At 41.7% G+C, this 144,179-nt stretch overlaps 1 protein-coding gene and 2 pseudogenes across 2 annotated transcripts; 2 read left to right on the forward strand and 1 right to left on the reverse strand.

Moving 5' to 3' along the window:
• The first annotated feature begins 5,944 nt into the window (after window positions 1–5,944).
• LOC147638066 (uncharacterized) lies at window positions 5,945–8,488 on the forward strand (annotated as a pseudogene).
• Window positions 8,489–8,703: 215 nt separating this feature from the next.
• On the forward strand, window positions 8,704–9,902 carry LOC147638067 (uncharacterized; annotated as a pseudogene).
• A 5,380-nt stretch (window positions 9,903–15,282) lies between these two features.
• Window positions 15,283–83,830, reverse strand: LOC147638068 (Transducin/WD40 repeat-like superfamily protein). 2 transcript variants are annotated; one of them, XM_086797938.1, is made up of 13 exons: window positions 83,650–83,830; window positions 83,435–83,547; window positions 83,049–83,078; window positions 82,791–82,948; window positions 82,430–82,612; window positions 82,252–82,315; window positions 82,039–82,143; window positions 58,637–58,790; window positions 58,440–58,529; window positions 16,394–16,449; window positions 16,221–16,311; window positions 15,882–16,079; window positions 15,283–15,714 (listed from the first exon to the last, which is right to left on the reverse strand). In XM_086797938.1, the coding sequence occupies exons 1-13, from the start codon at window positions 83,729–83,731 to the stop codon at window positions 15,518–15,520; spliced, it is 1,521 nt and encodes a 506-aa protein (XP_086654064.1). In that variant the 5' UTR covers window positions 83,732–83,830; the 3' UTR covers window positions 15,283–15,517. The 2 variants fall into 2 exon arrangements, with proteins under 2 accessions (XP_086654064.1, XP_086654063.1); XM_086797937.1 differs by having other exon boundaries at window positions 16,215–16,311.
• Window positions 83,831–144,179: the final 60,349 nt, after the last annotated feature.

Consider the following 144,179-nt stretch of genomic DNA (forward strand, 5'->3'; position numbering starts at 1 on the left):
CAAGACTTGAACATAGCATGTTTTGGGTACTTTGAATAAACAATGTATATAGAATCTAACCCCCTTACTTGTAATTTTTTTGTGGTTGAGTATGTGTTGGAAGCAGATTTGATCTCTTAGGACATAATTGGACTAATGTTGCCCAAGCACTATTGTGCTTTGCTAGCAATAGGGTCATCATGATGGTCAATGACACAAAGTTGAACAATGCCCATGAGTCTTGAACCCACACCATCAACGCCAACCAATGTGAAGGAAAGTCCCAAACCTTCCACTTCATACAAAAAGAAAACTCCATCACGACAGACAAAATCAAGGTATCTTAATGGTATCAAAATGTGGGTGGAAAAATGGCTACTTGTAGCTCAAGGCTACTACAAAGGTGCCAATCCAATTTGGGTGCCTTGACAATCAAGGCCTCTTCCTCAACGCAAAACTCAAAGGCCAAAGAAAAATAAAGGTACTTGACAACATCGTCCACAAAAGCCTACGCGAATTCCTCAAAGAACTCCAACACCTCAACAACTGTGGTACCAAAAAGGTTACTGCAAGCTCAAGGATACTACCAAGGTAATACCAAAGCTTGGATTCCCAAGTCTCTCATGACGTCACCCAAGCCTGCTCAAAGAAAGAAGCCTCATAAGCATCAACCATTAACTCCTAATTTTCATCAAAGATGGGTGCCTATGCACATGCTTCAGGAGCAAGGATACTCTGATGGAAATCCCATCATACGGTTGCCACAATCGAACAAAGGGAGAAATGCTTCACCAACACCTTCAACCCTAGCAACTTCACCTAAATTTCGACAAGAATGGAGGCCCAAGCAACACCGAGCAAGCCACTCAACCCATCTCGTGCATACAACACATACACAAGAGCTTACGTGTCCAGTCAACACCAATGACAACCAACTAGAAGTAGTCCCTACCGTCGCAACTACAATTGAGCCACAAATTCAAGAATCAATCCCAACGTCTGCAAAACAATGAAGACTTATGAGCGCATCAAGGACAAACTCACAATGCTCTTCTCACCCCTCTGGATGAAAAAAAATGAGTGTAGAAGCTACGCGACATACATAAGAGCCTATTCTCTCAAAAAGAAGAGTAGCCACACAAGAACCTGTTACTCGCAGGGTGGGGGGGAAAAAAAGACAAAAACACAAGGGAGTCACATATATGGCCTACCTATAAAGGGTAGAATATCACAAGAAACTCCCAACAATCTTCAATAGCCAATACATTTTTGTTAAGCTTATAGCTCACTATTTTTTTTGGCTAAGTTAAAGTAGTAGCTACTCCATGAGTTCATATCCATACTCATGCACTGGAGGACATTTGCACCAAAATCTCATAATTAAAACTTTCCAAGTACATCTCTGGATGGGGGGCCATGGTGGGCGACAGTCTGGTCAATGGTACATCCCATTACGTGGAATCTTCCTTCAAATTGAAAACCACTCCAAACAAAAATTTAAATCTTCATAGCACATCGATATCTAATCCTTAGTAAAGATATCTATATTAGCTTTGCAAATCGACGTAATTCTTTCATGCCTCACCAACCAGTGGCTACTTCAACACACAGCAGCTCAATAAGAGTCCATTTGACTCATTTAATGTACTTTGTGTTTATCTACTTCATAGAGCACTTACATATACATAAAAGTGTAAAAACCAAATGGGACAAAGCATGCAAGAAAAGCTTCTACTCAACAACATTTGATAAGAATCTTGCCATAAAAAGGGACATCATCGAAGGCCAATTTCTTCATATGATGACTGTTGCTTGAATGAATCAGATGAGGAATTGAGAATCACAATCTCATTCTGATGATTTTTCCTACGTTTCTACATGGATCCTTCCTTCTCTTCTCACCCATCATTAACATCTTTTAGTTTCCCAACTAATATAAATCACATATATCTCTGCTTATGATTGCCAAAAACAAAGTGAGCAAAAAACAAAACCCACATAAAAACATGGTCACAAAAGTATAAAAATGCAATCACTCGTGCAAAACCCCCCACCACCCCCACCCCATTAGGAATTCCCTCTAATCTCTAACCTTTTCATTTACTAACTCACTTTTTATTCCTTCTTGGAGGAACAAGGACCATTGAACTTCACTTAAAATGAAAACAATCAACAAAACTTGTAGATTCTCCCCACACAAAGGTCTTCAACGCAATCTCACGAGGACACAATCGGTATCAAGAAGGGGGGAATGTTAACCCATTCCTAGGGTTGGCAAGAGATACTACCATTATCTTACATCAAGGAGTCAAGGTAGATACACCAAAAGGTCATACATTCAAGATATGAAGCAATGGTGTCCAAATCTATAACTTGGGCAGGTGTCCATAATGGTCCTATGGAATACTTATGGTGATTTTCGCTTCAAGAGCGTGTGGTAGTAAGTTAGGATAAAGTCCCAAGTGATGTACTTCATGGATTCATTATGAGAGGAGTCATTGTAATAGCATTAGGCCTCTATGAGCCTAAAGTGCCCAGTTTAAGTGAGTGTGAACACTTATGGCCATGTATATAAGTGAACATCTCTCATAATACAAAAGACTCTCCCATTGTGCAAAAGAGTCTTGCTCTTGCTAACCCTCTTGCTAATCTCTCTCTAATCCATACTAGTGTGTGTGTGTGTGTGAAGTGAGGTGAGAGGAAGGACGAGTACATGTAGTGCAACGCCACGGTGTGACAACGCTCGCAGGAGGTGCAATGAAATTGCTTCTCAAGGAGTTATAGAGCTTGGAGACCTCAAGGGTTACGAGCTCGACCATTCGAAAGATCCTCACGTCAGTTTTTGCGATTCAGGTAAAATTCTTGTTGGATGTGTTCCAAGGGGGGTTTGGGTGAGCCATAACAATATGATGAACTACTAGGCCTTATAAGTTTTCTATCAAGTAGGTTCTCAATTAGAGACTAGATTTCTTTTTACTCTAGAAATTTACTCTATAGGGAGCTCTACAAGGCGGGATACTACTAGGGATAATATCTATTCTATAGTCTTTTGTGCTAGAATTAGGTAATCCAAGAGGTAACTCGTTCATAAAACAATCTAAAATTTGTGAAATGAATGGTTCGTACGAGTTTCCTTGGAAATTAGTTTAGAGGCAACCATGACTAGACAAGTCTTTTCCTTTTTTCTCATAGCTTTCTTAGCTTGGGTATGGCTAAGGAGTGCATATCCACTAAATTCCCATAATCCTTTTAAACATAAATTAAATGAAAAAGATATGTCAGACAAATTGCAACTCGAGCAAGAGGGAATATTAGTCATAACCTCTATATGGGGGGGCATCCATTAGTCATAACCTCTATATGGGGGGGCATCCATTATTTTATTTTGAGATATTTTATTTTGCATATAACTTTTATTAATATCATTTATCAAGATTAATGTGTTTAATCAAGTGTTTACATTGGTATGATAAAGTCAGGATTAATGTGTTTAATCAGTTATGTGCACTGACTCATATTATTTTAGATATAGGTTATGGTGGATTATGTGTTAATCATGGGTGGAACATGTGTTGGACCACTATGAGATATTTTGGAAGACATGTGAACACCTTTTATGGTTTTATATTTTGTCATTAATATTTTTATGTCATATCTTATAGAAAGTGTATTATTGTAGTGGCCATATTTAATGTGCACTATGCATGGCATGATGGTCTTCTAGCGTAGGATAGAGGTTTGTTCGTTGAAGAATGGAAAAGAGATAAGGTGGTGTGTTTTTGTATACAAGCAATGGCATGTGCAAATTTTTCATAAATTATTCATTCAAGTATAAGAAAAAATAAGGTAGGTTATTTAAAGTTGTCTAAATGTTTCATGAATTATTCATTCAAGTATAAGGAAAAATAAGGTAGGTTACTTAAAGTTGTGAAATATATAACTTTTATATAGCATTTGATATAATTTTAAGGTTATAATGTTGCTTAAAGTCAACATCTGTCATGTAGATTTGCATCAGGCTCAAAATATTCAACATGTAGTGTAGTGTCAAAGAATGTATACAAGGACAGCTAGACATTAAATTCATAAATGTTGGACATTTATTCTAGATGTCGTGCATATTTGCATCAGGCTCAAAATATTTGATATTTAGTGTATTGTTAGAGAATGAGGACGGCTAGACATTAAATTCATAAATGTTGGACATTAAATTCATAAATGTTAGACATTAAATTCATAAATGTTGGGCATTTATTCTAGATTAAAGATCAAATATAGTGGTCTCAAAGGTGATCCTGAGAGAGAGAGAGAGAGAGAGAGAGAGAGAGAGAGAGAGAGAGAGAGGTCACACTATGCCCCATGGGGAAATTTGCAAGGGTAATTTTCCACGTCTACCTACATTTTCTATCTTTGCTTTCTTATTCTAAGAATCTAAAGAAGTCTCTAAATAAAGAACAAATTCATAAACCCATGTATACTCAATGAAAATTTATTAAAATTAACAACCACACTCTTAGAAAATGGAGGTAAGCATGGGTAAGAAGAAATTCAAAAAATGTGATGTCTACATCAAGTTATGTCTTTTTTTAACTTCTCCTATTTTGAAAAATGAGCCTTACCAAAGTTTAAGGTGGATGGAATGCATAAAGTATGTGAAGCATGTCAGTTTGAAAAAACAAACAAAGAATGTATTTCCACATGACAAGAATGTAAGTAAGAGCACTTAATGTGGTGCACTCAGATGTATGGGGACCGACAAAGACGGCATCAATGGGAGGATGTCGTTACTATGTACCTTTCATTAATGACCACACAAGGAAGGTGTGGGTCTATTTCATTAAGAGAAAAGTGAAGTGTCCAACAAAGGTCATACGAAGGAGGAGTGCAAGCTTACCCCGTATTGTGCGATTTGCAAGACCAACACACACACAGCACAAAAGCTGGAGATACATAACCATGGTCATCGTCCACAACAAACCGTAGGTCCAATGCAACCCAGCATTTCCATACAACAAGTAGCACATGTCAATCCTATAAATTATGGCGCACCACCTTATTGTCCTTATGGGCGCGGAAGATCCAGCGGTGCACTCGGTGGCATTTTTCACTATCAATACGTGGCATCGTGAGAAAGCACATCTATTGCATTTAAATCGTGTGATATCATAGAAGCTACAAGCTTCCACATTGACCACGTATCAATACGTTGTGGGTGAAGCCAGTATGGTTTGTTAAACATGGGCCTAGAAGATACAAACTTGCACATCTATTGCATATCAATACACTGTGGTGATGCCAATAGGGTTTATTTGTAGCATGAAAGCATGTGGTGGCATAGAAGCTACAAGTTTACACATCTATCTACTACGTGTCAATACGCTCAAGGGTTACCTACTCTACATGCCAGGGCATTACCTTGTGCTATGAATGTGTTTCAATGACCTTCTTTCTATTGATTTGAGCAAGCTTTTCTCTATTTCCTACTTGTTACACTTTGTTCTTTGCCAATAGCTTGTCACCCGACTTGGGTGATAGTTTTTACACCCATCTCCCATCACCCATTGCCGACAAGGTTTGTGAATGGGAGCAAGTTTTTCTCTATGTCCTTCTTGTTAAACTTTGTTCTTTGCCAATAGCTTGTCACTCGACTTGGGTGATAGTTTTTACACCCATATCCCATCACCCAACTCCAATAAGGTTTGTGAATGAGTCCATACTAGATTACCCATTCCTTGAAAAAATATATTCCACCCAAAAGAGGATGCATCTGCACTACCATTCCCATACCTTTTTATGTCAATGTGTGTTTATCTCCATGTGTGTGAGTCTAGGTTTGAAAGCTTAAAAGGTGGTGTAGATTGATAAGCTGTGTGTTTACATGTTTACATTGTCGATAGTATGCAATAAGATTGGCATGATACGAACTTCCTTTGAGTATTTGTAATTAGATTTAGAGGAGTGCTCGATGGATAAGCTTTTGACTATGTTTCTATGTGTGCCAGGTATAGTATATATGAGTCCACCAAGAGGTGGGAGAAAAATGACGGGAAGGACTCCAAGGGGAGGACAACAACTCCAATCTTGACACCAGCACCACAGCAACAGAAGAGATCTTTCCTTGAGTCATTGTAGGATATCTCAGAGGAGGAGACAGCGCATAAAGATCAAGCTACAACGGTCAAGGAAGGCTAGTTACTTGTAGGTCCAGAAATAGGTGGAGTAGGAAAATGAATGTTTGCCAGCAGGTTGCTGCTAGGATGTTATAGGGTAGTGTCGCCTGGTCCCCTAAGATGTGCCCATAGATTCCCTTCTGTCACATGATACCACATGGGCTGGTAAGAGGTCTGCTCTCTGACATGGCCTCACTAAAAAGTTATTTCCAATATGAGGGTTATCTTCCAAAAAAGGGGGTCATTTGTGATATCCACATGCAAATATGATGGGGAGAAGAGCCTTGTGACTCCAATGATAAGAGTATCACTATCACCATTATGGAGAGATGTTAATGCAGAGTTTGAGAAGGAAATCAAAGGTAGACGTGAATTCAAGTTTCTTTTTGGAATGATGTTTTTTGTTTAGGAAGGAAACCATCAACTCATAGCTTGGATCGATCTGATTACTCAGTTATACAAGGACACCAAATTATGCCATGTTTGTGTTGTGTGCTCTATCTCACTGACCCTAAGTGGACATCAGAGATAGCACTTCTTCCTGGTTTGTAGAGGTTCAATGCGTAAGTATCTCTTCTCGTTTTGCTAAGATAAGTATAGTTTCTTTGTGCTAGATGAAATATCTTGATTGTAAACTTTGTCGATATATCCGAATGAACAAGCATGCCATTGTGAAGCCTAGCTTGCGTGATGTACTATGGAATTGTAATAATATATGTAAATGTGATATCAATGCTTTCTTGGGAACCTTGCTACAAGAACAAGTGAAAGTACTTGAGTCATTGAGAGCCAAAGATACACGTGCAAAAGGGAAATTCCATTGACTAGAGGATATCTTTCAAGGCTAGTATTTCAAGTACGATTTCTCTACATATATTATGATGGTAGATGGAAGTGAAGGTATGTAAGAAATATGTCAAGATTTTTTAGAGCACTTTCTCTTTGTTCCATAAAGGTGGAGGATACTTCAGAGCTTAAAAAGGCTAAGGAGATGGTGTAGAGTACAATTTCTATTGAGAAGCAAGAGGAAGCTTTAAGAAACAAGCACACAAAACTCCACAAGAGATTGTCTGATCGTATGGGCATGGTATGTGTCCACTCTTCAAAATTTGCATGCTTGCTCTAAGAGGGGAGTCTTATGGTGTTATATTTGTTATGGTATATTCCTTGGTCTTTTCTATATAGGTGCTTAATGTCCTTGATTCGAAGCTTGGTGAGTGGGTGTCTAGGGTGCTTGCCTTGAGGTTCAATAGTCCTGATTTTGTTATCACCCTATAGAAGCTGAGGGCTTTGGAAAATGTTGAGATAAGGGAAAGCGGTTGATGTTGTTATCTCTACTAGATTCATATAAGAGAATGAAGGATATGTATGGTATGCCAAACGTAGACAATGATTAGTAAGCTCATTTTTTACTCATGCATTTTTATACATCTTATATGTAATTTTTACATGAGTTTGCATCTAGGTCTTATGTGTAAGGTGTATCTTTCTTGATAAGCAAGTGGTTGGGTCATGAATGCTTTTTAGAAAAGGTGGAGGTGGAAGTAGCACCACAAACTTGGAGGACCTAGAGAGGATGTGCGTACTAGGGAGTCCACTAGATCTTCCACAAGACGACACCTTACAAAATTATCTAGAGGGTATCAAACTAGAGGCTAGGAAGCATTTGTTTGCTCAAGTGAGGGAAAGACAGCAAGCCTTCGAGGCTAGTACATCTAGCAAAGAAAGAGGAATGATCTAATCATGCCAGCATGGCAACATGGTGTTCAAGTGAAGCTTGTACTTCTATCAAACTCATTTCCTTTCAACATTGATATTGGAATTGTATTTTCATTTGTGTATTTTTGAATTGTGTTGTTTTGATAATTTCATGAAGATATCTTTCACATTTGGTGGGAGAGAAAAGATTGGCAAGAATACCTAATCATTGTAAGGGTTGGCTTGATAGAAGTAGTAAGAATACATGTATGTACCCAAAGAGCATGCATAACGTCTTAGAGTGGGAGCTAGTTCACTATCCATGGCGGATTGATATGGAGGTGGACTTGTTTTGGCCAGAGAGAAAGAGATGCACAGAGTTCAATTAAAGAATAGTGCTCATGTTGAGGATGTGCATAATGCGTGGACACGCACAACAGATTCTGGGAAAAAACAAGAGGGTAAATTGAAAGTTCTCAATGGTAGATGGATTAATATCCTTGGTGTTTCTTTCATTCATTGTGCTAATGCATGGCGGCCTTATTCTGCTCTGGTTTGTAGTGCAAAAAAAGGTGGTCAAAATTCCGCCACGGGACAATGCAGAGCATGTGAATGTAGACGAAGGTGAAAAAGGTAAATAAAATACATAACTCTCAATTTTAGTTATATGTAAATATTTTGGTCTTATTTGTCTCCTTTCTCCATCTATAAGGTACAAATAACAAGGTGTCTCAAGTATGTATCTTTAGTTTTACATTTATGATGTGTGCTTGGCATATGATGGGATTGTAGCTAGAGAGATAGTGCCTTTTGTATGTGTATGCATCACCAACTACATTGATGCATGCACTCAACGATGTTATTCCCTCAATGGTTGCATGGTGGCCGTCTAATTGTCAATGGGGCAGGCCTTTGTGGCCGTCTAATTTGTCAATGGAGAGAAAGAAGAATGACTCTTATAAAGTAATCATGAGTTCTTTGCCAAGGTTGCTAGAGACGACCATGAATACAATAGGATGGGGAAGCATGTGAAGTGGGCATGTGCTTGATTTTTCTTGACTTGCCTATTGGGTATGAGATATAGAAAGATTATAGGATACAAAAATGGAACATGCTTGGTGAGGGTCATGTTTGCATGGGGATCAAAGTGGTAGTTGCCTCCTTAGCAGACAATGGTTGGCTTGTTGTGTGGGTTCCCCTAGCATGTGCTCATTCTCATTTACGCTTTTCATTACAATTTCACTTACAAAGCTGGGTTATTGAGTATCACCACTTCACCTCATGCATTGGCCATGCATTGACTTGGTTGGAGCAGTATGTGCATGTCCTCAACCTTGAGGTCCGCGAGAGTAGAATCTTTGTCCATGATAAACTTCCCTATGGAGATGATTCACAATGTGACTTAATGGTGGGTCTCTTTATAAATGTCTTGCTTTTTCATTGATTGATTGTTGCCACTTTATAAGATGTGTGAATGGTTCATAACGTAGATGAGATCTTCTATGATGGTTTTTGCTCGGTGAGTAGGGTGTAGACCACCTATGTGCCCTGTGGAGAGTGGCACTTTTTTTCATAGGTTGCAGATTGATCGAGCACATGACTACTGGACACACTATCTTCTAGATAGATCAAAGATATTGTGGCCATCTTCTATGACTTCTTTGTACAGAGCATTGGAAAGATCTACTAGCTTTTCATCATGTGTTACATCCATCCATGAAAGGATAGTTGATGTTGTGGTTCAGCCTCTTGTGCTAATGGCTATGACAGAGGGAATGGCTCAAAGTAAGAGATTTGATGCTGCTATAAGTGAAAGGAAGAGGAGAAAATGCACCTTCGTGGATGACGAATGCTCGGAGGCATACGCATTTGTACCATCAAGTATAGATGTGGGCCTTAAATTATCATTATATATTTTTTGTATCTTCGATTAATTAAGTGCATTAATGGTTAGACATACACTTTTGAATTGTGTAGATGTCGTTTCTTACATTTGCTCCTCATCTTACTCTAGTTTTGTTTTATAGACATGGTGGCTTTGTTTATGTTTCATGATCATCATTGTGTGTCTTGTGAAATGTTGCTTTATGTGAATCCTACTTCTGAATCTCTCGATAGTCATGTGAATGTCTAGGCATGCACTTTTGGATTGCAAAATTGATGAGTTTCATAAGTGTGTGGGTGACATTAACCAAGTGTGTGAGTTAAATCAACATTGCATGGAAGGCATTTTATGTGCTACAAACACTTAGTGTAGGAGATTAAATGAAGTGGTGTAGGGGCTCTTGCTTGGTTTTCCTTGCTCACTTTTTTGGCCTCGCTCGGTTTTTGTCGCTCGCCTTCTAGATTGCCTCCGGAAATTGCTATACCTCTATATGTCATGTTGGTGTACTTCATATGGATAGGGGAATGCTAGGAAGCATTCCATAATCTAAAGCAAGCTTTGATCTCAACTTCAATTCTGAGAGTACCAAGATGAGATATCTTCTTCCATGTGTGACGCATCGAGTTATACCATAGGTTACATATTAAGTCAACCAAGAGAAAATAACATGGACTAGATTCACCATTATCTTTTGGCAAACTATTAATAACCCATTTTAAGCTTAACCAAGACACTCCCTATTACAAGCGCGAGAGTTGCATAATAGGTATTATGGAATGGCACTATAAATCATTATATATGTTATGAGAAAAGCTAGAATGATCAAGCTTAGTAGATTAGAGTTAAGTTTGGGCGCCCAAGTGTGAATAAGGATTGTTGTATATAAGCGACTTTCTCATAATGAAAAAACACAATGCCTCTTTCTACCAATCGAGTCTTGCCTATCTACTTGCACTCTTGTACTCTTGTCTTGTGTGTGTGTGTGTGTGTGAGAGAGAGAGAGAGAGAGAGAGAGTACATGAATCTTGGTATATACGCCTCTTGTTTATTCTGAGAGCAAGCAAGAGTGTGAGAGATGAGTACTTACATGGAGGTGAAGCAAACTTCTTGGATATAACAACAAGGATGAGATTCGGGAGATTGGAGATATCAAACACTGGTGGTGGTTCTTGGAGGCCAAGGAGATCGATGAAATACAACCCTCAAATGTTGGTTCCGACGGTAAATTCTTTAGAGTGGTCACTAGTGCACCATATTCCTCTCACATGCTTTTTATAAGTATGGCAAGTGCATCATTTTCACCTATCTTTGCATCAATGCCATCTAATTGGATCATGATACTTTTCATTTTGCTTATGAATTGTGCTAAAAAGTCTTGAAATTCCATCTTTAAGCCATAAATTTCTATTTTCAAATGGATATCTTGATTTTTGGCCTTGGAACCAAAATATTAAATTTAATTTATCCCATGCTTGTTTTGCCATGGTTTTAGAATCAATGTCATGAATGAGGTTAGTGCCCAAGTGTAATCCAATTAATGACAATGCATGTTCATCTTTTTCAATCTAATCCTCAGTTGGACTAACGAGTGCATTTTCCTCAATTAAATTCCATAGGTTCTTGTGCATGAGAAGATACTTCGTTTGTGTGACCCAGGTATGAAACCCTTCCCCAATAAACTTCTCAAATCATGAAATGTTTGTGGATACCATTTACAAAAGTCGTACTAATTGAGCTTTTAAGGTTCAATATGGTAGTGTCTAGTTGCATACACGGCAGTCAAAATGTAGTGAAATGTTATCAACTGCTTCCGACCTATAATCCAAATATCAAATGATAGATTTTGATGCTCATGCAAGGTAAATAAAACCCAAAGAATTCAATGCTAGCCTTCAATTCAACCAATTTTTGCTAATGACCCCTCAATGATGATGTTTAAGGTTAAAAATAGTAATTAGCAAGCGCAAAGCTTGGGGGATTAAATTGAGCATGTGTGAGCAAGCATTGAAGGAAGAGTTTGCATAAGAATATTTTCCCTGATGCTGATCAATATCCCAAGTAGAAGAATCAACTCAAAACCTCCAAAAATCGACAGATTCACACTGTTTTCTGTAGTGTAAACTTATGTGTCTCCCAGGTTCAACTTTATCAAGATCCATACAAATCCCTCCCTCAAACACACTGTGTCCAAGATATTGCACCTCTTTTTTGAAGACTTACATCGCACGGACTCTTATGAAATAAGCCTATAACAAGGATGGTGTGCAATTATTGGGCAAAATTAAACTTTAATGCTTTAATAACAATAATTTTCCTTGAATTTTATAGTTGGTACAGATTGTATGACTGAAAACTCCTTAAAGGATATAAGTAAGCATGTCATATAAGTCTTCAAGGTAGTTATAATTAGTTGATACCATATTGGGTTTGCATAGCTCTAGACTCAAATGTGATTGGCTCATGTCTAATGACTCACGCCTCCTGACGTGTCTAGACTCATGACTTACGACTCCACGCCCACACATCTTTTCTCCCAATCCAAAAACTAGTTTAGCTTGGTTTTTATAGTTTTTTGAGGTTTTTTAGACTTAATAAAGAGTGATTAAGATTTCTAATTCTAGTTAATGGTGATTAATCAAGTGATTAAGTACTTGTTGATTGTTTTTAATTATTTTTGCATCCTTTAAGCTACCAATTTCAACAACGTAAAAAAATATAAAATGCTTGAACAAAAAATAATTAGCCCACTCTAATCCACACCTAATGAAGCTCTATGCTTATGTTTTGAGAGTGGAATCCACTCTTAATCACACTTGGTAAGCTATTTCTTGATTCAATGCAATGAGATCTAAGCCTTATGGATTCCAACATCATGCAATGAGGTGCATGTAAAGCTCTCTATGCTTGCATGGAGGCAAAAAGAGTATCTTTCGTGATGGTTCTCTCTCACAAAAGACAAGGGAAGAAAAAGTTCATGAGGGCGCAACCTATAAGCAATCATGTTCAAGCATGCAACCATCTAACATGCAAGAATCCAATAGAGCACAAGCAAGGGAGAGCAGAGAAGAGAAGAGCTCACAACTAGGAATGAGACTAGCAAAAAATGTAGATAAGGTAAGGCTTACTGGTAAGGGAACACATAATTTTCAACGTGCACACAAGTCTCAACACTAGTAGGTACAATCTTGAGCCAACCTGTTGATCAAAGGAAAACGAATTTCAGTTAATAATAGGATAGCTTTACATATCGGGCAAAGACGAGGTACTAAGGTGGTGTTTTATGAAGCATGATGTACACGATGGGAGTCATTAAGGTGCCACCCATGAGTCTCGCAATCACTGCAAAGAGGCTACTTAAAGCTAGCTTGTGATGGCCAACCATCTTTCAAGATTTGCCAGTGCGTGGCAATATGATGTTTCCCAAGAGGGCAAGTCCAAAGCCTATTGCCTCAACTATGGACTATTACAAGCTTACCCACCAACGAGTGGCAATAAGATGTTTCTCTCAGAGGGCAGGTGCAAAGCCTACCACCTCAACTATGGACTATTACAACCTTACCACCTCAACTATGGACTACCACCTCAATAAGATGTCTCTCTCAGACGCACCTCAACTATGGACTATTACAACCTTACCACCTCAACTATGGACTACCACCTCAATAAGATGTTTCTCTCAGAGGGCAGGTGCAGAACCTCTAGCGCTAGAGGTTCTGCACTTCATGGAAAGATATATCAGCTTCATTTAAGGTGCCGAAAAGCTGCAGCTGTGATGGAAGGCACTGAAAGATGCAGCTCTGATTGAGACATTTTATTTCGGAAAACTACAAAGTGATAGAAGCCTTGACCACAAAGAGACGCTTACTAATTAATGCTTGCTGCACTAAGAAGTGACTCAGAGATGCCACGCTCAGATGCCATCTTTTTACTGTAGATGCCACCTTGGGCACGTTGCAGCCCAATTGCAAAGCATTGTTTGCCTATCAACTCTCTTCCTCTAATAAACTGAAGATAGACCCTCTCTCTCTCACTCTCTCTTTCTCTCAATTTTTTAATCTTGCCCTATTCACAAGTGAAAGGAATAAGAGGAAAGCAGAAGAAAAGCTCTATCCTACGCTAAGCGACAACATTCAAAATCATGGTGGATCAATGTTCAAGATTACATGCATAATTGAAGAAGATAATGAAGATAGTAAAAATGACAAGCTCAACTGAAAGCTCCATGGGGTTGCCAACCCTCTTCTAGAGGACTTTAATGTCATATCATAATAGTTCACTTTACCATGAAAAATCTTCAAAGCCTTCCTCACATTGATTTTGCTTTAACCTTTGATTAAAAAACTTTTTTCAATTTGCAATCACACACATACAAAGAGTTAAGCTTCCCCTACATGTATATAGGATCACGAGATTAATTTTCCAACATACCTACTCAATCCTATTGGGACACTGTCCAGATATCTACAAGCCAACCATACCCTTAATACTCTACTGTACAGCCTACAATTCTACACCTAGCCACACCCAAATATGCCGTACTGGCCTATACATACTCGACCCAACTCCCTACCCATAGGCCTACACGGCCCGACCTAACCCAGTGCGTGCTGGTTGGTCCCAAGTTCACAAAGGCTGAATTCTTCCCTTGTGAGCTTTGATGAAAGCTTTGACTGCCCAAAGACCCCATACCCTCACTATATCCTATAGAAGGCAGGCCCAGCCAATGAGGTGATAGCTCTCAAGTGGTGAAGGTGTTTGCCTAGGACCAAGAGCCCTGGGTTCAAAACCCTCCTCGTTGGTGCTTCCTCGGCGGCATCACCTGCGGGTGGATAAATAAGCGTCTACGGGCGGCTGTCTACGAACGGTGAAATTTGGTCACTATGGGAGGATCTTGGGCCAAAGGCCAGTTGTTTTTTTTTTTTTAAGGCAGGCCCAACAAAGGTGAACTCCAAGTCCTACCAAAGGTAGACCAAAAACTGTAGAAAAACCAACCCTTAGGCTAGGTCATATGGAGGTTTGTTGCCATATTTCTTGCGAAGTAGGATACAATTTGAACTCCTCTCTTCCGGCTGTTTACAGCCCATTATATCTATTAGCCAGTTGCCTTTGCAACTACTATGGTGTTCCTGTTCTATGCATCAGGAAAAAAAAAAAGGCAGGCCCAACAAAGGTGAACTCCAAGTCCTACCAAAGGTAGACCAAAAACTGTAGAAAAACCAACCCTTAGGCTAGGTCATATGGAGGTTTGTTGCCATATTTCTTGCGAAGTAGGATACAATTTGAACTCCTCTCTTCCGGCTGTTTACAGCCCATTATATCTATTAGCCCGTTGCCTTTGCAACTAATATGGTGTTCCTGTTCTATGCATCAGCCATGTGCGACCTGCACCCTAAAGTATCACAAGCATCAAGCGCATATCCTGCAAGGAAAGTTTCATGTAACTCTCGATTAGTGCACTCACACACTAAAGGCATTTCCCCTACTTCCGCAAGTCCACATTTCACTTCTTGGATCACAATGCACATAGACCTGTACAACATACAAACTTACTCCGATTAAGTAGAAACTTGTGGCAGTGTTGCTGCTTCAGAAAAACGAAATTGGATTACATCTAGAGGCCCACAGAAACCTCTTGTGATGACTGTAATGCTGTTTAGTGGAAAAATCCTCTACACTGGACACTCAAAAACATAGCCATCTCACGAACTTGATATCTTTAAGCAATCACAGGTGTTTTTCCTTTTATTTTCCAACTTCATAAGTGGCATCTCAAGAACTCGATATCTTAAGCAATCACATGTTTTTTTGTTTTCTTTTTCGACTTCAAAAGTGGCTCTCCCCCTTCCCCTCCTCGTGGCAATCTAAGTAGATTTGCATGTCCCCTTAATAAGTCCTTTTTGGCCTTCTTTGCATGTGCGATTTCACCCACTAATACTTCAGCCTCCTCTCCATGCACGTCTCTGACCTTAGAACTCGCTTCACCTAGATATGTGCACATACAATTAGATCACCGCATATTAACAAAGCATTTTCAAGAAAAAAATGTAGACAGCTCTACAGATATTTATAAAGGCTCCACACATCCAAGAAAAAAATGTAGACAGCTCTACAGATATTTATAAAGGCTCCACACATCCAACTAGCCAAACCTTTTTTCTTCTTCTTCTGCGCTTTCAGGGATTCTTCCCCTTGCCGATCTTTTCTTGACTTCTTCTTTCTATGCAGCTGTCCTGTGGCTTGAAGATGGAACTCCTCATCACACTTTCCATTCATATTCGTGTCATGCATATCCTCCCCTGGCCGAGACCTCTTTAACTTTTTCATGGAACTATTATGTTCCGCCGTCACTATGACCTCGTTCAGATTAGGAACAACCACCACCAAACTAGATCAGCTTACAAAAAAAAAAAGTCCATACTGCTAGATGAGGATGCAGAACCAAGCCATAAAGTCAATATATACATCACAGTTGCAACTCTCACCCTTGCCTTCTGTCACTGCAGCATTACTTGCTTCAGATGCTTTCGTAGGATACTTGCTGTCAAGCACCACAGCAACCAACTGTTGCTTAAGGAAAACCTGGACAAAGATTTCGAGAAAAAAATCAGTGTGAAGACAAAAAGTTGAAGCCACACACTAGATTGTGTGCATGCAACTTTACCCGGGAGAGAAGCTGCCGTGTACTTGTATGAAAAACTCTCAGATACCGATCCAGACCTAGCAAATCACGAGGAATTCTTTCTTGTTTATTAACTGACTTGAGGCACTACACTATGCCGAACATTAATCACTAAACTCTCTCTCTCTATCTCTCTCTCTCTCTCTCTCTCTCTCTCTCTCTCTCTGTGTGTGTGCTGGCCTGCAGATCCACCGGCTTGACAAGCTGCAGTCAGAGTCCCAGAGGTTAGCTTCATAACTACCACAGAAAAAAAAACAGAGTTGAGAAAATAAAAATAAAAACACTGTCCATGTAAGCGTGGAGTGACATGCAACAGTCCCCCGGCCACTAGCCAAAGCGAGTGGTCCATTACCGGTTCGAACAAATCAACAAGCCACACTCAAGAAGCAGCTTCATGAACTAGAATGAAGTAAGACCTACGCTAGCCTGTCAGTTAGCATCAAGACAATGGTCAAGGAAGATTTAAGAGAACATATCAAATCAGAAGTCACAGCCGAAGTTGAGGAAAAACAACTAAGGCAATCGAAGGCCCTTCAGATCCATGTGGGTGTTTTACCTGATCCCATGGTACATGGATAGAGATGAGTAGTAGTAGTTAGGTAAGTAACTACGTGCAAAAATACCAATGATTGATTTGGAGCTAGTCACTTTCAAGATAGGGTAATCATACATTTATCATGTATCGTTACAAAAACGATGAGATTGAAGCCCTAAAACAATCAAACAAACTTAAGGGTACAAAGATATGGATTACTAAAGAACTTGACTGAATGCAGCTCAAGCAAAAGAATATAGAATTAGCCAAGGTCAGAGCAACTCAAAAAAAAGCCAAGTGGACAGTCTATCGTGAAGGTAGAGCACTCATTGACAATTTTCATAAACCCAAAGAAACAAACAAGCCAAGACCCCAAAAAGAATACCAATATTAGTTGACTTTTAGCAAAGGTGATTGTTCTTACTGCTGGACATTGCATATTTAATAGCAGATTACTAGGATGTTTCATGTAAATGTTTTCTTCTTGGGACCACGGACCGACATGGTCTTTTATGTATGTCTAAACAATAGCATTTTAAACATTAATATTACCTCTCTCTCTCTCTCTCTCTCTCTCTCTCTCTCTCTCTCTCTCTCTCGCACGCGCACGCCAATCTAGCCAACCATTCTGGACCTGAAGGAGTAGGACACCCATACACTGTGGATCCCGAGGACCCACTTGTGGCTGCTGAACCCACCTTGCCCTAGAGGAGTTACCACAAACCGGGCCTCCGCTTTCAGCATGTCCGACGCCCCCGGTCCCCTTGAACGTCGGCCATGATCCCTCGTCAGCTCCAGATCCAAGACATGCTCCACCGCCATCGAGCTACCTTTCCACGTGACATAGCTGAGGGAGACCTCTCAGCCATGTGTACCAAGCCTTCGTAAGGGCTATGGCACAGGAACTTAGCTTATCTTCAAGAAAACAACTTCTTCAAGTGTAAAACCTGAAAATAAATGAGAGAGAGAGAGAGAGAGAGAGAGAGAAGACATCACACTAGGGGTCGGAATAGCCTTGCACCCCCCCCCCTCTCGCGAGTTATATTAGATAAAACCCTTTGGAGAAGTCTTGAGTCACATCACCGCTTAAATTAATAAGTGTGAACGGGTAACGTTCATGGGCGACGGTTGTAGGCTAGGACCCAGTGAAGTGTGGAATGGGGGTACCAACGGGGACACAAGGGACGCGTGAGTATGGTGTGTAGCCTGGAAGGTACACACTAGAAACCCAAGGGTCACTAGTATATATAATGGTTGGGTGGTTAAACATGGTATGCTAAGCTAGGTTTATTTTTGCTATTCTTGAGTTCTTCTTCTTCTCTCTCACGTTTTTTGCATGAGGCTTCAATCAAAGATCTAGGTTGCCTTGCATGGAGGCCTGACATTTGGTATCAGAGCCTAGGCTTTTGGTTCTTGGCTTATGGGGAAAGCCTAGCTGCAGATTTTAGCAAGCCAGAGGCGTGGAGAAAACCTCATCATTGCTGCCCGAATTCTATCATTGCAGTCTGTCTGTCTCACTGCCGCATTTCCGTCCGTCGTCGCTACTACCATCGACGTCTGTTGGCATCCATCTGTTGCTGTCGTTGCTGCTGCCATCGAGTTGCACGCTATGGCCACCATAATAAAGTGCGGTTGGGCCTTTTGTGTGGTACTTGCCAAGCCTTCCTCTCCTTCTCACAAATCTGCTATAGCACACAACAAGAACCGCCCATGCCACCGGCCGCCAATCATCTACAACGCAAAAAAAAAAAAAACCCCCACGTTTTCTTTACAAAGCTTATTACCTAAGGGAAAAAAACAAGCCGTAAGGTTTTTTTACTCAAACATTCCAAGAGAAAGATCCTACGCGGTGTATCCCAACAACAATTTTTCTTTTCGGTGGTCTGTTTCTCTCAGCACTTCACATGATCTTCTAAGTTGTAGCCTTACACGGCTTTCGTCTTCATCAGTTTCGACAACCATACGACCAGGGGGACTCACTTATCCATTCTTTGATTTTTTGTCGTTTGGTGCATCTTGCATATTATTGGTTAAAAATGGAATCCGATCACTTCGTCCCACAATCACCGAAATCTGTCCCTCTTCGCCAACAAATGCATGATTTGCAGGAGCAAATGAATTTATTCATGAATGATATCTGCACTATGATAACACCTATGGTACCTCACCCGCCGACTTTGGATACCCATCCCTTGGGTAATCATGAGGGTACTCCGGAAAAGAGATTAAAGCTAAAACTTGCACTAAAGGATTTGAAACCACCAAAGTACACTAGCACTTTACTTTCTCGCATGGTTGATGCCATAGATCAGTGGCTTTCTAAGTGGAAACAATGCTTTACTTTATGTGATATCACAGATGAGCACATTAGAATCCAGCATGCTACATATAATTTACAGGATGTGGCTCATCGTTGGTGGAGAAGGACAAGGCAATCCCGAATACTTGAAAGAAATTTAAGGATATGTTTATTCATAATTTCGTGCCACCAAATATGCAGAGTAGAGTCCGTCCTTAATATTTGGTTTTTTATCTCTCAACAGAATCTTACAGTTTAGGGGTACACACACAAGTATCGAGAGGTGCTTATGAAAATACCCCAAATCTTACCAGATTTCTTACAAGTTCATAAATTCGCCTTGGGGTTAAATAATAAACTTCGACCATTAGTACGATGTGAGGATATAATCTTGAGCTCGAGCAAAATTTAACTCCATCTGAGATAGAAATTCAACTACACTAGGTGTCTTCTAAGGTAATCCAATTGTACCTGGCATCAATGGATTAAACCTGTAATTCAATCAAACGAACAAAAGTTTATAGAAGAATGCTTGCACGAATTATACGCAAAGTCCAATAAAAGTAAATACTTTTCCCAATCGCTCTATCGTTCTCCAACATAACCTCTTCACATATCCTCCAAGACTTGATTGACTCTCTCGGTCGGACCATTAATCTATGGATGATCACCGCTACTCATGCAGAGCAGCGTGCCAAGTTTACTAAAAACATGCTGCCAAAAATTACCTATAGACTATGGATCTCTATCCAACACAATGGATTCTAGCAAGCCATGTATTCTAAACACATTGGCAATAAATAATTCTGATACTTGCAGAGCTTCCACTTTGTTCGTAGTAGGAATAAAATCTACCATCTTTATAACCTTTCCTGGTTTTGGGTAAACCCATAATGAAATCCATGGAAATACTCTGCCATTTCCTCTCTAGAATAGGCTATAGATGTAAAAATCCGGGCAACTTCACACGCTCAAATTTGGTAACCTGACATTGTAAACAATTTATCACATGATGATTAACATGTTTCTTTAACTATGGCCACCAGTAGAAACGTTTAATGAGCTCAATTGTTTTCTTAATACTCGGGTGTCCAGTACATGGACTATCGTGACATTCCCGTGTAACTAACACTCTCAAATTATCTAAATCTGGAATATATACCTTGATGTTCCTCTCGAGAATTTCATTCTCAATGGTAAATCTACATTTACCAGACAGTAAATAAGAGGGGGTTGATTCCTCATCTACTCAAGCGTGTGAAGTCGCTCGGATTGTCGCATCCACTCCTATTCCAGAGAGGAAATGGCAAAGTATTTCCATAGATTTCATTATGGGTTTACCCAGACCCACGAAAGGTTATAATGCTATCTTTGTTATTGTGGATAGATTGTCTAAGATGGCAAATTTTATTCCCACTACGAACAAAGTTGAAGCTCCGCTAGTAGCAGAATTATTTATTGCCAATGGGTGTAGCATGTGGGTATCAACACGGACACAAGGGGCACGTGAGTATGGTGTGTGGCCAAGAAGGTACACACCCCAAGGTCACTCGTATATATAATGGTTGGGGGATTAAACATGGTATGCCAAGCTCGGTTTATTTTTGCTATTTTTGAGTTCTTCTTCTCTCTCATGTTTTTTGCATGAGGCTTGAATCAGAGATCTAGGTTCCCTTGCATGGAGGCCTGATAGGCACTATGGTATAGACTCTGATATTCCCTGTGGTGGACTCTATCCCTATCATAGTCACAAGAAACGTTTCGAGGTTTTTCGAGTTTTGTTTCAGAAGGTTTCATCCCTCACCTAAGAAACCGCGAGGTTTCGAAAAATCAATAATTTCATAAAGTATAAATACTTAAAGAACTTATAGTAGCTATCTAAAAACATATTGTAATAATGAGAAAATGGTGTCTTCTCACACATCTCATGGAACCATCCTTATTTTGGTGAGGCATTATGGCAATTTTGCTTGATTAGATGCCGCAAGTGATTCAACCAAGGACTATTAAGAAATTGAAGAAGAGAAGGTAGAAATTGGGAAGGATTTAAGACATTTAAGGATGTTGGAAAGAAGAGAGGAGGAGAAGAGAAAAGCAGAAGACAAGCAAGTTTTATTGTTACTATGGTCCCTATACACCGCTCTAGGCTGGAAAAAACTAGTGATGGTAAGCTGAGAGGAGGGTTGTTGGGGACGAGGATCTCTGAGTAGTGACTCTCTATCTTGTCTGAGCTCCAGTAGAAAGAGTCCAAGGCACCTCTAATCTCGGTACATGATCCAAGACAAGGGTTCAAAGCCCTCTCTAAATAGACAGTGAAATCTCCCTCTGACTCCATAGTAGATTGAGAACTGGCAAACATAGTGCTCCTCCAACTCAACCCCATCTGACCGAGTCTACACATCTTGTCCTCTTTGGGTATCCACTCAACTCTGCCAGTCTCTATCCTTAGTCTATGGGATGATACCCTAAGCTAGCCAATGGCTATCCTCATAGGCCAAGTTCAGTCTTTTGGAAGACGTTAATAAAATCTCTCTTTCTTTCTTTCTTTCATAACATGGGACATGAAGGCATCGAGATAACTTGGTCTCTCTATGAAACCATATGCTATGAGTCTCAGGAAATCATCTATGTAGTACTGCATCTTGTCCTCATGTGTAAGTCTCATGTATGGAGAATCTAGATCATACTGAAATGGAGAGAGCCAGTCTATCTGTCATCCATGTACCTAAAACCAAGTGAGTATTGTGCCATACCAAGATGAATGTTGTGATGACTGTAGTGCAAGTAGGGGGAGTCGAAGTGGATCCATCTCCCTCACCCTCTGTATATAAGTATTCATATGATAGCCTGAAGCGTATTCATATGTGATCCAACATGGAGGAGATCCTCCTCAACCTTGCCTACTATGTATCCCTCTCTCTCTGCCAGTGTTCTAAACTCAGACTCAAGTATAGGTCCATAGAGCTTCGCTAAGATATGGTTGATCATGATGTTTCTGTAGTTATTAGGATCCATGGGGTCTCCCGCCTTATGGATAGCAAGAATGTGTGATGACCAGGTGGGGGGAAAGTCCTCTAAGAAGGCCCTATTAAACATATGGGCTAGGAGGGATGCCAAGGTATCACATGCATAAGATAGGTGCTCAACCATAAGCCCCTTGTGATCCTGTGATCGGCCATTCTATAGCCTGCATAGACCCTTCACCACCATGTCTCCTCTAAAGAAGGTAGATGTGGTGGGACGAGTGCCCAAGGTAGATGTGGTAGGGGGGTTGGTGTGGTATGTGGTATAATGCATGTGCATGAGTGCCAAATGTGTGAGTCTGTGATGGGGTTAGGTAAGCAGCATTCCCGGATCCTGCGCCAAGCCTCGTCAAAACTCCTGCTCAAGAAGAGTCAGTCATGTTGTTTACGACAATGTGACCGTTAGTCCATTCAGCTTCACGCTTCTAGATTTGGCCGGTAGCTAACTCATGCAAAAGACGTGCAAGTGTGATCCCGCATTCGTCATCATACCAACAATTTTGAGGCATGGTACCAGTGCAAGCCTTGGCGGTGGACCAACTGTGGAAAACTGTCGATGGCGGATGTGTGGATAATTGTTGTGAGCTATGAGGTGAGGGTGGTGAGGGGTGCAAATGGGTCTACATCCAAGAGACGATGGTAGAGCTGATCTGCATATATAAGATCACAATCATCGGTGAAATGGATCTGGGTGTAGCGTGAGATGGGCAGTGCCTGTGATGGGGTAGGTGGTGTGCAAATGAGGGTGAAGGCAAGGTATCTCTGGTTAGCACCGAGCGGGCATGGTGGGATGGTAAAATCAAGTATCAGCGAGGCTAGTTCCGACGATCCCACAAGATAATTATCTTGTTGGTGCCCCCCTTGTAAGGAAAACTAATAAGCCCTCCTGATGCAGGCCACTGTGCCATCCCTTTATAGATAGCAAGGATGTGGCGTGAGCCAAGCTCTAGGAGGCATCTCTCATAAAAAGTGATGGCTCCATGGTCCTTTGAGATTCGTTGTAGCCCTATGCCACCCTAGTCTATCACCTGCAACCTAATAGAGTCCTCAAAATCACACCTCTGTACCTAGGCACTCTCAGTCCTAGCATTGAAGTCCCCAAGTAAGAGGACCTCACCTAGTCTCAAGAAGCCAGTGATATCCTCAGAGAGAGCTGTGTATGGAGACTCCATCCGCTCCTTGGGGCATATCGTGAAGAATCCGAGACAAATAGCATACCGCCACATAGATGCATCTGGAGGCTGTAATCTGTAACTGAACCCACAAGTAACAAGCCTCCTCATCTCTCCTGACTATGCTAACCATGGGCTGTAAGTGTGTTCTGAATAAAACCGCTACTCCTCCTAATCCCCGCACCCCTCAAAATCATACATCTGTATCTACTCACTCTTGGTCCTAGCAATTAAGTCCCCAAGTAAAAGAACCTCACCTAGGCCTAATAAGCCAGTGATATCCTTAAAGAGAGCTGTGTATGGAGACTCCATCCGCTCCTGTGGGGCATATCGTGAAGAATCCGGGACGAAATAGCATATTGCCACATAGATGCATCTGGAGGCTGTAATCTGTAACCGAACCCACATGTAGTAGGCCTCCTCACCTCTCCTGACTATGCTATCCATGGGCTGTACGTGTGTTCTGAATAAAACCGCTACTCCTCCTAATCCCCTCACCCCTCTTGTTGTTCGGGTCTCCTTTTGGTCTCCACAATGTCCTCATGAAGCTTCACCTTGAGGTCTGTAAATTCAAAGAGGATGGAGGGACTGATTTCTCCTTCCTTCTTGCAGTCATGTATTTCTCCATTCACCCTGGCAATCTCTTTCTCCATTCCATCTACCTATCTAGCACGTTGTTCTTTCATTTTACCCATCTCCTCTCATATTTCTCCATTCACGGCGGTGATCTTCTTGGATAGTCAAAAGTTCTTTCAGCAGCCATAGGTAGTCTCTAGTAAGCACACCACGTCCATTTGGTTTTGTACTTGCATTGACTTGGGCATCAATCTTATCGAGCACTTTGCTCAATTCCCCTTGCCATCCATCCCATCTACTCGATCTGCTCAATTCCCCTTGCTCAATTCCCCTTGCAATCCATCCCATCTACTCGATCTGCTCATTTTTGAGCTTGGTCTACTTCTTGCCTTTCTCAAGTTAGGCTCAAGGACATGGGTGAAGACGAGAGCCGGCCCGATGCACAATGAAGTAAGGGTGGGAGTGGCTTCTGGTTGATGGTTGAACCATTAGTCCAGGTTCGGGAGACACAGTATACCAGGAGGTGCACGGGACAACGCCATGGATGATGGGACAATATACGAAGAGGGCAGAGGCGGGAGCACAGGGCCACGCCCTGTGGGCACCTGCAGAGGCGGGGACTATGGGCAACTGTAGAGGCGGAAACAAGAGAGAGGCGGGAGCAGTGGGTGACAGCAAAGGCGGGAATGAGAGAAGCAAGATCAATGGGCAACAGTAGAGGTGGAAACGAGATAGAGGCTAGAGCAATAAATGTAGACAGAGTTATCCATAGTTCGAGTTATAGTTCAAGGTGCGGCTGACTGTGAACCATAACGAAAACCCCCGATGAAAAGGCATTACTGGAAGTTATCTTCCTCTAGAGGAGCAAAAGAAGTATCACTCAGAAAATAGATGTTTTTTATGTCACATCATAGGGGATGGTAAGAAGGATTGCCACAAATGGCAAGCGGAACAAGCCGCTAAAGCCCTTTCTGCCACAGTTGCCACAGCCTCCCCAGCTCCTCCAGCCCCGCCTACTACCACCAATGCGGTTCGACTTTTACCTTCTATGCATCCTATGCCATCAGTGGTATTAGATGCTAAGCAAGAGGGTGAGAGTGATGCTGCACAGAAGAGCCTCATCCGAGCTTATGGCTCTTCCAAGGGCCGATAGTTTGTAGTCCTTTTCGATATGGGTAGTTCAGAAGACGCCATCTCTCCCCAGTTGGCTAATAAATTGAACTGCACATTAGTCCCATTTCATCTCGATGTTGACGGGTTTACACCTGGTCTTCGCACCCACATTTCCTAGAAGACACAGCAATTTGCCTTTGAAGTTCAAAAGACCTCATTTCAACGAGATTTCATCGTCTCACCTCTGTTGGGGTGTGACATAAACTTAGGAATTCAGTGGTTCCGCCAATATGAGCCTATTCCCGATTGGGGACAGGACACTTTTACTATCTGTAAAGGTTTTCCTCAGCCTGTCATGATTCGTGAGGATAGAAGCATTCTTGGCATCCCATTGATTTCGCATCTCCAAGCCAGACCAGCTATCCGCAAGGGAGCAGAAGGAGCACTACTTTATGTTCGTGCTCAAACAGCCTCTACCTCATTGGTAGCATCCATTTCATCTTCAGTCCCTCAGTTAGCAGACGTCCTGTCTAGACATCAAGACATTATGCTTAGGGACGATCTCCCGCCCAGTCTCCCACCCTCTCGCCCTGAGGACCATCACATTGATTTGGTCCTTGGATTAGATCCTCCTAGCAGGTTTCCCTATCGTCTTTCCAAGACTTTAGAGGGGGAGTTAGAAAAGCAGTTATCTGAGCTTCTCCGAACCGGATTTATTCGGCCTTCTTCCTCACCATTTGCTACACCTATCCTATTTGTCCAAAAGAAGGACAAGTTTGCACATCTTTGTGTAGACTAAGGGGCATTAAACAAACTCACCATCAAGAATAAGTTTCCTATGCCAAGGATAGAGTACATTTTGGAGCGTTTAGACAGTGCTAAATTTTTCACTAAGATCGACCTCAAGAGTGGTTACCATCAGGTCCGCATTTTCGAAGCTGACATTCCAAAAACAGCTTTCCGAACAGAGCGTGGTCACTACGAGTTCCTAGTCATGGCTTTTGGGCTTACAAATGCACCTGCAACCTTCAATAAGATGATGTCTAGGATTTTCGTAGTCCACATTGGCAAGTGTGTTTTCATATTCCTTGATGACATACTAGTCTTCTCAGCCACTGCGGAGCAGCATAAGAAAGATGTGGAGAAAGTCTTGCAACTTTTGCGAGATAATGAGCTCTACATAAACGCCAAAAAGTCTGTCTTTTGTGTTAAGGAAGTTCAATATTTGGGATATATCATCGGTTCCGATGGGATTAGACTAGATCCATCAAAGGTTCAGGAAATCTTAGATTGGGACATTCCTAAGACCGCCCAAGAGATCCGCTCATTCGTAGGTCTTTGTCAGGCCTATAGTACCCATGTCCATCAGTTTTCCAACCTTGCAACACCTCTTACCGACTTGCTCAAGGGGGTGAAGACTCGAAGGCAGAAAGTCTCAATTAAAGGCAAGGCACTTGATGTATTCCGTGCACTCTAGAAAGCTCCCTCAAAAGCACCTGTATTAAAGTCAGCATTTTGGGATGAACCTTTCGAGGTCATTACCGACGCAAGCAATGTAGCCATAGGTGCAGTTCTCCAACAAGACAATAGACCCGTGGCATATTACAATAGAAAGTTGGATGTCGCCGAAAAGAATTATTCGGTATATGACAAAGAGCTTTTGGGTGTGATCACAACGCTCAAACATTGGAAGCCTTTTCTTTATGGACAAGTTTTCACAGTGAAAACAGACCACCAAGCACTTAAGTGGCTTCAAACTATGCCAAGTGCCCAGTGGAGTGATCGACAAGCCAAGTGGAGTCAACTCTTCCAACAGTTTGGAGGAATGATTGAATATATCCCTGGTAAGCATAACCCAATAACAGATGCTCTTAGTCGAAAGACTAGCATCCAGGCAATCCAAGAATCTACCATTCTCGAAATCACGGGGAAGAACTTAGATAGTATGAAAGACCAATATGTCGACTCCCTTGAGTTTGATACTCAGTACAGATTGGCCCTCAATTCTGAGCCGACCATTATTCCATCCAAAACGGTTGGTTGTTCTTCAAGAACCGCCTCTGTGTCATTCAAGAAAAGCGTTCTGCTCTTCTCCATGATGCCCATGACTCCTTAGTTGGAGGACATAGGGGTATCAACAGTACCCTCAAGAAATTAGAATGGTCCTTTTATTGACCAAAGATGAGGCGTGATGTCTATGCACATGTACGAGCTTGTAAGATTTGTCAAAAAGTAAAGGTTCTACATACAAAGAAGGCTGGTTTACTTCAACCTTCGCCTATCCCCGACGGACCTTTCATCGACATATCTATGGACTTCGTAGGGCCTCTACCAGCATTCACTGGATCCCGTAACACTCAGTGTTTCACCATTGTGGATCGCTTTAGTAAATTCTGCATGGTCATCCCATGCAAGCATACGGCCATAGCCGAGGATGTAGCCCGTCTGTTTCTCAAGCATTGGTACCCAATTTGTGGTTTGCCTAGCACCATTACATCAGATAGAGATTCCAAGTTTACCTCGCATTTTTGGAGAGCATTATTTGAAAACTTCGGAACTAAGTTGAAGTTGTCTAGCGCATTCCATCCGCAGACAAATGGCCAGACAGAAATTTATAACCAGTTGGCTTTTGATGTTCTCAAGTCATACTGTCATGACCAGCAATCCAAATGGGAACATTATCTTCCATTGGTCCAAGCTCTCTTAAACGACACTCATTCATCAAGTGTCTGACGGACTCTATATGAAGCAGCCTTTAGTCGCCGTTTCTCCTCTTTTGACGAGATTGGTGTCTCCATCTCTAGAGGCTAATAAAACCACAGAAGCATTTTCCGAAATCATTGAGTCAATCAAGGACCGCTTGACCAAAGCACAAGAAGCATATAGCAGACAGGCGAATAAGTCTAGATGAGATGTCTACTTCAAGGAAGGGAATTGGGTCTATCTACGTATCATGAAACAAAGATTGAAACAAGTGGACAAACGTTGTCCCAAGCTTTCATTCCGTAGTTTTGGCCCTTTTCCAATAGTTAAGAAGTTAAGTGATGTCTCCATGAAGTTAAAGTTGGCTACGAATTGGACAATGCATGATGTTTTCCATGTTTCCTGGCTAAAACCATATGTTAGTTAAGAAGTGTTTGATGTTTAACAGCAGCGAGACGTGGTAGACGAGGCAGAAGTCATCGAGCCCGAGCAGATCCTTCTTCATCCTTGGAAGCATGGTTCCGGTCGACGGATACGTCAGTTCTATACGAAATTCCGGGATCGAGACACCCACAAAGCCGTATGACTAGACGAGGAGTTCTTTCAAGAGTACCCCCAGTTGTTGGCGGACTACTTGGAAGCCATGAACCTGCCAGCGAGCTAAGCAGGAGGGAATGTCACATGCGCTCTGCACAGTAGTGCATGCTGACAAACTAGCTCATCATCAACAGTGCAACATCTGTACATTATTAGAACCCAATAGGATGATATTTGTCGTATGCCGTGACCCCATTGTAATCCTCAGTCCAGGATAAGTCAGGCACGAGCTACGTAGGTCATTCTCAGTCATACTCAGTCAGTCAATCTAAGTCCCTTTACCCACTTAAAGAGACGCATTCATGCATATACAGTCAGTAGAAACCTTAGGGCTTGCATCAGAAAGCATCTTGCATATTGCACATCATTCATGCATAGCATCTAGACCATTGCAGGAACCTCATATAGCATCCAGGATTTATCTAGGATTTTTCTGGTATTTTTCCCAGCATTTTATAAACATTTAAGCATTTATTATTGGACATGAGCAGTCGGCCAGCTCAGTGGCCAGCCGACTGGCTCATATGGTCCATATAAATAGAGCCTTTGCATAATCATTCATTCATTCATCATATTCAGCAAGAGAGCCATCAAGCGCTTGTCATCCTCAACCTCAGAAGCATAAGCGATTGCAGTTTCAGCCCTCTCTCTTCAGCATTTGTCTCCTACAGCCCTAGGCGCCTCAAACGCATGAGCATTCGGCCATCTACATCAGTCAAACACATCAGTTCAGCATTTAGCCAGCATTCAGCCTTGCGTTTTCTGCATCCACACAGTTTTCAATATTCATTATATCATCGTTTTGCTCCAGCCTCTTGGTGAAGGTAAAACGCAGCATTCTCATTCATTTACAGAATTCATATGCAGTCTAGAATAGTGCCAAACAACCCCTCTCTCAGCCCTAGCTTTGCATCCCTCCCTCATACCATTGGGAAGAGTGTATAGGCTCGAGATTGGACATCTTTGGTGCTTCTACAGAGCAGTGCACAATTTAGCCCAACACCTGGTCTTTAGATGTCTTGCGTTTGGCTTATCGTCAATCACATCGTCTGTCTCTTTAAAGATAATAGAGCAAATACTATCTCGGTAACGGGATAGGGGGCCGTTCAGTGGGTAATTCAGGACCCCATACAGTGTACAGTTCTCATCTCTCTCTCTCATATCTCTTTAAAGTTTGAACTATTAAAGTGGGTTGCTAAACTCGCAAAACTCAGGATATAGAAGACAGTGTGCGCATTTGTGTGACAAGATCCTCCAATACGAAGACTTCCGTTGCATGTTACACAGCATCAGGCAATGCTCCAGACCCCAACTCTACTGAACCTGAATGAGTCGTAGCAAGAGTCGGCAAAACTCAAAGGCATCAAGATAAAGCTGCAATACCTGAGGTGAATCTGCTAAGTCACCCTCCTCCATCCACTTCGCATCCATCGGTGAATAGTTCTTGAACTTCACAAGATAGCACCTTTCTTTCCTTGTGTGCCAGTAATTTCTCGGGAATAGGAACCTCATCAAGTTCCTCCACTTCCGTTTGAGCCTCATCTGATACATCCTCAAGCACCCAAAACCTGCTTGCACTTCACCCAAGTGGTAAGCACAAGTCCCCAATGAAGCATAGTAGATCACCACTGCTAAACATAGAAAGAAGCTGCCTTCCGAACCCATCAGCCTCTGTGAAGATACCACCGATGACAAAGTGTCGAAAGCCATAGCCTTCAACCCATCCCTTTTACACCATAACACTTCAACTGCTTCTTATTCTTGGCCAATTGCTTCTTGTCCTTGGTGTCTTTTCTCCTGAGCTTCATCTTCAACTTTTGCTCTTCATCTCATTCAGGCAAAAATGTCCATGTGCATGCACATGACAGGAATTGCATGCATAACCTTCAATAGTCCCATACACCAACACAAGCAAAGACAAGACATGGACCGCACAACTAGCTCAGAGGTCCATGAACATGGCTCAAAGGCTAAAAGCATGGCTCAGAGGTTCATAAAGCATGGCTCACTGCAAACGACTCAAAGGTCAAGTCCTGCCCGGGGGACAAAGACAACCTATATCGTCATTACCCCCCCCCCCCCCCCCCCCCCCCGGCGCCCAGCAGCTGCCTAAAGCAGAGGCAAAAAGGGAACAATGGAGAGGAGCCTTTTAAAGAAAGAAGGTGTTACAAAATCCAAAACGATTCAATCAGATTTTGGGGGACTACCCGAGCAGAGAACCCAAGACTCAACATAAAATAGGAACTAAAAATTGAGGAAGATTCCCCCCTTTTTGCCGATGAAGATTCTTTTTCAGCATCATTTCCAAGCTATCAACGCTTGGGCCATCATTTCAAGCACATGGGCCAAAGTAGAGTACCTGGAAGTGAATGTGCTCAATGAAGATGTGAATGTCGATGTCGAACACGCATGCCTTGAGAAGACATAAATGCAAGAAAGACCCCATAACTCCATGGACAAAGAAAGCATAGGATGCAAACCATGTGGTACCATATCATCGATGAGTCCTCAATACTGACTAAATCACCCACTGGTGCAGACTGTCTCCCACTTGAAGGAAATAAAATACTGTAAAAGAGTTTGCTCCATTTAAGATTCTCAGCAGAAGATCATCTAAAGGTGAACACACACTATGATGATGATGTAATTGGTCTGCAGGTGGATGATGCTTCAAATAAGAACATGTGTAAAGATGTAGACAGGAACAAATAACGACGTGGAAACTGCCCAACAAAAAATGCACAGCCAAGGCTGATTGCAGGGGGGTGGTAGCCGGAGGCAAGTGAACACAAGAAAGAGTGATTAACGCAGTGATGAGAGCTTATACAAGCATAAAAAAAACCCAAGGTTAATGCTTTGCATTAGTTGATGGCAAGCGACATAAGAAAACGTATGGTGCACCTCCTCCTCATGGATCAGTGTAGAGAACCCATGTTGACGATGACTTTGTGAAAACGCAAGGCACAGTTGACAGCCAAGGCTACATGCGATGGCTCAAACTGCCTGTGGAGAGGGGTTGCCAGGGAGGTGCGGGAGTGCTGAAGCGTCGCAAGCGGCACGGCCGGGACAGCTGTCGCCTACCAGGTGGCTCAGCCCGGGCAGCAGCAGAGCCCTCCACACTAGCGCCATCTACTTGGGTGGGCGGAGGAGACTGAGCAACTGGCGGCAACAGAGGCCTGCGCACTAGCGTTGCCCAGTTGGGCAGGCAGAGCTCTAGGGTGGCAGCACGCTCTAGGGTGGCAGCACGCTCTAGGGTGGCAGAGGTCCCAGAGAGAGAAAAACACAAAGAAGTAACGCAAGGCGCTGCAGAAAACGCAGGATGATGATGGTGATGGTGACCTTCACATGCAGAAAACGCAGAAGTAGGTTGATGATGGCTAAAGCATAGCTATGATGAACACATGAAGCAAAAGAAATGCAAAGCTTATGGAGGATGAAATACCATCACCATGGTGGAGTGTGTAGAAGAGAGATTAAGCAAGGAGAGAGAAAGAGTAGTAGTAGAGCTCAAGTATGAGGGAGAGAGATTGCACAACTTGAATGGTACTCTGTCACGTGCACACCCTAAGGGTTGTACAAGTGACGCAGTTTTGGCATTCATAAACATTAAGAAGGCATTTATAAGCATTAAGCAAGCATTAATCCATTTATCCAGGCATTTACAGCATGTGCAACATGTGTATGGGACTGTTTCAGCACCAACATCAACACATAAATCATCAAGGGCATTTAGGGCACTCAAGCATCAGGCCGGGACCTGTTATTACCAGCCGACAGCATTTATCAGCAGCCAACAGCAGTATTTGGGCATTTAATGCAGTCATGAAGGCCTGGGCATCTGCTGTACAGTACCCGACCAGCAGCATAGCATCCATATAAATAGAATCGCATCATTTCAGCATCTCATATCTTCTCTTCTCAGTGTTTCTGGCCTGAAGAGCAAGGGCATCATAGGCAGCATACAGTCGTGGACATCAGATCAGCACGCATCCTCTCAGCGTTTCCTTCCTAGGGAGCAAGGGGAGTCAACAGTCAGCATATTCAGCATTCAGTCATCAGCTCCAGCCTCCTACATAGAGTAAAGCTAGTATTCCAAGGCTGGACCTCAGCATTGGAGACGGGAACAGTCATTCATCATCATCAGCATTCAGCTTCTCTCTCTCTTCCTGAGATAGATACTCATTTAGGAACAGCATAGATCTATTTATAGATCTTTATTGTAACTCACCCATTTAATATAGCTGCATTGCATTGACACCATTAGCCTAAGGTTGTTTTACTACGATCAATCGCTGCATGTTACATTGGTATCAAATTCAGCTTGCCCACACACACCACATCCTAGCATGAGAGCATCCTTGGATGGTCAAACTTCACTCGGGCGACCACCGACTTCAATAACATGTCTACAAAGGAGAGTACACATCAGCAGGAAGACGTCTCCCCCGAAGGAGACCTTGCTCTTCCGCCTACTACAGATACCATAGCTCTACTTCGAGCACAGAACCAACTTCTTATGAAGCGCCTCCAACTCTTGGAGGCAACAGCAACAAAACCCACTCCTCCAATTACCCCCAACTCCTCCAATTACCCCCAACTTCGTCACCCTCTTCTTTCAGATGGAACAACAAAGACCAGAGGATAAAGCCAGATGGCGAGAAGAAAAAGCAGACAGACGGGACTATGAGGAAACCCAACGCAGGATTGACGAAGACCGGCATCAGGCTAAACTTGCCACTCGGGAGCACCAACAAGAGCTTGATCGAGAGAGCGCATGTTACTCGAACACCAAAGGGAAAAGGACGCCATACATATGAAGTACCAGCACCTCTCTTTAGTTTCCCCACCCATAGGTGCCACCAGCCAGAATCCCGCGACATTGACTACCATAATCCGAACTCAATCGAATTTTAGTAAGTATGATGATAAGTGTGATCATTTAGCTATTAATCAGTTTATTCATCAATTTAATGCTCATTTTTCGTTAGCTAGGATCACAAATTCTCAAGATAGAGTCCATGTAGTGGCTCCCCACCTTACGGGTGAGGCAGCCACTTGGTGTGGCAGCATTGGTCTAGTCTTCATTCAGAGCCGACCACAGGTGTCACAGCTTTTCGCTGAGATACCTTTGTCCATGACCTTAAGACCAGATTTCTCCCACCCTTGTATTTGACCAACTTGGCAAATGAGTTCTATGGACTCGGATAGAACAAGTCACCCGTGCTTCAGTTTTCTGGTAAGGTTATAACTTTAGTGCAACAGTTAGGGTCCAGCACATATGACCGGGCTTTGACTCTGGCTCAAAATGAAGAAATGGGGATGAACGGAGGCAAGCCTAAACAACCACAGTCTAGTACCAAACCCCAACCAGGGAAGGGTAATTCGTCTTCTAAAGACACTAAGACAGACAATAGTTCTAACTCTCATTCAAGGGATAAAGAACCCAAGCCTAAGAAAACCCCCGAGGAAAAGGCTAAAGCAGGCATCACTGGAGGCTATCTTCCTCCAGAGGAGCAAAGGAAGTATCAATCAGAAAACCGATGTTTATACTGTCATACCATTGGGCATGGTAAGAAGGATTGTCATAAATGGCAAGCGGAGCAAGCCTCCAAAGAGCCTTCTACCACAATTGCCGTAATCCCACTCCTCCATAACCACCAACTCCCACCAATGCAGTTCAGCTCTTACCTTCTATGCATCCCATGCCATCCGTGGTGCTTGATGCTAAGCAGGAGGGTGAGACAAGTTTACACCTGGTTTCCGCACCCACATTTCTCAAAAGGCACAACAATTTCCTTTTCAAGTTCAAAAGCCCTCGTTCCAGCGAGATTTCATTGTCTCTCCTCTTTTGGGGTGTGACATGATCTTAGCAATCCAGTGGTTTCGTCAGTATGAACTTATTCCCAATTGGGGACAAGACACTTTTATTATCTCTAAAGGTTTTCGTGAGCCTGTCATGATTCCTAGGGGGAGCATTCTTGGCATTCCTATGATTTCTCATCTCCAGGCCCGACGAACTATCCGCAAGGGAGCGGAAGGAGCATTGATTTATATTCGTGCTTAGACAGCTTCTATCTCATCAATAATAACTTTCTCATCTTCTTCTTCAGTCCCTTAGTTGCCAGATCTCCTTTCTCATTTAGACATTTTCTTAAGAATAATCTCCCACCCAATATCCCACCCTCTCGTCCTGAGGATCAACATATCGATTTGGTCCCTGGGACAGCACCTAGCAAGTTTTCATATCGTCTTTCCAAGTCTTTTAAGGGGAAGCTAGAATAGCAGTCAATACTCAAACATTTGAAACCTGTTCCTTATGGATGTGTTTTCATAGTCAACACAGACCACCAAGCACTTAAGTGGCTCCAGACGATGCCAAGTGCCCAGTGGGGTGATTGGCACACCAGATGGAGTAAGCTCTTCCACCAATTTGGAGGATTGAAAAAGCACATCCTTGGTAAGCATTACCCAATGGCCGATGCTCTGAGTAGAAAGACCCGCATCCAAACCATTCAGGAGTACCATTCTCAACATCTCTGGAAATGACTTGGATAGCATGAACAATCCGCATGTTGATTCCGCAGAGTCTGGTACTCAATATAGTTTGGCCCTCAATTCTGTACCTGGCCATTATTTAGTTCACAGACAGGCAAATAAGTATAGACGAGATGTCCACTTCAAGGAAGGGGATAGGGTCTATTTGCATATCACGAAACAGAGATTGAAACAAGTGGGCAAACTTTGTCCCAAGCTTTCTTTCTGTAGCCGCCAAGCTAACCAAGAGGAAAGGTCACATGCACTCTACACTGTAGTGCATGGTGATAAGATGGCTCATCATCAATGCAATACTGTACAGCAGTAGAACCCTTTAGGAATTGATATTTGTTGTACGTCGTAACCTCATTGTAATCCTCAGTCCACGATATGTCACACGAGTTACATAGCTCATTCCTCAGCCTTAGAGTTCACTCAGTCAGTCAAAGTCCCTTAACCTACTTGGAGAGAATCATTCATGCATATAGAGTCAATAGAAGCCTTAGCGTCTGCATCAATTCATGGTTGCAGTTTACATAACATTCATCCCATATGCACATAAGACCACATAGACCATGGCAAAAGCATCAGAATATTATTCAGTATTATTCTACATTTTTACCATATTTTCTAGCATTTTTATTATCATTATTTCAGCATTTATCACATATTGTCCAGTCGTGTAGCATTTATGATGCAGTCAGTGGAATGAAGGGATTTAATGCATGAAAAATATGAGTAATCACCATGTAAACATGATGCCTAAGTGTGTTTAGTCTCTCACCAAGAGAATGGAAATAGCCTTCCACAAGCCAAGAGAGAAGCCATGAGCTCCAAGAAACATAAGTTTCCATTTCTAAAAATGATCATCAAAAGTTACAACCATGGTCCAAGTCCCCTCTTTTATACATGGACTTGTCCCATTATTAACCCTATTGAATAAAGTTCCTACTTTATTACAAACCATCCCTTCCCAAAGATTGTGTCCTCAAAATCAATAACATGTACAATCTCAAAGTATGAGACTCTAATGTAATCAATGGGAAGTGGTTAAGAGTTCTCAAGTACATCCAAAGCACATATATAATGAAAATCCGGATGTATACAAGTCCACAAAGCTTCAAGCCCAAAGTGTATGAGTGGGACTGTTATGACAGCCCTTCTAGTCGATGAAGACCCTTGAAAATCCTTCATTTAGACTCCATATATTGGGCTGAAAATGATATGTACACTCAGCCATATGTAGCCCACATCATAATCTTTCATTAGGATACGCCATGAAGCTTGTTGGAGTAGAAAAATAGGCCCAATAGTAGACCTTCCCAAAGCTGTCCAGAAATTACAGCATGTATATTTCTCCTCATATTACCCAGTTTGCTCAAGTAAACCATACCACTAAGAGTTGCCATTTCCTCATCTATGTGCTGTCCACTGCCTTCCATCCCCTCTTGGGTAACATGTAACACATAGATAGTGCCAAAAGCCTTAATCTCTTTCTTGAGTCGCCTTGGAGTGATCAAAGAGAGCTTCTTAGGTGCATTTGCAGCAAGTACCACTTGTTGCCCATGATGTAGAAAGCTCATGAAACCTTGTTGAAGGTTCATGTGAATGTCACCAAGTGAAGCCAACCAATCACACCCCATGATAATGTCGATGGGACCCATATCCAAAACCACCAAATCACCTTCCCAAGTGTATGAAGAGGATAAAACCACTTTTGTAGAAGGGCAAACCAAGCTAGTCTTCTCACTTTCCCCATTTGCCACTTGCACTTGGAACGTTGTAGGTGTCTTCTTTGTGTTGAGTTTGAGAGAGTTGATGGATTTAGAGTTGATGAAGCTATGAGTGCTCCCGGAATCCACAAGAATATGTGCAACCCTCCCATTGATGGTCCCCACCAACCTTAGTGTGCTTGGGTTCTTGCAACCCGCCAACAACTCTTGTGAGATAGAGCATATGCAAGCTGAAATTTCTGCATTTGTAGGCATGTCTCCGTCCACAAGGCTTTCCTTAACTCCACCTCCCGGATCAAACGGAAACTCACCATCCTCCGTGATGAAAGAATGGTCTTCAAGTGACTCCTCATGTGCTTCTTCATTGCAATCCTCCCATTCCTCAATGTCATGAGAGTCATCCTTGTTCTCTTCCTCATCCGTGAGGATCATAGTGGCCACAATCTTCTTTGATTTGCACACATGCCCGGGTGACCACCTCTCTTTGCACTTGAAACATAGCCCTTTGCTTCTCAACTCCTCAATCTTTGGATCATCCATTCTTTGAGTCTTCTTGAAGGGTTGAAACGGCTTCTTCTTCATGAAGTCACTACTCTTTTTGGCATCAAATTGATGTATCCCATTCTTTGGCTGTCCACCCCCAAATGATGTAGGAGTTCTTGGATTAGAGGATGGTAATGTAGAGGTAGGACCTTTCCCAAAATTGTAAGAAGTAGTGGTTGGTTTGAGTGTGTCTTTGGTGAAGGTCATGGACTGAGACCTCTTGTACTTTGGCTCATAGAGTTCGGCTAACCTCATAGCTTCTTTGAGAGAGCTAGGCCTTTGAGCCGACACATCCGCCTTGATGAAGTGTTCAAGCCCATGCACAAACTTTTTCATCTTCATGTCTTCACTCAAGCCTTCCACATACATTGAAAGCTTCAAAAATCTCTTGATGTAACCTCTCACCATCATCCCCTTTTGAGAAAGCTCATACCATTCTTCATGGTATCGGTCGAGCACTAAGGGTGAAATGAAGGCCAAGTTCATCTCCCGCTTCAATCCTTCCCAAGTTGATGGCGTGTTCCCTTGTTTGACCAAGTGCCTCCACCATTGATGAGCATAATCTTCAAGATGTAAGGAGGAAAATTGTACCATATCACGCTCACTTTTTGGGTAAAGTTGGAAATAGGTGTCAAGCTTGGTAGCCCACTCCTCCAACTCTTGCGGAGATGACCCGTCACCTTTGAACTTTGATAGTGAGATTTTGTCTTTGACATCCTTGGAAGATATGTGGGATGGGTTATCATGTTGGGTAGAGGGCTTGAATCTTTGCATCTTCGAGTATGACTCCATAAATTGTGCAAAGTCTTTGTAATCCCTCTTGATGATATTCGACAATTCCATCCACTTCTCGTGAGCATCCCTTTGTCTTTGGGCAAAGGACATTTGATTCCAATTGAGTGCAATCTCCTCATCATTCACAAACACCTCATCCTCTTCCCTTGAATGCATTGCCCTAGAAAAGGTAGGACCCTTTGATGCATTGATGTGAGACAAACCCGAATGAAAAGAAGGAGGAAACATGTCCTTGACAAGAGGTCTCCGTGCATCCGCCATGAATCCCCGAGTGGATGCTCCCAATGGATCCTCTTGTACGGCCTTCATGGAATCCTCATTCAAGATGCCCTTGCCTTTTCTTTGCTCATAGTCACCATAATTCCCATGCTTTTCTTGTGCTTGAGACTTCCCAAACTTGTCCTCCATCACACCAATCCGTGAGGATAATGTTTCAAAATGAGAATCAAGCTTGGAGTCTAAGGTCTCCAACCGTTGTACAAGCATTTGCATGAGGGTGTCATGGTTAACCGCCGCTTGTGTCCCTTGAGAAATTTGATTATGTACATTGCCCCCATTGTCTTCATTGATGAATGCATCCCTTGCATCCATATTACCTTCCATGTCCTCATCACCAATGATCATTTCTTGCAGAACATCCCCACCCTTGCGTGGTCTTCCCTTCGGCATAGTGAAGAAATGCAAGATGTTGGTAGAATGCCCAAATGATGTCGGAATTGGACAAAAGAAGGTTCTATGGGTAGGTAATGGTGTCTACTATCCTCCCAAATGAACACAGTAAGAATTAGGTGTGGGCAAGTACTCTCTGTTTTAGGGTTTGTGCGGGACAGCTGAAAGTAGTAATTTGGCTCTAAAACGCAAAATATATGTCGGAATTAGGATTTTGACGGCTCTATAGAAAGCTAACGGAAGATAGAACCTACCCCTAAAAGCATTTTGATTCAGTCAAAGTGGAAGTATATTCTGTTTGACTTTGACCAGAAAGTCAACATGACTACTTTGACCGAGATTGTGATATCCGATTAAGGGGTTCTATGGCTCATTTGAAAACTCTCAAGGAGTAGAATAGAGTCGTGTAATCACTCGGACCTAATCCCAAAAACCCTAGGACTGAATTAGGGTTTTGTAAAATCCCAGAAATTCCCAAAATTCGGTTTGTCCCAAAGCTCAATCCGGCTACAAATGATTGGTGTTTCTCCCCTTGGTAGTTGTGAATAACTCTTCAAGTGTATCCATGGGGTAAATCTCCAATCAATAAGCTTGTTTGGCTCCCTTGTTGGAAAAATTCCGCCAGAGTCTCCTTTGTAATTGGAACCAAATCTCAAATGAAAATGCAACTTCTCAAATCACAATGCAATACTCTTTGTATCCCACAATGTCATGAAAGATCATATGCACTCTTTGTCCATCAAAGCATTTGCAATATCCACACAATATGACGGAAAAGGGGTCCCATTGCCCAAATGCATCCACAAAGTCGATGGTGAGGATTGTTGAGGACGCGCGTTGAAGCTTGCCGATCTCCCGGCCAAGCTCTTCTCACCCCTTCACCGAGTTTTCCTCCAAGGTGAAGGTTGAGGCCATTTCTTCACACCGGTGTACCTAATCCCCCTCTGTACTGCTTTACCATGGCAATCACGGCACAAAGAGTTCAAGCCATTCTCCCCTTGGCCTCTCCAACCAATGCCAAGGTACCCTCACACATTGCTAGATTCTATAGAAACTTGAAGTGGTAGCAATGGTGAGTGTAGGTACAAAATGATGTGGATAATATCAAATGATAGAACAAGTTTGTTGGCTTACAAGTATTGAGCATGACTCATGCCCTTTTACAATTTAGAACTCATCAATAAAGCATGGACTCATGCCTCAATCCATCATCCAAAAGCTCCAACACAAACCAACAATTCACAATGCCCTCACCATGGCATTTGCATAAGCATTTGTTAACTACAATCAAGGCATTTGCAATTGCATTCCAACAATCCCTTTCACATCATATTGACAAATGCATGCTTCCAAAACTTATGCTCTCTTATGCCCATGTGTAAAACATAGCATTGGCATGGCTATGTATAGCATCCATAGTGTCCATATGGCATCAAGATGAGCATGAGGGACTCCAAAAACATTGCATAAGCTTGCTATTCCATCAATGGCATGCCAAATGAGACATAATGAAGAAAATCCCCCAAAATGTAATCTATGAATTGGCCAAGCTCATGTGGAATCAATTCCTTTCACCATTGCCATCAATAATGCATGGAGAAGCAATATTGGCATGTGAATGGTCAAGCTTTAATGATTAATTTCTGAAAATTAGGGGAGTTTGAATGTGTCCAACCCTAATCCATTCCCAAGCTCCACCAAATGGTTCAAATTTGCAAGAAATTGATCAAATCACTCACCAATGTCATCCGGAAAGCTTCAATGGTAGAAAATGTTGAAGAAGCCTCTTGTTGAAGAAAAACGTAGCCTCTCTTTGCTCTGAAATTTGCAGCCAAAGAACACCTCCCATGTGCTTGAACATAGCTTGAAAATGTGCTCCAAACAATGGCTAAGAACCCTCTTGAATGGCTTCCATCTCATGAGGTAGTAGAGCTAGGCTTCACCTAGCTCTCCCTCACACGAATTCAGCGATTTTGAGACGGCAGCCTGCTGCAGCCCGCCGTTTTTCTCTCTTGCTTTCCTCATGAAGTGAATAAGCTACCAATGATGCCTATCAAGTGTGTAAGAGCTTAGCAATGCAAGATTTCTCACAGCCATGGAAGAATGAACAAAAGCTCTCCAATCTTGAGAAAAAAATGTGAGTAAAGAGGTTCAAAAGATAGATCTCAGTGAGCTCTACAAAAACCCTAAGGTTTGGCATCAAAACGGGTAAAGGAAGAGCATCCCATGGCTATGGAAATAAAGTTCCTACTTTATTACAGTCAGCCAGCTCTGTAGCCAACCGATCAGCATCAAACCCATATAAATAGCATCGCTTGCTGCATTCCATATCATTCATTCATCATCTCAATCAAGCGTTTCATCCTTCACCACAAGGAGCATCAAAGATTGAGCATTCAGCCATACATCATCAAAACGCAGCACCTTCAGCATTCAGCCACTTCAGTACCTTGCGTTTTCAGCATTCATACAATTTTCAGCATTCACTCATATCATTGTTTTGCTACAGCCCTACCAGTGAAGGTAAAACCCATTCATACATTCATTTTCAGCATATATTCACAACCTAGAACAGTCCCAATCAGCCCCTTCTCTCAGCCTCAAATTTGCAGCCTTCCTACATTCCATTGGAAGAGTGCATAGACTTGAGATCGGTCATCATTGGTGCTTCTACAGCCGTTTACAGTTCAGCCCGACTCTTGCTCTTTCAAAGGTCTTGCGTTTTGCTTATCTACAGTCCAAAGTCACGTCCCATTCATTCTCTTCAAACATAATAAAGCAAATACTCCTAGCAATAGGAGGGGGCCTTTCAGTGGGTAATTTGGGACCCAATAAGGTGTCCAGATCTCTCTCTCTCTCTCTCTCTCTCTCTCTCTCTCATCTCTTAAAGTTTGAAGTGCTAAAAGTGGATTGCTAAAGACTCGCGAAACTCAGGATAAGGCGCTGTGAGACTGTGTCTGACAGGATCCTTCATTACGCATAATTCCACTGCATGTTACATTGGTATCAGAGCTTAGCAGCCTTAGTTCGTGTTCATTCCAAAGGTCATTCAGTAAGTCAACATGTTGTCGCTTCCGCTCAGTTAAATCTAGTTCTCAAGATCTTGCAAGCCATCCTCAGGGTTTTCCCCTTAGGCATGCATCATTAATCCATCCATCTGCATTCTTGCATAGCATATAGGGTTGCGCATTGTAGTCATCCTAGCAGTCAGTCTAGCATCTTGCATCTGCAAGGCATATAGGTTTTACCCATGAGTTTTCTGGGGTAGAATGACATCCATCATCAAAGGAGTAAATGGAGTTTTGGGCTTCAACTCGCAGCATGGGGTTCTCTTCACATAAGAAGACGGAAGTTTGCTCCAACATTGCCTCAGGAGGTTCAGAGGTTCATGAACGACAGAGATGGTGTGTGAAAGGATTTCACAGACAAGTCAGTGGTGTTTTAGGTTCTTCGAGCAAATCTATCATCATTTGCCATTTAGTTCCCGCAGTGGAGAAGTCTTTGGCTCAAAGGATTCAACTCCTGCAGTCCTCAGTCCCGGCAGAAGAAGTCAGAAGGGGGCAGTGGTTCAATAGAGGAGGATCAACAAAGGAGTCGAAAGGTTGCCAGGAGTACCACCCAGCAACAGTTTGGCAGAGGGGAATGTCACATGCACACCCTATGGGTTGTACAAGTGACATGGCATTTTTGGCATTCATAAGCATTCAGAAGGCATTTATAAGCATTAAGCAAGCATTAATCCATTTATCCAAGCATTTACAACATATATCACAGCATGTGCAACGTGTGTATGGGACTGTTTCAGCACCAACATCAGCACATAAATCATCAAGAGCATTTAGGGCACTCAAGCATCAGATCAGGACCTGTTATTACCAGCTGACAGCATTTATCAATAACCAACGGCAGTATCTGGGCATTTAATGCAGTCATGAAGGCCCAGGCATCTGGCCGACTGCTGTACAGTACCCGACCAGCAGCATAGCATCCATATAAATAGAATCGCATCATTTCAGCATCTCATATCTTCTCTTCTCAGCGTTTCTACCTGAAGAGCAAGGGCATCATAGGCAGCATACAGTCGTAGACAGCAGATCAGCACGCATCCTCTCAGCATTTCCTTCCTAGGGAGCAAGGGGAGTCAACAGTTCAGTATATTCAGCATTCAGTCATCAGCTCCTGCCTCCTACATAGAGGAAAGCCACCATTCCAAGGGTGGACCTCAGCATTGGAGACGAGAACAGTCATTCATCATCAGCATTCAGCTTCTCTCTGTTGGGTGTTGGACTCACACACTCACACACACAAATCTGCACATTAGGGTTAGGTGCAGGATGGAGAAGCTCACACACAGAAATGAGAGAGAGAGAGAGAGCCAAAAGTCTGGTATCCACAAAATGCAAGTCAACCCTTGCATGTGTGCCACATCCATATAACATAGAAGTACAAAATATTATATGTTAAGAGTGTCCTGTCACACTTGATGTCCAAGGGGAAAAACCACATGGAAAAAAGTGCCCTTGGTTAAGCCCTGTTCACACATAGCACTACCATAAGTGAGCATATGCCTACAAATCGCCCCTGTAGTGGAAGTGTGAACCTGTACAAGGTAGCATATCACTCTCTGTATGAGAGTAAGCCCAAAGCTTTGAGGAAAGCTTCAAACTTTTCTCGAGGTAAAGCCTTTGTGAATAGATCTGCAACATTATCCTGTGTAGGGCAATAAGATAAAGTGATCTCCCTTGCATGTAGCCTCTCTCTGACATAGTGATAATGAATCTCAATGTGCTTGGTACGTGCATGAAATACTGGATTTCGTGCCACGGCCATAGCACTCTGGCTATCAGTGAGAATGGTGGTGGGTATCTGCTGACACTCACGAAGATCAGCCAATAGTCTCCTCAACCATACACAATCTATTGTAGCTGTGAAGACTGCCCTGTACTCAGCTTCACAAGTAGATGTGGCAACAGTGGGTTGCTTTTCACTCAACCAAGATATGCATGAACTGCCAAGAAAAAAACAATTCCCACTGGTGGATTGCCTGGCATCATAATCACCAGCCCAATCTGAATCACTGTATACATAAAGCTGCAAGCTGCTCCCCCTGGGATAGAACAAACCAAGATCCAGGGTACCCTTAAGATAACGAAAAATGCATTTGACTCCTTGCCAATGCTTTGTGCCTGGGCTGTGCATGAATTTGCTCAACAAAGACACCCCAAAAGATATGTCTGGCCTTGTGTTACACAAGTAAATGAGGCATCCCACTCCCTGGCTGTAAATGCCGGTCTCAAAAGGCTCTCCAATATCATGCATAGTAAGCCGTACACCTGGCTCTACCGGAGTAGAAATGGGCTTACATTCATCCATGTGAAACCTTTTTAGCAAACTTTTTATGTACTTAGTGTGCTGCATAACAATGCCATCATTTGTATGCATAAACTGTATGCCGAGATAGTAGAGTAAAGGCCCCAATTCCGACATATCAAATTCAGCTTTCAATTTGTGCTTTGCTAGTACCTGTAATGAGCATGTCATCTACATACAAGATGACTATGAGAATATCGGCATCGGTTTTCTTCACATACAATGTGCTTTCAGCTGGACTATTCTCATAACCTTGGCTGGTTGGATGAGCATGTATCTTATTATACCAAGCTCTTGGAGCTTGCTTTAACCCATACAATGCTTTGTGTAACCTGCACACTTTATGTTCCTCACCAGGAACTACAAAACCAATGGGCTGATTTACATATACTTTCTCTTGTGAATCCCCATTTAAGAATGCAGTTTTGATGTCCAATTGATGCACTATCCATCCTTTATGTGCAGCCAATGCAATCACTGATCTTATTGTTGTCATTCTCGAAGTAGGAGCAAAAGTCTCTTCATAATCTATTCCCTTTTTCTGGGAGTAGCCTTTAGCCACAAGTCTTGCTTTGTACCTGTCAATAGTACCATCAAACTTTCTTTTGACTTTGTACACCCACTTTGTTCCAATGACATGCTTGCCTTTAGGCAATTCCACAAGATCCCATGTATTGTTCTTCATGATAGAAGAAATTTCAGCTTGCATAGCTTGCAACCAATGCTCATTCTCATGTGCTTCTTCATAAGAAGAAGGCTCTTGTCACCAGCCTCGACATTTCCCAGTCTGAAAGGGATCTGGTGGACTCCAGGATGTTTAAATATTTGGAAAGTACAAGCTTTGGGAATGGGGGATTATCCTAGAATACAAAGAACCACACTCCTAAAATTTAGGAGAGTTGCTACTTTTGGCCCGACTCCGATGGAAATTCTGTTCGCGTCATTACATCTGGAATTGAGGAGATACCAAGAGTTGGCAAAGTGCCTATGACAGAATGTCTACCAGTTGGGATATTTTTAGAGAGAGTTTATGGAAGGACCCATCTCTTAGATTGGGACATGTGGCAAGAAAGTGGACCAAAGTGAGACAAGTGGCCTGACACTTGTTAGAAAGTGGATCAAAGTGAGACAAGTGGCCTCACACTTGTCACTTCAACTATTGTGTGGCTCTCCACTTGTCATTGTAGCCTTCTCTTGCCATTTTAGCTCATGGGAGACCCAAATCTATAAATTGGAGCCCTCTCTCTTCATTAATGGAGGCTCTCTTGCTGCAGACTAGCCTCTACCACCGTTACAGGCTGCCCTAATGATGGCTACTCTCTTTCTCTCTCTCTTGAAGGCTGCCCATGAAGAATACCGGCTGTTGGGGACTGTTTTGGAGGCTTCCATCGCGAAGAAATACTGAAGGCAAGGGTATTTAATCATTTATTATGATTTCTAGTCATTGTACTTGTTGCACCAGCATTTGTACTTGCTGTACCTGATGTACCAGCCATCGTACCGGCTGTACCAGCCACTGTATCACCAATGAAACTCGCGACGGGTGCCCGGGGGACTAGGGCCTTTGACACACTTGTTGATACCATCAATGCATATTAAAACATTTAAACATGGCCACATCCTTAACGCATATCCATCATCACTTTGCATAAACATAAAGCTGGACAAAACATCCACAAATGCTGAAAATGGAGCTTGCACCTGTGACACCGCATAGAGGCCGGAATGGACTGACCCCCCCTTGGAGTATTTTATTACCCAAGGAGAATAATATCATGTACAAGCTTTGAGGGCCTTACTCTCCCCACAGGAGATGCCGGATTATCCATATACAAATGCCATAACACAGCCCAACACGAGGCAACCAAGCCGGAACATAGGCTGTAGAAATACCGAGCCAACAATTTAATCCATATACCTCCCTGTGGGTACTGATTCTTCCCCAAAAACCACGGGTCTTCATGCAATAGAAAGGGTACAGCAAGTACAACTCTCCATTCAACCGGTACAATAGGTACAACGGCTGGTACAACAAGTACAGTGGTTGGTACAGCAAGTACAGTGGTTGGTACAGCCGGTATGGTGACTGGTACAACAAGTACAGTAAGTACAAATGCTAGTACAACAGGTACAGCAAGTACAAATGTTGGTATAGCAAGTACAGTGGTTGGCACAGCATGTACAGTACAACCGGTACGATGGCTAGTACAACAAGTACAAATGCTGGTGCAACAAGTACAATGGCTAGAAATCATAATAAATGATTAAATACCCTTGCCTTCAGTATTTCTTTGCGATGGAAGCCTCCAAAACAATCCCCAACAGCCGGTATTCTTCATGGGCAGCCTTCAAGAGAGAGAGAAAGAGAGTAGCCATCATTAGGGCAGCCTGTAATGGTGGTAGTAGCGTGTGCAGCAAGAGAGCCTCCATTAATGAAGAGAGAGGGCTCCAATTTATAGATTTGGGCCTCCCATGAGCTAAAATGGCAAGAGAAGGCTACAATGACAAGTGGAGAGCCACACAATAGCTGAAGTGACAAGTGTGAGGCCACTTGTCTCACTTTGATCCACTTTCTAACAAGTGTCAGGCCACTTGTCTCACTTTGGTCCACTTTCTTGCCACATGTCCCAATCTAAGAGATGGGTCCTTCCATAAACTTTCTCTCTAAAAATATCCCAACTGGTAGACATTCTGTCATAGGCACTTTGCCAACTCTTGGTATCTCCTCAATTCCAGATGTAATGACGCGAACAGAATTTCCATCGGAGTCGGGCCAAAAGTAGCAACTCTCCTAAATTTTAGGAGTGTGGTCCTTTATATTCTAGGATAGTCCCCCATTCCCAAAGCTTGTACTTTCCAAATATTTAAACATCCTCGAGTTCACCAGACCCCTTTCAGACTGGGAAATGTCCAGGCTGGTGACAGCTCTTCTAAATCAAAGAGAGCACCCATTGCTAATGCAGACTCCCCACGATGTATATTCAAAGCATGGCTGGAACTAGCCCTTGTTCTACCTGTGAGTGGAGTTGCAAGTTTGCTTTCTTGCAAATTTTTCAGCAACCATCTTGGCACTAACTTGGCTGTGTCTACGGCTGTTTGCTCTTCCTTGACAAGATCTTCCACTTCTTCCATAGAAGGGGGCTGAATGGCTGGCTGTTCCACATGTTCTACATGAGGATTTTCTTGTGTTGGGGCTGGCTGATCTGAATCCCCCCTAATTGCAATGGGTAAAAGTCCATCAAACATGTCCTGTATGCCTGTATCATTGCTTTTATACAAGCTGTACATGGGCTGTTCTGAATTTTCAGCAAATACCACATCTCTACTGACAAAAATCCCTTATGTAGTTGGATTATAAAGACGGTATCCTTTGCTCTCATTGCTGTAGCCCACAAAAATGCATTTAATTGCTTTGTCATCTAGCTTTGTTCGGAGTTGCTCTGGCACATGTGCATATGCCAAACACCCAAATGTACGCATATAATCCACTGTTGGCTTTCGGCTATACCAAGCCTCAAATGGTGTTATGGTTTTCAAAGCTTTTGTTGGACACCTGTTCAACACAGAGTTGCACACATTATAGCTTCCATCCAAAATTTGTGAGGCAACTTTTGTGCTTACACCATGCATCTTGCCATCTCCATGAGAGATCTATTTTTCCTTTCAGCTACACCATTCTGCTGCGGTGTATAAGGCACAGTACATTGGTGTTTGATGCCCTTTTGAAGCATATAATCCATGAATGCAGTTGACATGTATTCTCCACCTCTATCTGAGCGGAGTGTTTGGACTTTACATCCACACATATTTTCAGCCATTGCTACAAAGTGTCGAAAGCATGTAAACACATCTGCTTTCGCTTTCAAGGGGTGAGCCCAAGCAAACCTGGAGTAGTCATCAATGAATGTGACGAAGTAAAGATGCCCCCCTATGGATGGTGTCCACATTGGACCACATACATCACTATGTATGAGCTGTAATTTACTTTCAGCTCTAACAGCTCCATCTTTGGGGAATGGTTTTCGTTGCATCTTTCCCAAAATACACCCTCACATACATGTCTTGGTGGAGACTCAAGAGGCGGCATATTATCAACCATATGATGCTTCTGCAAAAGCATCAAAGACTGAAAATTTACATGCCCAAAACGAGCATGCCATAGCTCTGCATCATGCATAGCAAGAGTGTGGGCAGCCACTGTATTTACATCATAAGTACGCTTGTCATAGTTGTCCAGCTTATACAAGCCTTTGTATCGTGTTCCAGAAGTGACTATTTCATAACCCTTTGATGGGTCTTTTGCCAAACACTTCCCATCTTCAAATTCAACCTTTAAACCTTGGTCGTTTATGGCTGAGACGGAGAGCAGATTTTTCTTTATCCCTGGAACATACAATACATTTTTCATACATATATTGGCACCATTGGCTGCAATAAGTATGACATTGCCAATTCCCTTTACTGGATATGTGGTATGATCTGCACATGATACAGTGCGGCCATTTGAAGCATAAACCAAGTGCTGAAATACATCTTTGCATGAAGTGATGTGGCTCGAAGCACCACTATCAAAATACCATGATGCATTCAGTCTGTCAGATGCAATGCAAGATATATCAGTGTCTGAAGCACTTGGTGTGCCACTAGTGCATGTGACCAAAAAAGTGTACTCTTCCTGGATTACATTAGCTGATTGTTGTGCTTTGTCATCAGAAGAGTCTGCTACTGCATTGCCTGCTTCTTTCCTTTTCTCTTTTGCAATCCGCTTCCTACATTCACTGATGTAGTGTCCAGGCTTATGGCAATAGTGACATTTGCCCTTCTTTTTGGGCTTGTTTGCATCCCCTTTGTCAGACTTTTCACCACCAAAAGAGGGCTGTCCATGACCAGCCTTGCTAGATTGTTATCCCCCATGCTTAAAGCTCTTCGCTTTACCTTTATCCTGGGCTATAAATGCCTTGTCTCCACCACTGTTGCTCGATAAGTTTGCTCTTGTTTGCTCTTCCTGCAAGAGTAAACCCACGAGCTCTTCAAAAGTGACGGGATCACCACCTCCTCTCATTGAGAAGTTGAGAGAGGTGTGAAAGCCCAAGTAGGAAGGCGGTAAAGAATGAAGAGTGTGGTGACCATCTATCTATCTGGGATAACCTCATCAATGTTGAGCAATTGTTCCTGCAAATCTTTCACTTTGGTGAGATGATCTGCCATGGAGTCACCCTCATCCATAGAAAGAAGATCCAATTGCCTCTTCAAGTAGGCAACTCTTGCCTCGTTGCGTACCTGATACATTGCTTCCAATGTGTCCCATGCAAGCTTCGATGTCTTGCAAGCACGAATGTGCGGAATAATAGTCCTTTTCACTGAAAGGGCTATCAATGACATGGCCTGTGCATCTCTAGAGTCCCATCTCTTTTGCTCTTGTGTGGGAGCAGGTTCTACATCAGGAGCTCTTTGAGCACCTCCCCTTTGAGGCGTGGCTCGCTATATGGTAAGTGGGCGTGTGTCATCACCACACACGATGCCCCAAAGCCCTTTGGCTACCAGCAAATTACGGATCATGAAACTCCAGAGAGAGTAGTTAGATCCATCCAACTTGTCCTCCTGGGTGAGCACACCAAATACATCTGTAGCATTCTGTGCCATGTCAACAAAATATACCTGCAAGCAAACGAAGCACCAATTTGCACTGCCAAGCAACCAAATGTCTTGAGCAAATGTATGCCTGCAAACCAAAGCAAGTGTAAACCTGCACCAAATTGTCCAGTTACACACAATGTGTATTCATACGCGACAAATCATAGCTGTAATGCCCAATTACATGCTCCAATCTGAAAATCCCCAATTTTAATGCACTCCAATCGCTTCAATGTGCATCTGATTGGCCAATTTTCACAAAAACCCCAATTTTTTTGCAACTGAAAGAGGCTCAATTTGCTGATTTTGACCTCAATTTTGAAAACCCCCAAATTGCAAGCAAAGCAACATGCCCATTTTTTTTCAATTTGTCCTGAAATTGAGAAATCCCCCAAATCGCCTGAACCCTTCACTACATGCACTGTAGTGTCTGCAAAATTGTACCTGACCTGCACTGAGATGGTTGCAAAATTTGTATTTGTATTTGGAAGAAAATGTGCACACAAAAAATACCTTTGGAGGCAACACATGTAAAGCTTAGGCGGGGAGCACACAGGCAAAGCTAGAGACTCAACGAGGAGAAGCACACGGAGCTACAGACGGGGGCACGTACGTGGCAGCCAGGCGGAGCCGTGCAAAGTGTGCCGGAGCTGCGGGTGTCGACGAGGGCGCACAGAGCTGACAAGGCAGGCGGAGGCGGGGCGGCGCCAAGGACACGGCGGCGGCGGAACACAGAACGGGCGGGCCAGGCGGTGGTGCGCCGAAGCGGGCAGGCGCGGCTGGGCGGTGGCGGCAAGCAGAGGGCCGGAACCGACGGAGCTGGGCAGCGGCAAGGCGGCAACGCGACGAAAACCAGTGAACGCCCCAGAGCTCAGAAACGGACGGAATTTCGTCGGCTTTGCTGCAGATTCTCCACAGGCAGAATTCCAGGGCCAGCTCCAACTCTGATACCAATTGTTGGGTGTTGGACTCACACACTCACACACACAAATCTTCACATTAGGGTTAGGTGCAGGATGGAGAAGCTCACACACAGAAATGAAAGAGAGAGAGAGAGAGAGAGAGAGAGAGAGAGAGAGAGAGAGAGAGAGCCAAAAGTGTGGTATCCACAAAATGCAAGTCAACCCTTGCATGTGTGCCACATCCATATAATATAGAAGTACAAAATATTATATGTTAGTGTCCTTTCACACTTGATGTCCAAGGGAAAAAACCACATGGAAAAAAGTGCCCTTGGTTAAGCCCTGTTCAAACATAGCACTACCATAAGTGAGCATATGCCTACACTCTCTCTCTTCCCGAGATAGATACTCATTTAGGAACAGCATAGATCTATTTATAGATCTTTATTGTAACTCACCCATTTAATATAGCTGTATTGGCAATTGCATTGCATTGACACCATTAGCCTAAGGTTGTTTTACCATGATCAATCCCTTCATGTCACATACTCATAATGTGTGAATGAAGGACCCAACTACATGTGTTTATAGGTATTGAGCCTTATCTTTTGACCTTAAATAAGAGGATGTTCACACCACTAAGGACACTTGACTAGACTTCATACTAACTCCCAAATACCCACCAAACACGTCTCACTTAGGGGCTCCCAAGAGCTGACATCCTCCTGGAAATGTTAATTGGCATTGGGTGCAGACCGAAGAAATCAATGATGTGTCGTGTAGTGATTGCATCGAGGCTTGTAGTCGCATATGAGTCTCCCGATTGTGGCACATCTCTAGCAATAAAAGAGAGAGGGGGGGAGAGAGATCTTACAAAAGATTGCGAGGGTCTTTGAGACCGTGACAATACATCAAAAGTACCAAACCCTATACCTTGCATTGATGAACTCCTTGATATACTTCATGGTGCCCGTTATTTCACTAAGATAGATTTGAAGTCAGGATATCACTAGATCAGGATTAAGGAAGAAGATATACTCAAGACTACTTTCAACTCCAGATATGGGTATTATGAGTTTCTGGTTATGCTAAGGTGCTTACCGGAATGCTTAAAAAGGAGTTGCCTTTCAAGTAGACTCCAGAGCATCAGAGTAGCTTTGACAAGCTCAAAGTCATTCTGGCAGCCTTTATGGTTTTGAAACTTCCCGACTTTTCTCAACCCTTTGAGGTGGTGGTAGATGCCAGGCTCCAGTGAACAGGCCATCGGTGGTGTTGGCAATGTTATTTAAATGTAACGATAAATGCTTTACTCAAGTGCCTCTGCTATGAAAGTCTCTAGATCAGGCATGAGGTGTGGAGTAGCAAAATGTCTCCTCCAAATCATGGCTGCTTGTAGCTGTGATGATGTCTTAGGGCGTATGGTTCCACGCTTCCGGCCTAGTTGCTATCAAGTGAAACATCTCACGTGACTCCTTTGAGAGGTTGTGAGCCTGCAGCTGAAGTCTCAAAAATGCGGATATGCAGTGTGTCATCAATGATCCTCCAAGTGAAGCACATCGATCAAGAGCAGGTCCTCTTCCTAAAGTTATTTCTGGTATGGTAGAATGAGGTCAGGAGCCTCTTTGGCTTGCCACCAATGCATTTGGTATTCTCAAGCGACACCTGCACTCTCTTCTCAAGAAGAAAAAGGCCCAGACATTTCTGATCTGTGTACCAGAATTAACTGTGATAGAGGTCCAAAAACTTGCATTGGTATCGCCCTCAAATCTCATAGGGTAGACCAGAAAGGTTTGGCAAGGCAAGATCTCGCTCGCAGGAGAGATTCGGTAAAGAAAGATCGTATCTGCAAGGCTTCCACACCCTCCACGCTCCAGAATATGGAGAAGTCACTTGTCTGTTGTATGCACACTGAGGCCAATTCCCCTTTTTTAAATAGGCGCTAAGAAAAAAAGCAGGCAACCTGATTTTTTGGGTTAAAAAAGCATCCACTTTTAATAACATTAAAAAATTTGCCCCCCAGCTTTTGAAACTGGGTGCCCATTAGACAGGCTGTTTTTAAAAAGCGGGACAAAAAAATATGTGCCCCTGCTTATCTGAGGCCCCTTTTTCTAGCACACCTCCTTTTTCCGCCTCTCTGGCCATGTGTCAACCTGCACATGGTGGCTGCCCTGAACCATAAATCCCTCCTCCTATACAGCTGGGTGGTGAGTCGCTAGCCACAATCCAACGCAGTCATGTGATGCTTACGATGTCGGGCCTATGAAACCTCATGTAGGGTTTCTCAGGTATGTGGTACTAACTTTGGTTCTATGTCAGATAATACTTGGTTAGGTCATGTGTGGACCTTACAGTGGTATCAGAACCAGATCTGACACCCGAGTCATGGAGGTTGTCCAGATAGTGGGCTGATTTGGCAAGAAAGCCAAGTGCTTTCCGTGCGTGGATGTGCGGGGAGGTAAAGGGAAGCTTTTCTCCACATGGATGTGCGGAAGAATAAGTAGAGAAGTGGTTCCTCAAGTGGATGTGCAAGGATTGAGTGAAGGTGAAAAAGCACAGTATGTGCAGGCTGGTCCAAAGCTTTTTGCACATTAAGAAGCCATGATTTTGCCTTGAGTTGTTCCCATACATCTGCAAGAAAGTAGAAGATGGCTTAGATGCTTGTTGACAGCAATAAAGGAGGTGTTTCAGGGCCAGAAGCCCTCTCAGCAGAGGTTGACGAGCAGAAGCATGAGTTAGGAGATGATAGGAAGGGGACAGCAGGGCGGGTTGTACAAGGAAAGTGACCAGCAGATGGAGGAAGGTTGGGCCAGTCAAGGGCAGCCAGAACAGGCTGGCCAAAAGTGGTGTGGTGTGCAGGTCGCCAAAAGCGGGCAGATCAGGCTTGTGTAGGACCTCGGGTCCCATACCACCAAGCCGGGCCAACCACTTGCAGCTCCATGGCCCTCAAGTCCTACATGCCCTTGGCACCTCTCATATCTGCCGTGTGGATACCTCAAAAACTCATAAGTGCCCCCAAGGTCACTTATATAGCAATAACAAAGCTATTATTAGCCCTTGCTTTTTTATAAGCTTTCCTACTTAATTTATAAGTTTTCACCCATAATTAGCCCCTAGCAATTATTTATTGACCCCCCATAGCCAATCCAAACCTCATCTACTCTATGTGCAAACCCTCCAGGTCGCCACCACACCTTGTTAAGCCTTAACCCTAATCCTGGGTTAGCACACGTGCCTAGCCCCGGGTTAAAATAGACCTTGCTACAAAGATCCAATTGCTTACTGCCAATCCAACTCTTATCCACGAGCTGAAAACCAATAGGATATCTAATCTCAGAGTGCATCACGCTCTACCGTAACAACCCTAGTACAGACCCATAGCACAACTCTATTGCCATACCAGATGGTATCCTGCAATAGTTGTTAGCAAACAGTAGTCCACTGAATGCACAAACAAGTCCTAGTGCCATGTACTTCCAATACCATAGACCAACCACCAGATCTCCCATGTCCAATCCTCGTCTAAGACTGAACAAAGAATGTGTTTTCACACATAACCAGAGTAGATACTCGTGTCTACTTTAAGGCAAGCATAAAACTCCCCATCAATTTCTGCGTATGTTCCATGTCCTCAAGCAACTTGAAGACAACACACGGCTTCCAACTACTTTTTACCCCACCAAATTGGAATGAACTTAAGGTTACCAAAAGTCCACCCAATCTCCAAAAGGACAATGGTTACAAGTATTCCACCTCTAACATGTCTATGGGTTATATCCCATCGAACAGGTGAATAATCCACACGACTTCAAAGTCCTAGAATCAAAATAACCTCATGGAAATACGTCCACCCTGGGATCTCTCTCACTATGGTGGGATCCAACCACATATACAAAGTCAATGTATCAAATGGTCCGACCATCAAACTGGTCTAGACATTCAGTCTAGGATAGACTTCTCATCTCTCACATGTACGATTTTGAGGCTGCCTCATGCATCAACATGCATCAATATCAATTGGCCATTCCACCTATGATCGTGCTTAACGGGGGTTTTATGTGGGGTGGGCTCTGGTGGTATGAGATGCTAGAGTGTATTCCCATGTAGGATCTCCCAAGACTTCGCGGTTTTTCATCTGGAACACTCTAACCTCTGATACCAATGTAAGGTCTCCACCAACCACGCCCACCATTATTAGTCCTAGGCTATTAATTATAAGCTCTTAGCCAATCTAGACCTCTTTTTGCTAGTGCCCTTAGTCCACATGTGAACCCTCCAGGTCCCCATGCCCCAACTAAGCGCTTAACCCTAACCCTAATCCTCTGTTAGTACGCTAACCCTAGGCCTCTCAGGACGTACCCCCCCTACAAATCCCTCGAGCTATGTCCCGCACACCTCCCTGACGTCACACTCACACCCCGCAACCTCTGTACTCCCTACGGCATCGCCCTCACCCGTCTCCCCCCCTCTCCCTTGGAGCTGTGCCCAGTAGATGCCCCCAATGTCACCCTCACAACTTGCAGAGCCCCCCCCGCACCCCCCCCCCTCTCCCCAAACACCAAAAGACAAGACAAATGTAGTGAGTGAAAGAGTGCATAGAGTGGAAGCAAGATAAGCACTAGAGTGTGCTAATCTGAGAAGTGCAAGAGAGAGAGATATGAAGCAACTATGCTGAATATACTGCAATGAAAGCAATCCCGAGAAAGAGACAAACTAGTCTCATCAGTGAGGGATACAAAAGATGACAAAGCTATCGAAAAGTGAAGAGGCAAGCCCACATATATATAGGTCATGAGGGCTAGCCGACTGGAGTAAAGCTACTGGCCGACTGGACAAATAGGAGCTGGCCGACTGGAGAAAAGACACCCGACCTAGGAAAAATACCAGGAAAATAGGGGTGGCCAACCCACAACCAAGGGCCATAAAAGGGATCAAAAGGGGACACCATATATGGGTAGAATCTGGGGATGAATATGCTAACACCCCCGCTCAACACCAGATGCTGAACAAACTCCGAGAAGCTAAAGATGGCGTCCCCTATCAAAGACAAAAGAATGCAGCAACAATAGGTACTAGGAAAGCTCTACAAGCAATCTCCTGAGCAACTCTGCTACAAAAGCCACAGAACAAGCTGCCAGGTACACTGCTCCTCTAGAAGAAAACAACCATTTAGGCTCCACTGTAAAAAACATTACCAGAGATATCATCCTGGCAAGGAGAAGTATGCACAGAAACTAAAGACAAGGCAACAGGAGAAACAAACTCCACAGATGCTGTGAGTAAAACTACAGGAACATCTCCAAAAGAAGTATCCACAAGATCACTGGTTGCAGAGCACCCAAAAGCTGAAACCATCTCCCGATCACTGGCATCACCATACAGGTCACAAAGCAACTACCACACATAGAAAGTAGAAGCACTATCAGGAGCATAGATGAAGTTTCGAAGAACCAAATCCTGACAATTCAAGAGGAGAAAGCCATAGATCGGTGTGTCAATCTTCCTCCACCGACACACATCCTCCACAGAGGAAAGGTCCGCTAAGCACCGGTTCTTGTACGAGAGAAACTCCATCAAACCATACTTCCTGAGAATAGAAGTAACCTGGCAACTTCCATGACTGAAAGTTACCACCATCCAACTTGTCTGCCTCATCCAGGAAATAACAAGAAAGTGGTACAGGAGCCAAATCTGAAACTGTCGTCGTTGATCCAACCAATAGGACCAAAGCTCATAAAAACTATCCAAATCGGAAAACGCTGATGTAGGTCCCTTCCTCCCACCAAAAAGACAGCCCTAAGAGGCTGAACAGCACTGGAAAATCCTCTTGTAGTAAAAAACGCAAAAGCTTATGTTGATAGTACCTGCAACCTAGAGGCCACCAGAAGAGGGAAGCAAAAAAATGCTGATTTGATATAGAGAGAAAAGACAGCCACACAGGGCCTGGAAATATGCTCTAAGAAGGTGCAAGAGGGAAAGGCATCAACTAGGATTGTAACTCGAGCTCTCCTCAAGAAAAAAATGCACAATCTCAGAAGAAGAAGTGTCCACCACCGGTACCAAGGTTGCCACCAAAGCCAGAGTCACCACAATACCCCCTCTGCAATAGGTAATGTCCACTGGAGAGGAAAATGCAGCCAAACAAGGGGCTGCAGACCTGAAAATACAGGCCGACCAGTTCCACACTCCTTGTAGAGAAAAACGCTGATGAGAAGGTACCTTCAGGCTGAAAGCGATGAAGCCCAAGTGAGGGTAGAGTGACCAGCAGCAACTGTCCAGAAAACACAGCAACCAGAGGCTGCAAATCTGAAAAAAAAAAACGCAGAGGAGAAGGGGCTGTAGATAGGGCAAAATCTGGGGCAGCAGAGAGAACCTTGAACTTAGAGCAATGATACCATGAAAGAGTGCACAGAGAGGAAGCAAGATAAGCACTAGAGTGTGCTGATCTGAGAAGTGAGAGAGAGATATGAAGCAACTATGCTGAATATACTGCAAGAAAAGCAATCACGAGCAAGAGACAAACTAGTCTCATCAGTGAGGGATACAAAAGATGACAAAGCTATAAGAAAAGTGAAGAGGCAAGCCCACATATATATAGGTCATGAGGGCTGGCCGACTGGAGAAGAGACACCCGACCTGGGAAAGATACCAAGAAAATAGGGGTGGCCAACCCACAACCAAGGGCCATAAAAGGGATCAAAAGGGGACACCATACATGGGTAGAATCTGGGGTTGAATATGCTAACAGTGAGGCCATGGGTTATTATTGTTATAGGTTCCTTTCTAGAACCACCCCTCAGACTAAGGTCCATATTACCGTGAGTCAACCCTGCCTAGACAATAAACCTTGGCACCCCATACCACCAAAATGTACGCCTACCTTGAGCTACTGCTGGCCTAGGGTCCTTCACATCTGACAGAGCCCTCTCTGCCAAGGGTTCTTCCATGATAATAATACCGATGCTGTAAGTACTCTTTTAAAGACCAGCCATGGCTAATATTCACACTCAACCCTAAACCTAGGTTGTTTGTCCTTTTTAGCTACTAGTCTACCTTTAGCATGACCCAAGGCCAATCCAAACCTCATCCTTGCTAGCTTTAGCCTCCTAGCCATTTCCTAACAGTCCCTTAGTTCACCTAAAGCCCTACCCTGATCGAGGTTAGCTTTTAACCTTAACCATAGGCCTAGCTGATTTTGGGTTAGCTTATCCCCTTAGCTCTCCATCATTGACCCCTGGCTAGCACTAGTCCCAACCTAATTCGAGATGTATAATGTAACAATAGAGATGCTCTTCCAAGTGAACATAGAGAAAATATATGAGATCATAGATCAAGCTCCCCACAGCGACTCCCCCATATATCTCTATGGGCCTTTATATTATAGCCACATTATATTACAGCCACATGGCTACCTTGTGGCTCTGTAATCACGTGATCATTTCTTTGTATAGGTAGTTATTTTGTTTTCTTTTCCATGAGCTAGTCATTTCATGAAATAATGTAATATTTTTTGGTCTCATGGACGCTTTTTTTTAGACGTTAATTTCTCTCTCTCTCTCTCTCTCCAAGACCTCAAAGGTCATGGCACATGCATCAAAATCCTGACACATGTGACATTACAATCCTTTGCATAATACTAGCTCGATGCTCGTTCAAGAAATAATCCAAGCATGCACAAGGAGCAATGGTACAATGATGGTAAATTGACGTCTCCTGAAGCTCTAGGGATAAACCCTGCTTAAGCCAAGGGAGTAAAATGCTGATATAGGAATGTGTTAGAATGAAATTCAAGAAGTGAAAGGATATGAAATGCAATAAATTGTTGTATCTCACCACAAGTTGCAAATATAGGTAGAGTTGGATGTCTTGCTATGGACCGAATGCTTCCAGAGCCCCTGCCTTTGTAAGTGCCCAGCAACTTTCCTACAAACATTATTCAAATTTTCAACACCACATGTCTAGATGTATTACAATTCATATGCAATACTCATTCTTTGAATATGACCTATGAAAGGTTAAAGGACGTAAACCTGTGCGCATGTCAAATGAAGCTAAGTCGCCATTTCCAGTCCCAACAAAAATGTTGTAACCATCTAAATCTGCTTCAACTGCCTTAATGGGAGATTCCAAGAAATCAAATGCAAGCATAGGTCTTCTTCTTGCACACATATCGTAGAGTCTGACCTGTGAAAACATAGACCATTTTTTAAAGCTCCATACAAGACAAAACATCTTAAGTTGGGACTCTCTCTCTCTCTCTCTCTCTCTCTCTCTCTCTCTCTCTCTCTCTCTCTTTGCCGATTCGCTTCACTGCCGCCCACTAGCCCTTCCGCCTCGCTGCCCTGCTGACTGTTCGCCGATTCGCTTCGCTGCCGCCCCCTAGCCCTTCCGCCTCGCTGCCGCCCACTAGCGCTGCCCTGCTGACTGTTCGCCGATTCCGCCTCGCTGATTCGTTCCCCCCCCCCCCCCCCGCTATGCTGGCCCGCCTTCCTCTCCGGTAGGCCCTGTGATTCCGCCTCGCTGATTCGCTTCACTGTTCGCCGCCGCCTCGCTATGCTGGCCCGCCCCGCCTCCCTCTCCGCTAGGGTCCGTGCCCCCCCAATTCGCTTCGCTGCCGCCCACAAGCCCTTCCGCCTCGCTGCCGCCCACTAGCGCTGCCCTGCTGACTGTTCGCCGATTCCGCCTCGCTGATTCGTTCGCCGCCGCCCGCTATGCTGGCCCGCCTTCCTCTCCGGTAGGCCCTGTGATTCCGCCTCGCTGATTCGCTTCACTGTTCGCCGCCGCCTCGCTATGCTGGCCCGCCTCGCCTCCCTCTCCGCTAGGGTCAGTGCCCCCCCCCCCCCCCCCCCCCCCCCCCCCCCCCCCCCCCCCTCTTCCTTTTCCCCACCCACGCACCCACCCTAGCTCAGGTGCCCAAGGCAACAACATAACTCTCTCTCTCTCTCTCTCTCTCTCTCTCTCTCTCTCTCTCTCTCTCCCTGCCTGTGGTAGGGACTGCAGAGTAATCTGGGGGAATGGCCCCGAGTCTCCAAGAGAAACTCGAGGCCCTCAAGACGGCAATGAAGGCACTAATCAAGGAGAACAAGAAGACATCCGATTCCAACCTCAATGAGGTGAAGAACAAACTACACCAGCACATCATGGACCTCAAAGCACGGGTCACGGACCTTGAACAAGAGAACATGGCATTCAAGGAAGAGGTGAGTGCATTGAAAGTGGAACTGGTAGCCATCAAGAATACTGAGAAGGAAGAAGGGGAGATCAATGACAACACTCTCACGGCCATCAAAGAAGAGATCTCCAAGGATATCACTAAGGACATGGAGGGAAAACTCGAAGCCAAGCAATCAGGATGGGTTGAGGTGGTGAAGAAGAACATCCGTAAAGAAGTGAGGGAGGAGACTCAAAGGGAAGAACACCAAATCATTCACACCACCATTGAGGAGGAGAAGTTGAGGCATGCCCGCCGCCTCAACATTCGAGTCACAGGCATAGCCGAGACACCCGACTCCACTCCCGAGAAAGATGGACAGCTTCTATGCATGAAGCTCGGCTACAGGGAAGAGGACCCTCTCCCTTTCACCAAAGCATGGAGAGCCGGGAAAGACTCAACACGCAAGCGAGCCCTCATCCTACAGTTTGCAGGAGAGACGGAGAGGGTCACCTTCATGAGGAAGAGGGTCATACTACGAGGTTTAGAGGGAGCTCCTATTTTCTTGGATGATGATCTCACGAGGATGCAGCTTGAGCATAGGAGAGCTTGCATGCCACGAGTCTTACACGCGAGGAGAGAAGACAAGAAGGTCTTCTATCGAGATGGTCGGGTCATCATTGATGGCCGGCCCATGGATTAGCGGTTTGGGGCCTATGGAACACAAACCAGACCACTGACAGAGATACACATGGCAGTATGGAACTGTAATGGTTCACTATGGGTGCAGCTTGGACGACTGGAGCATGTTATGGTGGGGAGAGACATCATACTTCTGACAGACCTCTCTGGATCCACAGGGTGGAGGATCTCCATGTCATCATAGTCATACACCTCACACTGTCTGCTCTGTGTGTGGGCATTGAAGTCGCCCATAAGAAATACTTCCCCTAGTGTAGAATAATACATAATCTCCTCTGATGACAGACAAGTGTACGGCGAGGCTCCTGTCTCCTCCTCCTGTGGCATGTCCTCTGTAATGACATAGGAGGATCCTGATGGAGGAAAGTAACATAGGGCTATGTATATAACCCTGTCCTGTGAGAGCTGTAAGCTGATCCACATGTATCTGGCCTCTGGATCCTGTGCTACCACTCTCAATCTCCCCTGTAGCTCCCGTTTGAATAGAACTGCTACTCCCCTCGACCCTCTCGAGGGACCCTGGCGTGTGGTCCTCCTGTATGCTGACTCCCACTGGAATCCCTCTACTCGAGGTAGCCCTCTCTCTAGGCTCTGATGTGTCCCTATCTATATAAGAACAAGCCTCTACAAGGCTACAAGCACACACAACTCTCAAGGCTCAAGCTTTCAAGCTTCTTCTAGCTTCCAACTTCCAAGTTCCAAGCCTCTAGGCTCTCACACAAGGCCCGCGGGCTGCCGCCCTACTATCTAGATTCTAGAATCTAGACTCTCTCTCTCTCTCTCTCTCTCTCTCAAGCCTCTTGAGTCTTCCAACTTCCAAGCCTCTAGGCTCTCTCTCTCTCTCTCTCTCTCTCTCTCTCTCTCTCCCTCAACTTTCAAGCCTCTTGAGTCTTCTAACTTGCAAACCTGTAGGCTCTAGCCTCTAGGCCTCTCTCTCTCTCTCTCTCTCTCTCTCTCTCTCTCTCTCTCTCTCTCTCATTCCTCAAGGCTCAAGAGTCAAGCCATCTTCAACCATGGCATCCTCCTCACGTGTCGAGGACATGGTGGGAGGAGGTTAACTACACCCCATCCGCTCATGGAGGCGGTTCTCGGCCATGGGTCTGCAAGCTTTGCCCGTACCGGCGAATGGGTGGCGCCGACAAAGTGCGAGCCCACCTCTTGCATGAGAGTGGGCATGAGGTGAGGTTTTGCACGAATGTCACGCCCGAGAAGAGACGAGAACTTCTTGGCAAGCTTAGCGTCTACGAAGCGGTCGAAGCGACAAGAAGGACACCACGAGTGGCCGTGGATCCCGCGATGATGGGGAGAGGAACTCAAGCCTCTACAATGGAGTCATGTGGTGGATCGGGATCATGCACACCATCACCTTCACCATCAAGTCGGAATGTTACTCCATCCACGACGCCGGCACCCTCCATCTCGACGGCCTCTCAATCATTTGAGTCCGTCCATGTATTCTGCCTCCTTAAGGCTTAGTCCTGACTCTTGAGTCATGACTCATTTTGTATCTACTTAATTATTAATATGACTCAAAAGCTTACTATTTTAGTGTAAATTTGTGCTCATTTTGATGTACTTCCAAAGTAGAATAAGTGTAGAGTAGAAAATTTTAAAAAAAAAGTATTTTTTGAGTGCCGTTCCCTCCCCCGTCCCCGTTCCCTACTTATGGCCGTCCCCCGTCCCGTCACCGTCCCCCGTCCCTTGTGACTATGAGATAGCCCTATTTTATGGCGGCACTTCAAAGAGTCCCGGACACCGACACCTATTGCAGACCCACAGACATGGCACACATATGCAGAGGGCCTATACCACGCCCCACAGCAGCCACCTATACCTCAGCCACACGAGCCTCGACCTACTAGAGCTAGCTTCTTTACCCACTCGATGGTAAAGGAAGCTATCCGCCGCCTACAGCATGGACGGGCCGTCGACCATATGGGCCTGCACGGTGAGCATCTCATATATGCAGTAGATTCTTTGGCTCCTTTTCTTGCACACCTGTTTAACACGGCACTAGCAGAGGGTTTGCCTGCGGAGTGGACGATGCACGCCATTGTGCCGATTCACAAGACAGGGGATATGCTCGATCCGAGCAACTACAGGACGGTTATGGTTAGCCACGTGTTGGCCAAACTCAAAGGTGCAGTGTTGGAGCAAGAGCTTAGCTTATATGCTGAGCGAGCAGGTTTACGCTCATCAGGGCAGGCAGGCTTCAAGAGAGCTTTCTCTACCACTGACCATGTATTCACTTTGAGATGTATGATTGATCAGGCCAGAGTGAGGAAGAGAAAGCTCTATTGCTGCTTTGTGGATTTCCGCAAGGCATTTGACACAGTACCACGAGAGAGGCTCTTTCAGCGCCTTCAGTCTCTTGGCATACCAGCAGATATGACATGGGGCATCTATGCATTATATGAGCAGGCTTTTGGGCGAGTCAGATGTCCAGGAGGTATGTCCGAGACTATTGTTAGCACCATTGGTGTGAAGCAAGGATGCCCACTTTCCCCCACGCTATTTGGGTTATACATTGATGAGGTGGCTGACTTCATTACACGGAGAGACGGAGATGGAGTTGATTTAGCAGGTACCTCAGTACATATTATGCTTTACGCTGATGATATTATATTGGTGTCTGAGTCTCCAGGAGGTCTACAGCAACATCTATATGCACTCGATGATTTCTACACACAGAGGGGTCTTACTGTGAACCTTGGGAAAACCAAGGTTATGGTCTTTCATACATCGAGACAGGGCAGGAGTCAGCTGACATTCACTCTCGCAGGACGCTAGGTGGAGGTGGTGGCATCATACGTGTACCTAGGGGTTACCTTCGCTGCAACAGCCACACGCTTCACCATGGGTTCAGCAGCCAGAGCTAGATTGACACGGGGATATGCAGCATTGGCTATGCTAGAGAGACAGTGCCACCAGGCGCATTTTCAGGAGCCCCGGACAAAGGGGTGGCTATTTGACACATTAGTCACACCGGCACTGATGTATGGAGCAGCGGTATGGGCGCCAGGCCTTGCTACCCATTGGTGGACACAGATAGAAAGACCACACGCCCTCATGATGGCACGCATGATACGCAGCAAACCATCAGTACCTCATGACATTATCCGAGCAGAGTTTGCTGCGCCTCCTATGATGGTAGAGGCCATATTCCAGACTATATGCCTGCTAGACAGATTCAGAGAGATGCCACGGGACAGATTGTCATACAGAGCTTTTGAGGCATCTAGACAGCTAGCTGAGGCAGGAGACAGAGGATCATGCTATGCACAGGTCACACATTGGTTCTCACAGCATGGCCTAGACATGGATCATCTACCACCATTCCAGTATGACAAGGATGCACCACCTACGCCAGATCTTTGAGGCAGCAGACCATCACCAGTTTCTTCCGAACCCAGGAGGTGGAGGAAACCGACATAGTGGATCTTGTGGACCCTCCACGAGCTGCTCTGGACCTTCGGACCGAGCCTCTGCACTCCAGCGTGCTCGACGCCCTCGAAACCCCCCCCCCCCCCCCCCCCCGGTCGGCCACGATCACCTCTTCAGCTTCAAATCCAGGACATGCTCCACGCCCATCGAGCTACCTTTCCACGTGACATAGCTGAGGGAGACCTCTCGGCCATACTCGTCAACCCCATGCTTGACATTTTGGAGAGTGGTATACCATCTACTCGGAGCTGATGTTGCTCCCATGTTTTTATGTTCATAGTTTTTCATGACGAGTTTCGATGGACAGTTTTGTATCACCCTAGTGAGATAGCTATATTTATGTTTTCATTCTGTTTTATTTTCCATTCCATGATGAGGTATGCCATGGACATTATTGTACCACTTTGGTCTCATAGGCTCATTGGGTCTTTAGTAGACTCTCTCTCTCTCTCTCTCTCTCTCTCTCTCTCTCTCTCTCTCTCTCTCGATCGATGGTTTCATACTGAGGACCAGATATCTTGACATATACATGTCACATGCCATGCGGATTGTAGTGGGCCAGTTGCGGGTGTCATTGCACCGCCTCATGAGGAGAGGATATGCTCTATGTTCCATAGTCACAGGGGACGGAGAGGACGGATGGTCGGGACGTAGAAACACCATCCCGAAACGACATGGGGCTCCGACACGGATTGGGGACGGGCGGGACGCCTCGGGCATCTGCGTCACCAGGGGATGGCGTCCCGGGAACAACGGAACGGGCACACCTTGTCGGAGCGGGTCTAGAACGGGACGGCCAGGATGCCTTTTTTTTCACTGGTTTTTCGCGGTTTTTTCGATTTTTTCCCCGCCGTTTTTTCTATCGTTTATGGCCGTTGCTTCTACCCGTTTTTTCCCGTTGGTGGCTAGCAGCTGCGCCCGTTTTCACCCGTTGGCACTGTGGCCTGCCGTGACCCGCACCATGCTTGAGCCTTGGAGCCGCCTATAAGGCTTGCGCCTATATATACAATGGCTTATCGAGATGGCAAGGATCAGATGCTCTCACACTCTCGAACTCTAAAGGGGGAGCGAGCACAGTGGACTGCTTGATGGGATCTCCTTCATTGATACCTGATGTGCGGGGTTTCACCCCATTGGCATAGCAGCCGATCATGCATACCTAAGTTTCACACTAGTAGGTAGATCCCCGAGAGATGGGCCAGCCACTCATCTACCTAGGTACCCGAGATATCAATTTACACGTGAGACAGTTGGGGTTTCTCGAGATGCAGTATGTGATGGCTTGTTCGCTTTAGACTCGCATAGCCCTCTGGACGAGATCACGAGAGGATTGGCAGGTATACTACATGCATCCGCCTCATATGCGTTTCCCCGCACTATGATCCCTTCCACCCACCCCCGCAGCACTGCCCGGTATGATGATGAGTGTCGTGAGACACGAGCACAGCTACAGCGTGAGATTGCCATTGGGTCTCACACGCATAGACAGGCTAGGATGATCTTTCGGCGCCTTGTGCGGAGGAAGCCTATCTGGCTAAGCTAGAGGAGGAGATCTACCAACTCTTCCTGGGGAAGGACAGCAAGAGGGCATGGAAGATGTTTCACGAGAGACAGCCTGGTACTCCGATTACTACACCTTAGGCATGGCATACTTATGCTAGAGAGCTATATGATACACCAGGACAGCCCCCCACCCCCCCTCCACTGGGAGCTAGACCGGCTAGCAGCACCTTTTTTACTATGCGGATGGTGCTAGATGCGATAGACAGGTTACAGAATGGAAAGGCACAAGATCATGATGGGCTAGTTGGAGAGCACTTCTCATATGCACGAGACACTTTGGCTCCGCTCATCGTACATGTGTTTAATCGTGCCATTTGTGAGGGTTTCCCGACAAGCTAGACAGAGCATATCATTGTACCACTCTTTAAGAGTGGGGACCCCATGGTACCAGGCAACTATAGGACGATCATGATTGGTCATTACTTGGCCAAACTATATGGCTCTATATTGGAGTCGGAGCTGAGCCGATGGGCAGAGAGGCATGGTCATCGAGCACATGGACAGGCTGGCTTCAGGAGAGGATTTACTACCTTGGATCACATACTGACACTTTGGGCACTTATTGAAGAGGGCAGGGCACAAAAGAGAAGGATATATTGCTGCTTTGTGGACTTCCGCAAAGCCTTCGATACCGTACCACGTGCTAGGCTTATGCACAGATTGCATGACATTGAGTTACCCGAGGATATGCAATGGGGGATATATGCTTTCTATGAGTCTGTGAGATAGGCAAAGTCCGAGCTCCAGGGGATATATGCTTTGTATGAGTCTGTGATAGGCAGAGTCCGGACTATCTGATAGGGTGACCAGCACCGGCACGATAGGGGTGAAGCAGGGATGCCCGCTATCGCCCACCCTCTTTGGACTGTACATTGATACGGTCTCTGATTATGTAGACAGATTGGGAGGCCCACGGGCATGCCTAGCAGGGGTGTTGATACCCATCTTGTTATATGATTATGATATTGTTCTAATCTCAGACTCTCCGGAGGGATTACAAAGACACTTGTTATATGATGATGATATTGTTCTAATCTCAGACTCTCCGGAGGGATTACAGAGACACCTGGATGCATTACAGCCTTTCTGTGCGGATAGAGATCTGACAGTGAACCTTGGGAAAACCAGGTTATGGTGTTTAACACCACACAGGCATGGGCGACGAGATGAGAGCCTCAGTTCACTTTCCGAGGGGAGCCAGTAGAGTACGTCAGGTCATATGTCTACTTGGGAGTTACTTTCACAGCAATGCGAGGAAACTCTGCCTCGACCAATTCACCCATACGCTTGCAATTTGAAGCATTGTTTGTCACCACTTGGACCACATTCTCTGGCCCAACATCCAAAATTGCCTGTCTGATGTGGTGATAAATAAACTCAGCACTGATGGATTTTCCTGCCTTTCCTGCATCCACAGCCCGCAAGAAGTATGTGCCAAGACATGAGGACACCAAAATATTGATAATGTGTCGTCTACGCATATCACTCCAGCCATCAGATATGATGGTGCACCCAAAAGACTGTCATCCTGCCTTGACAGGTACCAATGCCTTGTCTATCAAGGCTTTCTGCTCTTCAAGCATCATGGTACGCATTTTGTTGTACTCCACCCCGGACCACGAGTCTGTGTGGGCAACCTCTGCTATGGCCCTCACCATTCTCTTCCATTGATCAGCCCTCAGTACATTGAAGGAGATGTTGCACTCCACAAGAGTGCAAGCAATCTCCATCTCAGTCACTTTTTGTCTCTCTTTCACCCACGAAAGAGATGACACACGTGAAGGCAAAGTACTCTGTCTCAGCACATGTGCATCATCATCCTCATCACCCTCCTGTATGACACAGGCCCTCTTTCTACCCCCTGTAGACTGGCTATCCTGTGTGGAAGCCATCTCCCCCACAAGCGCATCATGAAGTGTATCTTGAGTGTGCTGGCTGCCCCTTACCTTCTTTGAACCCTTTGCTGTTGATGAATTCTCAGCAATGAGCTTGTCTCTGATATCCTGCGGCACCTGCTTGCATCCACCACAATTGCCGGTGGTGCCAATACCTGTCAAGTGTATCACGACACGAGAAATTGTGCTCGTGAGCTCGAAGTTGCAATACTTGCACTGCCATCTACGCGTGCCAGAACCAGCTTGGGTCGGCGTATTAATAACACGGATGACATTGGTGTGCTCCTGCCAGTAGGGGTTGCATGGCTTCGGCATATTGAGAGTGAGAGCTTAGAGCATACTCCAAAGGAGGAAAGAGAGAGAGAGGGAGAGGGACCCCGGACTCGGGAGGGAGTGAGAGAGAGACGAGATTAATCATGTAGTACATTGGCCGCTCGCGGTTGAGAGAGAGAGAGAGAGAGAGAGAGAGAGAGAGAGAGAGTACAGTACGAGACAGAGATGCATCATGAGGGACCAAGGCCATGAGCGAGAGAGAGCGTGAGAATTACGCGGCCACATGTGGTTTCCTAGACAAGGCATCCGCTACCACATTCTTTTTGCCATCCACATGAACAATCTGAAAGTGAAACATGGACAAAAAGTTTGCCCATCTCATATGCTTCTCTGAAAGCTTCGTTTGGGTAAGGAAATAGCAAAGAGTCTGATGATCACTCTGAACAATGAAATCAGCCCCAAGAAAGTAATGCTTCCAAGTAGAAAGAGAAAGAATAATCGCAAGAAGCTCCTTCTCATATACTTGTAGATTCCTTTCTGCTGGTGACAGAATTCTGCTCTCATAAGCAATAACATGTCCATCCTGCATAAGAACAGCCCCAATGCTATTCCCACATGCATCACACTGTACCACAAAAGGTTTATGAAGATCCGATAAAACCAAAACTGGACTAGTGGTTAGCTTTTCCTTAAGCTTGTTGAAAACTTCCACTTCCTTAATTGTCCATCGGAATTTTACATCCTTCTTGGTCAGGTGATGTCAAGGTGAAGCAATTTTTGCAAAGAATCGGATAGACCTCCTGTAATATGAACAAAGTCCTAAGAAACTTCTCACATCATGAATAGTCTGTAAATCTGGCCAATTCTTTATCGCTTCAATTTTTGCTGGATCCATCCTGACGCCATCCTTAGACACTATGTGCCTAAGAAAGTGAATCTCCTGCATGAAGAATTCACTCTTCTTTCCATTCACAACCAACCTATGCTTTCTGAGTTCCTCAAAGACTTTGGTCAAATGCTCCCGATGCTCCTTCTTTGAGTGAGAAAACACAATCATATTATCAAAGAAAGTGCCCACAAAAGCACAGTGGGGTCGAAAAATCCAATCCATCATCCTGTTAAAAGTCACTGGAGCATTCGTAAGACCAAAAGGCATGACCAAAAACTCATAGAGTCCAAAAGTTGTCCTGAAAGCTGTCTTGTGCACATCTTCTAGCGTGATGCGAATTTGATGATATCCACTCTTCATATCAATGCGACCGAAGTAAGCTGCTCTCTGTAACCTATCCAAGATATCATTGATTCGAGGTATAAGGAATCTAATCTTAGTCAGTGCCCTGTAGTCAATGCACATCCGCCAAGAACCATCTTTCTTTTGTACCAAAAGCACTGGTGAACAATAGGGCAAAGAGCTCAGCTGAATCAACCCTTTGTCCAACAGATCACACACTTGGCTCATAATCTCTTCTTGTTGGGCTGCACTCACCCTATAGGGTGGCTTATTCGGTGGTGAACTTCCAGGAATCAAATCAATCCCATGATCCTTAGACCTAGCAAGCGGCAATTCCCCTGGCAAAGCCTCTGAAAAACAATCTTGAAAACTTTTGAGAAATTCCAATCTTTCCTTATCCAACTCAAACAGATTAGAATCTATGGTATCCTGATTCTCTTTAACAAACAGTAAGTAAACAGAAAGATGTTTCTTTATTAAACGAGAAATGACCGAGGCCGATACAACAGGAATAGATTCCCCTTTAAGCTTTACATCAAGGGTATGTTCCTTATCCTTATTAGTGAGAGAGACTTTCCTGTTGAAAGTATCTTGTGATATGCAGCGGAAGTCTTTGTATTGGAAGATCCTGTCACACAAATGCTCACACCGTCTTCTGTATCCTGAGTTTCGTGAGTTTAGCAATCCACTTTAATACTTCAAACTTTAAAGAGATATGAGAGAGAGAGAGATGAGAACTGTACACCAGATTGGGTCTCGAATTACCCACTGAAGGACCCCCTATCCCGATAACAAGATAGTATTTGCTTTATTTCTTTAGAGAGAATGACTGTGGACTATAGATAAGCCAAACGCAAGATCTCGGAGGATCGGAGCTTGGCTGAACCGTACACGGCTATAGAAACACCTCGATGAACTGATCTCGAGCCTATGCACTCTTCCCAAGGGCATGAGGAAGGGCTGCACACCTGAGGCTGAGAAAAGGAGATGGTAGACTGTTCTAAGCTATGTTAGAATGCTGTAAATGCTTATGAATGCTGTGTTACCTTCACCAAATGACTGTTGCATGTATGGATGATGCATATAGGCGGAGGAACTGCTGTAGAACTGCTGTAGGACTGAAACGCAGGACTGAACTGGGCTGAATACCTGCTAGCTGTTATCTATGCTCAAAACGCAGAGGGTACTTGCTGAATTGGGGCTTGGCAGGGTGCTGTATGCAGGCGCCTATGGGCTGTACAGATGGGCTGAACCTGAACTGCTGCGTTAGGGTAAAGGTGGCTGCTGGGACTGCTGCGTTGAACTGCTGAATCTGTGGGACTGCTGCGTTGAAGTACAAAGACTGCTGTACTGCTAGGGCTAACTGAAGCAAACGCAGGTTCTCAAGGGGCTGGAGAAGCAAGCGCATAAGCTCCAAGGGCTGGATTAGTCTAGGGCTGAAGGCAAGGGTACTAATAGGGCTGAGGAGGAAAGCTCTTAGCACACTTAAGACTGAATGAGAAACTAATCCCTATAAAAGCCTATTTATACTAACTAGAGGTTGGTCAAGTTGGCTGGTCATTTAATAAAGTTTATATTTATAAATGACAAATAATGCAAATAATGCTAAATAAATACTATAGAGTATGGAAAAAATGCCAAATAAATCCTAGTAAATTCCCTAAGACTTCTGGGATGTTCTAAATGATGCACTGGCATATGCATGCATATTATGCAGGATGCAGAGAGTGCTTTCTGATGCAAACCCTAAGGCTTCTACCGACTCTACATGCATGAATGATTCTCTCCAAGTGGGTTAAGGGACTTGACTGATGACTGACTGACCCGCTAAGGCTGAGGAATGACCTACGTAGCTCGTGCCTGACTTATCCTGGACTGAGGATGTACAATGGGGTCACGGCGTACGACAATTATCATCCTACTCGATTCTAATACAGTACAACTATTTCACTTCTGATGATGAGCCATCTTGTCACCATGCACTGAGTGCAAAGTGCATGTGACATTCCCTCCTGATTAGCTTGGCGGCAAGTTCATGGCTTCCAAGTAGTCCGCCAATAACTGGGGGTACTCCTAGAAGAACTCCTCGTCGAGCCATACGGATTCATGGGTGCCTCGATCTCGAAATTTCATATAGAACTGACGAATCCGTCGACCGGGACCATGCTTCCATCGATGAAGAAGAATCTGCTCAGGCTCAATAACTTCTGCCTCGTCTACCACGTCTGGCTGCTATTCATCTGAAACATCAAACACTTCTGGACCAACATATGGTTTGAGCCAAGAAACATGGAAAACATCATGCATTGTCCAACTGGTAGGCAGTTTTAACTTCATGGAGACATCACTTAACTTTTTGACAATTTAAAAGGGCCAAAACTACGGAATGAAAGCTTGGGACAACGTTTGCCCACTTGTTTCAATCTCTGTTTCATGATACGCAAATAGACCCAATCCCCTTTCTTGAAGTGGACATCTCGTCTAGACTTATTTGCTTGTCTGCTATATGCTTCCTGAGCTTTGGTCAAGCGGTCCTTGACTGACTCAATGATCTCGGAAAATGCTTCCGTGGTTTTATTAGCCTCTAAAGATGGAGACACCATTCTCATCAAAAGAGAAGAAAAACGGCGACCAAAGGCTGCTTCATATGGAGTCCGTCCGACATTGGATGAATGAGTGTCGTTCAAGATAGCTTGGACCACTGGAAGATAGTGCTCCCATTTGGACTGCTGGTCATGACAGTATGACTTTAGGACATCAAAGGCCAACTGGTTATCAATTTATGTCTGGCCATCTGTCTGGGGATGAAATGCACTAGACAACTGCAACTTAGTTCCGAAGTTTTCAAATAATGCCCTCCAGAAATGCGAGGTAAACTTGGAATCTCTATCTGATGTTATGGTGCTAGGCAAACCACAAATTGGATACCAATGCTTGAGAAACAGATGGGCTACGCCCTTGGCTGTGAACGTATGCTTGCATGGGATGAGCATGCAGAATTTACTAAAGCGATCCATAATGGTAAAACATTGAGTGTTACGGGATCCACTGGATGCTGGTAGAGAGGCCCTACAAAGTCCATAGATATGTCGATGAAAGGTCCGTCAGGGATAGGCAAAGGTTCAAGTAAACCTGCCTTCTTTGTATGGGGAACCTTGACTTTTTGACAAATCTTACAGGCTTGTACATGTGCATAGACATCACGCCTCATCTTTGGCCAATAAAAGGACCGTTCTAATTTCTCGAGGGTACTGTTGATACCCCTATGTCCTCCAACTAAGGAGTCATGGGCATCGTGGAGAAGAGCAGAACACTTTTCCCGAGTAACCAGAGACGGTTCTTGTAGAACCACCAACCGTTCTGTACTGAATAGTGGCCATGCTCAGAAGTGAGGGCCAAACTATACTGAGTACCAAACTCAGGGGAGTCGACATGTTGGTCTTTCATACTATCCAAGTCCTTCCCCGTGATTTTGAGAATGGTAGATTCTTGGACTGCCTGGATGCTGGACTTTCGATCGAGAGCATCTGCTACTGGGTTATGCTTACCAAGGATGTATTCAATCATACCTCCAAACTGTTGGAAGATTTGACTCCACCTCGCCTGTCGATCACTCCACTGGGCACTTGGCATAGTCTGAAGCCACTTAAGTGCTTGGTGGTCTGTTTTCACTGTGAAAGCCTGTCCATAAAGAAAAGGCTTCCAATGTTTGAGCGTTGTGATCACACCCAAAAGCTCTTTGTCATATACCGAATAATTCTTTTCGAAGACATCCAACTTTCTGCTATAATATGCCACCGGTCTATTGTCCTGCTGGAGGACTGCACCTATGGCTACATTGCTGGCATCGGTGATGACCTCGAAAGGTTCATCCCATGATGCTAACTTTAATACAGGTGCTTCTGAGGCAGCTTTCTGGAGTGCATGGAATGCATCAAGTGCCTCACCTGTAACTGAGACTTTCTGCTTGCGAGTCTTCACCCCCTTGAGCAAGTTGGTAAGAGGTGCTACAAGGTTGGAAAACTGATGGACATGAGTACTATAGGCCTGACAAAGACCTACGAATGAACGGATTTCTTGGGCGGTCTTAGGAATGTCCCAATCTAAGATCTCCTGAACCTTTGATGGGTCCAGTCTAATCCCATCGGAATCGATGATGTAGCCCAGATACTGAACTTCCTTAACACCAAAAACAGACTTTTTGGCGTTTATGTAGAGCTGATTATCTCGCAAAAGTTGCAAGACTTTCTCCACATCTTTCTCATGCTGCTCCGCAATGGCTGAGAAGACTAGTATGTCATCAAGGAATATGAAAACACACTTCCCAATGTGGACTGCGAAAATCCTAGACATCATCTTATTGAACGTTGCGGGTGCATTTGTAAGCCCAAAAGGCATGACTACGAACTCGTAGTGACCACGCTCTATCCGAAAAGCTGTTTTTGGAATGTCAGCTTCAAAAATGCGGACCTGAAGGTAACCACTCTTGAGGTCGATCTTAGTGAAAAACTTAGCACCGTCTAAACGCTCCAAAATGTACTCTATCCTGGGCATAGGAAACTTATTCTTGATAGTGAGTTTGTTTAATGCCCGGTAGTCTACACAACGGCGTGCATACTTGTCCTTCTTTTGGACAAATAGGATAGGTGCAGCAAATGGGGAGGAAGAAGGCCGAATGAATCCGGCTTGGAGAAGCTCAGATAACTGCTTTTCTAACTCGCCCTCTAAAGTCTTGGAAAGACGATAGGGAAACCTGCTAGGAGGATCTATCATCTGATCCAGGGACCAAATCAATGTGATGGTCCTCAAGGCGAGAGGGTGGGAGACTCGGCGGGAGATCGTCCCTAAGCATAATGTCCTGGTGTCTGGATAGGAGGTCTGCTAACTGAGGGACTGAAGATGTAACGGATGCTACTAATGAGGGAGGGGTTGTTTGAGCACGAACATAAAGGAGTGCTCCTTCTGCTCCCTTGCGGATAGCTCGTCTGGCCTGGAGATGCGACTTCTATCCCCACGAATCATGACAGGCTCAAGAAAACCTTTACAAATAGTAAAAGTGTCCTGCCCCCAATTGGGAATAGGCTCAAACTTACGGAACCACTAAATTCCTAAGATCATGTCACACCCCAACAGAGGTGAGACGATGAAATATCGTTGAAATGAGGCCTTCTGAACTTCAAAGGCAAATTGTTGTGCCTTCTGGGAAATGTGGGTGCGAAGACCAGGTGTAAACCCGTCCACATCCAGATGATATGGGACTAATGTGCAGTTCAATTTATTAGCCAACTGGGGAGAGATGACGTCTTCAGAACTACCCATATCGAAAAGGACTACAAACTGTCGGCCCTGGGCAGAGCCATAAGCTCGTATGAGGCTCTTCTTAGCAGCATCGCTCTCACCCTCTTGCTTAGCATCAAATACCACGGATGGCATAGGATGCATGGAAGGTAAAAGTTGAACTGCATTTGAGGTGGACTGGAGGAGCTAGGGAGGCTGTGGCAACTGTGGTTGGCAGAAGGAGCTTTGGCGGCTTGTGCCGCTTGCCATTTGTGGCAATCCTTCTTACCATGCCCTATAATATGACAGAAAAAACATCTATTTTCTGACTGATACTTCCTTTGCTCCTCTGGAGGAAGATAACCTCCAATAATGCCTCCTTTAGCCTTTTCATCAAGGGTTTTCTTAGGTTATTTATCCTTCTTACCCCCTAAACTGGAGCTATTACTGCTGTCCTTCTTAGCATCTTTAGAAGACGCATTACCTTTCCCTATCTGTGGAGTTGATTGCTGTTGCTGGGGTTTGGTACTGGACTGAGATGACTGCTTGGGCTTGCCCCCGTTAAGCTTCATTTCTTCATTCTGAGCGAGTCAAAGCCCGGTCATATGTACTTGGTTCAAAGTTACGAAATGTGAACGGAATGTTAGAGTCGAATCCACGAATGAATTGCTCCATCTTAGCCTGCTCAGATAACCCTAACTGATGTGCTAAAGTAATAACCTTACCGGAAAACTGAAGCACTGGGGATCCATTCTGTCTGAGTCCATAGAACTCGTCTTTCAGACCGGTCATGTACTGGGGCAGGAGAAATCTGGTCTTCAGGTCATGGACAAAGATGTCCCAGTCAAAGGCTGTGACACCTGTGGCCTGGTCTGTATGAATACTAGACCAATGCTGCCACCAAGTGACTGCCTCACCAGTGAGATGGGGAGCCGCTAAGTGGACTTTGTCTTGAGGGTCTGTGATCCTAGCTAATGGAAAATGAGCATGAAACTGATGAATAAATTGATTAATTGATGAATGATCACACTTACCAGAAGTTTGGTTGACTGCAAATGATGGTGGTTGATGCTGCTGCGGGCTGCTGGCTGGTGACACCTATGACTGGGGAGATTGAGGAGAGCTGCTGATACCTCAAGTGTATGGCCTCCTTTTCCCGTTGGTGTTCGAGTAACATACGTTCTCGATCAAGCTCACGTTGGTGTTCCCGAGCGGCGAGTTCAGCCTGACGCCGGTCTTCGTCGATCCTGCGTTGGGCTTCCTCATAGTCCCGTCTTTCTGCTTTTTTTCTTTTCCTTCGGGCCTCATACTCTCTCCTTTGTTGTTCCATCTGAAAGAAGAGGGAGATGTAGTCGGGTGCTGCTGGAGGTGTAGAAGGACGTGCTGCTACTGCCTCCAAGAGTTGGAGACGCTCCATGAGCAGCTGGTTCTGAGCTCTAAGAAGAGCTATGGTGTCTGCTATAGGCGGAAGAACAAGGTCTCCTCCTTCGGGGAAGACGTCTTCCGGCTGATGAGTACTCTCTCCTGTAGACATGATGCGGAAGTCGGTGGTCGTGCCGGAACACAATTTAACCATCCAAGGATGCCCCCACGCTAGGATACGGTGTGTGTGGACAATCTGGATCTGATACCAATGTGATATGCAACGGAAGTCTTTGTATTGGAAGATCCTGAGTTTCGTGAGCTTAGCAATCCACTTTAACACTTCAAACTTTAAAGAGATATGAGAGAGAGAGAGAGAGATGAGAACTGTACACCAGATTGGGTCCCGAATTACCCACTGAAGGACCCCCTATCCCGATAACGAGATAGTATTTGCTTTATTTCTTTAGAGAGAATGACTGTGGACTGTAGATAAGCCAAACGCAAGATCTCGGAGGATCGGAGCTTGGCTGAACTGTACACAGCTGTAGAAACACCTCGATGAACTGATCTCGAGCCTATGCACTCTTCCCAAGGGCATGAGGAAGGGCTGCACACCTGAGGCTGAGAAAAGGAGATGGTGGACTGTTCTAAGCTATGTTAGAATGCTGTAAATGCTTATGAATGCTGTGTTACCTTCACCAGATGACTATTGCATGTATGGATGATGCATATAGGCAGAGGAACTGCTGTAGAACTGCTGTAGGACTGAAACGCAGGACTGAACTGGGCTGAATACCTGCTGGCTGTTATCTATGCTCAAAACGCAGAGGGTACTTGCTGAATTGGGGCTTGGCAGGGTGCTGTATGCAGGCGCCTATGGGCTGTACAGATGGGCTGAACCTGAACTGCTGCGTTAGGGTAAAGGTGGCTGCTGGGACTGCTGCGTTGAACTGCTGAATCTGTGGGACTGCTGCGTTGAAGTACAAAGACTGCTGTACTGCTAGGGCTGACTGAAGCAAACGCAGGTTCTCAAGGGGCTGGAGAAGCAAGTGCACAAGCTCCAAGGGCTGGATTAGTCTAGGGCTGAAGGCAAGGGTACTCCTAGGGCTGAGGAGGAAAGCTCTTAGCACACTTAAGACTGAATGAGAAACTAATCCCTATAAAAGCCTATTTATACTAACTGGAGGTTGGTCAAGTTGGCTGGTCATTTAATAAAGTTTATATTTATAAATGACAAATAATGCAAATAATGCTAAATAAATACTATAAAATATGAAAAAAATGCCAAATAAATCCTAGTAAATTCCCTAAGACTTCTGGGATGTTCTAAATGATGCACAGGCATATGCATGCATATTATGCAGGATGCACAGTGCTTTCTGATGCAAACCCTAAGGCTTCTACTGACTCTACATGCATGAATGATTCTCTCCAAGTGGGTTAAGGGACTTGACTGACTGACTGACCCGCTAAGGCTGAGGAATGACCTGCGTAGCTCGTGCCTAACTTATCCTGGACTGAGGATGTACAATGGGGTCACAGCGTACGACAATTATCATCCTACTGGGTTCTAATACTGTGCAACTATTGCACTTCTGATGATGAGCCATCTTGTCACCATGCACTGAGTGTAGAGTGCATGTGACATATCTACTACCGCTTTAACCTTATGACACCAAGACATACCCAACAAAACATCACAACCCTCCAAAGGCATTATAAAGAAATTATCCTCTCTGTCCGTGTAAGTCTGCACACTGAGACGCAGTTTCCCAATGATCGGTGTAACCTCAACCGAATGTCCAGGACAAGCCAAAGTAGCCTCATGTAACACACCCATCTCCTCTGGTTTGATGCCCAACTTTGCTGCAAGCTCAGGGGTGATAAAGTTTGCACGAGCCCCAGGATCGAAAAAGATCAAAACCTCCTGATCTCGAAGTCTTCTCCATGCCCTGCATATCTCAACAGTCAAAACCTCTTTCTCTCAACGCAGCACACTCAGAGGTGCTCTCTTCGGACACCTATAGTACCGATGCCCCGCTTCTCCACAAGAGAAACATTTGTTGCCAGCTATAAGCTCTTTCCTTTCTTCATCTCTCCTTTGAGGTAAGGGCTGAAATTTTCTCTTCTTGGATTGTCCCCTCTCGTGGTTCAGTGTTTTTGGTCTCTTTCGACTCCTTTGAAGCTTTCTTGGAGAAGAGACGTTGATCCTTGAATCCTGACATCTGACCAGTAAGCATGGCATATCCAGTCTGAGCATTTTCTATCATCTGAGTCATATTAATGACCTTTGTTTTGATGCAATAATCTCGAAGCTCCTTGGGTAACCCACAGCAATAAGTCTCTATCTCCTCAACTAGTGACACGGGCCTAAAGGATGTGACCGGTAGCAGAGCATCCAAAATTTCTTGTTATATTCTTCCAGATTGTTACAATCTCTAGAAGCTAATCGATGCCAAGCTGTCATAATATCCACCTCAAAAGTCGGTGTCAACCATAAAAAAGAGAAGATTCGCTTGAGCTCCACCCAAGTGCTAGGTGCTATTCCCAGATGAAGAAGTGTTGAACACCATTGAAGAGCATTACCCTTTAGGAAAGAAGCTGCCTTTCGTACCTTAGATGCCTCTGTGAAGTTACCACCAGAAAATGCCGCATCAAACCGTTGAATGAAGGTGAGAGCCTTCAAATGATCCTTTGCTCCACTAAAAGTATCAAACTTTCCTGCAGCAGTACTCTCTTTATAATCTTTTGGCTTCTCGCCCTGAACAAGATTATCATAGGGATGTGGTTTGAGAAAAGAATTGCCCACAGCATTAGATCCCATGCCCATCATACCACCTCCCATACCAGGCATACCAAAAGCACTTCCACCACCACCCACCAAAAGTTCCATACATAACCCCTGGCATACCTCCATACATACCTCCATGCATACCTGCTTGCATACCATAGCTCCCAGTCATGCCCATGTTGGGTACACCCGTCATGGAATGAAAGACAGAGCCTCCGCCAAAGTAACCAATATGAGAAGTATTAAAAGGGTTTCCATGGATAGTGGGGGAAAAGAAGAAGAATCGGGGTATGGCTAAAAATTTGGGTGGATGGGAGCTAAATGTTGAGGCTTAGCTTTCTTCTCAAACCCCTGCCTCCGTGGTTTAGAATCAGCTTTGAAGTTTTGTGGAAAACATGAGTCCTTCGCGAGTTCCATTAATCCCTCCATCAAACTCTGCATCTTTGCTTCATAGGTGGCATCATCATCGTCAAGTTCTGGCATATCGGAAGGTATTTCTTGCTCGCTTTTCTCATCTTCATCGAAGTAGTAGTCGTCCTCTTCCGAAGATAAATCCTTCATCTCCGCACTAGTTCCAGCCATAGAATTAAATATGTCGACCATAGGCTAGCCCTCTTGAAAAAGTTGACGATGTATCCCGACAATGGAACCTTGAAATCGGCCTTCAACAACTTGACGGGCGGTGAACACATTTTAATCACTTTACGAACTGGAATAATAAATTTGGAAGAAGAAGAAAATAAATAAGTGGAGCTAGAGTGCTCTTGCACAAAAGACCAATTGGTCCCAAAGCGTGGCACCCCGCAGGTATTTATTTATAACTCAAGGTCGACGTAGCCCTTGTACAATTCCCGAGAAGATTCCTCCTTGATCCATGGGGAGGAGATCTCCTTCAAGCTTTCACCCAAGATGTGTTGTGGGATACAAGGGCCTTGGCCCCTTATTTATACACGTTTGGGGAAAAAGGATACAAGGGCCTTGACGAATAGCTTTTTTTTCTTCTTTTTTTAAAATTTCTATGCTGCGTTTGGGTTGCCCAGCGCTTTTCTCATGTGCTTTTTTCCCTGCGCGATTTGCTGCCCGACGCCCACGTTGTATGCGCCTGTCCGCCTGCATGGCAACCAACCCCCAGCGCCTCAGCTACTCGCCTTGCGCTTGTTGCACAGCTTCCCTACTGCGCTTCGCTTGCTGCCTGCGCTTGGCTACACTACAACGCCTGGCGCCTGCTTGTAGGCAACCACCTGTACATGTGCCATTGCCTACAGCCAACCATACGACAGCGCCTGCATCAACCACACGACAACGCCACGTGTCAGCTACATGTGCCACGTCAGCTGCACCTGTACATGTGCCATGTGGCAGTGCCACGTGTCGACTGCTGCTGACTGGGCCACGTGTCAACTGCTGACTGGGCTATCCCATAAGGTGTCTCAGTTGCTGCTTCTTGCAACAAGGTAAGAGAAAGACCAAAAACATGCACATGTACATACAAATGGGCATGAGCAAACATGTACTCACAATGCTTAAGATAAAGAGGTAAAATACTCAGTCCTGTAACATTCTCTCCATTTTTTTCCTATTTTTTTGTCGTGGGGACTATCTGGTTCTGGCCGACTGTCTCTGTCCTAGCCGATTGAGATTTTTGTACTGGCCGACTGGTTTTTTCTAGTCATGGACATGATTTGCTACTGTCAACTGTTTTTGGGCTGGTCGACCAGCAGCCTAGGGTGGTATAAATACCACCCTTGCTCCCACACTCCTTTTTGTACCGGACCTTTCTGTATATAGCAGAGTTTATACAACTTCTATCTTTCTACACTTCTGCGTTTTCTTTCTCACAGCAATTGTCTCATTTTCCGTTGTGCATTCCGACAGTTTCTACCATGTGTGGGTAGAACAATAGAGAGCAAGTAGTAGGGAACATGGGAACTTGAGAGGGTAGTGTGAGTTGAAGATTTTCACCACAACCATATTGTTTGCAATCATGTATAGAAGCAAAGATTTGACTAGTCCAATGGGCTCAAAAAACACGAAAAAAGGTAGATTTATGTAGTTAGGTGGCGACTGGTTTGTGGGCTCTCTTGCGTCGTATAGTGCATCAATGCTCACAAGATTCAAGCTGTAGGATGCTTATACTATGCTCTAAGCTTGGCTAAGTGCATTTGCTTCAATTCGAAGCATAGAGGCGGAATGGCACAAAAGAACAAGTTGCAAAAATACGTCGATTTCGGCAACACTCCCGGCCGGCCTATGGTTGAGCAACACTCTCCTAAGAGGACTTGGCTAATGATTGAGAGATTGAGGAGAACAAGCTTGAGCAAATTTGGATGGTATGGAAATCTGATCAAAAATGCCCATGACACTATGTACTTGTCACTTGATTCTCCCATGATCAATGTTCAACAAATTACATTTTGTGTTGTGCTGCTTGTCATTAAATCTTAGTGTATTTAAGTGTATTGATTAGCATTGTGTTCCACACAAACCAATGGAATTTCAACGTGTGGCAAAGCATAGATCGACATGTTGAAGAACTGGCATGGATCTGTGGGAGTCGCAAAACATGGGTTATTGTTGTCATAATCTCACTATTGGTCAAAGTTCAACCAAGACTCTGGCTATGTGTGTAGCAAAGCATAGATCAGCATGTCGAAGGACTCGCACGGATCTCTAGGAGTGAGACCTTAGCCCCTAGCTCGGGGGTGGTTCAAAGCATATAACCTACAATTGGGAGGTGAGCCAGCCTTCACCCCTTTTAGGGGGTTTGTACTAATCACTTATGTCTCGTGTTTAAGTGATCCGTGGAATTGTGACAGACCCTATGGCTGCCCCAAGCTCTCTCTGTAACGGTTGTAGAGGCTAGTGTGCAGCAAGAGAGCCTCCCCAAATGAAGAGAGAGGGCTTCAATTTATAGATTTGGGACTCCCATGAGCTAAAATGAAAAGAGAAGGCTATGATGACAAGTGGAGAGCCACACAATAGCTGAAGTGACACTTGTCTCATTTTGATCCACTTTCTAACAAGTGTCAGGCCACTTGTCTCACTTTGGTCCACTTTCTTGCCACATGTCCCAATCTAAGAGTGGGTTCTTCCATAAACTTTATCGCTAAAAATATCGCAACAGGTAGACCTTTTGCCAAATGTGCTTTGGCATGTCGCCCCATTTGCTCAATTCCAGACATAATGATGCGAACGTAATTTCCATTGGAGTCGGGCGAAACATAGTAACCCTCCTAGATTTTAGGAGTGTGATTCTTTGTATTCCAAGATAATCCCCCGTTCCCAAAGCTTGTACTTTCCAAATATTTAGACGTCCTGGAGTCCACCAAACCCCTTTCATATTGGGAAATGTCTAGGTTGGTGACAACGGTAGCCTGTTTTCCAAAAGGGAATGGAAGACCATTGACAATGACATGCGCATGCTTGCAGAGCGGACAACTTAGAGAGTATAGGTTGATCACAACATGTGCATGCTTGAGGAGCAGACTGCTTGGCAGGTTCAATTATGATATTGAAAGAAAAATCACAATCTGCAGATTAATAAGAAGAAATTATGCTCATTAGGCAGCCTCGATTATCCTTCACGCAACCGACTGCAACTGTGACATGTGCTAGAACTGAGAAGTCATCCTAGACAATGCTAATGTGCAGTGCAGGCATAACACACAACCTAAATAAAATCATCAATTTACCAGTGGATAGCTGTTGCCTAGCTTAACTGATGGTGCATTAATAATCACCTGATGATGGCCCGTTCCAACTATCAATTTGCGGTGGTCATTCCCAAGAAATGTTGATGTTGTCACGAAAGGGGGCGACATCAATCCTGTACTGTCTCGTCGAGGCTGCAATACTTTTGACAAGAGCACTATCACGAGAAAACATGGCCAACTCCAGTAAAAAATAGAGCTAAAATTTCTGTAAACAACAGCATGGCCAAAACAAATGCATACTGCTTTTGCTTCCCAGATCTTGCTTCGACTCTGGAGGTCCCACATAGTGGCATCAGCTCCATCCCTAGAACCAGAAAAGGTCTGAACAAGAGAAAATATACTACAATGATATAGAACAGAAACCTAAGCATCGTACAACATGAAGATTGTGAATGCAACAAGCTGCAGTGATTCCTACCCTCCAAAAGCTGCATATTTTTCACTTGCATCCACCTTCATGCATAGAATGCTTCCAGTTTTGCATACCGACCATGTTACAGCTGCAGAGTCATCATCAGAACAATTCGGCTCTGCTTCCTCCAAGGAAAAGCGTTGTAAACTAGCACTCCCTGATTCTGTGCATGTCAAAACTGATCTCATCCTGACAACAAAAACATGGTTGCAAAAAAAAAAGTCTTAAATGGGGAGATATTGTAGCTGATGAATACATCAGGAAAACAGCAAATGGGGAAGAAGGAAAGAAAAAAGAAGGAAGTTGTGCCACCGGAAAGGTGGGGATGCTGTCACTTCCCATGCAACTTGATATTTTATAATTTTACCCTGAGCTTTCAGCTCTGAAAAGATGAACGCCAACTATCGCTGCATTATCATTTCCTATTGAGTTCCTAGAAATGTCACCACGCTCCTTGTTGGCAGACGTGGTTGACACATTCACTTTGGTATAGGGAGCTCCAGTGCAAGGATCAAGAATCTCTACCTGTTCAAAGAACACAGTACTATTAGGGCAAAGTAACTTCTGATAATGCAATTTCATGCATGGAATCTGAGATGGTATTAGGAAACACATCCATACTCACAATAAGATTTCTTCTCGCCACTGCAAGTGCCTGCTACTCAAGATACAGGATGAGACATAGTTAGAAATCTGGGAGCCCTGATATTGAGTTTATTTTTAAAATAGAGTTTTGCTTGATTAATAAGACATCATGAGACTGCCATGTGGCCTATGGCTCTTGAAATCTTTAAAATGGAAGAGCAAGATGGAGTTTAATGTGACCAATGGCTCTTCAAAACTTTATACTTTCCATGACACAATGCCCTTCAAAACCCTAAAAATGGTAGGATATGCTGAAAATGTGATGTGATGTTGTCATAGAAAAAGCTAGAAGCAAACCCCTGTACGAGTGAAAATGGAACAGGCTCAATGCCCTTCACAAATCTAGAAGCGAAAGCGAAAGCCCACCTGAAACGCTTCATCAGATGAGAGGGAAACGCCCAAGATACTCTTTTGAGGGTTTGGCTCGCCCCATCTGGCGACAACTTGGGGGTGACCGTTCTCTGCAGAACTTTCAATGACTGCAAACACACACGCACGCACGCACGCACGGCAAGAGGCAAAACATTGAATGAACGCACTGAGGTTTTTACGTAAATGGAAGATGATGAAGAGAAGCCTACCTTTGATGAGGCCAAGGTTGTCGAAAGAGAGGGCTCGAAGGGGGGGGCACCCCGGTGGCGCAACTGTGTCTGTCCGAGGCATCTCTTGCTCTCCTAATCAGCAATCGCACTTAGATGTTGAGCAATAGATCAATATTCTAGGTGGTAAGGTTTCAAGGGTTTTACAAAGCCCTTTGCTCTAAATTAGCAGGTACAGGAAATTTTGTAGAAATACTCACACCCCCCCCCAACCCCCGTATGGTGGAAGGCACCCCCCTCGGGTATGGCACAAGCCGGGGCCGAGGCCGCCCACATATCAACTTTGTACTTATAAATCTCCCAAGGGAGATGATACCACATGAGGCCCCCACAAGATTCGAACTCACGACCTTGGGGATTAGAGTCCAACACTCTAACAGTTAAACTAGCGCTCATTGGTAAAAGCCCTTTGCTCTAGGCTAGATTGTGTAAACCCTTTTTTTTGTTTTTGGGGACCAATAGATATATATATATTTATTATCAAAAAGCGATCAGATTTTGCATCATTCAAGCCATGTTTAGCCTTGTACATGACGTGAATTATGCCGATATTAAATTACATATGCCACACAAGGGCATATGCAAACCTTATACCTCCCATTGGAGAGACAAGGACACTACCACTACGGTTGATGCCCACAAGCCGAGTGCATAAACACTCTTTACACAAACAATGTATGAGTATCCTAGAGGCCCACCGTGCCCTCAAGAAATGCCACGAATCCCATCCAACATATACGCAAGAATATGCGAGAACACGATCGCATGGAAGCTCCAATGAGTATTGAACTTGATGCCTCCACAAATAGAGACCAAAGCCCATTCAAATAATCCAAACATTGCATTATTTTATAATTTGGACCTTGTGAAACATCTCTAGAGGGGGCAATGAGCAGCTATGTAAATAGGCACCCTTTTTGTGGATGCATCTACAGGGGACCTTAGGCTAGTTATTAAGCATTCCCCACCCATGGGACATGTTGGCAATTGGATAGGCACCCTTTTTGTGGATGCATCTAAAGGGGACCTTAGGCTAGTTTCCCCACCCATGGGACATGTTGGCAATATGATAGGCAAGATTGCTTGCCCATCCTTGACAAGCAATCATGGTGAGGTCGTGAGGCCGCCCTTGCTAATGAGCAACCTTATTCTAGGCTGGTTGTGTAGAAGCAAGCATCCCTAACAAGATTTCATATCATTCATTAGATGCACTCTTTTACACGACGTAGTAAAGCCCATGCATTGCTAAGCATGGTCACCATCCACCTTATGTTCAAGATTCCTATTGAAATATCCACACAATTTTGGTTGAACATTTAAAGAAATAATTTATTGATTTTATCATTTTGTGAGCGGCTATTACATGATGCATCTATCCCTCACTCTTCTATTTAACACCTAAAATAGCCATAAGGTTTGGTATACCTTAGTCTATTGCCATATTTTGTAATTATCTATCACGTATACTTAAAGTATTAGCTTTAGCATATCTATTGCTAAGAATTAGTCGTCAATGATTAGATAGAATGTATGATCTTGCTCTCTTGCTGGAACTTACACTAACAAGCTCTCACATTTTCTCTTCAACCCCAAAGTCGGTTTCACTACCCACTTCATGCTAATCTCTCTCGCTCACTTTTTCTCCTCAATCCCTAAGTCGGTTTCACTACCCGCTTCATGATGCTAATCTATCTCACTCATCAATTCCACTCATTTGCCATTCCTAAAGCTTCACTTTGGTCAAGATAGAAGCTTTAAGCAAGAGGGCTTTCATTGTTACTCAAAAGAATCTCTAAGAAGGCATTTTACACATACGATAGTGCTTCAAGACCAAACCATAGATGCAAAGCTCTCATGATTCCCACAAACAAGAGCTTAAATGCAAGCTAGATAACTCCCCCATCCATGGAATCAAGCACATGCCATAACAGAGAGAGTAATGTAAATCTATAATAAGAGAGAAAGAAAGAGGTAATCTTTCGATATAAGCAAAAGCTATAAACATTGTGATAAGGGTTCTTCATGTGTCCTTAGCCCAAAACTCAATTATACCTTAGTCCATTAGCACAACCTATAATTCACTATCACTTATAGGCAAAGAATTAGCTTCAATAGGCATAGTCTTATATGAAATCATGGGTATCTATTGCTAAGAATTAGCCATGGCAATGATTAGATAGAAAGTGTGATCTTGTTTGGTAGCATCTTTTGACTTATACATCGGATTAACATCATATGCATCTTCCACACCTTGTTAGCTATTTACTTGAAATAATTACTTGCAATGTTTAGAAATTAATTAGTTTGATTTGATTACCAACAAAGTTAAACCCATTGATGCTTCTTTAATCATATTCCTAATTGTTACACCTTTTATTTTTTGCTAGTAAGTGAACTAATTATTTATGTGACTATTTGGTCCTTGTTGACTTTGACTAGTACAGACTTAGTTAACAAGAGAAGTTTTGGAAGACTTTTCACCTTTTCAATGGCTTTTATTTTACATAAGTGTGGGTGTGATATCTACAGGCGTCGAGACGTAAAGGGCTTACATATAGCTATGATGCAATTAGGGGTAGAAGCCTTGTAAAATAAAGATTTTGAAGAGCAAAGTTAAATAATATGGTAAGGCCAAAATTAGGTTGCAATATCATGGCTACTTTTTGCCTTACCACAGCCAAATTTTCTTGTTATTAGAGCTTGATTTACTAGGGTTTAGGGGTATAACATGGGCTTCTCTAGTCATTACTTAACAACAATAAAAATAGAAAATAAAAGACTTTGCAATGCCAAAAAAGACCACAATATTGCAACCTACTTGGTAGCTTAAGTATATGCATGCAATTTTGGGAACTCAAGCGATATTTTACTTTCATCACATCAAATTGGCAACATATTTTTATTTAATATTGATAAGTGCCACATTTTTAAATGCATAATATTTTGACCTTATGTAGTGTCATCCAAGTGTTACTCTATAATGCATAGTGTCTTGTCATTCTTTAAATCCCATTGTGCACTACTCTCTCTTATAGTTAGTCTTTCCTCTTTCCCTTGAACAATGTTCCACAATCTCTTTTTCATGAGATTAAACTTTACCTTGGTTTTCCAAGTGTGAAAGTTCACCCCTTTAAACTTTTCTCTCACCTCACTACACACCATGCAATGTCTCTACCTCTTGTGCAAGAGCAAGGGTACTATCTAATGCTTCACAAGTTTGGATCAAAAAACACAAGTGTTTAAACTTAAATAATCATGACCACTTAAATTAATGTCCACAAGAAAGTTAATGACCCATATCTTTTTTCATATCCCAACTCCAGCATAGGCCATTTGGACTTGGTACATAAATCCTCGGAAATGAGGACAATAGCAAGTACCCTTGACTTTTGAATAATGTCTCCGAAACATTTTAAAAATGTTGTTTGAAGAAAAGGGTACTATAAACAAGAGTGTAAGACGTAACCTTCCATATTTGTAACTCTACAAAATAGCAAACTGGTTAGCATCTTATATCTAAAAATAGGCCTTGTTCATGAAAAGATGGTCTCTTAGAAATGTCAATTATAAAATAAACAAAAGGAGAGTCCATACTCTCTCTCTCTCTCTCATGTGCTGCCACCCTCTCTCTACATACACACCTCTATCTTTACATGTGGCTTTGCCTTAACCTTTGGGGCATCTCTACCTCACTTTATTTTAGCATGATTGGAGGAATATTTGGGCCTTGGAGAGAGATGCATATCTCGGGCTTTTACCATCTCTTACAGTTAATTCTTATGCTTTTACCAGCTTCGGTTGTGTGGTCGATGCTTCGAAGGTTTTCATGCTCTCTCTCTCTCTCTCTCTCTCTCTCTCTCTCTCTCTCTCTCTCTCTCTCACACACACACACACACACACACACACACTTTCCTTCTCGCTCTCTCTCTCCTCTTTCCTTCTCTCTATCTCTCCTCTCTCTCATATAAAGCAATTCTTTTCAAGATTTTGTTTGAGTGATGATGTGGCACCATGCACATGCGTTGCCATGTGGCACACACAACCCATTTTTTTATTTTTTTATTTTTGTTGTTGGAGTAATGATGTGACACCATGGGCATGTGTTACCATGTGGCACACACAACCTTTCGTTTTTAAGTTTTTTTTAAGGTGAGCATGGCACCCGGTGCCATGTGTGGTAGTGCAGGCATGTGCTACCACATGGCACACATAATCCAATTTTGTTTCAAGAAATTTATGTAGGTGATAACATGGCACCCAATGCCACATGGCTCCATGAGCCTACATTATCACTTGGAACACAAAACCCTTTTTTTTATAAGGATTGTTTTTGGGTGATCATGTGACACCATGGGTCTGTATTGTTATAAATAAACCAACGCTCCTAGTTCAAAAGACCAAATTGAGCGTCCTCTATCAGCATAGAACCGTGCCCTATCCTGAGCACTCTTGATAGAATCCCGAGCTTCGGTCAGCATTTCCTACATATCACGCAAGAAATCCCTCGATGCATCAAGCTCGATGTCCTTAAGACCGACATCCAATAGGTGCCCTGGGTTGATACCCATACATAAGCATGAACAGACTAAAACCAATAGCCAACTGTTATAGGCAAATTCCACCATTGAAAGATACTTTTCCCAATTTGATGCTTTTCCAGAGACATATGCACGAAGCATATGTTGGAATATGTACAAGAGTACAAGGAATATACTCCAAAATTACGTGCAAAAAACGAAGGCAAATGCTACCTTCAAAGCACATGATATTATCCAAAAGATCAAAACATCCATATAAAACCATGGATAAAAGCATAGAAGCTCCTCAAATCCATGAAAACCATAATTAATCATAAAAATTAATACATGCCATCTAATGGTCATTAATCATACCATAAGAAGCATTAAAATTGGTGGCCAACTCATCAATCCGGAGTATATGAACATGGTGTTGTTCAAGCAAAACTCCAAAGTAAGCAAGTGAAACACTCAATAAAAAACCCCTAGACACAAGTGATCTAAGCAGAACCTGATGAGTCTATATATAAAACTTGGAAACATCCAAAACAAACTGATCAACTAACCCATGATAGAATTCGTCTTAGGCTTAAGAAATTAACCATAGACCACACTTAAATAAGTGCAAAATAAATTATCATGGAAAAGTGTCAAAGGTGAAACACACTTTGAACGCAGATTATAGCCATCAAAAGTATGGAACATGTCCAAAAAGAATGGCTAAACAATGGTAAAAAATCATGAAAATATCGTTTAGAATTAATCCAAACAGAAATATCTACTAATACGAGGTATAATCGTACTAATAATATGCGAATAACCCGCATCTATCTAATGTCAGCACGAGAAAACGTACTTCAACATAAATAATCCTTGAAAATATTAAATTCTTGAGAAAAAGAATTATCATGTTTTTTTTCTAATTTTTTCTAATTTAATAGGGCCTCAAAATACGATAATTTTGAATTTCACCAAACTTATCTTATGGCATTCCAAAGCTATATTTTTCCAGAAAATTTTTAGCAAATAAATTTGCTAGAATACCATTGATATTTTAAAAATACCAATTTTTAAGATTTCTAAAAACAATTTCTAGAAAATTTATAATTTTAATGGATTTTTCAAATTTCTAGGTCAAAAAATATATTTTTAAAGGAATTTGAATGGTCACAAGCGCTCGAATGGACACACCACATGCCAAACACCAACCCCACATTTTCCAAAATTTTAAAATAACCTTTGTCTAATTTTTGACTAATTTTTAGGGATTTTTTGAAAATTTTAATTTACCCCGAACGCATTTAGAATACGAACGATCAAAAAATTTCGGGATCCCAACTGTCTTCCCGGAATACGGAAAGCCAACAGTTTCGGGAAAATGAAAAGACAAAAAAAAAAATGGAATGTGAAAGGTCAAAAGTTTCCGGAATTCGGAAAGCCAAAAGGTTTCCTAGGAATGCGGAAAGCCAAAGGATTTCAAGAAGATAAATCCAGAAATTTTGAGAGATTTTTTTTCCTCAAATGTCAAATTTCCTCTATTTTTAAAGGCTTTTTTCCAAGCTTTTTTTGAAAAGATTTCAAAAGCTCTTTTTTAAAATTAAAAAACTAGTTTTTATTTAAAAAATCAAAATTTAAAGCTTTATTAAGCTTTAGCCTTCAAAAAATTCATTTTAGGGGGTGGCGATTTTTCGCCGTCGCCCCCGCAGCGGAGCGAACCCCCCACCCCCTCTCCCCCCCACATTGAGAGGGAGAGGAGACTCCCTCTCTCCTCTCCTTCTTCTCCATTACATTTCTCATTCTCCACCCCCTCCTTCTCTGTTAACAGAGAGGAGGATTAAGCTTTAATTAAAATTTTACTTAATCATAATTAAATATTAATTATGATTAATGTTTAAATAAAAAATCCCTATTAAAAGGAGTTCACACGCGGGAGAAGAAAAAAGAAGAAAAAATAAGAATTGAGAGGTGAAGAGGGTCCCATGCACACGGGAGAGCATTCCATGCATCAACATGCTGCCCCCTACTGCATTTCAGCAGAAAATTGGCAGAAATTTGATAGCATACACGTGAAAAAACCCACAAAAATGTATAAAAAATACATTTTTAATCATAAAAATGCTCAAAAAATCTAAAAAAATAGGAAAGAATTCCTAAAATTTCTAGAAATTTAGGGAATCCATTCTAAAAAACTCCTCCTTCTTGGGTACCCACTCCTTCTTGTATACCCACTTCTTCTTGATAACCTTCTTTGCATGGGTATCGTACTTTTGTTAACTAACTAGGGTACCCGCCGTGAGTACCCACTCCTCCTTCTTGGGTACCCACTCCTTCTTGTATACCCACTTCTTCTTGATAACCTTCTTGAAGGGTTGTTAAAATTGAGGTTTTGGGGGGTGGTCTTTGTCTTCCGCGAGGATTTGGATCTCTGTAATGGTTCAAGGGGGTGGTCAACACACAAGGTGAGAGGAGTGTTGTGTGTTAGGGATTATCTGGGTGATGGCTTGTAAACGTAGGACTCATGAGGCTTGGGATAGGTGAGAGATTCCTTCATCCCAACAAGTGTTGCATGCTAGGGATTACTTGAGGTGATGGCTTGGACAAGGCTTGGGATGTTGATAGGTGCAGGGTTACCTCATCCACCATTCCATGGGGAAGCTAGAGTATTGCAGTCCTTTTTCACCAACTCACTACACAATCGTGGGACTGCAATCCATCCCCTCCTAAGGATGATGCTCTCTTTCATTTTACTTTGGGGGGAGGGTGGGGCACATAAAACTTGTAAGATGTATGTCTAGTAGATACTTGCTATTAGCTAGTAATTAAATATGAGGAAAATATGCTTGAGCTGCTGCAACCAGAAGATGCCAAGGCAGCTTTAGTAGTGGCAACATCGTGAGTCTCCAATCATTAGGACACAAGAACCAAGAGCAAGCAAGTTGGCAATATGATAGTGGAAGAACTCAGTAATGCCATCTTGGAGAAATTAAAGGTCAGGGATGGGAGAGAAGCATCAGGGAATGCTCATCTCTACCCCCAGAGAGAATTGATTTGGTGTTTAATTTGCAGATAAAATCACATGAGCACCGAATGCCCTCACTCAACACCAAGGCAATTACTATGTTGTGCTTCACTGTTAGAGATTGGAAAACCATGACACTCCCCATGTGTAGATATCCGAGGGTCTAGCCCTTAGCACAGCTTCCAGCACCCAGAGTGCTGCTAGCCTTACTAGCACCACTAGTGCAAACCAATGTGACTATAAGGTAGCTAAATACGTCCTACCTACCAAGAGGGATGTTTTGAATGTAGGACATGTTGCCTTTGCCGCCATCTTTTCTACCACCATAGCCACATAAACTTAGTGTTCTTGAATGAGGGAGAAATCATGCGTGAGGTAAAAGTCAGATGACTACTATGAGAGGAGCCCACGGAGATCACACCAGAGTATTATGTCTTACAAAATAGCATGCTGGTACCAGTGTTTCAAACCATGGTATGATGGAAAGGAAAAGACATAAACTCAACTATGAGAAGGGGACCCATACAATGTTTTCATTGTAATTGGCCTCATCGAGTAGTGGAGCGTCCTTTAAAGAATGTGGTTAATGCTGGCCAAACTCGACTAATCGTAGCACAGACCAGCGCCATGCCTACACTGTCATGTGTCACGTGTGGGGACGATCATTTGAGCAAACACTACTCATATCGTGCTAGTAGTTCTGCTTCTACCTCTAATCGGTGCTCGGGCTCTGGGTCGCCGAAGATACCCACACGTGCGTCGTGGAAGATATTGAAACAAGGAGTAAGAGTTGTTTTCTGAAACCGGGCATGGATGTGGTTGATGGACCTTGCTGGTCCTCAACGGATGAGTCCATGGCTCTCTTATATGGGTGCTATGAGCTAGGAACTATTGAAAAGGCCCCTGAGTGAACAGGTGGTGAGCGTTCTGGTTGCAAATGATGCCATAAGTACACCGATAAATGAATGATTGGAAATATGGATTCAACCAAAGATTTAGAGGATTGTCATCAACGACATAATGATTTCATTAAAGGATTGTTTTAAAGTTAGCTGGTGCTGAGAAAAAGGCAATTTCATATTGGGTGTGTAAGTGGTGTGACTAGTTTTATGTTTTGTATGAATTTTTGGCTAGGGGGCCTGGGAACTCTTTTTCCTGGTACTCGGGACAAAACCTAACCAAAAATCTAAATTTGGATCCCATCACTATAGTGGTTGGGTGGTTAGCTAACCCATGGGACTGGATGGGGTTAGCTGGACTGATGGATCCGTAAATTGAGACTCAATTTCTGTTATTACGATAGATAAAGTAAATCGTGGATAGTAATTGTTCTATGGATAGGAATCAACGGCTGTGCCTCTTGATGGGGAAAAAAGCGTTGACCCCAATGATCCAAGTGCAAGTTTCTTCCTTGATCTGACTGAGTATCTTTATAGGTGCATTCGGATCAGCTTGATCAGTAATGGTCTTGACTACGTTAGAGTAAAAAGTTATCCTGGTGGAATTGCCCGTGCTTTCCGGATAAGGGAGGTTTTTTCGGGTTCGGTTTTGGAAAAACCGACGGATTAGTCTCTTGTCCGGATATCCGTGGGTGAGGCCCCGAGTGTGGGGCCCTGGCCCGGGCAAGATGTGCTACTTCCACTGCTAGCATCCGAATTTGTTGCGTGGTGGGGACAGGGATCTCACACCCAGCATTCTTGACATAAAACAGTCATTCAAAAACAAGTCATAAATATAGTTTCTATAACGAACTCTCGTCTTTCCGCATTGTTCCACATCAATCCTCATTTATTTTATATGTATTTCCATTCTCATCACATCATTTTCCATCTCATCACATCTTTCCTCATTTATCCGCATTAGATCACATCCACTCGCATCTACCCATATCCACATCTCATCACATCAGATTCATTCACATCACATATCATCCATTCACATCTATCCCAATTTACATCACATATCATCCATTCACATCTATCCCAATTTACATCACATCTCATTCACTCACATCCCGATTCACATCACCTCACATCTTTTCACGTTCATCACATTCATTTACATCACATCCATCACATCACATTCATTCATATCCATCACATTCATTCTCATCACCATCCCATCACATACATTCTATCCTTATTATATCACATCACTTCTATCCACATCATATCTCATGCATACACATCTTATCTCATTCATCCACATCCATTTAATCGTTCACATGTATGACTATCCACATCACATAGATTCTTATGTGTCACTTCACATCCACATATATTCATGTCACATCACATCTCTTTACTTCACATCACATTCTTTCACATACACATCCACATCCATTCTTTCACATACATCCACATCCATTCTTTCACATGCTCATCCACATCCATTCTTCACATACACATTCACATCCACTCTTTACATACATATCCATATCCATTATTCACATACACATTCACATCCATGCTTCACATACACATCCATATAAATTCTTTACATACACATCCATATCCATTCTTCACATACACATTCACATACACATTCATATCCATTCTTCACATACACATCCATATCCATTCTTCACATACACATTCACATCCATTTTCACATACACATTCACATCCATTCTTCACAAGATCAGCAAGATCAACCAACAGATACATATAAAAGAGCCATGGACTCATCCGTTGAGGACCAACAAGGTCAATCAACCAGATCCATGCCCAAATTCAAAAAACAACTCTTACTTCTTGTTCCAATATCTTCCACGACGTACGTGTGGGTATCTTTAGCGACCCAGAGCCTGAGCACTGTATGGTCAGCACCCTCTAGGATCCTTCGCAGGTCACCTAGCGCTTCACTCATAGGCCGCTTCCTTGGTCCCTCATCCACTGTACCGGAAGCTCACCAACCGATAAAACAAGACTATCCACATCACATAGATTCTTATCTGCCACTTCACATCCACATATATTCATGTCACATCACATCTCTTTACTTCACATCACTTTCTTTCACATACACATCTACATCCATTCTTATCTCCATCCACATATATTCATATCACATCACATCTCTTTACTTCACATCACTTTCTTTCACATACACATCTACATTCATTCTTTCACATACATCCACATCCATTCTTTCACATACACATTCACATCCATTCTTCACATACACATCCATATGCATTCTTCACATACACATTCACATCCATTCTTCACATACACATCCATATAAATTCTTTACATACACATCCATATCCATTCATCACATACACATTCTCATCCATTCTTCACATACACATCCATATCCATTCTTCACATATACATTCATATCCATTCTTCATATACATATCCATATCCATTCTTCACATACACATTCACATCCATTTTCACATACACATTCAAATCCATTCTTCACATACAAATCCATATCCACTTTCACATACACATTCACATCCCATATCATTCATTTACATCTCGATTCCCATGACATCACATCTCATTCACTCACATCCCGTTTCACATCACATTACATCTCATCCATTCATTCATTCACATCTATCTGATTCACATCACATTATATCTCATCCATTCATTCATTCAGATCACATTACATCTCATCCATTCATTCACATCTATCTGATTCACATCACATCTCATCACATCTATTCACATCGCATCTCATCACATCTATTCACATCACATCTCATTTCTATGCAAGTTTTGAGTTTGATTTTCTTTTGAATATAAGGAGTATTTCTTGAATTAGTATCCCCAAAACTTCTTGATCGGAATTCTGAATTCCATATTAGACTTCCTCGAATTCTATAACCTTGATCCACAGACCAACTCGAAGGGTCTCAAACTTAGTTTCAGATTTGGCGGAAGTTTTGAGTGTATTTTTCTAAATTGGTCCCACCTTCTTTCCTCGAAACTGACAAAAGAGTTTGGTCTTGGTCTTGGTCTTGGTCTTGGTCATAGTTTGATTCAAGGTTTGAGTCGGATAAGATTCTTCCTGATCTGAAAATTCAGTTACTGTTTTACTGAATTTTTTTGTATTAATCGTTTATCTGAATATTTTGATCTTGGTAGACTTCTTGAATTCTCTTTTTACAATCCGTGTGAATATAAAATGATAGAAATTTCTCTCTTAGAGTATTTAATTATTCATTTATCAAATACTCATAGAATTTAAACATAGAATTTAAGAGAATTCTAATTTTGATATAAAAATTCTTTATGCATCTATTTATGCATAAAAATTAACTTGAGTGGGAGTAACACTTTTATAAAAAACAATCCTTTTATGCATCTATTTATGAATAAGATCAAATTTAATAGGAATAATACTTTTAAAATAAAACAAATTTCTTTATGCATCTTTCTATGCATAAAAATCAAATTTAATGAGAATAACACTTTTGTAATAAAAAAATTTCTTTTGTGCATCTTTCTATGCATAAAAATCAAATTTAATGAGAATAACACTTTTGTAATAAAAAAATTCTTTTATGCATCTTTCTATGCATAAAAATTAAATTTAATAAGAATAACACTTTTGTAATAAAAAAATTCCTTTATGCATCTTTCTATGCATAAAAATCTATTCTAATAAGAATAACACTTTGTAAAAAAAAGAAATTCCTTTATGCATCTTTCTATGCATAAAAATCAAATTTAATAAGAATAACAGTTTTGTAATAAAAAAATTTCTTATGCATCTTTTTATGCATAAAAATCAAATTTAATAATTAATATCAGTGATATCCATGCATATTCATAGATGAATATGTACATGGAGTAATCAGAACTCTTGTTTGAAGCAAGAGTGGCCATCAATTCACTTTGGAGAGGATTAGGCCAAAAACAATTGAATTATTAAAAAATTCAATGTAGATGGCTCAGGGACAAGAGCAGAGTAACAGCGCATAAACACCATTAAGCTTTTACAAAGGGGGAGGCTTCTATTTATAGGAAAAAGTGAGCCTAGAAATTTCCAGATCAATTTGGTCAATTTTTGACCATTTTTGGGTCAGTCAGCTTCACTACTACATGATAGCCTAATACCCGCGCTTATACCGACGTCATTAAACGGGGTCTAAAAAAGCCCCATCATCAGTATAAATCCCGGTATCTGTGCTGAAACCACAACGTCGGTATTCGCGTCGGTAATACCCGATATATATACCGGTGCTCATATCGGCGCGCATACCAGCACGCATACCGGCGCTCATACCAGCACGCATACCGGCGCTCATACCAGCACGCATACCGGCACTCATACCGACGGAGATACCAACGGATATACCGACGCATATACCAGCACGCATACTGGCAAATATACCGGCGGATATACCGACGACCATAGCAGTAATTTTTTTTGGACAGAATGGTGTTGCCTGCTGCCTGCAGTCAACAGGACTCAACAGCAGTAAAACAGACAGCACCATTCTGTTCAAAAAAAGCACAAAAGACAACCGTGCTCGTTTTTGTATTTTTCAGATAAACAAGAAACATTACTCATGAATATTTTGATCATATACTAATAGTTTAGAGGACTTACATTATGGTAATGCCTCCCAATTGATGGTCTCTCCTTCTGCTTCAAGCGTACTTCTCTTCTCGCCTTCTAATAGTTTAGAGGACTTACATTATGGTAATGCCTCCCAATTGATGGTCTCTCCTTCTGCTTCAAGCATCTCAAATAAGGCCACAAGGCCATATTTGTGAGCGTACTTCTCTTCTCGCCTACTTGGGCGATTCATGGCCAACTCCTACATAAATGATTAACAATTACAACTTTTAGAAATCAACATTTAGCCCACATACATACATTTAGATAAACAAAATTGCTGCAAATACTTACGAATTCATGGCGCATGGTTTCGTAACCACCACTCCCAAGATGAGAAGCCCCTACTGTTTGGAGTCTCGTCCTTGCCGCCTCTCTTTGTTGTTGAAACCTCTATGGCGTCTCTGTGAGCTCCTGAGCTATGGCTTCCCACTCCCTATCATCTAGCCAAACATGTTTCTCTTTCCCCTCTCTAAATGCATCCCTCGCCTCTGACCTACAATGCCCCATCAAAATGCGAGCTCTATATTGTATCCACTCATTAGAGATGAGATTCATAGGGTCAGATGGCTGAAACTCTTGCTTTATCTTTGTATTTATGTAATTTTTCTTCTCCTTATCTTGCTGATCCCATAAAGTCATAACAGAGTTGTGAAAGTGTATAGTACACAATTGTCGAATTCGTGTCTTCATTGCCTGCACTATTCATTATAGGTGCCCCATCCCTAATTGTGTATATCTTGTTGTTGTCATGGTCATGTGCACCCTAAGGAGTGGAAGGTGAACCCATGGGTGTGCTATCATCAATAGATGAGAGCGAAGGACGATGCTCATGTGGTGGTGGTGTCACAACATCTGTGGCACTACCACCACAACAACCTCCCCCTGAAGACCTACAACATGAGCGACGTCTATGTGAAGAGGTGGTAGATCGAGCTGAAAGAGGAGTGGAAGGTTGTGTGGTATGAGGTGTGGAAACTGCCGTCGTGAAGCCAGATAGTGAGGCAGATGTCCCTGCTCTAGAACCCCAATAAGTCTGAGCCATGGCTCTCTGCTTTGGAGTCATGGACGAGAAAAAACCATATAACTGCTCGGGACTCATGCCCTGAGGTGTAGGGTTAAATGAGAAATCAAGACTGTAGAGTGGCGGTGAGTCATCACCCATGGCCTGTTGGACAAAAAAACATATGACAAACTTGTGCGAAATGAAAATTACATGGTAAACAATGAAAGAACCATATGACAAACATTAACAATGATAAACAACAATGGTAAACCATATCACTTTGCACATGCACTAGTGATTATGACGGTAAACATTAACAATGGTAAACAATGAAAGGACCATATGACAAACATTAACTTCCCTAAACAACAAGGGTAAACCATATCACTTTGCACCTTCAATGTCATAAAATCATTACAAATATGTCATAACTATTTGCATAATCATTAAGATACATCATTTTAAAAATCATTATCTATTCTATCATCCTCATTAAGATCAGTAGCCCCAAAGAGATCTATTTCTATGTACATTTCAGCATCCTCTGAAGGCTGTTCTCATCATCTATGTCTTCTTCCTCAACAAGTTTTCCAGCTTCATTGGTTTGCACCTCTTCATTTGGATCTTGCTCTAGTTGCTCCTCTTCATTTGCTTGCTCCTCTTCATTGTTGATATCGGCTTGTTCTTGTTGCTCCCCACCACCCTGTTGTAGCTCTAATTCTTCACAAATTTGCTTACTAAACAGGAGGCGACTTGAACCACAAATAGCTAGCGTGGATCTTTTGGATCTGCTTTAAAGACAACCTGCTCTGGGCGCACAAAAGTATCTTGCTGATCGGTCCATACCTTTGTAGAGTCCACTTGGATGAGGCCACTCTTGTCTCTACGTACAGTTGCATGTGGCCCATTTGTGATTACCTTGAACCACTTCACATCAAAGATAAACAACTCAAAACTTCTAAAGCCAACCTTTAATATGTCTTGAATGGTTCCAAAGTAATCAAGCATTCCACTAATTGTGTTATCATCATCACTTGCACTTTCTCGACTTTCTTGAACAAATTGTGCTATGACACCACAATCACAGGTTGCTCTTCTTTGGTCTATTTGTTCTATGAGGATGGACAAATAATAACTGAGACATGTAGAGAAAAAAAAGAGAGACATGTAGAACTTAAACACTTACATGCCAATCGCATCCTTTTGTAAGCTCCTCCTCCTCCTCCTCCTCTGTTATAGTTAAACCAACATGTTTGGCTTCTAAAATTGTAGCTTCTAGCCATCTACCTGTGGGAAAGTCCAGAAGAGCTTGCAGACCTTCTGGATATGGGAGATTTCTTGTAGTGCGATTTCTTCTGAAACTTAAACGATCTTGTACTCACTGTCGCTTGAGAGCTTCATATGTCTCAATCCACTTCTCCATTACATGCGAGTTCAAGATGCAAAATTTGTTGATTTTTTCTCGCAAATTGTTATCCATCTTCTCTTAATGCCTTGGCCTTGAGGTTCCTCACCAATGACTCGCCTGCTAGACTCTTGAGACCATAGTCGAGGTATCTCTGGATTTGATGAACTTAAATATTCAGTGATGTAAACAAGGGACTCTTGTATCAGCCACCCTTCTGACATACTTCCCTCCGGGCGAGCCATTTGGCGAACAAATCCCTTTAATGTCTTCATAAACCTCTCCAAAAAGAACATCCATCTTGAATGGACTGTTCCAATAACTGCAACCTCATCTACAACATGAGCTAGCAGATGCATATGGATTGTTAATAAACTTGTAGGGAAAAACTTCTCTACCATGCAGAGTGTCTCTATGGAGTTTAAACGCGCTGTCTCCAAAGTGTCTCTCTTTATCTCTTTTGAAGAAATCCAATGCACCAATGTGCTAATCTTATAGATAGTAGCTCTAATGTCTTCAGTGAGGCAATCCTTTATTGCTATGGGGAGCACAAATTGTAAAAAATGTGCCAATCATGACTCTTGAGGCCACTAAGATCATCATCCTTTGTAAATGCACTTTTCAAGCAATGCATACAACCTGTAGGAGTCCGAAACTTTGAAATTGTCCTCTTCACTTGTTGTTCCTCCATCTTACTAAAAACCCATGGGGCTCTTGGTGGAAGTAGCACCTTTCCATTGGGTCTAGTGCGAGCCCACAACTCTTGCATGCAACCTATCTCTTCTAAGTCGTCCCTTTGGCCTTTAGTCTCCTTTTTTCCTGTCATGGTCTTCCACAGAATGTCAGCTACATTCTTGAAAATATGCATCGGGTCAAGCAAATGGTTTATAAGAAGATCACCCCAATAGGGGAGTTGGTGAAAGATAGAGAGCCTCTTCATCCAAGGACATGCCAAGTTCCCACATTCCTCCCATTTGAGCTTCCAATCGCTTGCCTTCAGTGCACTTGGAGGAGGTCTTCCTAGATTACCATCCCGTAATTCATGATTTTCTGGAAGATACCTAACATGTCCTTGGTAGACATTCTTTCGTAATGCTTTTGAGTATCTTGAATCAAGTCAAGGACCACATAGAGGACATGCATTATAACCTGATATAGACAAACCTGAGCATTCTCTATAGCCAGGCCAATCATGCATTGTCCACATGAGAATACCTTGCATAGTTGCAAGTCTTTGGCCACTCTGCTGCTTTGACATGTCCACTTCAATTCCGTTCCACAAGGTGCGTAACTCATCAATAAGTGGTGCCAAATATACATCCATGTTCTTCACCTTGTACTTTCCTGGAACTATTAATGAGAGCAACAAATGACCTTTCTTTATTGCTAACCATGGTGGAAGATTATAATTCACAAGGCAAACAGGCCATGTGCTCCATGAAGAGCTCCGTAAACCAAAAGGGTTTACACCATCCATTGCTAGGCCAAGACGAAGGTTACGAGGATCTTCCCTAAAAGCCGGCCATTTCTCTTCAATGTGTCTCCATGCGGGTGAATCAGTAGGCACACGCATCGCTTCATCTGTGGATCGAGTTGTGGCATGCCATGTCATCAAGCTTGCTATAGATTTGCACCTGAACATGCTTTTTATTCTTGGGATGATTGGAAAGTGCCTAAGAACCTTTACTGGGACAGCTTCCCCCTAAACAGCTTCCCCCTAAACATCTTCTCTATATCTGTTAGAGCCACAATGGGGACATTCTTGCAAATGCTCGTATTCATAGCAGAAGAGAATACAATCATTGCAACAAGCATGAATATTATTGTAATCCATGCCTATGGATTTCAATAACTTCTTGGCATCTGCACAAGATGGAGGCATCTCATTGCCATATGGCAATATCTAGTCTTTCAAAAGCCTGCAAGTATGGCAATATCTGATCTCGTTACTATTAAGATTTAGTCAAATACAAGTTGAAAATTTATCATTCAAACATTAGGTGTAATCTCCATAAATCCCTTACTTGTAGAGTTCAGTGATACTTGTATTAGACCATCCAAAAATTGACTCTATAAATTTAGCATCATAAGAGATGCACGCAATACAGATATCTTGGCACCATTGTATAGTGGAAGGGGTGCAAGTTTACGCATGGCCTCTTCCTCTGGTTCATAATTTGACCGTTGAGAATGTCGTGGTTGATGATCTTTATGTTCATGCTCCTCGAAGACACCTTCTTGTTGCTTGAGAAAGGCATCCAACATTTCCTCCATTGGACCTTCTTCCATTCCCTCGGGTGCTATTAATTGAGCTCCATCTGTCACTCCCTCCTTCGATGTTCTCATCCTTTGTTGGGGACGAGAATTCATAGGTCAAAGGAAAGACAATCTCCATAATCTTGGACATTGGTGTTAATCAACAAGGATTGCCGAGAGCCTAGGGAAGCCCACCACTCATAAGCACAAGTCTCCTAGTAAAGCTTGTTGATGGAAATAGAATAAAATCATTAGGCATCCTTCAAGATGTGAAAATCAAGACCTTTGGGCTAAGCTTCCACCACACATTCACAATGATGGATTTTCATAGAAGAGGGTTGTACATTATGATCCTCATAAGGCCTTACATGAGAGATAAAAGGCCAGCTCATGATTAGGAAACCAAGTATATACATAGGGGTAACCAATTCTTGAAGGTAGACTTAAAAAGAGTAAAGACCCTTCCACTAATGGGTCAAGGCATTCTCACAAAGGAGTATGGCTTGGACTGCTTTAGTCAATATTTATAGAGCATGCAACATAGCAACTCAGACCCCTTTAATTGATATTTGTAGAGCTTGTAACAAGATTATGGATGGTGAAGATGAGGACCTAGAATATGAGCCCCTCCTAGAGCCTAATGACTCCAAGGTGGATTGGATTCATATTCTTAACCATGGAAACTCTTCCACATAAGTTTGTTGGGACAAGTTTTATAAAGTTAGATGGTGCCAAAATAGCATTCTCATTGTCAGTAGATGCATTTAAAATAGAATTGATAGTGAAACAACGAGCTCACCTTGAGCTAGAGTTCTCAACCACCTACATGAGGATGAGGAAATAATTCGTTGAAAGGGTACAATCTCAAGTAATACAATCAACTTAATAAAGGGGGACCATGGAAGTGCATATGATTGCCAAGGTAATATAGATTCTTCTCCCACTAGTGTCACCAACATCTCGAAGAGGTAAGAGGTGGGTACCACCTCTGGCCCAAGAGTATAGTAGAAAACTTCATCGAGGAGCATTATAGGTTGCATCCCAAGTGGCATCAGCATCACTTTAAAGAATACATGAACATAGGTGGCAAAAGTATCACTTTCAAGAATGCACGATCCAGTTGGATTATTGTCATGCTTTGAGAGGTACATGAGAGTTAATCCAATGTATATCTGAATCACATGAAGATGGTATTGGAAGGATTTTCTTCCAATTCAATGAGATGCAAGAAAAGAAACCCCAACATCGTCTTCAATTGTCCCTATTTCTAGAACTCATAATAGGAGCTAGAGGAGCATAAGATGCTTGAGAAAATGTCTAAGTTCATCAATGACTGCAAGCTCCTACTAAATCTAGTGGTGTAAGCGATAATTAGCCCTTTTTAATATCATCAGCATCTTACTAAAAGATAATCCTCAACACCTTGGCCAAAAGGTGTCTTAATTCAATGCATGTTGGAAGCTCAACCTTACCAATTAAGATAATATAAGAGAAGCATTTTGGAAGGTTAAATCTCAACCTTACCAATTAAGATAATATAAGAGAAGCATTTTGGAAGGTTAAATCTCAATCAATGTATTTTGGAAGCCCAAATCTCATCAATTCATTGGCTAAAACGTGTTTGAATCTATGAATTTGGAAGCCCAAAATGTATCACTTTATGGGCATACAACTTATGCCATAATAGTGATGTTCCCCCTACATGAGTCACCAAAACGTGATCTAAACTCAATTCTACCCTTGGCCAACTTATCTTTTAATACATTTCCTACATGAGTTTCCCCCTACATGAGTCACCAAAACCTTATCTAAACTTAATTCTGCCCTTGGCCAACTTATCACCTCTAGCCAAGGATTTGTTCACATTATGTACAGTCATGGGCCAATGATGTATGAAAAGCCTTGTATATGTGGGTAGAGATGGGCAATGGGAACCCACTTAAGTTGGGCGACCGGGCAAAGCCCATTTGTATATATACAACTTTTGATAATGTGAATGGGGGACTTCAAATGATACTAGGGATTAAACTAGTCATGGATGACGCAGAGCAATTTTTCTACTCAAAAACCTTATATTATTCTCACTCTATCTTGCCCTTGGATGTAAATCCTTGGTAGAATGTTGAGGAGATGTGTTCTAGAGTACGATTAGAGTTGCTTTGTGTGTGATTGCTTGTGCTATTTGGTGTTTAGGAGTGGATTTGTGTGATTAGAGTAGGCTTTGCTAATAACCTTAACCTTTTTTGTATTTTAATGTTGATTAATTTGTTCTATTATTTGTTATGGGAGTGGTGGAATGAAGAGCAAGCTCTCCCATAGGTGATAGAGGAAGGTCCACTTGGTAGATTTCATCATTACTACTATGAGCATTAGTCTTTGATTAATTAAAAAATTAGTGTACATTAGCATTTTTTATATTTTTTACCAAGATTAGCTTAATGTTAATCCCATTTTAGATTAAAAAGTATGCTCCTCCAATTGAGGACATTAATAAGTGTCATGTAAAGGCACTATAAAAGTTGTACATTATGAGATATTGGCCACTTAAGGCCTTAGTTAAGTAAGTTTTGGGCACCCAAGTGTGAAGAAGGGCCAAATGTATATAAGGAATTTTCTCATAATGAAGAGACACAATCCCCCTTTGTCCTATTGAGAGCTCTTCTTTGTGCCTTGAGAGAGATTGAGAGAGAGCATTCTAGCATTTGTGCCTCTTCTATGCTTGTATGTTTCATGCTTGTGTGGGAGACTGAGAGAGAGTGATAGCCTTATGTGATGATGCGAGCGAGTCTATGGTGATAGCGTAGAGGTGGAGTTTGGAGGATTGGAGCTAAACAAGTGAGCTTGGAGGCCTCAAGGAACTCAAGTTCGAAGTATTGGTAAGTGCCCTACAGCAGTTGTGTTCTATTGTTCTTCTTTTAGGTGAATGCATTGAGTTCCCTCTTGGAGGTGTGGTAGCCCATAACATTTTTGGTGTCGCTGCTGCCAAGGAAACACCTTTGTTTCTTCCTTCCTCTTGGAATTTCAACTCCCATTGCATAAGATTCATGATTGCCTTTGCATTCTGGTACTGCATTGTGTAGGAAATGAATGGATAAGATTTGCGTGGAAGTGAAAAAATTGTGAGAAATTGGTTGTGTTTGTGTGGTGGAGTGGTCTTGGAAGAGAGCTTCACTGTTTTTTCTAGTTAATTTTGATGTTTGCATCACTCGAATCATCAACGTGAACAAGCAGGTTGGTCTTGGAAGAGAGCTTCATTGTATTTTCGGCGCACCCATAATTTTTCACACAAACTTTGAATTTAAATTTTTGCCCACACCCAATTTACCACCGCTTATATCAGCGCCCATAATAGTGGCCACCGATAACCAATCATTCCCTTGTAAGTGACAATCCATAAAAATACTTCCACACAAAAAACTATCCCCTGCAAGAAACTCCTGTGAGTTGAAATCATATGATGACAAAGGTTAATGTGCGAAAACCCTTGAATGAAAAAAAAAGTATCAGGAAAGCTATGAAGTCATATTTAACATAAGGATAGCTATGTGCACTTTTTGTAATGTGTGTGCAATAAAAGTGCACACACAACGTGAAAGAGAACAACAAAAAGGTAAATACTAAGAAAGCAAAGGTTGCATGCAATTAGTGCAGAATATATGAAAGAGGACATAGGGGAAGATTCTAAAAAAACAAACGTTGCATACATTTTGTGATACCACGGGGGGCTAGCACTGGAAGTACTAGCCTCATGCACCGGGGGGCTAGCACTGGAAGTACTAACCTCATGCACGGGGGTAGGGTTTCCCACTCGGGGCCTCATCCACGAATGTCCAGACAAGACACTAATCCCTCGGTTCTTCCAAAATAGAACCTAGAAAAAACTTCCCTTGCCCAGAAAGCATAGGCAATTCCTCCAAGAAAATCTTCTAGCGTAGTCAAAAAACCTTAACTATCCTTTGTATTCTGACCAAACCCGCGGGTCACGTGGCCAAATCAAAGAAGGAAATTGCACTTGGTTCATAGAGACCAATGCTTTTTTCCCCATCAAAGAGGCACATTGATTCTTTTTCCATAGAACAAGGATTATCCTCGGACTTAAGAGCCTCTTTAATAGGATACTTAGATGATTTGAGAGAGCAAATAAAATTTGCCCTACCCCTAACATATCCATTCATGAAATACTCTACATATAGCCTTTGGTACTACCTAGAGGGAACCCTTCTTATTGTAAGGTTACTAACTAGGCGATAACGCGGAACAAGAGGTAGGGGAGTTAACTTATTCACTTGTTCAAAAGAGTGGTCTATACGTATTATAATCATTCTCAACACGCTTAGATTTGTCATATGCAAATATGTTTGCATATGACAAACACGCTTAGATTTGTCATATGCAAATATGTTTGCATATGACAAACACGCTTAGGTTTGTCATATGCAAATATGTTTGCTTTCCCTTAGACGATCAATGGTGTTTTATATAAGATCAAGCCAAAGATGACTGAAGTAGTTTATCATGAAATTTTTGTATGTGTTAACCTCTCATCATCTTCCTCTTCCTCTAACCCATCTTTGTCTTCTTGCGCCACCTCCTTTGTCGGTCTCTTTTACTAGACTTGTTGTTTAGGGTTTTCTTTCTTAGCCTCCACATAATTTCCTCTCCCTTGTCCTCTTCTTTGTCATTGGATTGTTTTCTAGGCCTTCTTTCTTGGCATCGTTTACAAAGACACCCAGTCTTTATTTTCATCACATCAGCCTTGTGCTTTCTATGTGTGTGCTTGCCACTTTTGGGTGTCTTTGATTTGATTTTTTCTTGAGGCATAATAGGTGCATTCAGAGTTTCTTTCTCCCATCCTTCAACATTCGAAGAATTTCCCGATCCTTGTATTAATACCTGAGCACGTCATAAAATGTCACCTTTTCAAAATTTTACCATAAAATAATATAGTATTAAAGTGAATAATAAAATCTTATTGTTAGCTTAGGAAATAACCCGCCATAATAATTTTATAACCTTAGCTTAGGGGTAGAGTCACAAGTGTCGTTTTGATTCTCAAATTCGATAACTATATACCTGCTTACAAACGCTCATTGTAATCATCTCTAAATGTATGGAAGGATAATCAAGGAGAACAACTTTGAGTCCTTTCTATTTTTTCACATTGTCTGCGTAATGTCAAATTCAGTTGTAGTATGTATAAGAAAATTGTTTATTGTTTAATTCTACAATGATGTTTGATGTTAAATCTTCTATTATTGTGTTGGTTTATCCGCATAAAACACTTTTGGCGATCCTACTGCGATCAATTCCATGCCCATGCTCTGGTTTCACCCTCTAATCATTATGTCTGTCATGATGGAGTTGGCATGGGTGGATTCTCTGCTCTTGCCAGTTAAGTGGCAGATTATTCGTTGTTTGTTAAGTCTGCCTTTCGTTTGCCTTTGTTCTCATTTGGATCAGGATGGAGTTTTTCACTCTCTGTTCTGCATGTCACATGTGTTTTCTGTATGTGAAGAGGTTTCCTCTGACCCGCATGCAGCTATTTTGCTCTATGTGAAGAGGTTTCCTCTAACCCGCATGCTGCTATTTTGCTCACCTGTCTGTGGCGCTTGGGTGATCGTGTCGAAGTGACTACATTTCGTGGGTCCTTGTCTCTGGGTCTTTTAGAGCGTTTACCATTTTTAAATTCAAGCCTATTTTTAGCACTCCTTGGGAGTTATCCAGTCACGTTTACCAGTCATGCTTAATCTGATGTGGAAAACCTTCTTTTACTGGTAGAGGAGCGTGGCAAAGAGATTGTTATTAGCCACTCAAAAATTTTTGGATTATCCGCTGACGTCAGATCAGGAACGGCATTATAATGCTCGTCTAGAGCATCATCAAGGAGCTACACTGGATTTTAAAAGGGAGGACGTTGATGACGATGACGATGCCAAGCAAAGAGAAGACATCAAATGAAAGAACATCTAGAGGTGGTCTAAAGCAAAAAAGATCCAATAAGGACCAACTCAAGTTGGCCTAATTGGAGGCTAGGTTAATAGTTTATGATGCATAGACCACCCTAGTTATGTACAAACTTGATAATTAAAAAAATGGACGAATGGGAAGAACATGCCACAGATGAGCTTTGAGCAGTGTGGGAGGATTACCTCAAAAGGTGTAAACTACTACTAAAAGCACCCACCCCCACCTATAGAGAGTTAATTATTTATTAAAAAATGTGATAGGAATCCAGATGAGGACCAAAGGACAACATCACAACTGGCCACAACCGGTGCATATGAAGGTAGGAGAAGGATTTGGACATAATTAAGCATCCAATCTCCGAGGAGGGACACAGTCCATAAACCCTTATAGACTCAATGAGCAGAATGAACAGCTGTAGAAAGAAGTGCTAGATTGGAAAGACAAATTTTAGAATCTGAAAGCAGAAGGCAAAAAAGCAGTCCTATAATAGGAAAAAGACTTCCAAGAGAGAGTGCAAGGTGTAACATGCCCATCTTCAATAATAATAAATGCCCATTTGATGGATGAATTTATAGTCTTTCTAAGATGTAAAAATCATCAATCAAGCTATTTCCACTTGGAATCTTAAAAATTTGAGTCCAAATTTGGAATCTGCATGTAATTTTACCCTAATATAGGATTTTACAGCACTTAAAATGGACACCAGATTAAACCTATACGTAAATTTTTAGTTAAAATACGGTAAAATTTAAACCTTACTAAATTTTTAGTTAAAATACGATAAACTTTAAATGCACGTCTGGGTGTCCGATTGACGAACGGACTGCACCTCCATGACCAAGGAAACACCTCAGACATTTTCGTCGAAAAACTTTTTCGCACACCCGTCGGGCACTCCGACACACATATCAAGGCTGATGCCCCAAACTAGGGGTCCTTGCCCCAAAAAGATGGTGTTCACATACTCGGGCGCACATACAACAGCCGCGTAAGGACCAAAGGCCAACCAGTGCAAAACGTATGGTCCACACTGGCTGACGTGGATGCCCATTGGCCAGTACCCCGACACCTTGTGCTGCCCGTACCCAACACTCCGTACCCGACACTCTATGTGGGACTATACCCGACAGCCCTCTATAACCCCTCTCCTAGCAAGCTCCTTTTAGACCACCTCCAAGTAAGCTCTGCATAATTTTTTTCCATCATCTCACCCTTGTGTTGAGTAGAGGGTGTCCCTTAACGACTCTCCCTCCTCCCCCATGTGAATAGACTTAAGGGAGAACTCCCCACTCTCTCCTTGTAGGTGTAGCCTTTTGCCCCAAATTCAAGTTTAAGGACACCTTCCCCCCCCTCCCTCCACTTTGCGGGGTGACCCTAGTAAGGGCTCTTTGGCTCTTAGAGGTGGTTCCCACCTAAGAGTTTTATGCTCATAAAGAGAGCAAACGAACTCTGATTTGTGATCCGACTGAAGCGTTGCGTTTGCGGTGATGTGGGCTACATGAAGGTGAAGAGAATGGACCCTCCATGAAGACACCAAAATACCACCTCGAGAAGCGTGTATAACAGCGACCCTAGAGGGAATGCTTCGGATGCGATCCCATCTCTTCCCTTGGGAGTCCCACAAAGAATTAATGGCCAGGTTAGCTTGGTCATCATTTAAAAAAGAGGTTTTTGATTGAATTTTTAATATTGGCATTAATTAAGAAAGAAGATACCACTATCTTTGCTTTGAAAAATACCAAAATCCTTGTAATATTATTGTTTTCTCGAGAAGGTGACGTTGTTTATCGTATTCTATGGTTTAGTTTAGCAATTGTTATCTTGATTAAGTTAAAAAGTACAAGTACATCTTCTCCCTGCCTTAATGCTAACCCCGTTCTGTGCTGTGTAGCCGTGTGGCGACGTTAGCGAGGCTTGGAGTCGGCCCAAAGTATCCCTCCTACCATTGGGAAGATAAGTTCGCTGGTTTAGGCAAGTAAGGGAGACGCTTACTCGAGATTCCTAGTCTTCCAGTGCATCTTCTAGATGGCTTGTCACTCCTCGAATTTTGAATTCCATGATATGATGGTGCATATACTAGAGAGGTTCTCTCCCTCATCCCTCTCGTATGCAAAGAGGGTGGGGTAGAGATCACTTTTGGAATCATGGACTGAGGTACTTTTTCATCTGAGCGCACCAAATTGGGAACCTCGCCACCGATTTAAAGCGGATTCGTTGGATCGAAAAGCTGAACATGGTCTGTTTATTTTGGTTCGTGAGTACTCCCAGACTCGAGACAGCTCTATGACCATAGATGAAAATCGTATACCATAGGACCGCTGGGTATATGACCAAGTAACGTAGGTTTTAACTATACCGATAGAGTAGCCGTTTATGGGGAACAACCCAATCCAGAGTCTATCCCCCCTACCATCAGTCTTTCTTGTCTTAGAAACCACGGCAGAACCTCCATATTTCATTTATGTGGACCGTTCTAGTCTTATGTCTTAGTTGAGCTTAGGATTTTCTTTTACGATGAATAAGACTAATTATTATTAGTCTCAAATCTTTGTAATAAAACTTGGCCTTGTAAATATTTGAGAAATAAAATGATTTCAAAGTTTTACTTTTAAAAATATGAGCATAGTGCAATGTATGAATCTTGTAATCCTAAAATTTAATCTTACACTAATGGCCAAGACCACTCCCCAATGTGCTATACACAGATACCCAGGAGAAGATGCTCTTACTCAGGCAAATGCAACCTCCCTCCTTTAAGGGGTAAGGTTCAAAAATTGAGAAGGATGTGGAGGTTTGGATTGAAAGCAATGGATGATTATTTCTCAGCTGCCAATACTGGCGAAGCAAACCAGTCCATGCTTGCACAATTTTGTCTCACCAAAGATGCTAAACTCTGGTGGAAGCAATGGTGCTGTGAGACAAGGGGGTCACCGAGCACTCCCAAACATGGGATGACATCAAAAGCAAGCTGTGAAGGAGCAGTATCTCCCCTTATCTCATGAATCTATCAAGAGATGAATGAGTTCTTTAGCCTCAAGCAGCTCAGTTTAATCCTGGAAGAATATTAATCCAAGTTCATCACTCTCTGGAAACTATGACTACCTCCTAGCAAAAAGTAGCCCGTTTCTGCAAGGTCTCAATGAACCTTTGGACCCCGCCTCAAAGCAATGAGGCCAAGCACATTGCAAGATGCTCTCATACGAGCAAAACCTCTTGTGAAAGAGCTGAAGTGTGGCAAAGCTAAGCCTCAGAAGAGGTCTTACCTTGAAGAAAACCCTAAAGATCAGTCTTACAAAAGAAGCCCCAACAAATGCTCCCTACTACAACCGAGGGAGGCAAAGTAACTCTTTTTTTTTCTTGTTTGTATGTTGTTGCTTCTAGAGAGGCCCCTCTGTATGCAATGAGCCGAGACACTTTAGGGCTACCCCAAAGCTAGCATCATCTTTTTCTCAAGGCGGTCGAGCAAATCACGGCCATGGAACCCCCATCCCCACCAAGGTGCAAGAGGTGGTGGACATGGCAGAGGTCACGGAGGAGCAGTTGCTCGCGCAGCGTGTGCTATAAATGAAGAACCAACTTTGGAGATAGCTAAAGAAGAGTGTGCCACCGTCTATGCGATGGTAGAACATCAAGTTCCAAATCAACAATTTGGTGTAATTTAAACCCTAGCCACTCATCATGGTAAGCCATTCTAGCTTTTGATTGATTGTGGCAGTACCCATTCATTTCTTTCTCCTAGGTGCTTACAAAAATTAAACTTGGGTCAAAAACCAACTAGGAGAATGGTTGTAGAACTAGCTAATGGGAAGCAAGTAGTATCTCACCACTCTGTAGGAAACCTTGATTTTGAGTTGGGAAGTGAGCAAACTCATGGCCATTTTAGAATCTTACCATTAAGTATTTATGATGGGATCCTTACGATGGACTGGTTAATTACAAACAATGCTAGTATTCATTGTAACAAGGGGAGTATCACTTTTAAAAATGAGCATGGCCGAGTAGTGTCAGTTCAGGGAGGGAAGACATGTAAACCCAAGTCTAGAGTGGTCAAAGTAAAACATCTTCTCAAGGGAGCACGTAAGGGACAACAAGTTTTCCTAGTTAAACTCAACAAAGTTGCTACGAGATGTCGATCATGACATCGAGCTAATCCCTGGCGCTTAACCTGTCTGCTCAACCTGTCTTAAAAACACCCTATAAAATGTATCTCCCTCTGAAGCCATTGAACTCAAGGAGAAACTTTCCCAACTTATTGAGCAAGGATTTGTACGCCCCAGCAACTCTCCTTGGGGAGCACCCGTTATTTTCCAAAAGAAGAAGGATGACACTCTTCGTCTCTGCATAGATTATCGGGGGCTAAATCAAGTCACTATCAAGAACAAGTATCCTATCCCTTGTATTGGACGAAAGCTTCTTGACAGGCTTCATGGGGCCAAGGTTTTCTCAAAGATAGACTTGAGGTTTGTAACATCCAGCCATTTGAAAGTACAACTAAACCATCAAAAATACAACCCATTTTTGAAAATGCTAAAATATCTCAAAAAACACTATTTTTTAAACTAAAAAGAGTACGAGCTCCTAAAAAGCTCAAAAAAAACTATTGAAAAGTGCAAGTTTTACACTTCAATACTTTGAAAGATGATAGAGTTGCTCATAAAATCACACATTTTTTGAGAAAAAAATACTCAATTTGCAATAAAATAATAATGTCCACAAAATTGGTTACAATGAGAGGTCTTATGCCTCTCGTGTTAAATCTTTAACTTTCTCTAGAAGAATTTTTTTGGTTTGTTCTCGTAGATGATCCGACTTTTTCAAGGTAAAACCATAAACAAGAACTTCCACATCCTCCATGCTTAGGCTATCCACGCGACGTTGACTACGATTTGCTTTCTTTCCCTTTTTATTTACTCGAATCATCTCTGGATAATATTTTCCTGATAATGCATCATCTCCATTGACCTTGTACCAGTGGACCTTAATTGAGCTTACTTTTCCATTTTCCTCAAGGACTTTAAGTACCTTTGCCAACCAAAAAGGACATCCGCTTTCATCATCTGTTACTAACACTGCACCTACAGTGAGCTCCTCAATATTTCCTTCCCACATTTCCTTCTCTTGCAGTCGTCGTTGACTAGTCCTTCTAGCACCAACATACGCTTCGCGAGTCTCCCCATGCACCAATGTTTGCAATTCTTCAGGCAATTCTGTTTGTTGATTTGGCATTTGAATATTATCATCACGGTCTTCAAGTTCTTGTACTCTCCAAAGAAAGGGCTCCAGATTTATCAGTGATCTTGAATTGCTTTGAACTTCCTCAATCAAGATTTCTTGCTCATGAAAAAATGTATTCCACCATCCAAGTGATCAAGCTGGAAAATACACATGTGCTGATTGTATGGTCTCTTTAATTTCTATCAAACATTGCTGATAATTGATGGCTTGCTTTTCTTTTTGAGCTTTTGCTGCTTCAATGCTTGATGCCAAAAGCATTTTTGCTACCTGAAGAATTTGTCATTCTGGGACACTGAGTAAAAACTTTAAACCATCCTGAGGATGCCATGCCTCTCTGAGTTAGAGTACTTCTTACACCACAAACGTGTTTCAGCTTCTTTTTCTTTTATTTTGAATTGATGTTAGAAACTATGGTCATTAAGCTGAGCGAATATGCAGGGCTTGCAAAATCTCCACCTGTTGTTGCAAACTCTCTAAAATCATAGGTGCCTTTCAAAACATGAATTTTTGGCATAGGATCATAAGCTTCTTTAAGAATTATGCACACCTCTGGAAGGTCAAATGCACTTTTCTTAGCAAGTTTGACTGAAAACCTACTAAACATCTGATCAATTTGATCATGAGTGTGACCCACCAACAAAAATCCAAGTTTGACCTTTTTGAAAACTTTCTGCTGCACCAACATACTCAAATAAGCAAACACTATTTGATTTTTGTTTTCCCTTGCTGTATTATCTAGCTGCACATAAAGTGTGCTAGGTAATTCTCCTTGCCATTCACTTACTATTTTTTGAATTATGGTGATGTGGTCAAGTTAGGGTCGTTGTGTAAATTTGGAAAGTTTATAAAAACTTTTGACATCATGATGCTATTAAAGATAAGGGCTCCAACAACGTGTAGTTGTATGAAATTCTCTTCCTTCAAATTCTTTGGAGCACGCATAAAATGGAGTATCAATGTCTTCTTTTGATCCATTCCATCTATGACTAATCCCAAATACATTTCTTTCTGCTCAAGGCACTTCTTTCGATGCTTTGCTAGCTTTTGATGCTCTGTACTTTGTTGTTCTCGATGAGCTTTAAGTGCTTGTAGAATAGGACCTGAAAACTCAAAACAATGTAAAGCTAGTTTAAATTATACCACTTGGAATTCTCATTCATAAATTAAAACGTACAAAAAACACAAATCAAACATACCTTTTTCTTCAAATGTCTTTGCAACATTTTTTTTTGGCTTTGAGCTCTGCACAAATTTGACAAATCCCCATTCTAGTTTTCTTGGGAATTTTCACATCAGCAAAATATTGTTTCCAAACTCTAAGAAATGAAGTTAATGAAAGAGATGACATGTTCCTTCCTTTCAACGTTTCCACGTAGAGGTTGTAAACTTCTCCCTTTGTAAAATTATCAGGCAAATGGGTGAATTTTGAATTTGGCATGCGCTCACCATTGTAAGTGACAAATCGTTCCATCCAGCTCTTGAGAAAACACAGCTGAGGAGTCTCACGTGTACTAAATGAGTACCGTGAATCTTCTTCCACCCGTTGCAACTGCTTTAAGATCTTTTGCATCCGCTGATTGCTTAAACAAAACACTTGAAAAAAACACTTTCGACACACAATCGTGCCAGAAACTATATATTTTATCTTATCTCCAGACCTTAATAAAAAACCATGTAATGCTGTATTCTGTTGAGCACGTTTTAAAGCAAAGAAGTTTTCACGTTCCTGCTTAATTTTTCTGAATCCAAGTGTCCTCAAGCAGTTTTTTTTACAACAATACACCCTACATGCCTCTCTCAATGCATTGCAATGCAAAAACTTGTCTTTTCTTCTCAAGGGAGTGGTTGTCTCCACACGAATAGGCTGAACTAATGATGGAGAAACTGGAACATCAGTATCAAAATTTGATAAATTAGCAAATAGTGGGCTTGTAACATCATCATCACTGATAGATTGGCTCAGAATTTTAGGAGTGAGTACGGATACAGGCACTTGAAAAGAGCAAAATGAGCTTGAGAGAGACTTTTGTTGCCCTGCCATGACTAGGAACTTCAAACCTCTAAGTTTCTCTAAAAAACAATGGTCTAAGCTACAAAGTGGAGTGTAATCTCAAATCCAAATAACTTACTTTTAATGCTTAGATTTAAAAATAATAATATTAATATAAATATTAAAATTTATTAATTATTATAAAAGATGAGAGGAAGTCCTTTTTAGAGACACATTCCAAGGGTCTGCCGCTAAGAGAGCCACAAGAGCATTTTTTTTAATTTGGAGCATTTTTCTTGAGTTTAATTCTGTAAGGTATGCATTTTCTTGATTACTTTGTTATTTGTTACAATTTTGAATTTTTCTTTCATTGTCATTTGGTTCAAAGTTTGCTACGAGGAAATTATGGCTAGGAAGAAAAACAAAAACATTATCTAAGGAGGTAAGTGATTTCAAAAATAGACTTTTTTTTAAAAGGTATTTTTTTGAAAGAATTGTTTGTCTTTTAAATACACAAAAATACCAAAACGAAGATTTCATACGTAAATTAAGAAAAAAAGAGGTTGAAAAAATAATATTTTATAAAATAAAGATTTAATCAATAATTTTTAAAAATTATAATGACTTTATTTTTTAAAAAGCTAATTTTTAAAAATTATAATGACTTTATTTTTAATCAATAATTTTTAAAAATTATAATGACTTTATTTTTTAAAAAGCTAATTCTTGTGTTGTATTCTGGAATACAACACAAAAATCGATAAGTTGCCATGTTTCTTGTGTATTAAGTAGTTTGTATTTTAGAATACAAAGCTTGAAGTCACATTTTTAAAAATTTAACACTTATGCACTTTGAGGTTGTATTCCAGAATCCATTACTTGTACAAGTTGTATTTTGGAATACAGCTTCTCTCAACACTTGAGTTGTATTCCAGAATATGAAGCTTTTACAAGCTGTATTCAAAAATATATTTTTTCTCTATACTTGAGATTGTATTCCAGAATACACAATTTCAACAAGTTGTATTCTAGAATACAACTTCTCTATACTTGAGATTGTATTCCAGAATACACAGTTTCAACAAGCTGTATTCTAGAATGCAACTTCTTTCTGCACTTGAGTTGTATTCCAGAATACACAGCTTCAGCAAGTTGTATACTGGAATACAACTTCTCTCTACACTTGAGTTGTATTCTAGAATACAGAGCTTCAATAAGCTGTATTCTGGAATACAACTTTTTTTTACACTTGAGTTGTATTCCAGAATACACATCTTCATCAAGTTGTATTCTAGAATACAACTTCTCTCTTCACTTGAGTTGTATTCCAGAATACACGGCTTCGGCAAGCTGTGTTCTACTGTAATCCAAACTCAATGTAAACCATTAGAATAGACCTTCATGTAAAAAAGATTTGCTTTTTATCTAATTTTAGAAGACATGCAAAGAAAGCAAAAGCTCTCGAGTTTGCATCGCGTGCGTGACTAAAAAACAGCAAATTGTAGTTTTCACATAAAAAACGGAGGAGGAGCAGCCCGGAAGTATTTCAATCAGGTGTCTTGGGGTTTTACCCCCCTTTTGAAGCCAACGGAACGGTTAGAATCTCCATCAGAGCAACGTAGCAGAAGATAGATTTTGGGATAAAGCAAAAGCTCTCGAGTTCGCATCGCGCGCGTGGAAAAAAAACAACAAACTGTAGTTTTAACATAAAAAACGGAGGAGGAGCGACCCGCAGGCATTTCAACCAGGTGTCTTGGGGTTTTACCCCCCTTTTGAAGCCAACGGAGCGATCAGAATCTCCATCAGAGCAACATAGCAAAAGATAGATTTTGGGGGTAAATTTTTCTCAAATTGTGTTCAAGAAAGAGGTTATGTAAGTACTTTGATGATAAAAAGGGTCCTTATTGTTTTGGGTTTGATCTATTCATCTCTTAGTTCTTTCTCCTCTCTTTTATATCTGTGTATTGTGTTTAGAAGCTTCTTGTGAGTTGTATTCTGGAATACACAGCTCTAGAAAGTCATTTATTGAAATTCAATTACAAAACACATCTTTGGAGGAAACAACCTGTTGTATTCTAGAATACATCTCTCTCCCCCTCTTTTTCTCTAGTGTGCTGAGGAGCTCTCTCTCTTACATTCCTATCTCATGTTTGCTTACACATCTAGGTCCGTTCTTGCATGGAGGTTAACACACACTCTCTCTCTCTGTCTTTCTCTCTATGTCTATTTGTTCTCTTTCACTTTTTGTCTTTCTCGTTTGTTTGCCCTACATACACGTTTACTAATCTTAAATGTTGTTTCATTTAACAAATCATATTTTTGAAAAATATGATTTTGTCTCTATTTGTTTATCTTAGCAATGAGATAATGATTTTTTATTGTCTTGTTTAGGATTAAGATGGCCTCACCAATACGTGATGCTCGAACTTTTAAGAAGCAAAAGAAAAGTAACCAAGCAACTGCATCTGTCCCTGTGGGGTGGCTCAGGATGTTCAGGAGTCTTGACACCTTCCCGGTCTCAACCTGCTCCAGTTAGTCCTCACTTTCAGGCACCTCGAGTGACTGTGACTCTTCCAAACCCTGATAGACGTCCAAGTGAGCCAAGAAGACAACTTTTAGCAGCTCACTAGTTTTCAGAGTTACAAGATCAACCACCATCAAGTAGAATGGTTTTAGCTACTCATGGAATTCCTCCATCATCTCAAGGAACCACACCTTTAACTCAACATCAGCAGAAAAAGTCTTCAAGCATGGAAGCTACAACTCTTTGGAGTAGTGCAAGAGGTAAAGCACGAGAAGGATTTGCTTGGACAATTCAATTTGGCATGGTAGGTAAGCACAAGACAATCGTTGAGAGCCAAACACACCTTTCCTTTCTATTGCGGAAGAAAAAGGAGACTCTGAAAATACAAAGTATTTAACTTATGGTCGCATTGTTGAAGTCAAAGAACGTATATCTCGTGGGATCATTCATCATCTGGTAGACAACAACACAGGAAAGTTTCTTGCAGTTAGAGTTTTCTCTGCTAATTTTCGGCTTGAAGAGATGAATCCTGTTTCTACCCAGCAAGAGTTTAAAGATGCAATGATTACTCGCAAACGGGTATGGATATCTTTCTCTCGACCTTTTTTTCATTAGTGTTAAAAAAATTTCTTATCTTTGTGTATTCTAGAATATGTAGAGAACTGTTATTCTTTTTTAAGTTTGTTTGAGTCATGTCTTTCCAACTCATATATTGGAATACGTAGAGGTCAAGTCAACTCTAGTTTGCATGTATTCTAATAAACATGAAGTTTGTCTAGTCTAGTTTGTATGTATTCTAGTATACACGTAGTTCAAAAAACTTCTTATCTTTGTGTATTCTAGAATACATTGAGAACTATTCTTTGTTTTTTAATCTATTTAATTCTTGTCTTTCTAGCTCATATCTTGAAACACTTAGAGGTCTAGTCAGTTTGTATGTATTCTAGTATACAAGAAGTTTGTTTGCTCTAGCATATGCTAGAATGCATTCTAGTATACAAGAAGTTTGTTTTGTTTAGTTTGAATGAATTTTAGCAAGAAGGAAGTTTGGCTTACTTTTTATGTCTGGTTTAATGAGTTTACCATGTATTCTAGTATACAAAGAGATGGTTAAAGTGTTCTTACTTTTGCATAAGTTACTCTTTGGTTCTTACTTTTAAGTTCACTCTATCAAGTCTTCAAATCCTCTTCTACTTAGAATGACTTTTTCTTTTTCATTTTTTGTAGTCTTTTTCTGAAGCATTTCAAGAGCATCATGACAATTTGTATAATTCCAACCACTCCACTGATGATTCTGATTATGAAGAGAATGAAGGTACAGACATAGATGACTCAGAACAAGATGTTGAAGTTCTTGAAGACACTTCTAGGTCAAAGTCTCAAGATGTGAGTGATACTTTGCTTTCTGGACCTGGAGCTCCAAAGTCTGATCCTTCAGAATCTTCTGGTCTTAATACCATAAGAAATAAAGCCAAAAAGTTTCATATGGTTGATGAGAGACCCTTAATTTTACTAGTGTCTAATATAGAACGTCCTCCATTAGATCCTGTTTCAAATAAGAGACCACTAGAAGTTCGAACCATTGTCCCTGGACATGTGAGTAATCTTAAAGTAATGATGAAGGAGAAACCAACAACAAATGTTTTACCCCTTCTTGTTCTTGTGGATAAGTCTTCTTGTGTTAAGAAAGAGAGTTTTGAGAGATCAAAAATCAATCAATACAAATACTTTGTCTTGGGGGGAACTCACTCTCTCATTGCTAAAAAAGAGTTGTGTGCTGAGTATCCTCATGTAGAGAGTTATAAGACAGTCCTAGCATGGGTCTATGCTGGGTTAGGTGATGATGATGCAAAGCTACTTGCCCTTGATCACAACATTGATTCTGAGATGCGACTATCCATGTCTTTCTTACAAAAGATAAGATTTTTTCACAACGAGTGGATCAATCATATTCAGCAAGGTCATAAAGTTGATGAAGCTTTCAAAATCAAGCTTTGTGAGCAAGTTGGTCTTGTCACAAAGAAGTCAAGCAAAGCTGGACGCTCTGGAAAAACAAATGTTCGAGGTCATGACAATTTCTTTCAGTTAGCCTTTCGTGAGTGATGGAGAGATATGGGATCTACAAGAAGACATTTTCAAGCTTTGGGAGGAAGGTAAAATCAAAGGGCAAAAAGTAAAGCTCCCACCTGGAAGTCAAAAGGGCAAAGGAACAGGGAATGAGGACACTTTGAAGCCAATTCCTGAAGAAATGCGTATCACGAATTGGCGAGCAATGCAAGGAATACGTGAGAAAAATATTATCATACCCATCTTGGCACGAGTGAAAGGAGGTTCTTTGACACTTGATGAAATGGCAAAGGAATTAGAACAGTACGTTGCTAATTCTTCTTTTTAAATCTACTTATTTTATTTCATGTAAAGTTGTTTTTTTATTTTGTGTTTTTTTGAAACAGGCAAAAGAATTTCTTGTACATGCAAAGAATCATGATTGAAAAATTTAATTGCAAGGATTGGAACGAGGTTCAAATGTTTCATCCCATCACTAGTTAGCCAAGCTCCTTAGAGCGTTTCATTTATCTTTTCAAAAATGCAGTAAGTAAACTACATATTTGAATATATATTTTTTTATTTAAGTATTTTTGAAGGTTTTGTAAAAATTTAGATCAAATATTTTAAAAAATTGATTTTGATTTTTGTAATCCAGTCAATGTGTATTCTATGGATTTAATTGAGCTTCTATCTTTAAAAGGAGAGTGGATCATGGATCTTTTTATGGGGACAGGTAATCATGCAACCTTAACTTATTACATATTTTATATTGCTCATTTAAGTGAGCTTTACCATGTTGATTCTTTTTTTCTTAGGAACAACCACTATTAGTGCTCTTAAAAGAGGAAGGAATGTTGTTACTATTGAGCTAGATCCAGTTCAAGTTCATTTTATTCAACAACGAGTCACTGCAATGAAAGAATTGCCGGACGAGTTTCAAGAGGTTGGAATGAAAAACATGGCAGTAAACCCAAGAGTGGTGGATGCGTCTGGAGAACCTCAGCCTCCCTTTGGATCTGATGATGAAATGCAGTTTGTAGATCTTGATCCTTATGAAGATCCACATACTGTGGATATTGATATTCCTCTTACGGAGTCAACACCACTCATTGTAGGACGCGAGCAAACTGATGAAGAAGTTAGTCATGAAGAGGAGGAATTTCCTATGCTAGAATAGATTTAGACACTTGTAGTTTCAAACAATTTTTGGTATTTAAATCCTCATTGGGGGTGTTCAAGGATTTCTAGGTTTTGAGAGTGTTTTGAACAACATTTGTTTGTATTCAAAACTAGCATTACAAATCTTTTTGAGGAGCTTGCATTTTGAGATTGGTTCAAAAAATTGGTCAAATGTTGTCTCTATTGAAGCATTTATAGGAATTGTCTCATAATAAGACTTGTTTTTTTAATCAATGAAGATTAATTTAATCATGACATTGAAGTTGTGTGATAAAAGTAGTTATATTTTGCTTTCTAGTAACGATAGCAATAATTTTGTATTCAAAGTGAAGCTCTTTGTTGTGAGTCTCTAATGCAACTTTTGTGTCATGTTTTTTTGTTTGAAATATTCTAAGATTTTGTAGGGATAGGCTTGTACTTAGACATCAAATAGTGGAAAATTTGGCAAAATGAATCACTTGCAAGTATGTTTTAAGTTAAGCAAAAAAGTCTCTTTTTAAAGTTCTATTTTATTGGGCATGTCAAAGATTCTTTTGGTGCTAGATTTGGACTGTTTTTAAAGGATTTTTTTGGTCTCTCAAAACTACAACTCACGATCGGTTGTATTTTCAAATGGCTGGGTGTTTTGTCTACTATCAGATCAGAGTCAAAGAAGTAGATACACCCAAGATAGCTTTCAATATCTATTATGGCCACTATGAATTTACTGTAATGTCATTCGGGTTAACCAATGCTCTTGCAACTTTCAACCGCCTAATGCAAGATATATTCCGTCCCTACTTAGATGAATTTGTGCTTGTCTTCTTTGATGACATCTTAGTCTACTCCAAGTCGTTGATGAAAGAGCATGAGGAGCATTTGCACAGAGTTCTACAATTGCTGCGGAGACATAAACTCTATGATGAGAAGAGCAAATGTACCTTCTTTACTCATTAGATTGAGTATCTTGGATTCATTGTCTCCCAAGATGGTATCTCAGTAGATCCCACCAAGGTCAAGGATATACTGGAATGGCCACCCCCTAAATCAATCCGCGAAGTTCGTGGATTTTTGGGAATCACAGGATAGTACAGGATTTTCATTAAAGATTATGCCTTGGTAGCTGCACCCTTGACGGATCTTCTTAAGAAGGATTCCAAAATAGTGTGGTTGCCAATCCATCAAGTCAGCTTTGACCAGCTCAAAGCCATCATTACCTCAGCTCCTGTTAAAACCCTAAGATCTCTCTAGATAATTGTTATGCATAAACATGCATAAATCAGGCATAAACTTAACCACCCAACCACCCTCGAGCCCAAGGGATACAGACATGAATTATAAATGAAATACATCATACCTCTACCTTGATGTCCCATACCATCAAGAGGTATAACTCCAATCTAATAGCATGTAGCTGTAGTGTGAAATGGTAGATGAGTAGATATGGACCTTTACATAAGAGACCATAGCATAAGCCTCCAAGCCCCCAAGCCTTCCTTGAGTGCGCTTCATGCCCCTATTATATAGGAGGGCCCTCAAGTGACTCTTGACTTTCCATTTCCCATGTGTGACCCTTGGATGCATGACCCTAACCTTAACCCTTAGGGTTAGTCCTAACCCATGCTCCACTAGAGCTTGTTCCCATGCTCTCATGCTCACAAGCCTAATGTGGGTTAGCCTCCTAGTATATGCACACATAACGTGCATATAACATAGCACACATAATGTACATATAACATACTTCCCCTCTCTCAAAACATTGCACTCTTGCAATGAAAAGAAGGAGAACTGCACTGAATAATCTCAACCGACTCCCAAGTCGAATCCTCTATTTCCCTATCTTTTCACCTAATTTTAACCTCAAGGATTAGTCAACTACAAAGTTTTCTTTCCTTGAATTCAGGTACCTTATCAAGTTCATGTGGAACATAGGATAATTCTTTGACTTCAACGAGTTCTTGAGGAGTATCCTCACCTCCCAATTTCCCTTTCAATCTATTGATATGAAAGACTGGATGAACTCTAACATGTGGAAGTAGTTTTAAGTTCAAACGCAACCGTGCCAATCCGATGTATAACTCAAAAATGGACCACAATATCTAGAAGATAAATTCAAGCATTTTTCTATTGACAAAGTCTGAGAATCTTTAGAAACATTAAAATAAACCAACGCTCTTGGTTCAAAATACCGAGATGAGCGTCCCCTATCAGCATAAAACCGTACCCTATCTTGAGCACTCCTGATAGAATCTGAGTTTCGGTCAGCATTTCCTACATTTCATGCAAGAAATCCCTCGATGCATCAAGCTTGATGTCCTTAAGACCGACATCAATAGGTGCCCTGTGTTGATATCCATACATAAGTATGCACGGACTAAAACCAATAGCCGTATATTTAAAATTGTTATAGGCAAATTCCATCATTGGAAGATATTTTTTCCAATATGATGATTTTCTAGAGTCATATGCATGAAGCATATACTCTAAAATTTGATTCATATGCTCTGTTTTTCCCATCAGACTACGGATGATCAGAGCAATTCACATTCAAAGTAACTTCCTCGTTGTAAACCATTCGGAATAAAGTAGGAAAACATGGCATTATAACAGCAGAAACCAGGGATTCATCGGCGCCCCGACATACCCACATCTGCATATGGAATAATCGACGTCCCAAGTTACCCATATCAACATAGAGAGTCATCAGCGTCTCGATTAGTCACATATGTCCATCTGTAAACAATCAGGTTGACTATATAAATCACCTAAAGTATGGAACTAGAGAAAGAAATGCCAACAAAGGAAGAATCCAAATTTCCTTATCCGAACACAACATGATAAACTTGTTTGAACTCTAAAGAAAGAGATTTCAACAAGTGAAAATGCCGATGAGATTACCCTCATCAAAACATGCAGGCTATAGATAAAAGAAATTTATCTAGAGAATGCCCACAGTATAACTTCTAGTGAATTTAGAAAATGAGATTGTCTTTGAATGTTGAAGACAACATGCTAAGTGATGTAAGCAAAGCAACAATCTTGAGCCCAAATTATCCCATAAGAAGATAATATATGTGAGGGATCACTAGCGTCCCATACCACCATGATACCACCCATACATACCTTAACAATTTGAAACTCCCTAGTATGTTGTCTAGGAAATATGAATAAAATCCTGTATAAAAGGAATAAGATGGCCTTATCCAGACTTTCACATACTAAACCTGTCTCTATATACTTGAGACTACATCAAGGAATAACTCCTTCTGAGTACATCATTAGAAAAGAAATTGAATTATTGGCGCCTTTCTAATGATAACTACCCAAAACACAATAAAGTTAGGGTAGAAAAATAACTCACCTAGATATATAAGCAACTAGGTATCCGAGTTGGAATATGTACAAGAGTACAAGAAATATACTCCAAAATTACGTGCAAAAAACGAAGATAAATGCTACCTTCAAAGCACATGTAATTATTCAAAAGATCAAAAGATCCTTATAAAACCATGGATAAAATCATAGAAGCTCCTCCAATCCATAAAGACCATAGTTGATCATAAAAATCAATGCAGACCATCTAATCGACATTAATCGTGCCAAAAGAAGCATTAAAATTGGTGGCCAACTCATCAATCCGGAGTATATGGACATTGTGTCGTTCAAGCAAAACTCCAAAGTAAGCAAGTGAAACACATGTGTGTAGCACTCTCAATAAAAAACCCCTCGACACAAGTGATCTAGGCAGAACCTGATGAGTCCATATAAAACTTGGAAAACATCCAAAAAAAGTCCACCAAAACAAACCAATCAACTAACCCATGATAGAATTTATCTTAGGCTTAAGAAATTAAGCACAATCCACACTTAAATAAGTGCAAAATAAATTATCATGGAAAAGTGTCAAAGGTGAAACACACTTTGAACGCAAATTATAGCCATCAAAAGAAATTAAGAAACATGTCCAAAAAGAATGGCTAAAAAATAGTAAAAAATCATGAATACATCATTTAAAATTAATCCAAACATAAATATCTACTAATACGAGGTACAATCGTATTAATAATATGTGAATAACTTGCATCTATCTAATGTTAGTACGAGAAAACGTACTTCAACATTAAATAACCCTCGAAAATATTAAATTCTCAAGAAAAAAATTATCATGATTTTTTTCTAATTTTCCCTAATTTTCTAGGGCCTCAAAATATAATAATTTTGAATTCTACCAAACTTATCTTATGGCATTCCAAACCTATATTTTTCCAAAATATTTTTAGCAATTTAATTTGCTAAAATACCATTGATATTTTAAAAATATCAAATTTTTAGGATTTCTAAAAATAATTTCTAGAATATTCCTAATTTCTTTCAAAAATCCCATCGTTCACAAAATTTCCGCCTGACAATTCTCAAATCCAATGAAATTTTTTAATTTTAATGAATTTTTAAAATTTTTGGGTCAAAAAATATATTTTAAAGGAATTTGAATGGTCACGGGCGCCCGAATAGACACACCACATGCCAAACACCAACCCCACATTTTTCAAAATTTAAAATAACCTTTGTCTAATTTTCCACTAATTTTCAAGAATTTTTAAATTACCCCAAACGCATTTTAGAATACGAACAGTCAAAAAATTTCAAAATTCCAACGGTTTTCTCGGAATACGAAAAGCCAAAAGTTTTAGGAAAATGAGAAGACAAAAAAATCGGAATGTGAAAAGTCAAAAGTTTCTGGAATACGGAAGGTCAAATGTTTTTCCAGAATTCGGAAAGCCAAAAGTTTTTCGGAAGATGAAAGCCAAAAAGTTTCAAGAAGAAATTTTCAGAGAATTTTTATCTCAAATTTCACATTTTCTGGCTTTTTTTCAAGCTTTTTTTTGGGAAAAATTTCCAAAAGCTTTTTTTAAATAATAAAAAACTCATTAAAAAATAAGCTTTGGATTTTGATTTTTTTAAGGGGGGGCGATTTTTCGCCGGCTAGCTGCAGCGCAGCCCCCCCGGTCTACGCGCAAGGAAGGAGAGAGGGAGGGAGTAAAAAAAACTCCCTCCTCTCCTTCTTCTCCCCACTTTCCTCTCCTTCTTCTCCCTTCCATTCTCTTTCCTCCCCTCTCTCTCTGTTAAGAGGGGATTATCTTTAATCATTTGATTAAACTTTTTAATTAAACATATCTTAATCATAATTAACATTAATTATGATTAATGTTTAAAAAAATACTTTTAAGAAAAATTCTCACGAAAAAAAGAAGGAAAAATTAGATTTGAGAGGCGGAGAGGACCCCATGCACACAGGAGAGCATTTCATGCATCAACATGTTGCATTTCAGTAGAAAATCGACAGAAATTTGATAGCATACCCGCGAGAAAACCCGCAAAAAATATTACATTTTTAATCATAAAAATGCTCAAAAAATTCCTAAAAATTTAGAAAAAAATTTCTTTTTTCAATACAAATTTAGGGAATCCATTCCACCAAAATAATCCACCATAAAATATGTGGTATTTTTGTAAAAAATTGCATTAATGCTTATTTTAAACCATGACAAAATAGAAAAAAATAGCATTAAACTCACGGAATTCCCCCGCAATGTTGATTTGTCCATTGAATTGTAGTAACACGCATTCCAATTGCCATATCGACGATCCACGTGAAATTCATCAACACAAATTAACAAAATAGCATTTTTATTAGTAAATATTAAAATTTACTTAAAAAAATCAACAACAATTAAATAGAGATTACCCTGATACCACTGTTAAAACCCTAAGATCTCTCTAGATAATTGTTATGCATAAACATGCATAATTCAGGCATAAACTCAACCACCTAACCACCCTCGAGCCCAAGGGATGCACACATGAATTATAAATGAAATACATCATACCTCTACCTTGATGTCCCATACCATCAAGAGGTATAACTCCAATCCAACAGCATGTAGCTATAGTGTGAAATGGTAGATGAGTAGATATGGACCTCTACACAAGAGACCATAGCATAAGCCTCCAAGCCCCCAAGCCTCTCTTGAGTGAGCCCCATGTCCCTATTATATAGGAGGGCCCTCAAGTGACTCTTGACTTTCCATTTCCCATGTGTGACCCTTGGATGCCTGACCCTAACCTTAACCCTTAAGGTTAGCCCTAACCCATGCTCCACTAGAGCTTGTTCCCATGCTCTCATGCTCACAAGCCTAATGTGGGTTCGCCTCCTAGTATATGCACACATAACGTGCATATAACATAGCACACATAATGTACATATAACAGCTCCAGTCTTGAAACTTCTTGATATCACTAGAGAATTCAAGGTGGATACTCATGCTAGTAGTCTAGCACTTAGTGGTGTCTTAGGCCAAGAAGCTTCGAAGATCAGAAGCTTATACTTCTCGCAAACTAAAGCAATATGAAGCAGATTATGCCACCCATGATTTGGAACTCTTAGCTGTTGCTCATTGCCTCAAGTTATGGATGGGGTGCAAATTCCTGCTTGTTACAGTCTACAAGAGTCTGAAGTGGATCTTCACCCAGCCTAACCTCAACATGAGGCAGAGAAGATGGATTGAAATCCTATAAGAATATGACTTCGACATCAAATTTCACAATGGGAAGGATAATGTGGTAGCTAATGCACTCAGCCCCGCAAATCTTTCTTGAGTGCAATTTCTATGCCAAATGATCCCATTCTGATCAAGGTGAACAAAGTGTCAATCCATGATCCCGATTCCCAAAAGATGGTGAACCTAGTCAAAGAAGGAGGAACCTCAAAAAAAGAGAAAAATCTAGTCAAAGGTTACTCCACCCATGATGGGTGCCTCTACTTTAATCACAGGCTATGTATTCCTAGGATCCTTCCCTAAAGAAGTTAATCCTCCATGAAGCTCATGATAGCCGCGTTGTTGCAGGGCACCCAGGCTATGAAAAACCTTGAATGCTGTAAGAAGGAACTATACAGGCTTAAAAAATGATGTCCTTTGGTACTTGAATCAACGTCTCTCATATCAAAGGATCAAAGCTGAAAGAGTTAAAATGCTTGGGAAGCTTCAATCCTTGGATATCCCCCAAATGAAGTGGGAATGCATTAGTATGGATTTTGTCACAAGTCTCCCCATTGTACAAGGAGGATATGATTCCATTCTAGTGGTGGTGGACTTGCTTACCAAAGTAGCTCATCTTATATCAGCAAAGAAAACCTTCAAAGCTTCTGATGTTGCCTAGTTATTCATCAAGGAGATCTTCAAGCTTCATGGCCTACCAAAGGGGATAATCAGTGACCGAGATTCTGACTTCACTTTGAAGTTCTAGAAATACTTATTTCAGGCCTTGGGTACTCAACTTTGTTTTAGTATAGCTTACCATCCAAAGACCGATGGCCAGACTGAGAGAGTCAACTAAATAATTGAAGACATTCTCATAGCATATTGTGGACGGGAGCCAAGAAGATGGATTCAATACCTTCCTTTGGTAGAATTTGCTTATAATATATCTTATCATTATAGCATAGAAATGTCACCATTCAACGCACTCTATAGGGGGCAAGAATGCTTATCTCCTCTAAATTTCTCTGATTCGACCTTAAGAGTTGAGGCATCCAGAAAAATGCTCGAGGAGATGGAGGAACAGACTAAAGCTATCGAGGAACAGACCAAAGCTATCTAGAAAGATATTAAAGCTGCTCAAGATCGGCGCAAAAGCATTATGCCGACACAAGGAGGTCTGAAAGAATCTTCAAGGAAGGAGACAAATTTCTTCTACAAGTGCAACCCAAGCGTAGTTCTCTGTTACTTGGAAAATATAAGAAGCTCAGCCCAAGATACTGTGGACCCTATACAGTCGTTAAATGTCTGGGTAGAAGTGCCTATAAGCTGCAACTCCCAGCCCATATTAAGGTCCACAATGTATTTCATGTAAGTTTATTAAAGCCTTATGTACCCAGTGTTGATCATATTCTTGATGATGAGCAAGTTGTAATCCCATCTCCAGGAGTCCTTGAATTGCAGCCTAGTAGGATCACAGATTCTAGAGAAAGGCAACTCCGTAAATAGAACTCTTGTAGAACATCTAGTACAGTGGAGAGGATGCAAATTGGGAAGATTAAGCTACACTCTTAAAAGAATACCCCGAATTCACAAGACGAGATGAGGACATCTTGATTTCTTTAAGGGGGGAAGGATGTAACATGTCAATCTTCAATAATAATATATGCCCATTTGATAGATGAATTTATGGTCTTTTTATAATGTAAAAATTATCAATTTTAATAATCAAGCTATTTTCACTTAGAATCTTAAAAATATGAGTCCAAATTTAGAATTTGCATGCAATATTACCCTAATATAAGATTTTATAGCACTCAAAACGGACACCAAATTAAGCATATACGCAAAATTTTAGTTATTTTTAGTTAAAATATGGTAAACTTTAAACCTTAATAAATGCACCTCCGAGTGTCCGGTTGATAAACGGATTGCACCCCCATGCATAGGGAAACACCCCAGACATTTTTGCCAAAAAAAATTCCACTCATTGAGCTCTCCAGCACACATATCGAGGTTGGTGCCCCAAATTAGGTGTCCCTGTCCCAAAAAGATGGCGTTCACATACTCGAGCACCCGTACAACAGCTGCATAAGGACCAAAGGCCGACCACCCCAACGTATGGTCCACACTAGCCGGCACCTAGATGCCCATGCTGCCACTGACCCAGAAGGTACATGCGTACCATCTTTTGCCCACGTACAGGTACTATCACTTTTCCCAGGCTCATGCAGCCCTAGGCTCATGCAGCCACAAGCTGATGTACTTTCATAGTACACCGTCCTTTGCACCCCGCTTTGCTCTCCCTTTCCCTATGCTCGTACCCACCATACTAGCTCCTATATAAGCCCCCCAGTACCCCCATGGCTAGTACCTTGAAACCCTTTACTGCCCATACCCAACACTCCGACCCAACACTCTGTGCGAGATTGTACCTAACAGCCCTCTGCAGCCCCTCTCTTAGCAAGCTCCTTTTAGCCCACCTCCAAGTAAGCTTTGTAGAAATTTTTTCCATCATCTCACCCTTGTGTTGAGTAGAGAGTGTCCTTGCTGCTCTCCTCCCTCGCACCCCCCGCCCCGCCGGTGTGAATAGACTTAAGGAAGAACTCCCCCCTCTCTCCCTATAGGCTATACCCCAAATTCTAGTTTAAGGTCCCCACCCCCCTCTCCCCATTTGCGATGACTTAAGTAAGGGCTCTTTGGCTCTTAGAGGTGGTTCCCACCTAAGACTTTCACCTAAGAGTTTTATGCTCATAAAGAGAGCAAATGAACTCTGATTCGTGATCCGTGGACTGAAGCCTTGAGTTTGTGGCGACGAGATGAGCTACGTGAAGGTGAAGAGAATGGCTCCTCCACAAAGATGCCAAAATACCACCTCGGGAAGCGTGCATATAACAATGACCCTAGAGGAAATGCTTCAGATGTGACCCCATCTCTCCCCTTGGGAGTCCCACAAAGAATTAATGGCCAGGTTAGCTTGGTCATCATTTAAAAAAGAGGTTTTTGATTGAATTTTTAATATTGGCATTAATTAATTAAGAAAGAAGATACCACTATCCCTGCTTTGAAAAATACCAAAATCCTTGTGATATTGTTGTTTTCTCGAGAAGGTGATGTTGTTTATCGTATTGTATGGTTTAGTTTAGCAATTATTATTTTGATTAAGTTAATGCTAATCTCGTTTTCGAAGATGTTAGCGAGGTTCGGAGTCAGCAGCCCAAAGTATCCTCCTACCATTGGGAAGATAAGGTTCACCGGTTTAGGTGAGTAATATGATACAGCCTAATTCTGCGGGCCTAGGCTAGTGTGGTGAATAAGCCCTCCCTAGTGTGTAGACATTCCTCTGAGGAGCGGGAGGATCAAGCAATGGAGCCTAAGAGGGTGACAGGGACTTGAGTCCACACCAGCTATCGACGATGAGGTGTATGGTCCTGCCCAGTATATAGAGGCTAGAAGGCCAAATTCTAGATCATCGACAAAATAAAGTAAAGGAATAAGAGAGCCTGGATTTGGCTATGGATAATTTTGAGCATTGTATCTATTTCTTTTATTAAATCTTTTTTTTGTAAACATTGTTGTATCATTGTTAAAGGCTATCTAAACGAACAATGTGTAAAGTTATTACTTAAAGAACTTGTCTATATATGTCACACAGCGTGGTAGGACTAATTAGAAAACAAAATTGATACCATGAGTTGGGTGGAAAGTGGGAGGATGGAATGCCCTGATGGCACCATCCTATAGATGGGTGGACCCAATCAGTCGGGTAGCTTTCCAACAGATTAATTAGAAATTCTATGTTAGTTAAGTAGGCTCCTGGGCAATTCTACTCTAGAGGACTAGGCTAGCGGCTGTGCCTTGCATAGATGAGGGAAAAAGCATTGTTTCTAAGAATCAGAATAGAGGTTGCCCGAATCAAGGTCAATCACGCAATGAGTGATCTGATTTTTAGAGTCATGTAGAAGACCATGCTTCCCCTATGAGATAGAACTAGGTCTTACCGATGAATCGTATCCTTGTATCTTTACATGGTCAAGAAGCTAATGCTGCTCAGGGGGGATACCTTGATAAAGGATACCCTGATAGATAACATACTTGAGAATGAGATGAGGGAGCACATGCTAGAAGAGAAGATAAATAAAGAACAAGCACTCCGAACTCCCATAGAGGAGCTGGGTGGATCAATCAAGGAGTTCAAGAGCAGCAGAGTAGGAAAAAGACACATAGTCCATTAAAGAGCTAAAAAAGAAGTCAAAGGACAACCCACCTAGGTTTCCCCAAACAAATGCTAAGGAAAAAGAAGCTACTAAGGAGCAAACAACCAAATTCACACGAGTTCGGGTGGAGCTGGCCAAAAAAGAAGTGGAGATGCCACGTTTGTAGCTATATACATACGTTTTTGCCTATTCTACCCCCACGATGGCTTGTAGACTAGATGCTTTCCAGTTCATTTGACTGGTTATATGACCATATTCTGAGTTTTTATCAGAGAGTTATGGACAAAATAATTTGTTGATTCTGTCAGGGTCTCTACACAGGGAAAACTGTAAGAAGGCAGCAAGTAGCCTCAAGGTAATCCTAGAGCTTGAGATGTATATATCCTTTCATTCTTATCTAATATCTTAGAAAAGAAGGTTAGATTGCTATGGTCTTTCAAAGGAAGAGACCAAAACTCCATAGCTTTTCTTTTAAAGAATAGTATGCCGTAGCCCTGCAAGAGAAAGCTATTTTGCCATAGACCTTCGAAAGAGAGAAAAGTCGTAGTACGAGTAAGAGGAGATAAAGCTTGGGAATGATCGGATGATTTCAATCGTAAGAGAAGATATTAGAAGACTATTCTCATATGTCAAGTTCTAAAGCTCTTGTTAATGAGCAAAGGCAACGATAAACGACAAATTTCTATAAGGTATATACATATATATTTTTTCAATTATATATCATTCTTAGGGGTTGAGGTATGGCCCCGACTTCTCTATTAATTGATAATAGTGATCTATTTGATTGATTTACTAGTTAAAATTTATATTCTTTTAAACAACAGCATACGCCTTAATAAAGAATGTCTTATAGCAATCTCAAGTTGAAATGCTAAAATCTTTGTGAAAAGGATTGTTTTCTTAAGAAGGTAACATGGATTCTAGTCCTATGGTTTAGTTGAGTAAATGGATTGTTATCTTGGTTAAATTAAGATACAGGTACAACTTGTCCTTGCCTTGATGCTTCCTTGTTCTTCTTGTGCTTGTGTAGCCGGATGGCAGAGACGTTAGTAGTAAGGCCCGGAGTTGGCCCATGGTATCCCTCATACCATTGGGAGAATGAGGTTTGCCGATTGAGTTAACTGATTGTGATGCTGCCTAGTTCTGAGGGCCCAGGCTAGTGTGGTGAATTAGCCCACCCTAGTGCATAGACATCCCTCTGAGGGGTAGGAGGATTGAGCGACGGAGCCTGAGAGGGCGACAAGCCGACTTGAGTCCTCCCATAGTAGCCAACGATGAGGTGTATGTATGGTCCCGTAGGGTTTTGCCCAGCATGTAGAGGCTGGAAGGCCGAATTCTAGATCATGCGGTATAAAGGAAAAGAATAAGAGAGCCGGTTTGGCTTGTATGGAATTGATTCATGTATAAACCTTTTTTATAAATCTTGTCTTTGGCATTATTGTACTGTGGAAAAAAGGCTATTTTAACGAACCTTGTGAAAAGGGCCTTAATTAAGGAACATGTTTATTTATGTCAAACAGTGTGGTAGGATTAATTAGAAAACAAATTGATGCGCGAGTAGGGTGGAAAGTGGGAGGATGGAATGCCCTGACGGCACCATCCTACGGATGGGTGGACCCAATTAGTCAGGTAGCTTTCCAACAGATTAAGTGAAAGCTCTATGCTAGATAAATAGGTTCTTAGGCAATTCTATTCTAGAAGACTAGGCCAACGGCGGCTGTGCCTTGCATGGATGAGGAAAAAAGTGTTGTCTCTAGGAATCAAGACTAGTAGTAGTTGTCCAAATTATGATCAATTACCCTATGGGTAATTTGATTTTTAGAAAAGCATGCTCCCCCTGTGGGATAGAACTAGGTCTTACCTATGAATCATATCCTTAAATCTTTGCATGGTCAAGGTGTCGATGAGTAGGAAATTAAAATAAGGTACTCTTTAAGAACAATGTTTAGATAAAAGAAGATTCCTACCTAGTGGGGACACCACTTTGGATGAGAGAGGAGGATTTACTTAGATACTACCCTAGCTCGCGAGATGAGGACATCTTGAATCTTTTAAGTGGGGGAGATTGTAAGGTCCCTCCCAAGCCATGTATGTATGTGTCTCTTTTAATATAGATTTCAATAAGGAAAGAGAGTGCACTTAGAGAAGAGTGAGACAATAAGGCTAGAAACATTAGGAAAGTGTTAGAATAAAAATATTAGCTCCAAAAATCCTAAAAGAAACAAGAAGACAAGAATAGTTCTATTAAGAGATAAGTATCTCCAAAAATAGAAATTCAAATTTAGGTGATACGAGGTCATATTTAGAGTACTTTTACATATCTAGAGTCCATGCATACTAAAAATGTGGAAAAGCAATGCGTTTTTGAACATGGCATGTTTGCAGCTATATAAAGACGTTTTTGTCTATTCTATTCACAATGGCTTGTAGACCCGGTTCTTTTGATTGGTTATATGACTATATTCTGAGTTTTTATTAGAGAGTTATGGCCGAAACAATTTACTGATTCTGTCAGGGTCTCTACATAGGGAAAATTGTAAGAAGGCAGCAAGTAGCCTCAAAATAATCCTAGAGCTTATGTATATATCCCTTTATTCTTATCTAATATCTTAGAAAATAAGGTTAGATTGCTATGATCTTTTGGAGGAAGAGACCAAAACTCCATAGCTTTTCTTTTAAAGAATAGTATGCCGTAGCCCTTCCTCCCCGAAAGAGGTATGCCGGGGCCCTGCAAGAGAAAGCTATTTTGCCTTAGACCTTCGAAAGAGAGAAAAGTCACAGTACGAGTAAGAGGAGATAAAGCTTGGGGATGATCGGATGATTTCAATCGTAAGAGAAGGTATTAGAAGACTCTATTCTCATATGTCAAGTTCTAAAGCTCTTGTTAACAAGCAAAGGCAATGACAAACAACAAATTTCTATAAGGTATATACATATTTTTTTTTCGATTATATATCATTCTTAGGGGTTGAGGTATGGCCCCGACTTCTCTATTAATTGTTAATAGTGATCTATTTGATTGATTTACTAGTTAAAATTTGTATTCTTTAAACAACAGCATATGCCTTAATAAAGAATGCCTTATTGCAATCTCAAGTTGAAATGCTAAATTCTTTGTGAAAAGGATTGTTTTCTTAAGAAGGTAACATGGATTCTAGTCCTATGGTTTAGTTGAGTAAATGGATTGTTATCTTGGTTAAATTAAGATACAGGTACAACTTCTCCCTGCTGCCTTGACGCTGCCCCGTTCTTGTGCTTGTGTAACTGGACGGTGGAGACATTAGTAAGGCCTGGAGTTGACCCATGGTATCCCTCATACCATTGGGAGAATGAGGTTTGCCGATTGAGGCAAGTGATTGTTATGCTGCGTAGTTCTGAGGGCCCAGGCTAGTGTGGTGAATTAGCCCACCCTAGTGCGTAGACATCTCGAGGATCGAGTGACGGAGCCTAAGAGGGCGATAGGCTGGCTTAAGTCCTTGTCGCCACCAGCAGGCCGACGATGAGGTGTATGGTCCCGTAGGTTTTGCCCAGCATGTAGAGGCTGGAAGGTTGGATTCTAGATCATCGGTGGTATAAAGGAAAAGAATAAGAGAGCCGGTTTGGCTTGTATGGAATTGATTCATGTATAAACCTTTTTTATAAATCTTGTCTTTGACATTATTGTACTGTGGAAAAAGGCTATTTTAACGAACCTTGTGAAAAGGGCCTTAATTAAGGAACGTTTATTTATGTCAAATAGTATGGTAGGAGTAATTAGAAAAATCAAATTTAATGAGGATAACACTTTTGCAATAAAACTTTTTCCTTTATGCATCTTTCTATGCATAAAATCAAATTTAATGAGAATAACACTCTTGTAATTAAAAAAATTCCTTTGTGCATCTTTCTATGCATAAAAAATCAAATTTAATGAGAATAACACTTTTGTAATTAAAAAAATTCCTTTATACATCTTTCTATGCATAAAATCAAATTTAATGAGAATAACACTTTTGTAATAAAAAATTTCCTTTATGCATCTTTCTATGCATAAAATCAAATTTAATAATTAATATCAGTGATATCCATGCATATTCATAGGTGAATATGTACATAGAGTAATTAGAATATTACTTTTAGATGCAAAAATGGTGGGAATTACTCTTTTGGAACTGTTGGAATTAGGGTTGCAGGAAAGCACACAAAGCTTGAAGAAGAAGAAGCAAGAATGCACACAACACAAAGTGTATTAGATTGTGTCAATGTACAAAAGATAAGATAGCCCTAGAAGGATGGGCGTATATACAAGCCGGGGGAAAAAACCTCCTAAAGAGGGAAAAAGTGCCCCGGCGGTCCTCAGTGTGTTCACACACATCACTGCCTATATATATATATGGCAACAAATCCCCCCTGGGAGTGATGGTGTGAACGAGAGCTGGCACTCATGTATAGGGGAGTGCCATGCCCGAAGTAGATCAGTCCACAAAGGGAAGCAAGCCCAAAGCTTTGCGGAAAGCTTCGAACTTCTCACGAGGAAGCGCCTTTGTGAAAAGATTGGCGAGGTTGTCCTGTGTTGGCACATAGGCCAAGCTGATCTCTCCTGCTGAGAGTCTCTCCCTGACATAGTGATAATGCACCTCAATGTGCTTTGTGCGAGCATGAAAAACTGGGTTTCTCGCAACTGCCAATGCACTCTGACTGTCAGTGAAGATAGAGGTGGCAGACTCCCGTCCAACACCCAAGTCAGCCATAAGCCGTCTGAGCCACACACACTCAACCGTAGCTGTGAAAGCTGCCCTGTACTCAGCTTCACAACTAGAAGTGGCCACAGTAGGTTGCTTCTTGCTCAACCAAGATATGCATGAGCTACCGAGCATGAAACAAAAACCACTTGTGGACACTCTTGTGTCATAGCAACCAGCCCAATCTGAGTCCGAAAAAGCATGTAAATCTGGCGGCAACGATCCCCCCTTGGGATAAAACAACCCAAGATGTATGGTGCCACTCAAGTAGCGAAAGATGCGTTTAACTGCCTTCCAATGCTGAGACCCTGGGCTATGCATAAACCTGCTCACCTGTGAGACTGCAAACTGAATGTCCGGCCTCGTAATGCATACATAAATGAGGCAACCAACAGCTGTCTGATAGAGTGTGACATCAAAGTGATCTCCAGCATCATGAAGACTCAACTTCAAACCTGTCTCCATTGGAGTAGCAATAGGCTTGCAGTCTTCAAGGCCAAATCTCCGCAACAATGTCTCAATATACTTTGTCTGACACAAAGCAATACCTCCATCACACTGCTTAAATTGTATTCCCAAATAATGATGCAAATGCCCCAAATCTGACATCTCAAAAGAGGCATTCAAATCAGCCTTAAAATCAGCAATATGACTCTCATTTGGTCCTGTGAGCAGCATGTCATCGACATAGAGAGCAATGATTAGATGTACACCATCCACACGTTTAACATACAAAGTGCTTTCTGTTGGACTATTCTGAAACCCATGTGCAGTCAAATATGCATGTATCTTTTCATACCAAGCTCGTGGAGCTTGCTTTAAACCATATAAAGCCTTTTTCAACCTGCACACTTTGTTTTCCTTGCCCTCTTTGAACAAAACCACGAGGCTGCGATACATACACTTCCTCATGCAAATCTCCATTCAAGAACGCAGTCTTTATGTCCAACTGATGTACATTCCAACCATTATGAGCTGCCAATGCACAAATGCTACGAATGGTAGTCATACGACAAGTGGGAGCAAAGGTCTCATCAAAATCAATGCCCTTTTCTTGAGCATAACCCTTTGCAACAAGTCTAGCTTTATAGCGATCAACACTGCCATCTGGCTTTCGTTTCAACTTAAAAACCCACTTACATCCAATGGCCTTTTTACCAATAGGCAAATCACACAAAGACCATGTACCATTTTTCATTATAGCATCATATTCACTTTGCATTGCAGCCAACCAATTTTCTGAATTTTGTGCCTCATCAAATGAAAGAGGTTCTTCTTCTTCACACATACTAGACACAGCCAAAGCATAACAATCTGATGTATAAGAGGCATGCTGAAAACCTGAACGAGTACGACTAGTCATAGGTGCATCAATCTTACTATCACGCAAGGTTTGCACCAGCCATTTAGGCATACCTCTAGCCTGCTCATTTTCAGCCCTATCCTCATGAATTACATCCTGTAAATCTGCATCAGAAATAGGCTGATCTATGATGTCATTTGAAATCTGCGTAGGCTGAATATTTGCCTCATTAGGACTTACATTTGAATTCCCACCTGTAAAGAGAGGCAACAACGTATCAAATACATCCCGTGAGCTCACACCTGTCTCTTTGGTACATGATAACAAGGGCTGCACAGCATCTTCCACAAAAACAACATCTCGACTAATCAAGATACGCTTTGACTGCGGATGATACAATCTGTAACCCTTGCTCTCAGCACTGTAACCAACAAAAATGCATTTAATAGCCTTATCATCCAATTTTCTGCGTTGTTGCACAGGCACTAAAGCATAGGCCAAGCAACCAAAGACACGCAAGTGACCAATAGAAGGCTTCCTGCCATGCCAAGCTTTGTATGGAGTAATAGACTGCAAGGCCTTAGTGGGACACCTGTTGAGTACATATGCAGCACACATGACAGCCTCAAGCCAAAATGCATGTGGCAAAGCTTGGCTCTTGACCATACATCGTGCCATCTCCATAAGTGACCTGTTCTTCCTCTCAGCAACACCATTTTGCTGAGGGGTATACGGCACTGTACATTGGTGTTTTATCCCACGACTAGCCAGAAATGCATCAAACTCTTTAGACATGTACTCCCCCCCTCGATCAGTACGGAGGGTGCCCACAATACAATTGGATACATTTTCAACCATAAGAAAAAACTGTTTGAAGCACAATAACACTTCGGACTTTGCCTTCAGTGGATATACCCATGCATGCCTTGAGTAGTCATCAATGAAAGTCACGAAGTACAAGTGTTTACCAAATGATGGAGTTTGCATAGGCCCACATACATCACTATGTACAAGCTGCAATTTGCGAGTGGCCCGCACAGAACCATCCTTTGGAAACGCAGAACGCTGCATTTTGCCCAAAATACAGCCTTCACAAACATGTTTCAATGGTGCCTCAAGAGGGGGCAATGAAGCAACCATATCAAATTTCTGCAAACGCAGCAAACTAGCAAAGTTCAGATGACCAAAACGAGCATGCCATAGTTTTGCATCTGAAACTGCCTTTTCATCAGAAACTGCATTTGCTGAATCTTCCACGCACTTGTCATAAGAATTGAGCCTATACAGCCCACGAAACAAGGTGCCAGATACAATAATCGTATCACCAGAAGTCAAATCATGAACAGTACATCTGTCATCCACAAATTTGATTACAAATCCAAGTCTAGCAAGCGCAGAGACAGACAATAGATTCTTCTTTATCCCTGGCACATACAAAGCATCTGAAAGTGTGAAAGCGCTGCCATTTGCAGCAGTAAGCATAATTTTACCAACGCCCTTCACTGGGTAAGAAGCATTATTGGCACATGTGACAGTATTCCCATTAGGGACAGCCTCAAGAGAAGTGAACATATCACGATGCGAGGTAATGTGCTTTGTAGCACCACTGTCAAAATACCAAACATGAGAGTCAACAGAAGCTGCCAAACATGCATCATGTACAGATGGGTCATACTGGCAATACACGCTAAACGCCCATTCTGTATCCTGCACAACATTTGCAGAATCTGCATTTGTAGAAGCATCCGCTATTGTGGCTGCATTTGACTCTTTCTTCTTTGCCTCTTTAGCCTTTAGCTTAGGGCAATTCTTAATGACATGATCATTTGCCTTACAATAGTTGCACCTGGTCTTTTTCTTGCCTTTATCAAGAGCCTTCTCAGACTTATTATTGCTACCTGTGGAAGTAGAAGAAGTTGCAGACCTACTAATAGGAGAAGAAACAGTGGAAGGGGCTGCCTTACCACTTCTTCTCTGCTGCTGGGCAGCCATAAATGCTTGATCAACTGCACGCTGCCTGGCCCTGTTTTGCCTGGACTGCGCTTCTTGCAAGAGCTTGTTGACTAAAGTATCATATTTGACAGCATCAGGTCTGTCCTCATTAAGAAGTCTCCACGTGGAAGCAAAAGTCTGATATGTCTCAGGTAAAGCATCAAGAACAGTCTACACAAGAGAATGATCAGGAATAATCTCACCTGCAGAAATCAACTGTTCTTTGAGATCTTTAATCTCAGCAAGAAAAACATTCATGTCATCATCTTCCTGCATAATCTTCAATTCTAGCTCTTTACGCAGGTAAGCGATTTTTGCCTCGTTACGACCTGCATACAAACCAGCTAGAATATCCCAAGCCTGTTTTGCTGTTTTAGCTGAACGAATATGTGGGGTGATGTTCCGTTTGACAGAAAGTGCAATCAAGGCATGAGCCTGCGCATCTTTACCATCCCAACGAGCTTGTTCAGCAGTGGGTAAAACAGCAGCAACAGTAGAGCTGTTAGAACCTGCAACATCCTCAACAGATCCTACATCCACAGAACCTGGACGTACATCCATACCCTGCACAATGTTCCACACTCCTTTTGAAACCAAAACATGCTGCATCATGTATGCCCAAAGTGGGTAGTTGCTGTCTCCATCCAGTTTGTCTTCAGCAGACAACATGTGAAATACATCATTGCTGTTATCAGCCATGGCCACTGACTGAAACTGATGCAAAAGCTACCTGTAATGAAGCAAAGACTGAACAGAAAACAACTCGTGCTATGTAGCACGGTCCACAATGGAGTACGTATGCCTGTTTTGCAGAAAACTGCACTGTCGAAATTTCTGCAGAAAATGACGAAAACACCTGTGCAGAACTTGAAATGCAAAAACGGAGCCCGAAACGACCTCAGATGCAAATTCTGAGAACGCCAAGCCCGACGGGCTTATTTGCAGATTATAGGGACCTGCAAGCGCTCGTGAAAACTCACCTCAATCGGAGAACGTGAGTCGGAGGGTGCTGGCGGTGTAGCCCTGGGAGCCGATGCCTGCTCTGATACCAATTGTTGGAATTAGGGTTACAGGAAAGCACACAAAGCTTGAAGAAGAAGAAGCAAGAATGCACACAACACAAAGTGTATTAGATTGTGTCAATGTACAAAAGATAAGATAGCCCTAGAAGGATGGGCGTATATACAAGCCGGGGGAAAAAACCTCCTAAAGAGGGAAAAAGTGCCCCGGCGGTCCTCAGTGTGTTCACACACATCACTGCCTATATATATATATGGCAACAGGAACAACATAAAAACAAACTTTCTTTTTCATAAAATTCTAGAAAATTTTACCATAACCTCCTTTGTATGGCTGAACATTTCTCATTTTTATCATTCTTTATTTAACTTAAATTAACCCAAATTAGATTTATAGAACTCTAATCTACATGATTTTCTAAAATCAAGAGAATAAACAAGAAGAAGGCCGACCTTGCTATGCGAGACGTCCTCCGTTGACTCTCTGTTAGATAGCTGTTACAACAGGTCTCCACGACCTCATTTTCACAAGATGGTCAAAATGCTTCCCCAGCATTTTTGATATAAAACAGTCATTTAAAAATAGGCCATAAATACAGTTTTTATAACAAACTCTCATCTTTCCACATTGTTCCACATCAATCCTCATTTATTTCATATGTATTTGCATTCTCATCACATCATTTTTTATTTTATCACATCTTTTCTCATTTATCCACATCAGATCCCATCCACTCGCATCTACCCATATCCACATCTCATCACATCATATTCATTCACATCACATATCACATCATTCACATCACATATCACATCTATCCCAATTTACATCACGTCTCATTCACTTACATCCCGATTCACATATCACATCTATCCCAATTTACATCACGTCTCATCCCGATTCACATGACATCACATCTCATTCATTCACATCCCAATTCACATCACATCACATCTATTCACATCCATCACAGTCATTTACATCACATCCATTTACATCCATCACATCACATTCATTCATATCCATCACATTCATTCATTCATATTCACCACATTCATTCTCATAACCATCCCATCACATACATTCTATCCACATTATATCACATCACTTCTATCCACATCATATCTCATTCATACACATCTCATCTCATTCATCCACATCCATCCAATCGTTCACATGTACGACTAATCACATCTATCCATACATTCATGTCTATCACTTCACATCCACATATAATCATGTCACCTCACATCACATTCTTTCACATACACATCCACATCCATTCTTTCACATACATCCACACCCATTCTTCACATACACATCCACATCCACTCTTCACATACACATCCACATCCATTCTTCACACACACATCCACATCCATCCATTCATTCACATCTATCTGATTCACATCACATCTCATCACATCTATTCACATCACATTACATCCATCCATTCATTCACATCTATCTGATTCACATCGCATCTCATCACATCTATTCACATCACATCTCATTTCTATGCAAGTTTTCAATTTGATTTTCTTTTGATATAAGGATTATTTCTTGAATCAGTATCCCCACTTCTTGATCGGAATTCTGAATTTCATAGAATAACACTTTTGTAATTAAAAAAATTCCTTTATGCATCTTTCTATGCATAAAATCAAATTTGATGAGAATAACACTTTTGTAATAAAAAAATTTCCTTTATGCATCTTTCTATGCATAAAATAAAATTTAATGAGAGTAACACTTTTCTAATAAAAAAATTCCTTTATGCATCTTTCTTTGCATAAAATCAATTTTAATGAGAATAACACTTTTGTAATTAAAAAAATTCCTTTATGCATTTTTCAACGCATAAAAATCAATTTTAATGAGAATAACACTTTTGTAATAAAAATAACTTCTTTATGCATCTTTCTATGCATAAAAATGAATTTTAATAAGAATAACACTTTTATAATTAAAAAAACTTCCTTTATACATCTTTCTATGCATAAAATCAAATTTAATGAGAATAACACTTTTGTAAAAAACAAAATCCTTTATGCATCTTTCTATGCATAAAAATCAAATTTAATGAGAATAACACTTTTGTAATAAAAAAATCTTTATGCATCTTTCTATGCATAAAATCAAATTTAATGAGAATAACACTTTTGTAATAAAAAATTTCCTTTATGCATCTTTCTATGCATAAAATCAAATTTAATGAGAATAACACTTTTGTAATAAAAAAATTTCTTTATGCGTCTTTCTATGCATAAAATTAAATTTAATAATTAATATCAGTGATATCCATGCATATTCATAGGTGACTATGTACATGGAGTAATTAGAATATTTCTTTTAAATGCAAAAATGGTGGGAATTACTCTTTTGGAATAACATAAAAACAAACTTTCTTTTCCACAAAATGTTGGAAAATTTTACCATAACCTCCTTTGTATGGCTGAACATTTCTCATTTTTATCATTTTTTATTTAACTTAAATTAACCCAAATTAGATTTATAGAACTCTAATCTACATAATTTTCTAAATTCAAGAGAGTAAACAATAAGAAGAGTTTAATTAATCCTTTAGTTAATCTTTCTAAGATTGAGAAAGGTTGGAATGTAAAGAGGAGAAGGAAGGTGGTCTTTTTATCAAAGGCATAGCATTTGAATTTAATTCAACATCTACAAAACATAAAAATTAAGAAAATAATAGATTTTTCATTAAATAAGTAAGAAAATTAGCTTGCATAGAGCTTGTAAGCTCTCCTTTGGCTTGAGGGATTGAGGTTTCTACTCTTGTTTGAAGCAAGAGTGGCACCAATTCACTTTGGAGAGTATTAGGCCAAAAACAATTGAATTATTAAAAAATTCAATGTAGGCTCAGGAATAGGAGAGCAGAGTAACAGTGCATAAACACCATTAAGCAGTTTGGTCAATTTTTGAGCTAGTTCAGCTTACTTTTTGGATCTAGTTTTGAAATAGGAGAGAGGAGAGATGAAAATATCTCATTTTATTGATTAAAAATTGGGGGTAATGATGAGAAAAAGGTGCCTACTTCATGAGGGGAGATCCCCACACTGAGGTGTCAAAATTTAAATTTTTAATTGTTTTCTTTGGTCCTTAGTCCACTCTTCATCTTATGTGAGCATTTATTCATTTTTTAGGGGTTTTTTTTTTATTCTTCAATTTATCTCCTCCCTACATTTGGATTAATATTATTGGTCCATAGGAACCTTGATTGGACCATTATCTAAAAAATTCTAAAAATCTGGACGCTTAGGCTAAGGTCCTTTACACCTATTTTTAATTAATTCTAATTGCACATTGAAAAGTTTTTTTTTTAATTTTCTTTTAGGGAAAATCATTTTAGACACTAGGAAGATTTTTATATCAAAAAATATCTCAATTTTGAATTACCTCCCTCTAGACCATTTCTCTCTCCAGGTCAAAACAGGGTGAAACATGATCTTTCTTTTATTTCAGAGAGGGGAATAATTATAAGATCAGAAGGAGAGGTTCTTATACCTGCACATCTCAAAACCTGGAGGGAAATTAGAGCTTACCCTTGATTTTAGCTTGATTCTTTGGATAGAAGTGAAGGCCTCAGGCAAGTATTTGGCCACCAAGAGGGGGAGGGTAATCTCCAAGAGAGGATGGAGAATAGAGAAGCTCCAAAGCTCCCAAGAGAAGAGATAAATAGAGGGATAATAGAAATTACACTAAAAATGAAGATAATATTGGCATGTAATTACTCAAAGATGAAAATACAAAGAAATGAGGGTCTATTTATAGGTGAGGGAGGCCACTAACCAAGTCTAATTGGGTTTTAGAGGTTTCTAGCTTCAATTTGACCCGATTTGGACAATATTTGGATCAATTTGGCTCCCTTTTTGATCCAATTTGCATCAGGAGAGAGGAGAGATGAAAATATCTCATTTTTTTAATTAAAAAAAGCCAAGTAATGATGATAAAAAAGGTGCCTACTTGATGGGACTCTCCCTCCTTTACTGAGGT

This window comes from Cibotium barometz, chromosome 5 (assembly GCF_041138505.1).
Source record: "Cibotium barometz isolate CiBa-2024 chromosome 5, ASM4113850v1, whole genome shotgun sequence".
Lineage (NCBI taxonomy): Eukaryota > Viridiplantae > Streptophyta > Polypodiopsida > Cyatheales > Cibotiaceae > Cibotium > Cibotium barometz.

Excerpts from the sequence above, each read along its gene's own strand:
- LOC147638068 (XM_086797937.1), bottom strand. The coding sequence starts at position 83,731 with ATGCCTCGGACAGACACAGTTGCGCCACCGGGGTGCCCCCCCCTTCGA. Across the intron at positions 82,316-82,429 it reads AAATATGCAGCTTTTGGAGG|GGATGGAGCTGATGCCACTA; the intron begins GTAGGAATCACT and ends TTCTGGTTCTAG. Across the intron at positions 16,312-16,393 it reads CACGGCAGCTTCTCTCCCGG|GTTTTCCTTAAGCAACAGTT; the intron begins GTAAAGTTGCAT and ends ATCTTTGTCCAG.